Source organism: Lissotriton helveticus, chromosome 12 (genome assembly GCF_964261635.1).
Source record: "Lissotriton helveticus chromosome 12, aLisHel1.1, whole genome shotgun sequence".
Lineage (NCBI taxonomy): Eukaryota > Metazoa > Chordata > Amphibia > Caudata > Salamandridae > Lissotriton > Lissotriton helveticus.
In genome coordinates, this window is record NC_136073.1 from 817,824,401 (window position 1) to 817,968,579 (window position 144,179).

Here is a 144,179-nt window from a genome sequence, read left to right on the forward strand (position 1 = left end):
CAGTGCTCCCGGCATTCAAAAACTATATACAAGATTTCCTATGGGAAATAAGAATAGTCCAGGTGTGTTTGCGGCGCGCATTGTGTCTATTTTACATGAAATTGATCCCGAAGTCTTTTCGTACGTCAATGACATGTACTTGACTGGTGATTAAATAAATCTGCATCTTATGCGTGTGGATCGCATTGGCACATATTTTGCAATGTTGGGTTACAAATTAAATTTTGCAAAGTCACATATTGCCTTTTTGGCTGTCCTTTTCTTTGGTTGTGAACTCAATAATGAAGGTAGGGGGTTGGTCCCCCACTTTTTGGAGAAATGTGCTCAAATGCAACCTCCATCCACCCTTAAAAAATTGCAATCTTTGCTGGGTTTCTTAAATTTTGGCAGGACTTACATTCCTGATTATACCCAGCATATCAAACCGCTATACACTTTGAAACAACCTTTCTTTTCATCTTCCAGTTGGCTTCCGGAAAATACCGTAGTACTTAGGTCCTTGCAGTCTGATCTGCTTGCAACTAAATTTATGTTAACCAGACAAATCTAGTCATCTGGATTGTGCCAGAAGCGTTAGGGTTTACTTACGTGACTTTCAATGAAGGGGACTCAGTTCCCATTGCTTATAAATCACATTTGTATACTCCAGCTGAAATGAGTTTTTATGCAACTGAAATCTTTTTGACAGCAGTACAGATGGCAACTCAAAAGGAACGCTTCGTGGCTCAGGGAAAACGCATTTACATGGTTTTGCCAGTGCCCACTTTAGAAGCTGTTACGAAGGCGAGTATTCTTAATGCTAAAGCTCTGCATCCACGTAGGATGTAATGGGCTAGTTCATTGACGACGGCTGATGTCAACTTTATCTTTGATTCTTCTTTGCAAACACAGGAGTTTTTACAATATGAACATGTTCATCCTCCTCCTATATCACTACTCCCTCTGGATTAGTACAAATGCATAATTTACCCTGATGGGTCTGCACAGCCAGCCACTGGTTCAGAGCCTGCTTATTCTGCGGCCTGCGCGATTGTGGCAGGCACGATAGTGGATGGTGATTTTAAATCCTCCTTGGTTCACACACAATCCCTTGGGGACTTTATGGCACATCTGGCAGAGTTACGGCTCTTGTATTTGCTGATCCCAAAGTTCGTACACTGGTAGTATGAGATTCTTCTTACTGTGTGCAATCCTTAAATGACAATTTATTCTATTGGAAACAAAATGATTTTTGTGCTTCTAAAGGTAGCGCAATAAAGCTTAAAACGCTTTGGGGCAGAGTGGCCGCTCTTAAGGAACGTTTGCTGCTCACACGTTATCCATACATTAGGCCATCAGCGTGTTGAAGCACACCCTGTTGGTAATTTGCTGGCTGATGAAGCAGCTAAATCTGCAGTAGCCACATGCTCAGTAGCAGCACTTACTCTGTCTAAGACCAAAATTGATGATGACATTTTGGCAGCTATTGCTGCAACAAAGGGTACGCAGTATCCCCAAGGAATCCCTTTTGGGTACTCCTATCACTTAACGCCAGATCAAATTCTATTTGTAACTATTTAATCAGTTTGTGATCAGGTGATTCCCAATGAGGACCACAGACTTTCATTGATTGCGGCTGCAAATGAAGGCGTGGCTTCTGCCCATGCAGGCATGACATCAACTATTTCGCTTTTACAGCAAGGTTTTTGGTGGCATGGCTTATAGCAGCCAATGCGCAAATATGTTCTTTCCTGTGACATTTATCAACAGATTAAACCTTCTACTGTTTCACAACCACCTGATACCCAACTTTGCATTTCAAGTCAACCATTTGGTTGTATTTATCTTGATTACTGCCGTCCTTTAACATTGGACAATGCTTTCAAATATTTTGGCTGCAGTAGATTCATGCACTAGATTCCTTTGGGTTTGACCGCAAACACAGTACTGACGCTTGAATAATTATAAAAGATTTGGAATATATATTAATAGCAATACTTACGTAATACAGCTCCAGGATACCCGTGAGTTTATAGTGCGCTTTATAAATAGCTGTAACATAACATTGGCGTGTCTTTGTAAGTTCATTTGCCTGTGGCACCTTTCATTCAGACCAAGCTACGGCTTCTGCCACTAAGGCTTACTGGGATGAGACGAAGTCTTGGTGGGGCAGGTGCAATTCTTGTCTCCACATCGGCCTGAGGGCAATTCTGTTCTAGAGCGGATGAACCGTGTCTTAAAGCAATCTTTAACAGCAAGGGTATTCAGTACCGGCTGGTTGACTCATCTATATGAGGTCCAATACGCATTAAATAATCTCCTTTGAAGATCTCTGGGTGGGCGGACACTGTACGAAATGCTTTTTGGAATTAAAATGTTCCTTCCAGACCTGGATGGGCTAGACATTGTGGCGGCTGCCGCAACGTTTGACTTAGATAACCATTGTGCTATATTACAGGATCTACAAAAGAATCGGAACGCTCTTGCAGCAGTGCTAATCCCAGTTTCTGGCTGGCTTCCTAAAGTTGGTGATCTGGTCTGAGAAAAGGTGGAGAACAAGAAGGAATTTGGTCCATTGTACCGTGCACCGGTCCCAGTCCTTGGTTTAAAAGGCACCCAAATTGATCTTACTTCCGTTACCTTGTCGCAAGGAGAATTTATTCCTTTTGAACATATGAAGTTACCCCATAAGGCAGATGGAGTCTTTAATTGATTTATTGCCAGTTTTCCACATCTACAATTCTGGAAAACGAGTGGGCTTCTCCCCCCGTTGAAGTTACACTTGATATTCCTGAAAGTATAATACATTCAAATGAAGAACAACCCTCATTATTTCAGCTCAGTTCCTGTGGTTACTATATGGACAGTGATAACTTTTTTTCGGATACATCTTCATTGTCCTCATCTGTAACAGTGCCTCCTACACAGATTTGTGTTTTCATCTCCTTGTTAAACCCACCATGGAACTACATTTGGATTTTGTTGTCGATAGTGTTCCTCTTCATGTGGATTAGATTTGTGACTGTTTTTTTCCTATTGATTTAATGGCCATTACTTACCGGAATGCACTGCTGTACACTTGGTTGACGGAGTTCTGGCCCCTCATACTTCATCTCATAAAATGATAAGAGATCAAGCACTAGTTAATATTTCAGTATTCCCAATTGTTGATGGTATCGTTTGGGATAAGGTACCATTTGAATTCTATGGTCCTTGCAAGAGACCTTGCAAATTTCATACGTATTCCGAGTTTTTTTATGTGATGATGTTTAACCTGAAATACACTCCAAAAACTGGGATGTCAATGCGGTTTACTCACCGTTTTGTGATTTGAAATATATATATATATATATATATATATATATATATATTTTTTTTTTTAAACATATTGTATTGGCACTTATAGTTTATGGTGATACATAGCAAAGAAGGAATACATTCAGTCGGATTTCATGTTTTCTGATTTGAAATATTATACTGCTTTTGATACTGAAGATCTGTATTTAAATTCTGCAAATTATGCAGATTTATTTTGCTACCAACATTATGGCCATCATTTTTTACACAAGACCAATAGTCCGAGACCATATTTTATTTATTCACAATGAGAGCATTGTCTGACACCATTACCGGGGAGTTTAGTAATACAGGAAAGAAAGGTTGCATATTATTCTGATTACAATCTATCAGACCCAGTATCCTAATTTTACAAATTAAATATGCCTACTGCAACAAACACATGCTTATCCACACTAAAGTAGTTTATTCCTCTTCCTTCATAACTGATGTATCCATAAAAGGTTATGATTATTGGAAGGACACAGTTGATTTAAAGTCTAAATGGGGTACGAAAGGTTGGAAGGTACAGAGTCCTTGCATCGTGCATATTTAATATTGTCTAAGCTAATATTATTTTATCAAACGATTCAGAAAACTACCGGTTTTGGTTTGGCCACTGCTAAAAATTTAAATACTCCCTCCATTCCGTCTTTGGCTGACTATGATACATGGCATCACAAACCAACTACACAATTAAGGACTTAACGGTTATATTTCGAAACTGTACTTTTAATTCTTCTAGTATTGACTCTTAGGGCTGGTGGTGGTGGCCAACGAACACCAATGCCCGTCAATTACACATTACAAGTGCACAAAAGGGTTTACTCAAAGTAGACCTAAGCTTCGTTTCCCCCAATCTCATACTGTTACCACGTATACTGTTGGTAAATTAAGTCAACATTGGCTGGAACATTCCACACTGTTGTCTGTAAAACAACATATTTCCCTTTTGTCAAGTGACATTGATCGTGTAGATTTTCTTTTAGGTCCAAAATCACCTTGCACTAAACGTTTTGTTTATGCAGCTTATAATGAGTTTTGGAAGCTATTGCAAATGGAAGAAGCAGAATGCCTACATCAAGTAGATCAGATCATTTAGAAAAAGTTCTTGCCGTGTTTGCTAACAGTATAAATGCTGCCTTCTTGTATATATACTTTGGATAATATTGTATCATCTGTAATTGACGTTGTTCAAATTAAAGTGTCTGTTTTTTATCCTGGTCAAAATTAGCTGCGTTCTGGTATGCAATTTGGTTGGACATTGCAAACTCTTAAACATGGTAAGGTACCATGGAATTTGCTGAATGCTTCTGCCCTGTTTTTACTATTTAATTTGACAGATAAACAAAAACTAATGTAAAAGAAGGATGCAAATACACTATGTTACACACTGAGAAACTAGAACAGTTGCCGTTTTCTGTGGCAGAAACAGATTCTACCGTAGGACACTCCATGGTCTGTAAACAAGTAAAACATAACTGTGCCTGCAACGTGTCGGCCCCTAATTAGGCTTGTATTTTAAAAGGGACCCCGGTCCCATCTATTATTCCCTCACTGACTATACTTTCTAGCAGCATTTATCTTATCCTAAATAACCTAAACTGCTGCAGCTTATGGTCAGGTATCCCATATATAGTAACGGTTTCACAACGTGTTACATGTTGCAGCAGTGTCCTCTTTCCACCCCCACACATGATTGTAAATAGTTTGCTGTGGCCTTCCATTCAAACTTAGAAAATAGATTTCAATAAGCTAAGCAGATTCAAAACGCTATTGTTTCAACAAGTGGCGGCTCTCGCATCAGCTCATGAGTCCTTCAAATTGCAGGTGGCAAGATCATCAAGTGCGATTCAGCCACTGCTAAACACAAATCTCCCCCTACATTTTAGAGAATTAATTCACCAAATATTGAATGCGTCCGATACAGCGGGCCTGGCCCACTTTTTTAAAGTTGTGGGATCAAGCCTTGTAACCTTCTTTCAGACTATTTTTGGAGTCATCCTGGCTTTTATCCATTCCATTTTTTCCAGCGCAATCGGAGGCACTTCTACTGCTGCTCCGTAATGACGGCTCCACATGTGGTACTGCCAAGCCATGACCAGTTGCATCTGTACCGTGATCGAATGCAGCAGCTTTTTAGTTTGATGCCATTAGAAGCTCTTAACATTGACTATTGGCTGACCTTCCATTATGTCTACTTCACCTGTGTGCAACCTGTGCTACTGCCTCCGGTACCCCTTTCACTGGGCCCTGGATGTCTGCCTCTCCAATAAGTCACACGCTGCCCTGGATTATGAACTGTTATTGGGCCCGTTGATAGCCCATGACCAGGACTGTTCCGTGGGTAGGCGTTTTGTGTACGATCCTACACTTGGACCAACTGCAGACTCGAGTAACTGTGATCGTGCACAGTGCCCCTTGGATTAAAGCTACATTGAAGTCGAAAGCAGATTGCCCTGACTTGCTCCTAACGTCCTCTGGATAGAATGTGTGCTCATTCAAGTTGCTTAATTGGATGGCAAATCTTTTTAATATTGAAGGTTCGGACAGCTGGTTAGAGCTTATGACATTCCACTTGTCCCGCGAAATGTTTGGCCCAGAGAACGATGTGGATGGATATCATATTGAATACAAACAAAAAAAGAAAGGAAAATTAGAGTTTTTATCATATCTTCCTTCATTTCCATTTTGACAATTGATTATGATTCTATTTTAGATTTTAAATTTCTATTTGGCCTTTCAGCAAGACTATTTGCCTCTGCTTACCTCAGAGTCCTGTTTTAGTCCGGGGCTACCGACCTGACCAAGGGGAGGGTGTCAAATGGCCCATGGGGACACGGTCGTCTTCTGTAAGTTAGCATGAGCAAGCTGCAGACTGTCAGCTGCTTTGCGCACGTTACTGCATAATTTTATTTTTGCAAATGTCCCTTTTGAAGTTTTCACATGAGAACCTACAGCTGTGTTCACACTCTGCAGGTTCCGGGCATTTAGTTCGAACATTGTGAGCAAGGTTGATCTACAAAGCCCCATGTTATTCTGTTCTGGTCAGGCCCTAGCACCTAGACAAAACATACTGATGCAGCTGGTGTTTGGGGAAAACGTACTTTGGTTTTATTGGGATACATGAATAGGTAGCGGATACTTTGATAGGGACCTTTCCAGAAGGAAGAGCAAGACAGCATCTATGATGTAGATCTACCATCTATAGACTGAGGTATGGGTCTGCAGATAACACCCACATATCTTCTAATATATAATCATTCTGTTTCTATACAAGGGGAAGGAGGTTAGGCTACACTATCTTTTAATAATGACAGCTCCTTTCATGATTTATGGACTACTTTGCTATGCTGACCGTATTTGTGTTAGGCATTTTCCTGCTTGTTGTGGCACGTATACTACATATTAGAGCACATTAGTTAAAATAAAGATTTTAAACTTCTTTGTGCTTCTGTCAGATCTTATTGTGGACAAGTACAAGAGTGCAAGTGAAAGGGTGTGTTCTGAAACCGTGATTCCTGAGAGATTCGGGACTGTTGTGTACTGGGTGTCTAATCACTTGTGAGATAGTTAGTCGCTCATGGGTACTAAGGTGGTAGGATGACTCAGTCCCTATACACCAAGGTCCCATAATCCTACGCATAGTTCTGTGTTTCCACAGAATTCCTGCAACAAAGGTTTAATTAAATCCAAAGCACTACATTCTCAAGTCAAATTAACCTGACAAGAGCTCAACACAGCTCCACTACTGTCCAGTAGGTGTGGCCTCTAACATTGCCATCGCATTAGTGGCAGAACACACAAGGGTAATGGCAGTCTTTTCCCAAGAGAAAGTCTTCAGCACAGAGGTTTCAGCAGAGAGTAATGGTGCTCTGTTCTTGGATTGCCAGACTGTTTTGCAGGATGATCAAATCTTTGTTGCCCGGTTAGAAATAGGTTATGAGCAACAAGGGCTTTACTTTAAACCAGTGATGATAGACTATTTGGCAAAATAATAATTCTGTGAGCCCTCTAACAGTCTTATGGAATAAAAGGTGCCTAACACATGGGCATCTTCTAGGTTATAATGGCTCTGAATGTTTTGGATATGCAGTCCCCACACACAAGTTATTTGATGAGCTGTATTTTCATGTAGATTTATAATAGTGGAGTGACAGAGTTGGCGAGTGCAATTAAAACTTTTATTGATAATTTATTCATTTACATAGGTACATTAAAAATTGGAAAAATACAAGTTTGTCAGTACCTTGGTTTTTCAAACTCCTTGGACATATTGTTGAGATGCAGGACGGCATCAATGAGTTACGAGCGGACGATGACATAAAGGATGGGGGCTGTTGAGGTTGAAGCTCTTGTGTTTGAGGGCAACGCCGCGGAGTCAGAAGCGAACAAACCCAGAACTGGCTTTCATTTTTCACCACCTTAAGGCATTCTGGTGCATGTAGAGGCACTCCCCTGTTCTCAAAGAGGTTTGAAGTTCTTACATTACCGTAAGAAGTGCCACATTAGGATCTGAATATTTCTACTAGCAGCATTTTGGTTCTACGACCTGATAAAGGCAAACAAATGGATGAACTTGTAAGCTAGAGGAAACATGTGGAACCCACATAGGGCCCAATCTGGAGTTGGGCAGTAATGGCCTAAACTCTGATTTCTGGAGGAACTGCTAAATCCAGAGAAGAATCCACTACTCAAAATTCTTACATCGAAAACGAATCACTCTTCTCAGCGACAGAAATCTCTGAATGGTTTGGATAGGCATCCACCACTGTGCCGCAGTGCTATACCAATGGCACGTTGGAAACTACGCAAATGACAATGAACAGTGAAAACAATAACAATAGTCTCCCTCTGGTGGAGAACATTCTACCAGTGGATTCAGTATTAGATCTGGATGGAAAATGCCATATTGCTGCAAGATGCAAGAAGTGTTGTATAGAGAAGATAAAATAACAATGGGATTTCCTCTTCCATACATCCCGTAGGTGGAGAAAGCGCCACCATTGGGCTATCACTCTTAAGTATCATATGTCATGAAATCAGTTGTTTGATACCTTAGCGCCCAACTCCAAATCTGGCAATAAATGTTTCCCAATTAGATTTTGGAAAAACCAACATTTAATGCAAAGTCACAGGTTGTGGGTTTTGCGGTGTGACTGAACTCCAGTCTACTACATCTGTTTCCAGTTTGAGATTTAGCAGAGGAAGTGCTGGGCAGGAGGGCAGAACCAGGAAACAGGGGGTGCAAAGTAAACATAGGGAATGACAAGAGCTGACCCGAGCACTCAAACACCACATGCCCCTAGGTGCAAACCGTAGAAGTATTTCCTGAACACTGGACCAAGGGGAGGAGGTAATGATTGGCAGGTCCATGTGCCAGTGGCAACTGGGCCACTAGCAAACAGGTACACTCCAAAAAACACAACACAGGGTGACCACAAAGGTTAGGGATCCCGAGGAGGGGGGTGGTTAGTGTCACGTGTGGCTCCACAAACAGCACACCACAGACAGGGATAGTTACTTCCTAGATGTCCGCTCTTCGTCCTCCTTCTCCAGCATGTAGGCTGGCCGGTAACACTCTACACCTAGGTGATTCTTGTAACGCAGCGAGGGGTTCTTCTCAGTGTTGTCCATGCTTCCCAGAGAGGTGTACCTGGATAACAAGCAGGGGACCAGAAAGAACAAAACATAATTAGGAGGGGGACTGGCTCCAAATATACATCCACTTTTGCGATGGTTCTAAGGAAACAGTTTCCATGCCTGAGATGAGAGGGGCAGATAGGACTACATATATTTTGAAGGGGCAGAAAAAAGTTTATTCTCAATATCAACAATGTACTTTATAGACAAATGAATATATATTTTAATTTTAAATCTTTTCCTTTGGGAGCTATAGGTTTATTAAAGCTATTTATGTAAATCAAAAGAATAAAGTACAGGAGTCAGATTCACAGGACAATTTAGGTTGAAATTACAATCAAAACTGAAATGTGTAGGAGTGTAAAGTCAAGGTTGCGATATATGAAATATGGTTTAAACATGGTTTTACACTTGTACATTTATTCATGTGCATTTTTTCGTGTTATTAACTTTTCTCCTAATGGTGGGCAGTGGGTGTTCCCGGGTGGAAATGCCAAAGTTTTGGATGCCTACAACCGTTCTTGTTTTGGGTATTCCAAACTTTTTCTTGGCTTTCCCATCCACAAAAGGTTTAACCCTTTCAAGCGTAAATCTGTTTCGTCAGAGGGAATGAGAAGGCAAAAACAAATTGTGGAGTTGTAAGGGAAGGGGTTTATCCAGAGGCATTTCCAGTTATACAAGTATTTTCCCTCAACTGAAGTTCAAGCAGGAAAAATTTGATCATATCATCCAGATTGATGGCGATGAATCAAGGGAGGGGACGTTCTGGATTAAGAGTGCACAACTCTGGAACTCCCTGTATCCAAACCTGGGCAACCAACCAAGCCGTAGAGCCTTCAGACAACACTGTAAACCAAGCCTCTATCAAGAAGTCTTCTAATTCAGTCCAGTTGATGCAAGTGGATGAGGTACAAGGTGTCAAAATCCAATTATACCAATCTACAAATCAACGGTAGAGATCTACATATCTAGGACCACCTACTTTCCAGGTCTATTCTTCAGCGCCCATCTCATCAGGAAGGGATGGGCTAAAAAGTCTCAAGCCAGCACTTTTTAACAATTGAAAAAATAAATACATTTACATATGTGGAACTATATTCATGTGCGAATAGTACTAAAGTTAAAGCATCCCAAATGTACTCTTTGAAACCTATGTGAAGAACCAAATAATGAAACTGACATCAAACAGAGGAGTAAACATACAGGATTACACATCACACTTTTTGGGGTTAATTGGGTCATCATTGGACGGGGAGAAACTAGAGCCCACCCCTGTGGCCAAATGAACTTGATAACAGTGATCTGAAGATATAACAGAAACAATATGATGGAACAGCAGGGCAGAACCTATAGATCCTTAACTATATTAAATTACTGGAAGAAAAGGACTCTAACATCTATTCCTCATTTTCTGGAGCCTAGTAAGAGGGTTAGTAGACACGTTGTGTTTGAAAGTACTTTCGGGCAATACAGGAGAAGAAAAAGAGTTGATTAGTTAGGCAAAGGATTTATTTCCAACTCCATTTTCCAGATTTTTACACCCCTTTTGTTTCATAGGAAAGGATGGCATTCACTACTGGTGCCTTTGCTGCAGCCCTACTGGCTTTTCAGAGGTACTGATCTGTTGGGAAATGCGTTTATTTGCTGGTTGCAAGCAGACCAGTAAACCTTTCTCCCAATACCTCCTCTTGCAGAGGGTACAACCACTCACCCTTTGTCATACAGGATGCAGTAGGGAATAAACAGTGTGCGCAGGAACTCCCAGATGTCTCGGTATGTCCAATCCTGTGGGGAAGAGAGAATGGGAAAGTAAGCAACAAGATAATCTGTGCTTGCCTTACAGAGTACTCAAAGCCCATTCTCTAGCAATGCATAATGCACTAAATGCAAACATGGATCTTCAATTCCTCTTCTCAAACACCAGACTGATAATTCAGAAAAGAAGGTAGCATAAATACCTCTTTTTTCATACATCTTGCATGAGCACAGTTGCTACAATACTGTGACATCAAGCACTAATGCAATGGACTTTAATGGTCCTACCTAAGGCATTTTGCGCTCTATCACACTGCCACGCTGATGTAGGTAAGCAAACCAAGGACCTATCCGCAGAACACCTTTTTAATAGGGGCTTCCTGGATGGGAATTTATTTGCTCATTCCTATTTACCTACATCTACGTCCTCCTCTGTTGGTGGAAAGAAACTGCGTTCAAGATCAGGGTAAATCAAATTTGTCTTACCGCACAGGTGCCATTCTAAAACCTGAGTAAAGCTGATCAAAACGTCTGCATCACATCTGGGTTTCTATCAGTTACTTTGAGGCTCTAACCATTAGACCAGAGGTTCTTAACCTTTGGTCCGGGGACACCTGGGGGTCTGCGAAGCCGACTCAGGAGGTCTGCAACTGCTTAGAAAATTAAAGAATATTAACAGATTAATAAAGTGTATATAAAAAGAGAAGCAAGATGTACAATTGAAAAAATTGTAAATCTGAAGGAATTTGAAAGTGGAGGCTACATTTTAAGGTGGTATCCTTAGACTGAATTGTGGGAGCACTGCAAATCCATCAAACATAAGAGTGGTCTCAATTGAAGCTGGAAAAGCTCCAACCTATTAAAATTTGGTTACATTTGTTTGCAAAAAATACAATTTCATGATGTGTATTTTTTGATGAAGGCGTACGTTTGTATTTTTGTGCATTGCTTTGCACTTCAAATGAAAGAAAAGGCTTATGCAGGGATCCATAGCGTCCAGTAATGACTCAGAGGGGGTCTCAGGTTCCAATAATTATTAAGTTGGGGTCCACAGAAGTCAAAAGGTTAAGAACCCCTGCATTAGACGATACACCTGTGTCCACTGCACTCTCAAACACTATTCTCCCCTTTATTGCGGTTTTTGACATTAACTTTACATGTTTCTAAAAATTTGTGTTTACCTCAAATATTTCACATGTATTATTTCAGTTCTGGGGATGTGTATATCTCTATATTCCATACAAACCATATCTAGTTTGACATTACAAATATATTACAAAGGCCCAGCTAGATCTGGCAACTCATCAAAACTTCAAGGTCCTTTTACATTGTAGATGAGATGTAATCGCAAATAATTTCTTAGGAAGTAATCAAATCTTATCTGGGTGGACCTCACAATTACATTATCTGAACTAATTAAATCTCGAAGTGTCTTTGAAAAACATCTGGGTGGCGTCAAGTATTTTTTATCACAATCGATCGGTTGTGGAACTAGGAAACTGAGCACATCACTAGGTTTCCCCACATCTGTTCTGGGCCTTGTTAATGAGGGACAGCTTGAGTCCAACGGCACAGCACGTACGGGAGTCAAACAAAGACAGAGCTGTCACATTTAGTGCATCATACTTAAAAAAAAAATGAGGGGTGGAATTCTTGAGCTAATCTCAGCCACTTTTTTTTTTTATTGTGGTCTCTGTTCCAGCGCATGTTTTTGCCTATCACTCTCCGTATCTCCCCGTGTCCCTAACACTAACCAGTCCACCTTATTCCTAAACCTGTCCTGACAAACCCCACTCACCCGTTCAGTCACTTAGTCTCCTCGTGGCTCCTCATAATATTACAGTCTCTGCTAGAAACATTTCTCTAGAATTTCAGCATTCTTGCTCATGCCTGAAGCCCCAAACCACCAAGATAGAATTCACTATCTCCAACATCCCCACTGCCTGCCAGTGGTTCTGTCCATACTGGGCCAATTCTACTTTTTGGAAAAGATCTTTTTGGATCCTGGTGGTTTGATTTCACTGCTGTGACTTAAATTAAGTCAAATGCATCAAATGCCTGGAATGTACAGCGATATTATAAGTAAATGTGCGATTACTATTAAGTGGACACAGGTTGAATGCAGGCGAGAGCAAACCTCAGAGCACTTCACTCTCTGCAACCTAAACAAACCAATTTCTTGGCCTTCTACCTCTACACCAATATCCAACATGAACAACCGTCTAAACTACTTCAACTATTTAGGGGAACCATAAAAGCAACCAAACTAAAACAAACAAGAGGAAGCCAAACCTCTCAGCACCTGCATACTTTAAAGACCTTGACAATAAGAAAACGAAAGGAAAGAAAAGCAGAACCCGCAATGATCTTGCGCAACTCCATTACGTAGACAGTGTATTGCTCAGGAACGTTAGTTTCCTAAGGGAGATGATCTCTAACAATGTGTAGAAAGGTGAGTAATGAGAAGAGAGAAAATGAGTCCCATTGGCTCGTCCACTGTGCAAGTATTAGGCTCTAGTCAGTGGAAGTAGCGAGGTTTGGTCACTATATGGTTGTCAGTTGAGGAATTTCTTACCGAACAGTGGTCGTCTCAAGTTCTTTTTAAATACGTTTAAGTTGGTTCATGCTCTCGATTGAGTATTCAGTATTTCCGACAGGACACACCCATGAGTCTGGATCTTTGACTCAGTTTCCTACATTGGAGGTTGATTCTCACCTTATTAAGAGCTGTAAGATCTCTGCGTCAGGCAAGGGATATGAGGGGGATACTTTCTAGAGGTATGCTGAACTTTCGTTCTGAAAAGCTCTGGCCATGGTACAATTGAGTATGCAAAGTGCTCTGTCACTTGTGGCTTTGTACCTGCTACACAAAATTTAATAAATGAAATAAAAGACAAAGGATCTCAAAACTGGTTCTCAATTCTACTGAGCGAACAAGGAAAGATTTAATTCCACGTGGAATGTGGTTGTGTTTTTTCCAGTCCAAGCCAAGGAGTCAGCTAGCAGTTCTCTAATTTTCAAATTTCCTTTTGGTGGCACCTGCACATATACTGTTGCAACAGTCTAGGGCGATCGCTGGAGAGTCTTGCCCAATGTTTTTTTTTTTGGAGTTCAACAAAATCTTTATTGGCATAAAAGTTCAACACAATTTTGACCGCCAATGGCCTACAACCCGGAGGCTGGCCGCATATAGCAGTATCACAATACTCTGTAGCACACAGCCATTCAGCTGGTAACCCAAGGGTCCAGCGGCGTCATGTGAATAATTACATTATGACAAATCGTTCTACCCTGTCACCCCTTGTTCTTGCTATTACATGAACTTTAGTTTTACATTTTTTTTCTCAGTTCCATATTGCTTGAACATAACATTTAAAAACAGTGAACCTAAAAAGCCTCGGGTAATTCCACACTCCGTCGCCACTTGTATGCATCATTACTTTTTGGTATATCATAATAATGGCAACTATTCTTAAATGTGCTGAATATTCCCATGTCACAGTTGAGCACAAGCCACTTCAGTACCTCTTGTATTCTTACAATGACGCCCCGTACCCTTCCATCGTTAATAGATAATCTGACAAATAACACCAAAAGTCCTTCGGGCGTGATCTATTTGGTAGATCCTCTTCATAAGTAACTAACTTATCTCTGCAGTACGTCATGTCTGTGAGAAGTTGGCCTGATGTGCAGTGCTCACTATTCTAGTGATCACTATATATCAGTCCAAACAACCCTTATTGATGATTGGTTGTAAGTCAACCTTATAGACCAGCTATCCTAGTAGCATGGATACGAGCAGTCTAAGGCTAAGACTCTAGAGGGCGTGTTAAGCCAGCTGTTTTACCATCACATTACCCCTTGAACACCCAGTGAAAGGACACCACACAAGTGTTATGAAAATAAACAGTGTATTTATTAGAATCACAACAGCCCTGTACTCTTTATGAGGACAGGGTGCTAGGCACACAACAAAACTCTTACGAAAATACTTAAGTTAGCACAGTATATACAAATGCCCGAGGGGCACGAAAAACCATATACTCTAAAAGTGGAATGCGAATTACTAGCAGGTAAGTAACGATTCTCAGAGGCTTTAGAAACGCTAGGCCTACAATACTGAACACTCAGGTTAGGAGCAGGAGGCCTAGGGGAGCCACGTGCAGAGTGGGAACTCTCACGCGTAAGGCGGGAAAAAGCCTATGGAAGCTAGAAATCACAAAGTTACTGTTCTCGGGCGAACCCGACTAGGTAGGTCGAAAACGACAGTGGATCTGGACCCTTGGATAGTGAGGCTATGCTGGGGCACCGAAATGCCGAAGTTACCTAGCCCAGGGGCTGCGGCTGCATAGGTCTGAAAAGACGTCGGGATTCCTCGTTGACGAACCAGGAGCCTGAAGAAGAAGTTGCTGGCAGGCGGCCAGTGAAGGAAAGTTCGAAGAGATCCAAGCCTGGATCAGGGAAGAAGAAAACCTGAAAGCAGAGGGGACCAAGTTCTTGAATCACTAGCCAGTGATTAAGTGGGCACCAGGATGGCACCGGGTGAAGTCACCGCAGTCAGGTGAGTGGGCGCTGCTGGGCTCTGTAGTCTCACGGACCAGGAGGCGTTGTCGGCGACCAGGATGGAGGTACGAGCTGTCCCACGATGGATGATGCTCTCGACGTCGCTGGACCCAGGATTGGGGCAACAAGTCTTGGCAAATTCAAGCCCACGCGGTGGACCTAAAATGGCGTCTTGAGTGGATCAGGAGGGTCCAGGGTACTTCTCCGATGGAGGGAAGCAAGGGCCAGTCTGGAGCAACCAGACCAGCAGCAGTGATGTCGTCGGGCGTCGTTAGGAAGGCCACAAGCCAGCGGGCTAGTAGCCAAACAACGCGGTGAGTAGCAAAAAGCAGAAGGGCCCCACGCAGATCGTGGAGATGCTGGGAGGCTGAACTTCGGTGCTGGAGCTGCTCAAGGTCGGGGCTTCTCGGTCCCCAAAGCACTCACCAGAGGATCCCTCGGCGGTCGTGCTGGAAAGAAGTCATGCAGTCTTGAAGATGGCCGGTCCCTCGAGGTCTCGTCGCACCCACGGTTCTCAGCTGGGCTGTAGAGGTGGGTAGAGGTGCCAGGGAAGCCGGTTCTCGTCGAGCTGGGCAGTCGGATTCCGGAGGAAGGACTTGCAGCAGACCGCAGTGTTCTTAAGATGGTGCCTGCGGATGCAGGGTGACTACTCCTTAGCCACAAGGGAGAATCTTGAAGAAGGAAATCTTGAAGTCCTTTCGTAGAAAGTCGTGTCTTGATTCCAAAGATGATCTAATTTGGAAGGGGGCCTGCTCCTACCTTTATCTGGGAAAAGGGGGCTGGCACGCGACTAAGTCCTGCCCTATGGGTGGGACCAGGAGGGGGGTGGTTACACCCACTTCCTTGGCGGGCTTTTCCCCAGCTCAGGGTCTGGAGTGTCCCTGGAACTGGTTCAAGCCGGCCTATGCATAGTGAGCACCGGGGTGCCACTTGCAGTCACCTTCCTCTGAAGCCCTGCCTACCTAGGATACACAAAATCCTGTCTGGGACGGTGCTGGCACCGCCCCTGGCAGGAAACCCTTTGTCCTTATCTCCTGCTCTGGGAGGACTCCCAGCAGCAGGAGGGCAGACTTGTGTCTCGGTGGCAGCATCCATTTTGTGGAGCTGAGGCTCTGTTTGACTTTAACCGGGGTTAGGGGTTACATACATGTCGTGTCCCTCTAGAAGGGTGGAATGCTAACCCCGTCGCCAGAATTGGCAAGGGGTTAGTATTCCAATTCGTATGACACCTTACTCGACATGTTTTGATAAAGCGATACCAGAGTTGGCATATAACCGCGAGGATTATAATGCACTTAAGAGTATATGGTATGCGATATCATGGAAACGGCTAAGGGATAGATCCCGAAAGCCGCAGACAGGCTCAGCTCATGCCAGAGCACCATCTCACACGATTCCAAGCACTCTGCCTTCAGGATTGTCAAGGCCTGCCATAGGAGTGACTGATAGGAGATCTGTGTGTCCATTTTAGGGTTAGATATAGGTATACTATATCTAAAGCAAAGGGTGAGTACACCACCTTGCCCCAGCTGTCGTGCAGCCAGTTGTGTCAGTTTAGTTAGTCAGTCCAGGGGTGGCACAATACATGCTTCAGCCCCTGGGAGACTTCTGGGTGCACCTCAGCCCTGGGTACAGGGACTTGGAGAGGGCCCAGTGCCAATTCAGTACCTGAGTACAATTTGGATAGAGAGAACAGCTAGGCTGTGGGTCTGATTAGCAGGCCCACAGCCAGGGAAAGTCGTAAACCAGTGCAGCAAAAAGCAAAAATCTGGGTGATCATAGGATTGCAGACCCTACTCTCCTACATGACCCCCCCCCAAACTTTGGGACAATAAACTAACCTTGACCAGGTGAGTCTTCTTGCTCTAAGTGGAAATACCTGGAGAGCCCATCAGCATTGCTGTGATCAGTCCCAGGTCTATGCTCCACTGTAAAATCCATCCCCTGTAGGGAAATGGACCACCTAAGCAGTTTGGGGTTTTCACCCTTCATCTGATTTAGCCACAAGAGGGGCTTATGGTCGGTCTGAATGGTGAAGTGAGTGCCAAACAAGTAGGCCCTCAGCTTCTTCAGGGCCCAAACCACAGCAAAGGCCTCCCTCTCAATAGCTGACCAATTTTTCTCTCTGGGGGTCAGCCTCCTACTAATGAAAGCAATAGGCTGATCATTACCATCAAAATTCAGTTGAGACAGAACAGCTCCCACACCCAACTCAGAAGCATCTGTTTGGACAATGAATGGCTTGGAGTAATCTGGACTCTTAAGGATAGGTGCTGTGCACATGGCCTGCTTTAGGTCATTGAATGCTTTCTGACAGCTTGCTGTCCACTGAACTTTCTTTGGCATCTTTTTGCTTGTCAGGTCATTAAGGGGGGTCACTATGGACCCATAATTTCTGACAAACTTTCTGTAGTAACCAGTCAGGCCCAAGAAAGCTCGAACCTGAGTCTGGGTGATTGGAGGAGCCCAGTCCTTGATGGCCTGTATTTTACTCTCCAATGGCTGAACCTGGCCCCCACCTACAAGGTGGCCCAGGTATACAACCTGTGTCTGCCCTATCTGGCACTTAGTGGCCTTGATAGTGAGGCCTGCCTTTTGCAGAGCCTCTAACACTTTCCTCAGGTGGACCAGGTGATCCTCCCAGGTGGAGCTAAAGACAGCAATATCGTCAAGATATGCTGCACAGAAGTCATCCAGCCCAGTGAGGACTTGATTCACCAACCTTTGGAAGGTGGCAGGTGCATTTTTCAATCCAAAGGGCATTACCACAAATTGATAATGCCCACCAGGTGTAGAAAATGCTGTCTTGGGTTTGGCCTCCTCAGCTAACCTGATTTGCCACTACCCAGCTGTCAAATCAAATGTACTTAAGAAGTTGGCAGAAGCCAATTTATCTATAAGTTCATCTGCTCTTGGTATTGGGTGGGCATCAGTCTTAGTGACTGCATTGAGGCCTCTGTAGTCTACGCAAAACCTCATCTCTTTCTTACCACCCTGGGTGTGAGGCTTTGGCACTAGAACTACTGGGCTAGCCCAAGGGCTATCTGAGGGCTCAATGACTCCCAGCTCCAACATTTTCTGCACTTCAGTTTTGATGCAGTCTCTAACACGATCAGGCTGTCTGTAGATTTTACTCTTGACAGGCAGACTGTCTCCAGTGTCAACATCATGGGTACACCAATCAGTTTGGCTGGGTGTCAGAGAGAACATATGCCTGAAGGATTGCAGAACTTGCCTGCAATCCTGTTGCTGATGTTCAGTGAGGCTGCCACAAAAGACAACACCATCTACTGATCCATCATCAGGATTCTGAGTGAGCAGGTCTGGGAGAGGGTCACTCTCTTCCTCCTGTCCCTCATCTGTGGCCATGAGCAAGCTCATGTCCTTCCTGTCGACATATGCGTTGAGCCTGTTGACATGGAGCACTCTGAGAGGGCTCCTGGGAGTTCCAAGGTCCACCAAGTAGGTAACCTCTCCCTTTTGCTCAATGATGGTGTGGGGCCCAGACCATTTGTCTTTCAGAGCTGCTGGGGCCACTGGCTCCAGCACCCACACCTTCTGTCCTGGCTGGTACACAGTCAGAACAGCCTTTTGGTCATGCCAAGCTTTTTGGAGTTCTTGGCTGGCCTCAAGGTTTTTAGATGCCTTTTCCATATACTCAGCCATCCTGGAGCGGAGACCAAGTACATAGTCCACTATGTTGGTTGCAGGCTTTTTGAGAGGTCTCTCCCATCCTTCCTTCACCAAACACAGGGGTCCCCTTACAGGATGCCCATACAGAAGCTCAAAAGGGCTGTAGCCAACCCCCTTCTGTGGGACCTCTCTGTAAGCAAACAAGAGGCAGGGGATCAGGACATCCCATCTTCTCCTAAGAGTTTCAGGTAGTCCATGAATCATCCCTTTGAGGGTCCTGTTGAATCTCTCAACAAGCCAATTGCATTGTGGGTGGTAGGGTGTGGTGAACTTGTAGTTCACACCACACTCCTTCCACATTGCAGTCAGATATCCTGACATGAAGTTTGCACCTCTGTCAGAAACGACCTCCTTTGGAAAACCCACTCTGGAGAACACTCCAACTAGGGCTCTTGCCACCACAGGAGCTGTGGTGGTCCTCAGGGGTATAGCTTCAGGATACCTGGTGGCATGGTCCACCACCACCAGTATAAACTTGTGCCCTGATGCTGTCTGGGGTTCCATTGGACCAACAATGTCAATCCCCACTCTTTCAAAGGGAACCCCCACCACAGGTAGTGGTATGAGGGGGGCCTTTGTTGTGCCACCTGACTTACCACTGGCTTGGCAAGTGACACAGGAGCGACAAAACTCCTTGGTATTCTCATTCATATGGGGCCAGTGAAAGTGTGAGACAAGCCTGTCCCAAGTCTTTGTCTGACCTAAATGACCTGCAAGGGGAATCTCATGGGCCAAGGTGAGAAGGAAACCTCTCAGAGACAAGGGGATGACCAGCCTCCTGGTTGCACCAGGCTTGGGGTCTCTTGACTCAGAGTACAGGAGTCCATCTTCCCAGTATACCCTGTGGGCACCTGTGGCATTCCCTGCAGCCTCAGCAGCAGCCTGCTGTCTGAGGGGTTCAAGGGAAGGGCAGTCTAACTGTTCCTTCCCCAGGTCTGCTCTGGAGGGTCCCCCTGAGCCCAGAAACTCAACTTGATCAAGTTCAAGCTCTTTAGGCTCAGTTTCCCTCAGCTCTCTCAGATCAGCCTCCTCAGAGACTTGATCCTCAACCTGGGGCAAGGGGGAAGGCAAAGCCTTACCCTTACTGCTCTTCTTCTTGGAAGGTGTCTGGTCCATTCTTTCAGGATCCAGCACCTGTTCAGTGGGGCATCTCCTGGCCTGTGACCTAGTCACAGCAAGCACATGTGCTGGCAAGCCTAACATCTCCATGTGAGTCCTCTGCTCCACTTCTGACCATAGTGATGACTCCAAATCATTGCCCAACAAACAATCAACTGGGAGGTCTGAACTGACTACAACTTTCTTTTGTCCCTTCACTCCACCCCAGGAGAAAGCCACAATCGCCATACTATGACTAGTAGTGACGTTGCTGGCATTGGTCACCAGGAAATCAGTACCTGGCATGATCTGTCCAGGGTCCACAAAGTTAGGTGTCACCATGGTGACACTGGCACAAGTGTCCCTATAGGCCTGAGCCATCTTGCCATTAATCAAAGGTGTCTGCCTGTATTTGCCCAAAGTATTGGGACTTGTGTCAGGGGACATATCCATATCCCCTGTACAGACAAGGACAGCCTGAGTGAGTGTGCCAACTAAGTTGTCAGACCCCTCAGTTCCCAAGGTTAACCCAACTAATGCCTTGGGAGGTACACTACCACTACTGACTGTACTAGGGGGTGCAGTTGCCTTAGGGGCTGTAGTGGCAGGAGTTTGTCCTCCTCTTTCGGTGCACTCACTAAACCAGTGAGACTTACTTTTGCAGTACTGGCACCACCTCTTTGACTGGCCTTCTTGAGTCTTCTTCTTCTGGGAAGCCTGACCCCCACCCTCTTTGGTTTGTTGGGGACCTGGTGAAGACTTCTGGTCATTTTGTTCACTTTTGGCATTACCCTTCTGGTCTGCTTTCTTCTGACCACCCTGGTTCTGGTTCTGGTTCTGCTTGATCCTTGTCCTGACCCATTTGTCTGCCTTCTTTCCCAATTCTTGGGGAGAGGTCAGATCTGAATCAACAAGGTGCTGGTGCAACAACTGGTTCTGACAATTATTTAAAATGTGTTCTCTCATCATCAGATTATACAATCCTGTGTAATCAGTAACCTTGCTACCCAGCAACCAGCCCTCCAAAGCCTTAGTGGCACTATCCACAAAGTCAGACCAGTCCTGAGACTGAGTTTTCTGGGTGTCTCTGAACAGCAACCTGTACTGCTCAGTGGTTAAACCAAACCCATCAATCAGTGCATTTTTCAGGACCTGGTAATCATTAGCATCCTCCACTCTTGTAGTGAGGAGCTTATCTCTACCTTTACCATCAAAGGAGAGCCACAGTATAGCTGCCCGCTGACTCCGGGGAATGCCCTGCACAGTGCAGGCCCTCTCCAGAGCAGCCATCCATTTCTGGATGTCATCCCCTTGCTTAAAGGGGGGCACTATCTTAGTCAGGTGTTTAGTATCTAAACCCTTCTCTCTATCTCTTGAGAGATTGCTGCCACCAGTGGGAGCTAACCCACTCATCTGCTGCTCTCTAGCCAGGGCAAGCTTCTCTTTGGCCAGGGCAATTTCTTCCCTTTCAATCCTCAGAGTAGCCTGTCTCATCCTAGCTTCATGCTCCATTCTCTGAGGGGAAGTCAATCTCCTTTGGGGAGAGTTCCTTCTCCTCTGAGAAGAGGCATTAGAGTGCATAGATCTATTGGAGTCCCTAGAAAGAGATCTATCTCTCCTAACTCCAAGGTTAGGCCTACTTAGGGTCAGTACTGGGGGTCCCCCAGATCCTAGCCCAAGCAAGTCTAAGTTGGCCCTAGTTAGCCTTCTGACTACCTCAAGACCTTTGTCTGCCTCATCCCCAGAGAGTTCTCCTTGATCCTCCTCCTCAACTGCATTGGCAATGTTGGGGAGGTCTGGATCTCCAGAGGTACCCTCTAAGGCTGGCATATTCCCATCTAGCTGAGAAAGCTTTCTCGCATCATAAGTCTCTAAGAGACCTATTAAAAAGGGAATGGTGGGGTTAGACCCCTGTTTCAGTTTCCTGGAGGTACACACTTGTCTCATCTCCTGAAAACTGAGAGCTGCATATCTTGATTTGACCTGTGGAGGGTCAACATCCACAAGGGGAGTCTCAGTAGATTCTCCTTGGGTAGACATGCTCTTTCTAGTGAGGTGTAAGTGGTGCACTTACCTACACTATATGTTTGCCTACTGATCCCTTGCTAGAGTTGTAGTTTAGGGTGTGCTAGGCCCTAGGAGCTACAACAGCTGGTTCAGTAGAACTCAGAGTATTCTAAGCTAAGTTATATGTACCTTTAGTACTTATGTGATCTTTCACAAGATATTCTTAGGATATGTGTGGTAAAACAACAGCAAGCTCAAATCCCAACCGCTGCTCACCAATGTGAGAAGTTGGCCTGATGTGCAGTGCTCACTATTCTAGTGATCACTATATATCAGTCCAAACAACCCTTATTGATGATTGGTTGTAAGTCAACCTTATAGACCAGCTATCCTAGTAGCATGGATACGAGCAGTCTAAGGCTAAGACTCTAGAGGGCGTGTTAAGCCAGCTGTTTTACCATCACATTACCCCTTGAACACCCAGTGAAAGGACACCACACAAGTGTTATGAAAATAAACAGTGTATTTATTAGAATCACAACAGCCCTGTACTCTTTATGAGGACAGGGTGCTAGGCACACAACAAAACTCTTACGAAAATACTTAAGTTAGCACAGTATATACAAATGCCCGAGGGGCACGAAAAACCATATACTCTAAAAGTGGAATGCGAATTACTAGCAGGTAAGTAACGATTCTCAGAGGCTTTAGAAACGCTAGGCCTACAATACTGAACACTCAGGTTAGGAGCAGGAGGCCTAGGGGAGCCACGTGCAGAGTGGGAACTCTCACGCGTAAGGCGGGAAGAAGCCTATGGAAGCTAGAAATCACAAAGTTACTGTTCTCGGGCGAACCCGACTAGGTAGGTCGAAAACGACAGTGGATCTGGACCCTTGGATAGTGAGGCTATGCTGGGGCACCGAAATGCCGAAGTTACCTAGCCCAGGGGCTGCGGCTGCATAGGTCTGAAAAGACGTCGGGATTCCTCGTTGACGAACCAGGAGCCTGAAGAAGAAGTTGCTGGCAGGCGGCCAGTGAAGGAAAGTTCGAAGAGATCCAAGCCTGGATCAGGGAAGAAGAAAACCTGAAAGCAGAGGGGACCAAGTTCTTGAATCACTAGCCAGTGATTAAGTGGGCACCAGGATGGCACCGGGTGAAGTCACCGCAGTCAGGTGAGTGGGCGCTGCTGGGCTCTGTAGTCTCACGGACCAGGAGGCGTTGTCGGCGACCAGGATGGAGGTACAAGCTGTCCCACGATGGATGATGCTCTCGACGTCGCTGGACCCAGGATTGGGGCAACAAGTCTTGGCAAATTCAAGCCCACGCGGTGGACCTAAAATGGCGTCTTGAGTGGACCAGGAGGGTCCAGGGTACTTCTCCGATGGAGGGAAGCAAGGGCCAGTCTGGAGCAACCAGACCAGCAGCAGTGATGTCGTCGGGCGTCGTTAGGAAGGCCACAAGCCAGCGGGCTAGTAGCCAAACAACGCGGTGAGTAGCAAAAAGCAGAAGGGCCCCACGCAGATCGTGGAGATGCTGGGAGGCTGAACTTCGGTGCTGGAGCTGCTCAGGGTCGGGGCTTCTCGGTCCCCAAAGCACTCACCAGAGGATCCATCGGCGGTCGTGCTGGAAAGAAGTCGTGCAGTCTTGAAGATGGCCGGTCCCTCGAGGTCTCGTCGCACCCACGGTTCTCAGCTGGGCTGTAGAGGTGGGTAGAGGTCAGAGGTGCCAGGGAAGCCGGTTCTCGTCGAGCTGGGCAGTCGGATTCCGGAGGAAGGACTTGCAGCAGACCGCAGTGTTCTTAAGATGGTGCCTGCGGATGCAGGGTGACTACTCCTTAGCCACAAGGGAGAATCTTGAAGAAGGAAATCTTGAAGTCCTTTCGTAGAAAGTCGTGTCTTGATTCCAAAGATGATCTAATTTGGAAGGGGGCCTGCTCCTACCTTTATCTGGGAAAAGGGGGCTGGCACGCGACTAAGTCCTGCCCTATGGGTGGGACCAGGAGGGGGGTGGTTACACCCACTTCCTTGGCGGGCTTTTCCCCTGCTCAGGGTCTGGAGTGTCCCTGGAACTGGTTCAAGCCGGCCTATGCATAGTGAGCACCGGGGTGCCACTTGCAGTCACCTTCCTCTGAAGCCCTGCCTACCTAGGATACACAAAATCCTGTCTGGGACGGTGCTGGCACCGCCCCTGGCAGGAAACCCTTTGTCCTTATCTCCTGCTCTGGGAGGACTCCCAGCAGCAGGAGGGCAGACTTGTGTCTCGGTGGCAGCATCCATTTTGTGGAGCTGAGGCTCTGTTGGACTTTAACCGGGGTTAGGGGTTACATACATGTCGTGTCCCTCTAGAAGGGTGGAATGCTAACCCCGTCGCCAGAATTGGCGAGGGGTTAGTATTCCAATTCGTATGACACCTTACTCGACATGTTTTGATAAAGCGATACCAGAGTTGGCATATAACCGCGAGGATTATAATGCACTTAAGAGTATATGGTATGCGATATCATGGAAACGGCTAAGGGATAGATCCCGAAAGCCGCAGACAGGCTCAGCTCATGCCAGAGCACCATCTCACACGATTCCAAGCACTCTGCCTTCAGGATTGTCAAGGCCTGCCATAGGAGTGACTGATAGGAGATCTGTGTGTCCATTTTAGGGTTAGATATAGGTATACTATATCTAAAGCAAAGGGTGAGTACACCACCTTCCCCCAGCTGTCGTGCAGCCAGTTGTGTCAGTTTAGTTAGTCAGTCCAGGGGTGGCACAATACATGCTTCAGCCCCTGGGAGACTTCTGGGTGCACCTCAGCCCTGGGTACAGGGACTTGGAGAGGGCCCAGTGCCAATTCAGTACCTGAGTACAATTTGGATAGAGAGAACAGCTAGGCTGTGGGTCTGATTAGCAGGCCCACAGCCAGGGAAAGTCGTAAACCAGTGCAGCAAAAAGCAAAAATCTGGGTGATCATAGGATTGCAGACCCTACTCTCCTACAATGTCTTTAAGCCATGTCTTGATATTAGGTACATTTCTTCCTTCCCAGCATTTTGATATCTGCCTCTTAGCAATCAGTAAAGCCACGGCACAGAACTTTCTCTTTCCCGCCCTAACACTTGATAGAAGGCCCAGCAAACATACCCTCATGGTGCATTCTACATCAATCCCCACCATTTTGCCCAGCATGATTGTTACCTTCTCCCAATACTCCTGGATCTTCTGGCAGTGCCAGGCTAAGTGAACAAAATCCGCCTCATCATATCCACATCTTTTACATCTGGCATTGTCTCGCAACCCATATTTATACAACCTTTTTGGCGTGTGATACGTTTGATGTAGATATTACAGATGCGTGATACGCAGATTACCATTTGGAGTGAGTAGTTTAAGCAATGAGCAGGCAGTTGACCATTCTTTCTCTTCTAATGCCTCCGGCAGAGCATCATTCCATCTCTGCATCGCTTTCCAGAAGTATGTGGGAGTTCACTTTGAGCTATCTTGTACAATCTAGACACCAGGTGTGATGTGTTGGATGAAGTTATAATGAATTGTAGCGAGTGTAAAGTTGGCGGTTCCTGTGGGTAGTCTGGATATAGATCCTGGATGGCCCTTTGCAGTCTATAGTGCGTGAATCGGAAGAGTAATGTTGGGTTGCTAATATATGTCAAATCTTCTGTTTTGCAGAAAGTTCCCTCGTGATACAGATCCCCGAATGTGTCAATCCCTATATTCCTCAATATGTCCATACCTACTTTTTCATTCGTTACCGACACCTCCTGGTGGAAATGGAGTGGGAGCGCTGGTGCATATAGAGGTAATTTATGGGCCATTCTCCCTAGTGTCCTCCATGCACGTGCCGTGGTATCTATTGTGTTTATATCCCTTGAGTGTAGCGGAGGCCTCCTGTGTGTCACTATCGCGGTCAGTGGAATTGGCGAAGCGTCACCTTCCTCAACCGCTGTGTGCGTTAGATATGTCGTGGGGTGGTACCAATGTGATGCATATTGGGCCTGTGCGCATAAATAGTAGAGTTTAAAGTCTGGCACACAAAACCCTCCTTTCTCATAGGGTAACGTTAGGGTATGCAGGTCAATACGAGCTTGTTTACCTGCCCAGATTAGTTTCAATACTAGTGACGTTATGTTAGTGAAAATGGCTGTAGATGGTGTGATTGGTATATTATTGAACAAGTACAGGAACTTGGGTAGGATATTCATTTTTAGGTCTCGCCTGTCGATGCGCATGCGCATCGAGCAAGCGAGACTATAGGGGCTCATCGACTCTTTATCTAACTTGCAAGGAATCGTGGCGATTCCTTGCAGTGCCCGTGACTTTTAAGCTCAATGCGCATGTGCATTGAGCTTAAAAGCGCGTGCACAGCCGCCCGCATTCCTCCGACACCTTCAAAGGCCCCGGCTGCTTCACACCCACATGCCGCTCTGCCCCGCTCCGCCCCCTCCCCTGAGTCATCCTGCCTGCCCTCGACGTTCCCCCCGCCCCCTCCCGCCACACAATGCCGAGAGCTTGGTTTATGGCATTATGGTGTGTCTTGTAGGTACCCCTTAAGCGGTGTATTCTCGTATTATGGCACATTCGATTTCTAATATAGAGTGTACATTGTGCCCGTCATAACATTAGTCATCATTGATAACAACGAATCCAGCCTTAGAATTCCGAGCTTTGTTTAAAAAGGTAAATCAACGGTCACAAAACGTTCCCCGAGTCCAAACGGCTTGTAACTTTAGCTCACACAAAAAAACACTCTTCCTTTTAACGTCCTACTTTTTCAAAATCTTCTTTAATCATTGACCTTTCATTTATTTAGATATTAAACACATTAATAATAGACTGTCGTCGCCGTTCCCCACATGTGGCGTTGCTACTTGCTCTGCGGTCTCCTTTGAAATGTGCGCTTTTCGCGTCCCTCCCGCCGTCTCCTCCCCTGTGAAGTCGGGTGTGTACTTCTGTTTCGCTATCCCTGCTCCGTTATGCGCTGCTGTATTTCTCGGCCTCTTTTCGCGGATTTCCTCCTCGCTTTCTGAAGCCGCTCTCATGTCTGGTCACAGCTGCCCCCTGATGGTCCCTTCGATAATGACATCAACACTGTTTCCAAACACAAGCCCACGCAGGCCCTGGAAGTTTGTTTGGAGACTGGAGGGGGCTCGAGCCGACCTATTCGCTCCATGCCCACTGTACAAACAGATGGGACCCCTGTTAAGGGCGCGGGGGCACCCCAAAGCACACAGAGTCTTTGATTGACACCTACCCAACTACGGAGGAGTGAAATTAGGGAGCTGCTGTGTGTAAACTAATGACGACTGTGGGCGACTGGGCGTGTGCCCGCCACCACGGACGGAGCCTCTTATGGGGTCAAAGGTCAGCTCGCCCACCTTGAAGCACTGGTCGCTCTCATCTCCACCCTCAAACTCGGATTAGCAGTTATGTCCATTCCATCCAACCCACCACCTCTTGCGCTTCCTAGGCTATTATTTCAGCGCGCTACAGTGCTGCAATGATTTCTGGGAATTAATAGTTTCTCGAGCCTCTTTATATTACTTCTTTGAAATGACGAGATTGCAGTACAGCGTTTGTCAAGAGAGAAGCAAAACTACAATTTGGGCTCTTATCGGGGAAGCTGTTGTTTGATTTACGTTGGCACTTTTTTTATTTTAATTCGCATGAAGACTTTTAAGATTGCTGTGAAGTTTGGAGATCGGGAGATATTGAGAAATTGTGCAAACAGAACCAACTGGCCAGAATAGATCAGTCCTTTTAATTAAGGATAGAAACCATGTTGACACCGTCTGTGGCGCTTAACAGAAACCCAGGGGGAAACTCCTGCTGACTATTTCTTAAATGTTTTGCAGTGGAATAATCCATGGTGTATTTTTAACAGCTTTAAAGTAGGCTACATTTTCGAAAGAAAGAGCTTAACTTCCGTATTGTAATAAGCCTGATTACAGATGATTTTACACACGCCACTCCATAATCTAAGCTTTTGCTTGACAATTGTTAGGGTGGAATTCTGTACGAATGTAATGTGGAATAATCGTTTCCATTGTTACAGCACTGCAAAAAAACACAAGCGCTTTTTACTTATATACTGGCTTGTTAGCCAACGCCGTGGTTCTTGTTTGTCTACTTCAAAAGGATGGAATGCTAGGCAGGCCCTGTATGGATTTATACCTTTCACCTACAAATATTTGGAGACAGCGTTTAAACAAACTATCTCGCATGCTATTACCATATGTTTTGGTAAACACACCACTGCAGCAAATTCTTTCAGTTCACTGCTGTGCTTAAAACAAAAACCTTATCATCACCGGAATGCACATAATAAAAGAGGGGCACCTTTTATTATAAGTGTGCACATAGACTTTTTTGTGCTAAGTGCAAATTGCAACTTTTCAATAAATATTTTACTCTGAGTGATAGAAGGGGCTCTGTTAGTAAAAAGCTGTTACGTACTTTAGGATGCAATTTAATCACTTGTTGAGTAACATTTTAAACCCCTCACCCTCCCTCACCCACCCTCACCCTCACTCACCTTCAACACCTCACCCTCACTCACCCTCACTCACCCTCAACGCCTCACCCTCACTCACCCTCAACACCTCACACTCACTCACCCTCACCCTCTCTCACCCTCTACCCTCACTCACCCTCAATACCTCACCCTCACTCTCACTCACCCTCAATACCTCACCCTCACTCTCACTCACCCTCACACTCACCCTCACTCACCCTCACTCACCCTCACTCACCCTCACTCACCCTCAACCCCTCACCCACCCTCAACCCCTCACTCACCCACCCTCAACCCCTCACTCACCCTCACTCACCCTCAACCCCTCACCCTCACACAGTGCAATAGGTCTCGGAGCATTTGAGTTAGAGCTTTTAGAAATGTTTATGGCTTTTTTTTAAAAATTCTTTAGCATTGGCTACAGGAAACAAAAATGCTAAAGATTTACAAAAAAACCCATAAACAATTCTAAAAGCACTAACTCTAATGCTGCGAGACCTATTGCATTTCCAATGCTTGTTACTATTGCAATTCGGTCTGCTAGTGACAGCGGTAGCTTGTATCCATCGGGCCACCTGTCCCTCCAGTTCTGCAAATACCCTACCATAGTTTGTCCTAATAACCTCCTCTGGGTCTCGACTGTACCAAACCCCTAGATATCGCGTGGGTTCCGTCTGCCAGTCTAGCGGGAAATCTGGGACATACTGTTCTGTCGAGTCAGTAAGTGGGATTATTGACGATTTCTCCCAGTTAATTTGTAACCCGGAGTGACGTCCAAATCGCACATATTCCCGGAGTAATGGACTCAGGTTCTGCTCTGGATCTCGTACATATAGCAGCATGTCATCCGCGTATAGCGAAATATGCAGGGGTCTCCCAGGGAAATGTAGGGCGGAATGGTTGTGGGTCTGTCTGACTATACATGCTAGCGGCTCCAATGCCAGAGCGAAAATCAGAGGCGATAACGGGCATCCTAGCCTCGTCCCCCTCGCTATTTCAAAAGGTCCAGATATGTACCCATTTACTCTTACTCTCGCCACAGGTTTCGTGTAGAGTAGTGCAACCCATGTTATAAATCGTGATGGGAAGCCCATTCTCTGTAAAATCGTGCGGACGTAAGACCATTCAATGGAGTCGAAAGCCTTGGCGGCGTCTAACATGACCGCTACTGCTTTAGTTTGAGGTGTAAGATAGTGGGAAAGTGCAAACAGCGTTCTTGTATTGTGTGATGTGGCTCTTGTGGGGATGAAGCCTGCTTGGTCAGGTAGTATCAGGTTTGTCATCAGGGGTTGTAACCGTTCCGCCAAGAGTTTAGCTAAAATTTTTGAATCTACATTCAGGAGCGACAATGGTCGATAAGAATCACATAGATCTGGATTCTTTCCCGGTTTTAATAGGGTGATAATCACCGCCTCCCTTAGCGACGGTGGCAGTATCATCTGGTCAAATGCGGTGCCATACATCTCAACCAGATGCGGGGCAAGTAGGTCAGCAAATGTTTTATAGAATTCACATGAGAATCCATCGGGCCCCGGTGCCTTTCCTTTGGGGAGTGCGTGTATAATTGCGGTAACCTCCTCTACTGTTATTGGTTGTACTAGATACTCACGCTGATTATCAGACAACCACGCTATAGCTATGTCCTGTAAATATTTAAGCGTTTCTTGGGGTGGTGCTGGCTCTTGAGAGGTATATAGATCTGCATAGTTACCAACAAAACTGTTAAGTATCTCTTCGTAGTGTGAGTGTAGTGCCCCATCCTTGTCCCTAATTTGAGTTATCACCTGTGGGTCTCTCCCTTTGCATATTTTCCTCGCCAACACCCTACCAGGCCGACCTCCTTCGCCAAATTGCCTGGCCAATGGTCGCTTGGTGACCTATTTCAGTTCGTCCTCTGCGAATTTTTGATGGTCGGTGACTTTGAGCTTGAGTTCCCCCAGTAGCTCCACATTCCCAGTGTGGGCATATTCCTGCTCTAGGGACGACATATCTCGTTCCAGCCTGGTAATCTGCGCCCTAATGTCTTTAAGTATCCCTGCAGTCGTGCTGATACACACACCCCTGAGTGTTGCTTTGAATGCCTCCCATACAATACAGGGATCGTCTACCGAATCCGTGTTTAATTGGAAGTAATCTTGAATGGCTTTGGTGATGGTTGTGAGATATAGTGGGTCCAGCAGCGCTTGTGCGTTGAAACGCCAACTAAATGGTGGTGGTGTGTAATGAGGTACTTGCAGCGTTAGCGCCACGGGATTGTGGTCAGACAGGGTGCATGGAAGTGGAACAATTTTTGAAGTCCATAGTACCGTGTTGTCAGTCCCCAACCAATAGTCTATTCTCGACCAACTCCCATGTGCCAAATTTACGTGGGTCGCGCCCGGCGCTGTCGGGTATTGGACCCTCCAAATGTCTTTCAGCGCTATTTCCTCCATTATGTCCCTTAGCTTCTCCCTGGCCTTCTTGTGGGGTTCTATCGATAAAGTGGATCAATCTAATTCGTTACATAACCCTATATTAAAATCACACCCCCCCCCCCATATCAGAGTAGTGTCAATGAATTCCAACAAATGATCCCACAATTCCTGAAAAAATTCCGGCGCATCCACATTTGGACCATAGATATTTACTATTGTTACATTTTGTCCTCGCAGAATCCCCGACACAATTACATATCTGCCATTGGTATCAGTAATTGTACGTGTGATCTTGTAGTTGGTCCCCTTCTTTACCAGCGTCATGACCTCCCTAGAGTAGGAAGAGTAGTTCGCTGCATACGTGGATTCCGCCCAGCGTGCGCCAATAGATCTGCGTGTCTTAGGGTCTATATGAGTTTCTTGGATCAGTGCAATATCTATGTGTTGCCTGTCAAGAGTGGCGAAAATTTGTCTAATTTTCTTAGGATTGGTGAATCCTCTCACATTCCACGTTATCAGATTCAGGTCATGTGTATTCACCATTGTTCCACATCCCTCTCAGTGTGTGTTGTGATTTCTACCTCTACCCGCCGCCCCTGTGTTCTACTTCCGGACAGCCCACCCCCAGTTCTTGATCTGACAGCATATCTGACTTTAAGGCCATTACCAGTGCATCTTACAGTAGCTTGTAATCCCCTTGAACACAGCACATTATCGTAAATTCTCACCATGTGAAATTCTTTCAGTTTACTGTACATTACAATATGGTATTCAGCAGTGTATCTTAATTGCTCCTTTGGCTCGAAAAACAACAAACCCCAACTTCCCCATTTCCCACCCACTCCAGCATCCCAATTCTGCCGAAGCCATTCTACCCGCATAACTTCTCTGAGTAACAGAACTGTTTGGGGTCCACCCTAGTAGAGGTCCGCCGAGGGTGCATCCTACCATCCCGATTAGAGGATGGGGGCGGATCTATAGGCTGTAAACAAACATCATTGTCAAAACACAAAAGCGTCATTTTGAAATCAAGAGCCAGCCCCGACCAGTGTTCAGTAAGTGATTGGTGAGCCCTGCGGGGGGGGGCTCGTACTGCGCTGTAGGTGCATATTCAGTGTCTACCTTAGGTTAATGGCAGTGTTCATCATAGTGATCATACTATCGCCACCTGCCTATGTGGTTATCGTATCCGCACCTATAGTGCCCATCAATGTTTTACGACAAGGAGTCCCAGAGTTCGGTTATGGTCTGAAGTCCCATATCAGAGCACCGCCAGCTGGCTGTAAGAACGCCCACACAGAGACTGGAGTACCTTACATTCTAGGTTATGTACTCTTGTGTCTAGGACATCCGGCATAGTCGCTTGCTCATTAATAATAACGTTCGGCATTCAATAGTCTTACCTTCAGTCTGAGTCCAGATGTCTATCTTTGCGGTTGCCTTTTTTACCTCTCGTGATTGTTGTTTTTATGAACTCCATTGCAGCCTTGGGCGTCGCCAAGAAAACAGGTTTGTCGTCCCAGGTAATCCTTAAGCGCGCTGGATACAACATGGCATATGGTATTTGCAGATCCCGTAGCTTGGTTTTGACCTCGTTGAATTCCTTTCGCGCTTGTTGCACACCAACCGTGAAATCCGGGTAGAATTCCAGTTTGTTGCCTTGATGTTGGATCTCACCTTTCTCTCGCGCCAGTCGCAGGACAGTGTCTCTGTCGCGGTAGTTGAGGACTCTGGCTATTATTGGTCTCTGTGGAGCGCCAGGCTTTGGTTTCGGGGCCAGGGAGCGGTGAGCTCGTTCCACTATAAATATTGGCGAGAGGTTTTCGGCGCCAAAAAGTTCCTTACACAATTGTTCAACATATGGCTCCATTCGACCTGTGTTGGTGGATTCCGGTAGGCCCGCTATACGAATGTTGTTCCTCCTTGATCTCGCTTCCAACTCCTCCGACTTGGCCTTGATCACTTCCAGGACCTTCTCCATGCCCGTGCACTTAGCTGTCGTTGCATGCGACTCATCTTCAACCGCGGAAATTCTATTTTCAGCCGTGTCCAATCTCTCGCCCTGCTTGTCTAGCTTCGCTGCCAGGTTGTCCACTCTGCCTGTTAGGAGGTCCAGCTTCCCGTTTATTTCTTGCCTCGACGCCTGTACGGCCTTTAGAATACTCTCCATGACATTTTCCTCCGGGGACTCTGCGTCTTGTTCCCCTTCCACTTGTTTAGTTTGGTTCTTTGTCGTCTTTCTCGTCTCAAAAGAGAGGGTGGGTTATTGTTTATCTGGTTTCCCCATCGTGCAATTCCCAGTAGCGATATAGCGATATCAGTGGGCTGTGTGGTCGGAGCAGCTGTCACGTTGTAGGGCTATTATGCTTGCAGGTGGATGTCTGGATCGGGAGATGTGTTATGCCGCAGTAACCCTCGTTAGCTTTCCCACTGCTGCGGTTGTGAAGTGCGTGATGCGAAATAGTCCAACTTATCGCCGGTTACATGCCCTCAATTAGCGTCGGTCCCTGAACACCTCGCAGTTAGGTGGCGCGGCGTCACTCCACGTTTGCGGCGGCGAGAATACCTCTATCGCTCCGCGTTGTAGTAATTGCGAATAGTGGTTGTGGGTATCACTGACTGTATGTCGGTGCGGGGGTGTATGTAGTATTTTTTATCCCCCCCCCCTTTCTAGGTATTCTGTTGTTCCCACCTCCGGATCTCACCACCAACTGCACCTGCAGCTTTCCTTGCGCGTCAGCATGATGTGATGTTTCTGGTGGTCTGAGGGGTGTTACACCTTGTTTCAGCCCTGCTCCCGGTCTGCTGGTCTGACCTTTCCCATAGTATGATTTTTAGAAGTCGATGCCCACTGTTCGATCACATGCCCTGGTCTCCGCGCGTGGAATCCTTATTTCTATAAAGCCTCGGTTTCAGCGCCATCGGTTAGTCTCGTCCCTCAGTAGTGTTACCTTGCGCGCCGTTTAGTTCATTCTCCTTCTTTGGTCTATGGGCACCGCCATCTTGCCTACAGTGCACGTTGTGTAGAATTGTTGCTTTAAGATGTCAAGGTCCGCTTTGCAGTAGCCACCCTCAATTACTCCAGTGATGTTGGAGAGTGCGTGCTATTCCCGGCGAGGCTGTCTGTTTATGAATGCCCAGTTAGTCTCAGTGTTGTGTGGGCTCGTTATGCTCTGGGTCACAGTGCCGCCATTTTTCCTGCAATCTTTCCCTATGTTTTATTATTAGCGTCTATGCACAGTGATCGAGTATGCACCCTGGGTCCATTGTGTGAAGCCGTGTTTCTGGCACGCCCCGTTTTCAACGCCAGCAGTCAACCTCTGCACTCCCCAATACCGCAGTGCGCGCCGTGTATTTTATTCACCTTCATCGGTCTATGGGCGCCGCCATCTTGCCTGCAGTATCCGATAATTAAAGTTTTTGGCCCCAGAGGTTCAGAGTCCTCTTTATGATTGCCTCCCTCAGTTATTTCAGCGATCTAGCAGAATGTTCGTTATTTCTGGCGAGGTTGCGTCTATTAATGCCCCACTGAGGCTCAGCGTAGTGTGTGCTCGCTATTAACCGGACCTCGGCGCCGCCATAATGCCTGCTATCGCCCGCCTTTCTCTACAGTCCTGGCGCTCGCGGCGATGGCTTACTTTTTTATTTTGTGGCCGGTCGCTGATCTGTGCCCTCTCATTCCTGTCCGTACGCTCCGTCCTCGCACCTCGCAGCTGGTCGCGCTGTCAGTTCACTCTTCCTCCGACTCTGTCCGGGCTCCGGCCGCCATTTTCCGCCCGCCTGTGTTCTGGCGAATTCTTATCTTCATCAATGTTTTGGCACAGCTGGGCTCCTCTCGATCACATTTTCTGGGGGACTGTACTACCCCATTCAAGCAGTTATGCTTATTTTTCCAATTCTGCCCGTTTAGTTGTAGTTTTTCGGCGTGAATGTGATCCGCCCGGCGGAGCTGCACGGTTAGGCAGCCATTCCGCTGTGCGCCCCCTAGCGCCTCCAAGAGTCTTGCCCAATGGTTGGTTTGGAGAAGTAGTTCTCTCCTCAATAATATTACACAGATCTTTATTCTTCTTACTCAGTCTTTTGCACAATCTTTGACCTGCGAAGAGCTTGGATTCAAATATCACTCGGCAATGTTAACTTTCTGAGAGAACAGAAACTACGAGTGGCTTGGGGCAAATTAAATAGCATGACAATCCTTGGGAGTCTCTGACCACAGAACTCTCCTATTTAGAAACATTCAGGTAGGTGTAGTTGTCCTTCATCCAAAGAACAATGTGCTTCTCTTAGTGATGTTCCAATATTTTGCTTGAGATTTCACCGCTTAAAATTTGATCTAGATGCATCACCTCAGCCAAGGGGCACATAAGCAATGAACAAAGTTAGTGCCAACTCATAGCCTTGTGGGAAGTTCTATATCATATTTTTAAGGTACGTACTTCTTTTCATGTAAAAAGGTCCACTAGAGTGCTGGTACCTCTAGGTGCTATGAAGCCTGGCTGTCTACCATGCACACATTTGCTGAGCTTTAACAAACGTGTTTTAGTTTGTGGTCTACCAAATTATGCTCTATTTCGGAAGGGGGCTTATTTTTGGGAGTGTAACTGGAGAAGTCCTTTTTGGTTGCTTTTTGCTTCTTCAGGAGTGGAGTTCCGGGTGATATTCAACTCCCCTCTGTCAGAGGAGCACATCCTTTATCTCTGTGAAAGTAATATTGCTCTCTAGTCCTGCAGCACCATAGCCCTTAAAGCACTGGGAGGATGGAGAATTGTATTTTGCATTCAATTCGGACACAGGCTATTAGCTCAGGAGTTCAAAGGTGGTTTAAAAAGTGGGGACCAGTGGCTCAGGATGGTTAGTTGATTAGACCCGAAGTTGACCAGAATCGATTCCATAATCACTGTGACACTGTTGCCCAAGAATGATGAGGGAATGCTCACAGTGTCGGGGTGGGTGGAGATTAGCGAACAGGGTACCGTCTTAGAAGCTACTGTTACAGTGATCTGTCTGTAAATGTAACAACTCTGCATTTTCAGTTCTTGATTCTCCAAGGTTCATCACTTAGGGCCAGATTTACAAGGGTTTTAGTGTTTCAACCCCTATGATTCAGAAAAATCAGAGGCTTTGAGAATGCTAAACCCCTTTTACTTATGTACTATACATATTTAGCAATTCAGAAACATTTTTCCGAATCACTAAATGTGTTTAGAAATGGATACTGATTAAGTATCTGGAAGGAGCGTGTTGTAAGCATCCCTTCCAAATTGTGAACTGGTATCATATGTATCAATGTTTTGCAACTAAACACTGGTTGCAAAACATGGATAGTTTACCAACCCCCAAGTGTGGGTGGTAACCTGTTAACAAAATGGAAGAGGTTACTTTGGGATCCCTTCTCCTTTGTGAATGAACAAAGAAAAAGTTTCTTCAAAAACGCAGTCTTGTTTACTTTAAGGAAAACAGGCTGCGTTAAAAAAATATATTTAAAAAATAAGTTTGCTTTATTAAAAATCAAAAAGTCCATTAAGGGTGCTGCATGTTATTTAGCACCTGGGACGGCGACCTTAAAGAGGTTGGGCTAGTTGTCAAGAAGAGGATAGCTCCTGTGTTTCCTGATAATTGAGTACATCCGGAAGGAGAAACAACAGCAGGGCACCATCCATGTGATGGCTGTGAAACGTAGAGGCTCTCCAACAAAGTGATAGAACGCACTCCATTTTTTTCAGTTTTTGACACGGTCTTGCTCAAAGTCACATTTGTGGGCATGCAAAACTTGACTTGTGCTCTACCCCAAAGAATAAAAACGAAATTCCAAAACTATGTGGTGCACCTTCACACATCCCTCGAGTTGCACTGCCATGAAAGCGAAAGTCACAACTGTTTCTGACAAGTATCCAAGTTTATTCAAAATGAATCCATGCTCAACCCGTTTATTCCAATATACTTAATTTCAAGAATCCCGGTACAAGCAACATGATTCAACACTTATAATGCCAGAGATATGCCCATCCAAGCCTTTATCTGCAGGACGTTAGAAGTCACATTGCACTTTAAACGGCCATACATATATTCATTCACCCAATGCATTTCAAGCAATCAGCTCTTCGTCAGGGGTACTGCAATATGAAAAAAAATCATCACAAAACCTTTCAATAATTTTGTTACATAAAACCTAAACTTTAATAAATCACGTCCTCAACTCATTCCCACCATAACGTGGTGTGACCAAATATCCCATATGCGATTTAAACCAGACCTTACTAAAATCACATATGGGATTCAAGGGATAATTGGTCACAGCATGTTATTGTAGGATTGAGACGGTTTAACTTTGTGAAACGTAGTGGGTCACAATATGTGAGCTACCTCAATAATATTTATGAGACAGGTCAAATTGCGAGCCACTACATTTCAGTATTTTGTGAATCAACCTGTTAATGCATAGGTCAGGTCAAAAAATACTGCACAGTTGCAAAAATACTGCTTGTAAATTGCATCTAGTGTTTTACAATCAGTGCTTTTTACATCTGGCCCAATGTGCTTTGTCTTTACTCCACAAGGCTTTCTCGAATTGTAGGCTTTGGTCACTGGACTTATGTGCCACGGACTGCCATATTCGTTTCAGTTTTCCTTTTCCCAACACAAACTACTTGCTACCCTGTTTGTGAGTCTGGCTTTGCTTTCTATAATTTGAAAGATGCGATTATATGTTGTGTACTGGTAATTTTTTTGCCTGGGTACTTTACGGTCTGTTTTGAGTTGGTTACTGCTGTTTGAGTGTTCAAGTTGTTCAAAAATTGGCATTGGAACATAGTGTCAATGGTTATTGCTATACTCAGTCAGGTAAGACTGTTAAAGAAATGAGGGGCTAATTAAATGCAGCAGTGTGATAGAGGTGAGAAGGTGAGCATGGAATTGCCAATGACTGACTGCACTTCTAGGTTGGCCATGTCTCTATTACAGCAGAGTTTTCAACTCAGGGATTTGATAAGGCGCAAACAAAATCTGGCCTTAAACTCGGAGGGTGACGTACCAGTAGGGGATTGACTCTCATGTACTGAGGCCAGCCAGGGTCTGTCATGTGCATGGGAGTCAGTGAACATGAGTAGGGGTCTGTCCGTCGGGTGCCCATCAGCACGGCTTCCAGCTGCGGCCGCTGGGCCTTCAACTCAGACAGGGATTGCTTGATGCTCCCCTGGAGGGTGATGACTTCCAAGTTGTACCTGCAGAGTAAGAAATACAGCGTTACAAGATTTATAACCAAGAGACCTGTGAAGAGTCCGATCAATAGCATATTGTTGGCTCCCTTCGATTACCATTCTACTTTATATATCAGTATAGTAGAGAGACATTTTAAGGCATGGGCAAAGTGGGCCCTGGCCCAGAGCCCCAGCCTTACAGGACTCCCCGATAGAGCCAACTCTGTTTTACTGAATCTTGCCCCAATAACCTTGAATAATTCTTAAACATATTGCTTCAAATACAGTTTCCCTTTAATTTATTTTTAATGTGAGTGACGTGCGTGAGCCTATAGCAGACATTTTCGGAGAAAGGCTGTGTTTATTATTCCTGAAACATCCATAAAAAAGTTTCCTTAAGTTGAAAATAATACTCACATATGAGAAATAGGAGGGTATCACAGATTATACAGATCTGCAGTAGTATTATTGAGGTGCTGCTCTGTTACAATTTTGAAAAGATAGGTCACTGTCCCTAAATATTAGATGTAACTACTTTAGTATTTGGACGAGTGTGCCTGTGCATCGTCAGTGACCTGTCGAACTAGGGCATGAAAGAGCTGAAACCGTATTATAAATTCAAAGCTGTTCCAAACAGGAGCCCAAAATACGTTCGCCCCTGGGCCAACAAAATCCTTAAGATGTCCCTGGTATACTACACTGCTTTCCGGATTGATCGTTCTGCGGTCAACACAGTTCTACAGTATCACTGAGACGAGTCAAAAATAACACTTATTACATAGCACAGAAGATGCAAATTAAATGTAGTAAGCAGAATATAAATACTTCGTTAGAGTGCTGCAACAATGATCGTGCTCAACTCACACGCTCATCGCCTTTAGCTGCACCTCCACTCTATAGCAGTGCCCATTGTTACAGCTACAACCCATGACTGTCAGCACCTGATACAGCACTCCCACAAACACGCATTTGAGTTATCACAATCACCAGCAGCAACATGCAGTCAATCACACATACCTTTTACTCACTACCTCCTCACCCAGGCTCACCACTGGGACACTTTTCCTGCTTCCCAACCACTTTCGTCTATCACATTCCACCCACTAGAAGTCCTCATGCCACTCACCATTGGGTACTCAATAGCAACCCAAATAAGGCCAAATAACATAAAAGGCACCTAAATCCATTAAGCACTAAAAATCCTGGAAAACATAAAAATCCTGAGCCTAACATCCTCCTTCACACAGGCACAAACCCATGCATGCTCCCTGCTCAACAGCACTCCGACACAAAACATGAGATCAATAACAATCTCCCACTGTTACCTGGATTATCCCTTCACCCTCAATACATAGCTCATACCAGACAGCAACAACCTCTTAACTGATCTAGTGCCAGAGAACAACTTTAAGCGGAGAGAGGGCGGATTTGATCAGAGAGGTGGTAGTCTAGAATTTGTCATCACATCACACTTCAAACTCACTGAAGTCTCACAGCCAATTAAACTAACAAAATCTTTGAATTATATCAACCAGCCAATGAGCCCATTCGTACGCTCAGGCACACCATCTAGTGTTTCTCCTTCTGGATGTACTTAATTATCAGGAAACACAGGAGCGCTCCTCTTTGTGACAACTAGCCAAACCTCTTTATGGTCGCCGTCACAGGTGCTAAACAACAAGCGGCACCCGTAATGGCCACAAAATGGACCGAAAAAAGAACCAAACTCACCACCTTTGTAAAGTCGCCAACAACAAAAAAATCTCAGCATTTCAACCTACTTCTTCAAAAATGCAGTCTTCAAACTGCAGACTCACTAACTCTACCCCTTTACAAAGAAACCAGCAAACCAAAGATTTACCAAACAGAAACACTGATCGGCTGATTCAGCCAAGAGAGGGTTACAAAAATATTGAACCTCTAGTACAATATAACACAACCCAGCAAAAATCCTTATCAACAGAGCTGAATTTTTGGTTTGGACTATAAGCCAACACATAAACCATTTCCTTAAACAAGCATTTGCAATGCAATAGGTCTCGCATTTACGCAAGTTTGAGCTATTGACATTGCAAATGACAATGCCTTTTATTTTTGGTTTCGTTTTTAAAACATAAATAAAAGGTTTTGCCATTTACAATGCCAATAACTTAACCTTTGGTAAATGCGAGACCTATTGCATTGCAAATGTTCACATCCTCATTGCTGCCACCCTCCCCAGAAGCGCAGCTGCATATGTTATGTATTAGACTTGGAGGGAAGTGTGCGCTGTTTTGGAGGACTGTACCGAACACTGCTATCAATCCGCTAACTTTAACCAGCACCAAGGTCACCCGCTAGAATTTAATACGCTCCTAGAAATGATCACATTGTGGGCTTTATAGCAATGCACACTTTCGGGTGTGGGTATTCAAAATGTGGAACCGTGGATAAAGTAGTGAGGCAGCATTGGACTGATCTCTATGGAAATTTGTTGTAGGAAATGCCCATTCGTCAGTACATTGGAAATGCTCATGGGGCTGGTGTACAGTCAGTCACATGCCAGGGAAATCTGACACCGACTGACTATGCCCTTTGCCTACTTCCGCCGCTCAGAAACACTGGCCTGTCTGATTAACAGCGATTAATAAGACTTGCAATAATTAAAAGTAAGGTTTGTTTATGTCTTTAGTGCATTCATTTCCAATTTCAGCGAGATATTGTTTCAGAAATTAATGAAGACAAAATATTTCGTCTTTATTAATTTCTGAAACAATATTTCACCTACATGGAAAATAAATGCACTAAAGGCAAAATGTCGCCCGTTTTGTCCCTTAGCTGCCCACTGTGCCAAGAGCTCAGCTACTGAGGTTAATGACCGGACTTGTAATTTGGTGGCTAGTTTCTCAAGCAATATATGGCTGCTAGTCCTTTGAGGAGAATGCATTTTAAGGGGAATAAAGAGGAAACGTGCAGCTGTTGCAAGTAACTCAAAAGTGAACTGTTTCGCCTAAACAGTGGAAACAGGAGTGAACAGTCACTGTTTAGGAGAAATTAATTTCTAAAACAATATCTCTCTAAAATTGAAAATGAGAGCAGTAGTCCGGTGGGGAGGGGCGGGGCAGGGGTTGAAGTCGAGAGACGACGACGATGGAAAATACATTAAAACCAGGCAAAACCTAAAAACGGAAGTCAGGCACTTTTGCCTGAGACGGGGGCGGGGCCTGCAATCCAGCAGGAAGTCCCGCCCGCCGCCACAGCCGCCGCCGCCGAGGAAGAAGTGGAGCGATGAGACACTGAACACGCCGAAAGAGCCCGGTAAGTGTTGGGGATGGGGGTCACGCGCGTGTGTATGTGTCTGGAGTGCGTGTGTGTGACTGTGGGGGAGGGGGGTGTGTGTGAGCGAGTGTCTGCCGTGTGCCTGCGTGTGCATGCGCTCGCCTGTGTGTGCGCATGCAGAGGGGTGGGGGCTGCCTATATGTGAAGCGCTCTGATACCTGATTCGGTTCGGGGCTGGGAAATAAAAAAAAATAAATAAATAAATAAAAAAAAAAAAAATGTTGAGTTACTCTGCGCATGCGCGGGTGAGACGCGCGCTCCCGCGGTGAAATCCGCGAAGGAAACGCTCGTGTCAGATTGGTGTCCACTCTCCCAATAACGGGCAACATTAGGTCTGAAGCAGACTCTCTCAATGCTCACGCATTGAGAGTACGTCTGCTCGACCTAAAAAGGAGTAGTTCCTGAAGCCATCAAACATGTAGTAGTTTCATGCATGCTCCTGACAGCCACTCTGGGTCTGACCATCTGCAACAACAGACCCACTGTCCTTGCATCCAGACTACTGGGGAAAACTGTGATTACCAAACTGCTTGTTGGTGTGGCAAACACAGCTTTCTTGACCCAAAACAGGCCTTCTCCCATCCAGAGAATGTCACTGAAACCGCCCTCATATTCTGGACCGTCACCGTTGGAGCTGCCGAATCATGCCTGCTAATAAGTCTCATGTCAGAATGGCCTTCTAAACTATATACCGCAATATTTTGCTTTATTGAACCTTGGCGGTAGCTTAAGTTCCCGACACTTCCCGTTCCCCTGCGATACACGTGTATTCTTGTCTGATCAAGTAACTCAACCTGACCTTTCACATCACTTCTCAGGTGGAAGTATGTTATCCTTTCCTGAATTTTACGCAAAAGTAACACCACTTGCAGCCTAACAAGATTCAAATCCACATTTTCTTTATCAACAAATAAAATCAATACGAGGCACTAGAAACTGGTCTATCTGCCACAGAATTTCAAACTCAACAACGTTCTGAAACCTGTCGTATCAAAAACCAAAGTACTGTTCCTCGGCGTCAAGTGTACCACCACCCTCAATCCAAACTCTCCCACTTATCCAGTATTATTTCATCCACATTTGAAATTCAACATACATACCATCAGCACCTCTCACTATTACCATATTGTGGTAATGTGATGAGAAGAAACACCTAATACCACAACCACAGACACGCAATAAAGAACTCTTTGTAAAAGCCATACTAATACGAGACAAAATTCATTGGGGAAATCGGGATATTTATAGGATTTAAGCTGTGTAGAAAGTTTAGAGCATTATTAATGTCGTCATTTTTGTTTTACAATTTGAATGTAGAAGTGACTCGTTTTTCTTCTGCTAACACATGTGTAAAATAATAATTTACAAAAGGCCAGCGGGCCACGGTTGATTGGCCCAGAATACAACAATAATCATAATGTATTATAATGCATTGTATTAAGCATGTATGCAAACTCTCCTTTTGTGGCGTAGGGGGTACAGTTAAGTGGCTTTGGCCACACCTGACAACATACCCCTAGCTACATTGGTCAATAAAAAACAAGTTACTTACCTGTACACTGTGGTTCTCGTGTATTTATATCTTTAACAGATTTAAATGCTTGAATATTTCCTGTCGTCATGGTGGGAGTCCCACTTTAAAGGTGATAAAGCAGTGTTAAAGCATTAGCATTAGACTCCATTGAAAAACACTAGTAGTTAGTAGCCTACTCACATTGAATGAATACACCCACCCTTCAGCCAATGAGAGCAGAGACCCTGAGGTGCTCCTCCCCTGCAGAGTCAGCATACCTCAGATTTCTAGCACGTTTGTAAATATAATAATAGCGATATGCAATTGGTGAGCCTGAACAGGGAGGAGGGACGGTTGCATGTGAAGCTATAAAAGATATCAATACTGGACAACCACACTGTACAGGTAAGCAACTTGTTTTTTCTCCAGTATTGTATCTTTTATAGATTCACATGCTTGAATTAAATAGTACAATTAAGGGTTGGGTGGATGCACAGCTTTTTTTAAATGTGATAAAAGTTCCTTTTGAATTGCACGGTTACTGGTTAGTTTTTGTAGGTGCTCCACAAGGTGGCGCCAGGAGTCCAATGGCGTCGAATGAGTAAACGCTATAATGTGAACCTAGAGGATCTCTAGGGTCATCCCTTTGTTGGGCACACTGTGAGATTATCTTTCTGGAAAGAAAAGATTTCCATTCTGTTGGTTTGTTATTTGTCAACAAAAGCTTTTTTAATTGGTTATTTTCATGTTTAGTTATTTTTTCTTCATCTTTTCACCACTTGACATATTCGAAATACAGGCAATGTCATTCAACAATATGATATCCAATGCATTTCGGGCATTATGAGGTCATGCCCTTCATCAGGGAAATGGACACTGTGAAAACGAAAATGAGATAACATTTACTACATTCAAAAAACATAAGCGAGTTACATCTCCATTATAAAGGTGCAACGCAAAATAGTGCAGACAAGTCAAACATGCAGTGTAATCACGTGAAGTTGGTGTACGGGCAAGGGGTTTTATATGCGTGCAGGGGTAAAAAAACACGGTTACTTACATGCCTTTCTTCATGTAAGTGTCGAATCTAAAAGAATAGGGAGGGTGCTTGTTAGGTTATGGACTGAAAATGAAACAATTGCGGAGCGTGTTCTCGCGAGTCAGAGAGACCGCGTCTTTCTCATCAAAACTAACCTGGTGCGAGGGTACATCCAGTTTACTGTTCGTTGTTCGTCTCGCCGTAGCGGTTCAACATAGCGACGGCTGCCAATGGGTCAGTCCGCGCTTTCCTTATTTTGAAAAACAAGGCGGTCATGTGGGGTATCACGTGTTACTGGCCAGTGAAAAAAAGACTATCGCGTATAGCTCTCAGGTCGGGCACTTGTGTGTCCAATTTTGTGCCAATCGAGTTTGGCATTCACCGGGGAAAAACCGTAGCCGTGATGTTTATAATGCATAGTCAAAAAGAATAATAAAACTGTTGAAAAATATAGAGAATAAAAAACTATCGAATAAACGTTCATAGGAGCCCCGAACTTATGGAGTCCTGGTACCAAGGTCAACATATTAAGTGTTTGTGCTAAAGGGGATGGCTGGGATTGGTGATATCGAAAAGGATATGTGTGTACATGTGTCAGATGTAATGGAACTTACAACAGTATACACAAGCAGCAATCTGCAGAGCAAAAGTTTTAAAGATAACACGCAAATTCGATTCGTTCATTAAGGCCCATTGGTTTCTGGGTAAACAATTTATAAATCCAGTAATTCTCTCTTCTGAGTAGAAATTTTGTATTGTCTCTGCCTTCTATTTTTTGGACAATCTCAAGAATGGTGTATTTGATTTGGGAAGCATTGTGTTGCGCTTCTACAAAATGTGCTGATAGCGCTGATTTGGTGTTCTTCAAACGGATGTTAGATTTGTGCTCAATTAAGCGTGTCTTGATCCGTCGCTCCGTTTTGCCACGTACATGTTTACCCAGAAACCAATGGGCCTTAATGAACGAATCGAATTTGCGTGTTATCTTTAAAACTTTTGCTCTGCAGATTGCTGCTTGTGTATACTGTTGTAAGTTCCATTACATCTGACACATGTACACACATATCCTTTTCGATATCACCAATCCCAGCCATCCCCTTTAGCACAAACACTTAATATGTTGACCTTGGTACCAGGACTCCATAAGTTCGGGGCTCCTATGAACGTTTATTCGATAGTTTTTTATTCTCTATATTTTTCAACAGTTTTATTATTCTTTTTGACTATGCATTATAAACATCACGGCTACGGTTTTTCCCCGGTGAATGCCAAACTCGATTGGCACAAAATTGGACACACAAGTGCCCGACCTGAGAGCTATACGCGATAGTCTTTTTTCACTGGCCAGTAACACGTGATACCCCACATGACCGCCTTGTTTTTCAAAATAAGGAAAGCGCGGACTGACCCATTGGCAGCCGTCGCTATGTTGAACCGCTACGGCGAGACGAACAACGAACAGTAAACTGGATGTACCCTCGCACCAGGTTAGTTTTGATGAGAAAGACGCGGTCTCTCTGACTCGCGAGAACACGCTCCGCAATTGTTTCATTTTCAGTCCATAACCTAACAAGCACCCTCCCTATTCTTTTAGATTCGACACTTACATGAAGAAAGGCATGTAAGTAACCGTGTTTTTTTACCCCTGCACGCATATAAAACCCCTTGCCCGTACACCAACTTCACGTGATTACACTGCATGTTTGACTTGTCTGCACTATTTTGCGTTGCACCTTTATAATGGAGATGTAACTCGCTTATGTTTTTTGAATGTAGTAAATGTTATCTCATTTTCGTTTTCACAGTGTCCATTTCCCTGATGAAGGGCATGACCTCATAATGCCCGAAATGCATTGGATATCATATTGTTGAATGACATTGCCTGTATTTCGAATATGTCAAGTGGTGAAAAGATGAAGAAAAAATAACTAAACATGAAAATAACCAATTAAAAAAGCTTTTGTTGACAAATAACAAACCAACAGAATGGAAATCTTTTCTTTCCAGAAAGATAATCTCACAGTGTGCCCAACAAAGGGATGACCCTAGAGATCCTCTAGGTTCACATTATAGCGTGAATTAAATAGTAAGCAGCATCCAAAAGGCAAAGGCGGCGAGTAAGGAGAACCATCCCACCATGCGAACCAAACTTAAATATGATGGTCGAAAGAAGATACTGGAATTGCAGAAAATCAAAAGGCACATAGCATAGCATCCATTCTTTAAAATGAAAGTACAAAATTGATGAACAACTATCAAATATTAGAACATAGAAAGAAAAGAAATTAGTAGGTGCAAACCTTATGCGAACAGTCTTCGCAGGGCAGCCTGGCCGACTGCTACATCCGCCTTTCTCCAGGCAATAGTGTTTTGTGAAGGTATAGACGTTCGCCCATGTCACAGCCCTGCAAATGTTGGGTAGAGACACTCCGGAAAACAAGGTTGAGGATGCTGCCACCTTTCGTGTTTAGTGAGCCTTCACTTCTTCAGCTATAGGACGTCTAGCCTTCTCATGACAGAATATTACAGTTGAGGAGATCTAGCTAGCAATACTAGCCCGCGTTAAGGCCCACCCTTCTCTGGGAGCAGAGAAGGAGATTAGCAACGGAGTAGATTTACGGAAAGTGTTAGTCCTTTGTAAATTGAATTTCAAACGTTTAATGTCTAATAAGTAGCAAGCTCTCTCTGCAGGCAAAGAAGGACTGGGACAAAAAAGAAGGCAGGATCACTGGTTCACTGAGATGAAATGCTGAAGACCCCTTGGGAACAAAAGAAGGATTGGCGCACAGGACTTCCCTCTCCTCAAGGAACTGTAGGTAAGGTTCTGTTGTGGTAAAAGCTTGAATCTCGCCAATACATCTAGCCGATGTATTGGACAATAGAAATGCTGCCTTCTGTGAAAGGAATTTTAAGTTATATTTGTGGATCGGCTTGAATGGAGACCCCATAAGCTGTGATAAGACAGTCATCAGCTGCCAGACCACTGGAGGTGGTTTAATAGGTGGGTAAGCTCTGAATAGACCTTTCATAAACTCCTTTACGAGTCTGTTAGACCACAGGGATAATTGACCAGAACGTCGTCTGTATCTGGAGATTGAAGGCAGGAGTACCCTAATGGATGAATAGGTAAGGCCTGATTTGGCGAGATGCAGAAGATAGGGTAGAATCTCTTCAGGCGTGGAGGAGACAGGGAGACAAGACTGAGACACACCATGAACAGAATCTCTTCCATTTCAACGAATAGCACTTGAGTGTACAAGGAGCTCGTGCTTTCTGTAGTCCCGACCTACATTCATCAGAATTTGTTAAAGCTCCGAATTCAGCGTGGCGAGGAGCCAGGCCGACAAATGAAAGAAATCCTTAGTCAGCCAGAACTGAATTGGAGAGCACTCCGATAGGCAATGCAGCGTAGTGTACCAGTATCAGAATGAGCCGGCACGGCTCTCATTTCAGCATCTGCAGCACTTTGGGATAAGAGGAAATGGAGGAACACGTAAACAAACATTCTTTCCCATGAGAAGTGGAAGGCATTCCCCAAGAGCCTGGTTGAGGAAATCTGGATGCAAAGAGTTTGCATTTTTTGTTGAGAGATGTAGCGAATAGATCTAGGGTTAGAAAAGGCCAAGAGTGAAAAACCTTTCGTAACTGTGTCTGGTAGAGCTCCGACTCTTGCATTGCTTGGTGTCCCTGCTGAGGGAGTTTGCCCACTCGTTTTGAACTCCTGGTAGATGCTACACTTTTAATGAGATTCTGTGGTCAATCAGCCACTCCAATATTTGTTGTGCTTGGGCTGAGAGGGTTGCCCCCCGTTTCTGTAGATAAAACATGGTGGTGGTGTTGTCTGTTCTGACGAGAATTGACGATCCTTAGATCCTTCGGAGAAAAGATTGGAGATTGTGGAAAAACTGCCCTTAATTACAGTAGATTTATGTGACACATTCTAGTGTGGACCACTTTCCGTGAATTTGTAAATCTTGAAGGTGGACACCCCATCCCTCCATGGAAGTGTCCAATGTCATCACCAGCTTTTGTTTTGTCGTGAGGAAGGACAGACCCTGACAGATGTTGTCTTTGACCATCCACCAGGACATCGCCGAGGTCATTTCTGAGGTTATTGAGAGGTCGTTGAAAGAGCCCAGACACTGAGCCCATTGCACATCGAGCTGCTCTTGGAGAGGCCTCATTTGTAAGCAGAAGTTTGGGACTTACAGGAGGACATCCTCCCTAGCATGGATTTGTATGTCCTTACCAAAACTCACCTTTTTGAAGACCGCGATTGTGCTATCTTTTGTAGGTGTTAAATCTTTTCTTCTGTGGGAAAGGCCTTTGAACGGGTTGTATTTAGGGTTGCTCCTCGAAACACTAGCGACCTGCAAGGGATGAGAGACTATTTCTCCCGGTTGAGTCTGAGACCCAGGGGTTGAAAAAGCTGTAGATAGACTTCTGTAGATTTTCTGGCTGCCTGGAATGATGGAGCTTTGACTAACCAGTCATCAAGGTAGGGACATACGAGGTGACTCGACCATCGGAGAGAGGGCGCCACTGATGCCATGCACTTGGTGAAGACCCTGGTTGCAGACTTCAGTTCGAAGAGAAGCACCTTGAATTGGTAATGCCACCCTGTCACCTTGAACCTGATTAACCTTTGATACTTTGGATGTACGGGTATGTGAAAAAATGCATCCAGATTGAGGAAAGACATATAATCTCCTGGATCTACGAGTAGCAAAATCTCCTGGAGAGACAGCATCCTGAAGGGTTAATTTTATGATGAATTTGTTCAGTAATCCGGAGGTCCATTCTTTGCCTCCACTTTCCTGCCCGTTACTTGATAAGAAAGAAGTGGGATTAGAATCCCAGATTGCGCTGATTATGTTGTACCTCTTCGACTGTTTGTTTGGAGACGAGTCATTGGATTTCTTTTTTGAGAACTGGAAAATGACGATGTGAAGTTTTCCGTGGAGGGAAATTTGGAGGCTGTTGGACAAATTCCAGGGTGTGACCATGCTGAAATACGTCTAACATCCACTTGTCAAGCATATGAATCTATAACATTTACAATACTGGGGAACTATTTGAATACATCCGTTCATTCCACCCCTGCCTGTTTGCTCTTTTTATCTATTCCATATTTTCCCTCCCATCCCAAAACTAGCATACCGAATGTGGACCATTGTAAGCAAGCAATGCAAACATTATTAAACAAAAAATTATTTGTCATTTATAAAAACGTACAAACCATAAAAAAAACAGCCCACATCGTGGATTAAAGGAGTATGTTCGACAGTGAATAACAAAAAATGGAGAAAGGACTATTCAGAGATAAAATATACTGTACACATACCACATCATGATACATGGAAAGCAAGCACTTCAATTTGAACTGTTAAAGAATATGTTATTAATCACTGCAACGCTGCTTACTATATCAACTTCAGGTTTCACATCAGAGTCACAGATTTTACATAGATCTCTGCATAAGTGCTCAAAGTACTGACATATTGTGACTACATGGATTGATCCTTACCCACTGAGCAGTGCCCCCTAACCTACGTTGAACCGTACCCACTCCAATGAGTGGTTTCAGCCATACTGGCACCATCCTCCTATCTTCTCACCGTTTTGTAGTGTCCTGCATGAACTGCTCCATCTCGAGGAAGGGGGAGACAGTGCGGATGTACAGCACCTGCAGCTTCTTTGTGCTGTCCGGAAACCTCCTGAAAAGGGAAGAGGGAATAGATAACTAGATATTGGACAAAACACCCACAGAATAATCAAGGGCTGGGTAAGCTGGACGTACAGGTTTTTAAGACCATTATAGCAGGAATGGGATTTGCAAAATAATGCTACTGCCATCCTTTAGAGAATGAAAGGATGCACCTACAAACAAGCAGGTACACGTTCCACATAGTGCGTAGTAGTGAGTTCAATGGTAAATGCTTTGCATTTAGTGGCAGTGAAAAATAATGCAGAGTGCACTAAAGGCTGCAGGAAGAGCTCACCTGACTATGCGCACAAGTTCCTTGCATCGTTAATCGGCCTAGAATTACTGTACATACTGTCTAAGCATAAAAAATTCCTCACAATGTATCCATGTTCTCTATGTTCCTCACACGGTCTGTCCGTGCTCCCTATGTTCCTCACACTGTCTGTCCGTGCTCCCTATGTTCTTCACACTGTCTGTCCATGCTCCCTATGATCCCCACCCTGTCTGTCCATGCTTTCTATGCTCCTCACCATCTGCCCATTCTCTCTATATGTTCCTTACCATCTATCCATGCTCCCTATGCTCCTCACAGTCTATTAATACTCTCTATGCTCCTCACCGTTAAACCATGCTCTCTATGCTCCTCATCGTCTATCCATGCTCTCTGTGCTCCTCAAGTCTATCCACGCTCTCTCTGTTCCTGATCGTCTATCTATGCTCCCCACGTCTATCCATGCTCTCTATGCTCCTCACGTCTAGCCATGCTCTCTCTGTTCCTCACCATCTATCCATGATCTCCATGTTCCTCAGTGTCTATCCAAGCTCTCTATGCTCCTCACGGTCTATCCATGCTCTCTATGCTCCGCACCATCTATCCATGCCCTCTATGCTCCTCATAGTCTATCCATGCTCTCTATGCTCATCACCGTCTATTTATGCTTTCTATGCTCATCCCGCCTGTCCATGCTCCTCAGTCTATCCATGCTCTTTATGCTCCTAATCATCTATCCATGCTGTGTTTCTCACCATCTGTATATGCTTTTGATGCTCTTCACCGTCTGTCCATCCTCTTAATGCTCCTCACCGCCTTTCCGTCCTCTGTGCGCCTTACCACCTGTCCGTGCTCTCTATGCTCCTCACCGCCTGTCTGTGCGCCTCGCCGCCTGTCTGTGTTCTTGGTGCAACTCACCACCTATCCATGCTCTCTATGCTCCTCACCATCTATCCGTGCTCTCTATGCTCCTCACTGGCTGTCCATGTCCCCCAAGTTAACTCACAATTCATCTATGTATGGATAGCTCCACAAGCATCTTGTTCATGTGCCTAACACTCCTCAGTGTTTTCTGCCTCCAATCTATTAGTTATCTTGTACCAAAACTCCTCACGCTGCCTCTGTCCCCCTTGCTTTAACATTCTTGTGCAATAACTGCACACACTGTTTAATCAGATCAAGCCTATATGTGTCACATTAATTGCCGGTTTATCTGGTCAAAGTGCCTTACACCAACTTATATAGACTGTGACCCAAAATCCTCACATTGTTCAGATCACAAAAGCTCTACATTTTGTCCAAGTGTTCCATTCTCCTCACACAGTCTGTCCACGCGCTCAAAGCTGCTCACAATACCTGACAATATTTACAAGTTGCTCAGTCTCTCCATTGGGTCCAATGTCCTCAAGTTCTCAAGATCTTGTTACCGTTAATCTATGTGGTCCAAGTTATTCACACTGTTCACCATCTGGCTCTGTGATCCAAAACCCCACATTGTTCATGTGACACACGTTCTCCACATTGCCCAGATAGTCCAAGCTCCTTAAGCATCTGTCCATGTCGTCCAAGCTCCTCACACTCTCTTCCCAAGCACCTCAAGATCTGGATACCATTGGCCTAGGGGGTCCAAGTTATTACACGGTTCACCATCGGTCTTTATGACCCTCACAATGTTCATGAGACACAAGTTCTCCACATTGCCGGGATTCCCCATGCTCCTTAAGCGTCAGTCCATGGAGTTCAATCTTCTCACCCTCTCTTCCAAAGCACCTCAAGATCTTGCTACCATTGGTCTAGGTGGTCCAAGTTATTCACACTGTTCACCATCTGACCCAAAACCCTCACAATGTTCATGAGTTACAAGTTCTCCACATTGCCCAGATACTCCATGCTCCTTAAGTGCCTGTCCATGGAGTCCAAATTCCTCACACTCTCTTCCCAAGCACCTCAAGATCTTGCTACCATTGGACTAGGAGGCCCAAGCTTCTTTCGCTGTCTCTGCAGTTGCCTAAAGTGTGTATCCTATCTAATAATGTACTGTTGTCCCCCCTCCTAAGATCAGTCTATAGGATTCAAAATCATGCTGCCAATGAGCTCAACAGTCTGAAATGGTCTATGTACCCACACTTCCTCAAGTGTCTGTCAGTGGCTGCGGTCCGAGCTCCTAACTCTGTCCATCAATGTGCCTTCTGCTCCTCACGCCAGCTAGCTATGTATTCAAAGTTCCTCAAATTATCTACCGAGGTGCCCCGTTCTCTTTACCGTATCCATTTTCCCTGAGCTAATTCACACTTTATTCACGTGCCCAAACTACCTGAAACTATTTGTCCTACACGCTTGTCACTGTCTGTCTATGTACTCCTACACATCTCAGTTTCTGTAAGCTGTCCTTGCTTCAAATGTCATCTCTCTGCCAAGTCCGGACTTTCTATCATGGCCAGTCCAGGTATACTGGGGACATGCTTCTAATGAAGACCAAACTATGACCGACAACAGGAAAATATCCAAAAAACGAACAGGCTGCTGATGACAAGTTGACGGTAAATAATACATTCAAGACTGATTAAAATGGGAGGAGCTTCGCCTGCAACCATGATGGCCGCCTAGACTCTCGGCTCCGCCGACCTTCACGCTTTCCTCCACGATCCTGTAATTTATCCTGCAACGGAGCCCAGCTTGAGCCCAGCTTTGAAACGGGGAACCGATCCTGAGTACAATGGTGTGTTTCCCGGCTCGTTCCAGACGGTAGTGGCGGTGCTGCACTCTCGCTTCTTCCCTGGCCCTGCGCAGCGGAAGGTCCGGTCTTTGTTCGTGTGGCACGGCCGGACCCGACCACGTCAACAGCAGACATCGCATATGAGGCGGAGTCGATCGGCTGGTGAGAGACTGTTGCGCTGTGCCTCCCGCTGCATCGTTTCATCCCGCCCCGCGATCTTGCCCGCCTGGATGCATTGTAACTACGGGACATACATTGTATCGTTTCCCGGCTTGGAAGCGACCTGTGCAGCTCCCTCGTCTGCCCCTGTTCCGTGGTAGCAGCCATTTTATACACCGCGCACTCAGCGCTTGACAGTGGGGACCCTAGACCACGGCCGAGAGTCCGGCTAATTACCGATTTCCTATCAGCCCTGTGTGTGGTATCGAAATGCAGCCCGTTGCCCCTATGCCTCTGGCTCGGCTGTGCTCTGCGGATTATCGGCGGGGTGGTCTGCTGCTAACGAGTGAAGATGGCGACCGGACTCCGGAGCTGATGCGCGTCCGTGGGCCCTGGATATGGGGAACTGCGGCGTCCTCTCTTCCTGGAGCACCCCTGGGACTCCGCGATGTTCTGAGTGCACTAGAATCTGTTCGAGCTGCCTTGCAGGAGGATGCCCGGGATCTGGGGAGCCGGCTTGCTGCCATTACTCCTGCTGGCCGTGGTTGTCCTTCGGTGCTGGACACTGCGCCACACCCTGCACCAGACCACAGTGATCTGCTTGCCCAGATGCCTGCGGAGGCGGGGGGGGATCATGGTTCAGAGTCAGCCGATGTACTGACCGCAGTGGCCCGGAAGAGGGCTGGTGTTCGTGGATTTGTGCATTGGTTGGGCTGTCGTCCTCTGGCGCCATGTTTAGCAACTCCTTTGTGCTCTGATGGCGTGGCTCTTTATTTCTTTTTGGAGCTGGTGCTATCGCTCAGGCCTGCTGTTTCCGGAGGGCTTCTGCACCACCTTGGTCCTTTTTGTTTTGTTCTCGGACGCGCAGAGGTGGTCTGGGTAGACTCTGGTGGACGACTCCCCTGTCTGTATTGGCAATACCGGGCGCCTCTGCCGTCCATGATAGCGGCTGGACTGCTGGACTCCATCGACCATCTTGATCGCAGGGGGCAAGGTTGAGGATGCTTTCTGGATTGCTAAAGCTCATAATGCTGGGGCCAGGGGGGTAAGCGAGACATTGTTTGACGTCGACTGTTGGTACCTTCTCATCTTCGATTGATCGTGCGGGCCAGGGCTGAGGATGCTTTGGTGCTATCTGATGTTTGTTTGGCCTGTGACGATGTGGGACACGCTTATAATAGTATCACGACTAGCGTCATGTGGCATTGTATGACCTGCATTATTATATGTTAATTGTTTCTTATTCCCAAGATTGATCCGTGTGGAAAATCGCGCTAACTTATTAGTATTTGAAGGGGTTTTCTTGATGGGATGTGAGGGTTTGAGCTGAACTTGATTGGACATTGCAGCAATGTTTCTTTTGTTTTTGTTGGGTTCTATCTATGAGAGCGAGAGCCTGACGTGGTCCTGAGTGTTTGCTTTCTTTGTCTGCTGTGTGCGGAACGGGTTTGGTGCTTCTGTGATGCCGGGATTAGGGTGTGGATGTTCCTTTTTCTACTTGCTACTCCCCTACGAAATGTCTCTTGATTGCTATAACTTGCTTAACGTTCCGGTACGGAGTGTTTGCTCTTGTCGGGGGTTGGGAGTCAGGGAGCTTGTATTGATCTGTTACAGTCTCCTCCTCCATCTTTTTTCCCTTCCTTGGGGTGTAGTATAAGGGGCGACAGGCACGCTGCTAGTGGGGTTAGGTCGTAGCCATCGGCAGGGGTGTAGGGTGGAGGGTGGGGGTTTATTTTTCTTTGTTATTTTCTATGACCATTCTATTTCCCCTTTCCTTTCTTCACGAGAGCTGTGGCGTATTCTCCTGATTCTTATCCAAGCATATTCGGGTGTCCTACGTTTGATCCATATATCCTGTACTTCTGGTGGGCGGGTGTTGTTGAGGGGTGATTACTGTCATTGCTATACAATTGCTTGCTTCTGGTTCACCCTGCATTTGAATTTCTGTTGCTTATGGATGTACATTATTTTGTCTCTCGGTTTGCCCGTCCACGACTGTGCTGTAGTTCGTTTATTGCCACCCGATATGTCTATGTATATTTTTCCTCTTGTGTTATAATAATAAAAAGATTACAAAAAAAAAAAAGACTGATTAAAATATGGCTGGGTCACACAGCGAAAAACTAATCTCTGAAACCAGTCATTTTTCCTTACAGTGAAGGCCCCATTTTTGACAAAAACAATTGATAATGTTGTCACCTGTCAATTAACACACCAACGGTAATTGTGTGGATTAATTAAATTTTACATTTTGCTTCTTTATTTAGCGACACGTCATTAATCTGTGAACATTATTTAATTTTCTCAACAGTCGCTGACCCCTGGTTAATAACCACTGGTTTAATTCATTCCTTGGGCAGACACTGGGAGGTCCAAAGTGAAGGACCTATTCCATCGTTGGTGAGCACAGTCTATGGAAGCCATCCAGGCTCCGCTTTGTCAGTTGTGTTGGTTAATATTTATTTAAACACCCTCCATGACCAGCTTGTGCATGGAGTATATGTTTCCATATTTTAGCATTTGTTTCCACTCAATGGGGATGCAGACGACTCTAGAGAATTGAATAGTCTCTTGGATGAGATACAATACTGAATTCAGGGGAGCTGGTCAGCCTTAAAACAGAACTCAAGCTCTTTGGGTCACAATCAAATATTTTAAGCCATGGGGTGGCCAGGGGAGTTTCTTACAACACTACCTACAGTAGTCACAACTTGAGATTTGTCTTTGATAAGAATCTATTTGGCAAAAACCTGTGGGTTCTATACTCTTATTATGATTGAAGAACTAAAGTATCACTCTAGTTGTGGCTACCGAAGGCTGCACCTCGATTTTTGTTGTGTTTTAAAACATCTTGTAAGGCGTATATATTAGCTGCAAAGAGTAAAATACCAAACAATCGATGGCACTTCTAAAGTATTGAGACCACATTTCAACTGTCTCTCAGGAGATTTCATAGGCTTCTCACTGTAGATACATTTCAGAGATTTCACAACTGTATAGAGAGGTCAAACAGGCAACCCTAGACCACTGCAGATGCAAACTTGATACCCATTAAGCTGAAAAGTACTTTAAAGTGACTTAAAGAAGGGCCCTGTTTTAACCAGCGCAGTACGGTTGGCAATTAGCTTTAGATAGTGGATGTTCAGCTGCAGTATCCAGGCAAAGGGCACTCGGAATGGAAACTAGGCCCCTATCTGTTTCCACGGCGATGCAGCCTGCACGGTTGTTGTTGGTTAGACAATTAAGGGCTAGATGTAGGTAATTCTATTTTACCACTTCTTAAATACCGAATTTTACCGATTCGGTATTTAAGAAGTGGTAAAATAGAGGGGGGGGGGATGTAGGTATTTCTGAATCGGTAAATACCGAATCGTTAAGATTCGGTATTTACCGATTCTGTAATGCCCATTGATTCTTATGGGCATTGAAGCCCATAGGAATCAATGGGCATTACCGAATCGGAATTTACCGATTCGGTAAATACCGATTCCAGCAAGGGTGCAGGGGGTGTCACTTTGACACCCTCTTGCACCCCAAAGACAGGCATGTGTGCCATGTGGCACACAGACATGCCCTAAGGGCATGTCTGTCTGTCACATGGCTAGGTGTGCATGCACACATGTGCATGCACACCTGGATTCGGTATTTTACCACCCAATTGGATTGGGTGGTAAAATACCGAATCTGTAAGGCCTGTGGGACTCAGAAGAGTCCCACCTACATCTGGGATTTACCGAATCGGTAAAAATACCGATTCGGTATTTTACAGAATCGGTAAATTTACCGATTCGGTAAATTTACCGAATCTGTAAAATGATGCCCCTACATCCCAAATACCCATTTACCGGTCGGTAACGGCCGAAATCGGCAGTTACCGGTCGGTAAATGGCCTCCTACATCTGGCCCTTAGTCCATCGCGTTTTTGAGCAGTCACCATTTTATTGTCAGGCTGAGTTGAAAACTGGAGCGAGCCTCTGAAACATACAGGGCTCAGAGAAATCAAAATAGCAGATTGCCTTGTTTGGTGCATGCCCCGTTGAGTCCCGTATTAACTCTGGTCAAGATTCGCGCTCCTGGAGAGAAACCGGAGCCTCGGTCCGCAGCAAGCTCCGCCATCTTGTGCTCAGTGAGAGCTCCTCTGACTCGAGCAATTCAAGGAAGTTCCACTCGACCACAGATTAGCACAACCAATGCCAAACGCTCCAGGGAATGCCCCAAAGCATGCGGTCACCGAGACCAACTCCATGTCTTGTCCGATCAAACTGTGTGCAGCGAAGGCTGCACTGCTGTCTCCGTGTCGGGCGAGAGGCGCAACGAGGCTGCAGTTAGCTCCGCCATCGAGAAAACACGCTCCATCTGTCATCGGCACGGCCAGAAGGTGAAACGGAAGGACCGCGGGGCAAGGAAAGCCTATGTAAGCAAGAGAGGTCCGGGGAGGGCGCAGATTTCCAGGGATGCAAGCCAAAAGGTAATCCCTAGCCGGGAATTCCCGGCCAGAGCTCCTCACCCGGTGGCCATCTTGGTTGACGCCCTACCTACAGGAACCGAGCAGCAAAGTACTACGGGCTGATTTGCTTATGCTCTTCTGGGCTCTGCGCAGACAGCTGATCAAGTGAGAGGCTGGTGATTACCCGGGCCCGCTAACAACATGGCGGCCCGGGACGCGCTCGGAGCGTGAAGATGTGGTAGGCTTCGGGTGGTGCCGGCCGCGGCCGCCGAGCGCTGTGGTGAGATTGCGCTGCCCAGCTGGTGACCGGCAAGTTGTGCGGCCTAGACTGGGGGTGGCGAGCACCCCTATGCGAGACACGTTAGCACCTGGGGGGTGGGCCGGCCTCTGATCGTTGCTTGCGCAGCGCGCCGGATGCGGTGTTCATTTGCTGCCGCTCTGGGCTGTCTACCTCGCCCGCAGCGGTGCTGCCCTGAACCCCCGCTGAGACCGGACCAGGACCCAGGTGAGTGCCTCGGAGCACACGCTTTTCAGCTGTGGCCTACCTCGTTGCTGTACCCCACTGGGCTTCTTCAAACTGTGCTTGAGGGGCCCCGCCGCCATTTGCTTTGTGACCGGGTGAGGGATCGCCCAGTGGAGAGATTGCCGCGTGCCATGTGCGCTAACGACCTTCGACATCATTGGTCCAGAGCGAGGGATCTACGTGGTGCACCCGGCCTGGTGGTGGATCATCGACGGGCCTGCTTCTGCTGCGGCCGGGGGGCCATTAGACCATCCTTGCTGTGTGGCTGGAGAGGCATCGCTTTCAACGAGGCATTGTTGGGACCTGGGGTGTGTGTGCTACCACGGACTGGTGCCCCCCCCCCCCCATTGGGCACCCCTCGCTGCTTACCTGCTCCTCTGCTGACCACGGCTGGTATCACCGCGGTCCCTGCTCAGACTAGAGGTGCGGGGGAGTGCGGCCCTGTCTGTTCCAGTCCATTCTCTCTCCTCCTCGCTGTGGCGGTGCGGTTGTGCAGGGGCGTGGAACGCACATACTCCCGCCGTGACCGGTGGGGCCCGTTGTCACCCCTCTTGTCTTTGGGCCTGGTCCTTATTGTGCTTTGGAGTGGGGGTGCTGATCTTCTGCGGCCCTGCGCTCTCTCAATGGAACTGGTGACAGACCCTGGACGCTGTGAGCTCAGACTGCAGGTTACGAGACACTGCGTGCACCCTCCCAAGAACTGGCCCTGAATGCACCTCTGCCATATTTCCACTGCCTCGCCTTCCTCTTGTTGCTCATCATCTCCAAGTGCCAAGCCACGATGATATCTCAAGGGGCGCTCCACTATCATTCGTGCTGTGATTCGCTACTGAATTTCTGTCACTGTCCAAGACTGTTGTTCACTGTGTGGCAAACAGCCCCTGGCTCGTAGCGTCCTCACCCTTCTCTCACCCTTTGGTTCAACGCTATCGCCATGGAGAAATCTGAGCGCAGCCAATCACATTTGAGACACGCAAATCGGGCAAGGCATCTCAGCGCGCTGCCTCTGATTCCGAGGCTGATGTTCCCAGCGACCATTTAACCAATATAGATAAAACTCTTCTTGCAGTTCAGGCCAGCCTGCAGTCCATCGACGGGAAAATTGATAACCTGAAATTGCGCATGGACCACATGTCCACGAAGCTGGATAAACATGTGCTGCGCCTGGGGGAAGCGGAAACTCGTATTTCCAGCACTGATGATGGCTTGCAACAGGTGACCACCAGAACGACCTCTATGGAGAAGGTGCCGACTGTTATACAGGCCCACAATGAGGATTTGAAAGCCAGATCAAGACGTAACAACGTGCGAATTACTGGTCTGCTGGAGTCAACGAACACGGGCTGACTCGAGACCTATGTGGAGAACCTCCTTAGTGGGATTTTTGGCGCGGAACAGCGGTCTCAGGTCCTGATTGTTGAACAAGCCCATCGTTCTCTGGCTGCTCGCCCTCCACCAGGCGCCCACCATGTCCCATTATCACCCGCTTCTTGAATTAAAGAGATCGGGATGCTGTCCTCTGCATGGCTCGAGAGAAAGGTATTGTCATTCACGAAGGGAACATGGTCGCCTTTTACCCCGACTTTACCGCAGAAGTCCAAGAGGCCCGGAGAGAATACCAACCTGTTAAGAAACTTCTTATCTCGGTGCAGGTGCCCTATGCTATGCTCTATCCCACACGGCTGTGCATAGAAGTCAATGGAAAGCTCAAGATTTTCACCAGCCCGAAATCAGCGATGGACTTTGCCAAGACTCTTACTCACCGTAGCCGGACCCCCGACACTGTGGCTGGGGACAACAGTGGGTGCTTCGGTGGGATGGCAGATGAACAATGACAACGCCAGGTCACGTAAGTTATGGATGGTGTGCACCTCTCCTTTGCTTCACTTCTGGGGTGATCTACATCAGTGTCTGTTATGGTGGGGTTTGCCATACGAGCTGTAGACACTAAGCACGAACTTGATCTGTACCGATGTTATTTCCCTCGCTGTTTTCATTCGCAATCATTACTACTGGGAGCACTCTTCATATTGTTTTATGAAATTGTGATACAGTGGTCAGGAACTGTTCGCACATTTGCTCAGCCACCTCCCACTTCCCCGGGAGGGGTACTGTGCTCCAGCGCTCCCTCATGGGTATTCCCCACAGCTGGTTATTCCCTTGGTATTATACTCTGGGATTGTTTTGGGGGGTTTGAGATGGCTTTGGCACGTTGGGGACGCTGAAGTGGGTGGGGGGGTTTTGGTGGATGGGTGTGAATTGCAAGGGTGGTTCATGAGGCTGCTCTTTTTATTGATGCTGTGAGGATTACACATGTACTCTCGCTCATTACAATTGATTTGTGCTCAAGGTATAACATGCTAAAGTTCTGCATCTAGCTCACACTTGAATCACCTGTTTAACATGGAATGTACGGGGACTCAACTCACCAAAAAGCTTTGCCAGGTCTTAGCATATCTGGATCGACATGAGGTCACAATCGCCATTTTGCAAGAGACACTTTTTTTTTTTTAAATTCTTTTTATTGATAACTAAGATAAGAGGTGGTGGTCATCACATTCAGGTATTAGGTATCTACATTTGGGCACAGGCGATAACAATACAGAAACATTGATCACAGTTTGGAGGGATAGTTGGTATTACATCACATTGCATTCACATTATAAGCTGTTCGTCAAACGGGGTAGTTCGGGGGGGTTCACAGATGTTACCCTTGTAGTCATTCCAGTTGGTCCATACTTCTATCCATTTCCTCGGGCACCCACGTGCCATGTACACTGTTTTTTCTTGGAGCATGCACCAATCCATGTCAGTTTTCCACAAGCCAACTTTAGGAGGCTGAACTGCCCCCCACTGCCTAGCGATGTTTCTTTTAGCAATTACAAACCCCAGTGTCGCCCATAGCCTCCCACGAGGTGACAGGTCTGTTGGTTCCCATATGTTTAAAAGGCATTTCTTTGCCTCAAGTCTAAGCTCCACCCCCCAAACCTCCTGCATACAGCGGGTCACCCGGACCCAATAGTTAACAAGGAGCGGGCACTCCCACAGTATGTGGAAATAGGTCACCACCTCCCCCAAGAGACACACTTAACCCGCCTATCTGAAATTCATGCTGGGGCACAGTGGGTGGATACAGTTTGGCCTCTTCCTACTCCTCCTACTCCCATGGAGTGCTCACCCTTATTAAGAAAAACCTCCCCTTCACGACGATTAAAACCTGCGTCGACAACGCAGGACGATATGCTATAGTACACGGAAAGTTGGTGGGCAGTTTCATCAAGATTGTAAACCCTTATGGCCCAAATATAGATGATCCCGCCTTCTCCATGTTACGGGATTGGCCAGATGCTGTGATTTTGTGAGGAGGTGACCTTAATACACACCCCCGTAGAGACAAGTCGAGCTGCAAGGGTGGTCAGTCTCCTGGGGCAGCCCAGGTAATTAATGAGGGAACGGCCGAGCTGGGACTGATTGACATATGGAGAGGCGGGAGGGCACACATGTTTCCACCGCACATGATAGCTGGTCCCAGCTAGATAACTGACTTCTAAGTGAGACAGCGGGGGTTGGGTGTCTCAGTTAGAGGGATTGCCCCGCACACTCTCCAATCACAGACAAGTCTGCCTTCGCCTACAAATTCCGTGCATTGTTCATAGATCATTCACCTGCCGATTTCGGCCTGAGGCTCTGCTAGACTCCCTTTATGCTGACACTGTTCGCGAGGCTATAGTGCAGTACTTTGATCACAACAAGGGGCCGGTTGACAGTGTGACAACCCTTTGGGAAGCTTTTAAGGCCACTATTCGGGGCACTTGTTTTGGCACGTCAGCTGGCATCTTGCAAGACTTGCGCGGGCAGCTTGCTAAGCTGGAAACCACCTTGCAACTTCTCGAGCGTGACTATGAGAGCTCGTTCTGCACTCAGATGCTGGCGTCAATTAAAGAGTCCATACTGGAATATAATGAGATGGCGGAGAAAGAGATCAAGTAAATATCTAAACACCATGAAGCCCACGCTTATTGAAATGAAATTAAATGAAAATAAAACTTATATAGCGCGTAACTACCCTGAGGCCTCGCAGCGCTTTTGGGAGGGTGGCCGACCGGGACACCATCTACCAACAAAATTAAAGCTCTTATTGATCGGCACACTATTACTCAGATCACCGACGCAGCTGTCCAGGATCACTACACTCCTCAGGAGATTCTAGCACAGTTAAAAACCATTTACGCGAATTTATATACCACACAGGGTGCGACTGATACAGAGGACCTGGACGCATACTTCTCATACATAGCCCTTGCGTGACTTTCGGATGAGCAGAGGGAGTTTCTTAGCCAACCAATTACAGAAGAAGATATTCGAGTGACAATCAAAACCCTTCCAAACAAGAAAACCCCTGGCCCTAATGGGTTTCCGAGTGAATTTTATAAGGAATACGCAGAAGAATTGACCCCCTATCTCTTGGCAATGTACTCCAAGGCACATGACACTGGCCAACTACCGCCAACCCTTCGGGAGGCTCAGATTAACACATTGCTTAAAAAAAGACAAACCGCCTACTCGTTGCGACTCTTATCAGCCACTGTCACTTATCAATACTGACGGCAAAATATTGGCCAAAATTCTTGCTACCAGACTGCAGCCACTCATGCAAGGCCTGGTCCTTCAGGACCAGTCTGGGTTCATTCCCTACAGGTCTACCTCTCATAATTTACGCGTGCTCTTTGCTATGTTCCATATTCTCGATCCTGGGCTCCAAGCAGCGGCTGTCACATTATACGCCACCAAGGCATTTGATTCGATAGAATGGGCCTACCTTTTTTACATTCTCCGGCAAATGGGCTTTCCTCCTATTTTTATTAATTGGATACGTCTACTGTACACTGACTCTGTAGCGCGGCTCCGGGTAGAGAGCAGTACATCATACCCATATATGCATAACCAGGGGGACAAGGCAGGGGTGCCCCCTTTCGCCCCTTCTTTTTGAGATCACGTTAGAACCCCTTGCCTGTATTATTAGACAGCGGCATCTCACTTCAGCCCTCCAATTCGTTCACCGTCCCATCAGTATCTCACGGTATGCGGACGACATGTTGCTTTTAATACGGGAGCCGCGCATTTTCATGGCACAGGTTTTAAGGGACTATATGTGCTTTGGGCTGTTCTCAGGCATACACATTAATTGGGCTAAGTCAATGGTGTTGCCGCTCACAGTAAGCACCCTGCCTCATGAGCTTGAGTTCCCGCTTGTGTGGTCCACGCACCCTGTAAAATATTTGGGGGGGGGGGGGTTCATAAGAGTCCCCGACAAGATTATCCGCAAGAATTAGGGCACTGTATATACGAAGTTAGAACAACAGGTGGATAGATGGGTGAAGCTCCCATTATATTTGGCCGATCACATAGCACTTATCAAGATGGTCATGCTACCTACATTTTTATACCTGATCAGTAACATACCGGTTCCGCTCACGAAACACTTTTTTAAAACTGTGCACACTCTGCTCCTTCGGTTGATGTGGGGTGGTAAACAGGCTTGTGTCAACTGGGAGACACTCACTCTAGATTTTAAAGACAAGGCTTCAGTGTTCCTGACCTTTATTTGTACTATCTGTGTGCTCACGAATAGTATGCCCACTACTGGTTCGGCTCACACGATTTCATCCCACACGTGGCAGTGGAGGACGGAGACGCTCACCCTGTTCCCTTATGCTCCATGCTAACTCACTCGATAGACACCCCTTGGGCCGCATGGCGGGGAAATTACCGTTATATTCCCCTCTGTTGCCGCATGCGTTCCACTCGAATTTGTCTACGACACATGAGGCGGGAGCTTGGCACACTCTGAAGCTGGCAGGAATAGATAAACTGCTGGATCTATACCCTAATGGTGTTTTTTTGACAGACTATGATCTTAGTTACGTGCAGAACAAGACGCCATGATTTATATTCCTTTTCTGCACATTATCCTACTTTCCCTGCAGAACCTCCCACTTTACAGACCCTACACACCATGCTTGTCAGTCCAACAAGACGTAAACTCCTTACCAAGCTTTACCGCTCTGCTAGAGCGGAAAAGCCCCTGCCATACAACAAAGGTCTGGAGAAATGGAATACATATTTGACCCCACCGCTAACATTGCAAGACTGGGAGCACTGCTACCAGCTTACTGGTACTCTAACTTCCAGAGGCAATCTTCAAATAATAAATTTAAAATACATCCATCAGGCTTACTACACTCCACATAAGCTGTTCAAATATGGGCTTAGAGACACTGATGCCTGTAAGCGCTGTGGAGCCATGGCTGCCGACTTCTGGCACTTGGCCTGGGTATGCCGCAGTTCTGGAACAATGTGATTTGTATACTCTCTACTATGGTCAGTGTCGAGCTGAAATGCTCTCCGCACGTCTGTCTGCTGGGATTGGTTCAGTCCTTGAAGGGAACTACAGGTAAACTTGTAAGAATAGCCCTACTTGTGGCCAAGAGACGCGTGGCAATGACATGGAAGTGCATGGCTGGGCCTTCAGCTGCACAATGGCTCAAGGATTTGGTGTATTGCAGGGACAATCTAGTGCTCTATGCCAAGGAACTCCTCCTCTCGGCCAAATGATATTTGGCAAACCCTTCTACAGTACCTACGATCTGTTGAACACGATGAGTCCCCCAGCTAATGAGGAATGCTGAGCTTATTATCTATCTGATTGCATGTACGGTACCTCACTATGATGCACAGATTGTAACTTTGTTACTGCTGTTTGCTATATGAATAACTGCCACGGGTTGTTAACTGTGTTTTTAATTATATGTGTTGCTAGCTGCTACCTTTGTCACAGCATATGTTTCAATAAGAAACTCAAAAAAAATAAAAAGGTTTGGTGTGCAGAGGAGCAGGCCGCTGATCAGAAAGAGTTTTTGAGTAAGGGATCCACCAGGGACACCAGTTGCTACAGGTTACTCCACTCACTCTTGTTTTGGGGGACGTTTGGACGGGTATACCACAACTATTACTTTTCTGTTGTACATTTGTGTCTCAGTCGTTCATGAAAGGCTGGTTCGTGTTGTGCCCCCTTTCATGCCTGGCTGGACAGTGTTGTTTCTTCTGCTATATTTTATTAAATTTATAGAATGGGAGGATGGGTGATATACTATATTGTATACTAGCTTACCCGTCGCGCGTTGCTGCGATCTCAGAAGAAAGGAATGTTGCTGCTGCTCAGAAAGAGAAGTATCTCTCCGACATCCTTGTTATTGATTTACTCTGCTTTGCTTATCTGATACTTGTATATATGTAAATAGGATGTTATTTAGTATTATCAGTTTCTATGTATGTAAATAGGATGTTATTTACTATTAAGAGTTTCCTGTGTTTTCTGGGATTGGCCTATATCTTCTGAATACCTCAGAATGGCCTTTTAAGGTGAAATTTTAACTTTTTTCTCTGGTTTGTGTACGCTTTCTAACGATACTTGTGCCTCGCACTCGATCTTGGCCCCTGTGTCTTTCACCCTAGACTACTTCTCCTCCGGTTCTATTTCGAACCGGATTAGGCCTCATCGCATTTGGTATACTTTTGAACGGGAGCGCGAGAGCACAGCGCTTACACGCTCATACCTTGCGCCCCCATCACAACTCGGGTTCATTCCCGATCCCGCACCGTTTCGCCAACACTCCGTCTCGGCGCAACGAAGACTGATTCAACATGTTTGGGCAGCTTCTCCGGCCCCCTCAACGCGCGTAGCTGCGCTGGAGGAGGGCCGGGTTACATTAGAGCAGGGGTCTTCAAACTGTGGGGCGCGACCCCCAGGGGGGCCGTGGAGAGATGCAAAGGGGGTCGCGCCTTCACAGTGTCACTTCTGCCCTGGCCTCCAGGGCTCTTCAGCCCCCCTCCTCCCCCATCCTGTGTCTCAGCCTGGGCTGCTGCAGTGCAGCTCGCGCTTCTGGGGCCTCGGCTGGGCAGTGTCTGGAGTCTTATCTCCATCCCAAGTTTTTCACAGGTCTTTAAAGACCATTAGCATATTTACATGCCTTTGTTAACTGATTACCAAAGCTTAGTTTTTTTATGGTTCCAGGGCCCAGGGGGTACTGGAACCATAAAAAAACTAAGCTTTGGTAATCGGTTAACAAAGGCATGTAAATATGCTAATGGTCTTTAAAGACCTGCTGAAGCGTTTGAAGAGCAGCGCCTTTCTTTTTTTTAAACACAGAACAGCCACCTTACAAGCAGTGATGGGTGGGGAAGGCATAGCGAGGCGCCGAAGCTAAACACGCTCACATTAAACTATGCTTTAGGGGAGATGGAGTTAAATTGACCAACAGGAAGTGGTGGTGAGGGGATGGCTAGGAGCTGACAAAGAAATGCGATTTCGGGGGATAGTTTTTTAAAGAAGAAATGACTGCATGTATTTCTGCATTCTAAATGAAGATCGAGTTTGGGGTGAAACAAAAGTGCACATGATCTATGAGTGGAAACTCAGGAAGTGATATCACAGTCTGTTTATGTACCACTAATGCTTGTTGATTGAATCCTGCATTGGAGCCATCCACAGCCTGCGTGCGTGGGGGCGAAGTGTTCGTAAATGAGTGGCACACATTGACTCCAGCTGTGCGGCGACCGCTGTTATCTGAGAGCTGAAAAGTGCCTCACCTGCATTGGGAATTAAGTTATATCATGATCGCTTTTAAGACGACAGACACTCATTAAATGTGATCCCCCTGGGCCCCCACTCTGCCTATTCCTTACATTTGTATTTTTACACTTACTGCTGTAGTGTGAGAATGCATTTAATGAAAAGAAATATAAAGTTGGGTTGCCAAGAGAAACATGCCTGCTATGTGTTGTTTAAAGATCCTGCAGAGACCTGCTCTTGACACTAAATTGAGTTATAAATTAAAAAGTATATATTAATTAGTTATGTGACTTTTCTGTCTTTATTCTCTTTAATTATTAGTCATGGATCATTGAGGCATCCCTAGAACACAATTAAAAGTGCTTTCTATTTATATTTGCTGTTCTAAGTATTCACAGATAAGTGCAAAAAATACAGCTGTAGGTGACTGCTTATTTCTTGGCCATCAAAATAATGAGCTGGTAACCCTAATCATTAGACTGGAAGTTTGTTGCAGGATCAGCACATTCTTTATTTCCTCCACCCTCGAACCCTGATTAATGCCATTATAGCAATAGTTTCACTTATATCTGAAACCCTACGCTTCAAGTTTCTGGGAATGCACCCTGCTTTCAGACTACTCACTTCCATTCTCGCCTTCACTTTCACGTTCACCCTGCACTCCCAGCGATCACAGTACACTCACACTGATCACAATGCACTCACACTGATCACCATTCACTCACATCATTCACTCGCTCACCCTGCACTCACACCAATCACCATGCACTCACACCATTCACCCGCTCACCCTGCACTCACAGTGATCATAATGCTCTCACACTGATCACAATGCACTCACACTGATGCCATGCACTCTCATCATTATCCTACTTTCCCTGCAGAACCTCCCACTTTACAGACCCTACACACCATGCTTGTCAGTCCAACAAGACGTAAACTCCTTACCAAGCTTTACCGCTCTGCTAGAGCGGAAAAGCCCCTGCCATACAACAAAGGTCTGGAGAAATGGAATACATATTTGACCCCACCGCTAACATTGCAAGACTGGGAGCACTGCTACCAGCTTACTGGTACTCTAACTTCCAGAGGCAATCTTCAAATAATAAATTTAAAATACATCGCTCACCCTGCACTCACACCAATCACCATGCACTCACACCATTCACCCGCTCACCCTGCTCTCACAGTGATCACTGCACTAAAAATGTGCTTGCATTGTTCACTCTGTACCTCACCCTGCAGTCACACGAGCACACTTCTTACCCTGCACTCATGTGACACTTCACTCTCCTGTCCCCCCCTTACTGCTCAATCTAAAGCTAACTCAAACAAGGCCATCACTAACCATGCACTAATTCGTCCCACTCTGCACTTACCGCCGAACCCAAATTCATATAGTCACCTCACTCACCCTGCAGTCACTCCTTTTACCCTACTCTCACACTGTTGCATTGCTCACCGTGCAGTCACATGGGCACTCTTGTCACCCACACAGTGCAGAAGGTTAAAGTGCCTGGTACAAAGAAGATGTACCATGCACATCACAGAACTGAGTGTGAGTAAACTATGAGTAGCGCTATAAAAAAATGAAATGTTTGTCAGACAGGTGCTATAGAGAGATGAGGTGTATTGTTGGTGAGTGGTAGTGAGGGAATTCATGGAGAAGGTGGAAAGACTGTTGCACCGTATGCTAACAGTGCTTGGACAAGCCCTGGCTGGGAGTGTTAACTCCCCCCCCCGAATTTCGGGTCTAGTGGATACCCTGCTTCTGCTTATTATTTACATTGTAGTGCGCTACTGTTACCAAAAGGTGTCCTGGGGCTAATATCCATCTGCCTGCAATGTGAGAGAGGGATCCGGGGTCGGGAGAGAAGAGAGGGATGGAAGGAAGTGGAAGGAAGGGGGTGAGAGGAAAGGGGCATGGGTAAACTGCTTAATTCTGCACAAGACCGCCACGGTTTGAATGCACCCTTGCTGCTCCCGGCCATGGCCAGGTGAGCTTCTAATGTGGCAGCGAGTATTCCTGCGGATTGGGAGGCCCTTCACAGAGGTTGACTAGACATCTTTCTGATGTTAATTGCTGTATTTTGGTTATAAACTGGTACTGATGGGGTGAAATCTTTCCTCAGTATTACTGTGTTTAAAAAAATTCTAAATTATAAAGCAATGCTACCCCAAAATATGCAGCATCACAGAACATTATTTACATTTTCTACTCACACAATTTAGTCAAGCCTGTCGCATAATTTGGTCCTCAACATCCTCATAACCTAGAGGTTTAGAAATTTTTGTCAGGAGGGGGTCCTTACGCTTGAAAATGTTGGCAGGGGGGTCTCGGCATCCAAAAGTTTGAAGACCTCTGCATTAGAGGAATTCACCTTCAGAGCGATTCTCGATGGTCGTTCGTTTGAGCACAACGGGCTTGATCCGTTTGTATTCGAACAGCTTCTAATCTTGCTTTATTTTTAAAAATGTTATTCCAGAAACCTTCACGGGAGTGTATTCAACAACTTCCCAAAGTTTCATGGCAATCGGATGAATGGTGTAGTAATGCATAAAGGACAAACAGACAGACAGACATTCGTTTTTATATATATGGATTTATCAAACCATCTTCTTCATTTTTTTATGCATCTTCTTTATTTTCTCTTTTATATTTACCGATGCATCTTCTTCATTTTTTATTCATCTACGAATCTTCATCTTCTCTTGTATATTTACCTATGCATCTTCTTTATATATGCATCTTTATTTTTTATTCATCTATGCATCTTCATTTTCTCTTGTATATTTACCTATGCGTCTTCTTTATATATGCATCTTCATTTGTTATTCATCTATGCATCCTCTTTAATTTCTCTTGTATATTTACCTGTGCATCTTGTTTATATATTTTCAATGCTATATTGTTGCTCTTGATTGAATTTTCATCTATCTTTTGTATTTTTCTCAGTGTTTTATTATTATCCTCAATGTTTTATTATGGGTTTTTCAGGTTAATGCTTTATTCCTTCTTGCATTAGTGTACTTAGGCATATTTCTCTTTTTATGGTTCTTCTGGTCAATACTTTATTCCGTTTTGCAGTTTAATTTTTTTCTAAAGGGGGAGAATATGTAGTATCACGTATATGTATGTATCCTGTTGCTTTCTCCCTAGCTGCTCAGCCAGTGTGAATGTGCTGTGTGGAATGTTGGTGGGGTGATGATGGATGGAATGTTTGGGGGCCTGTCAGGTGAGGTGTGACAGTTGGAGTATGGGCGGAGCAGCAGGCAGGCTGCTCTGCATGTACTTACCAAGCTACAACTAAGACTAAATAAACCTACTTAAACTATATCTCATCTACTGAACTCCATCAATGCAGTACATTAATTAGAATCCATGATATTGTATGAGAAGGATTTTGGCTATCTAACTATGCCTAAAAACTTGGGTGAAACTTCTCGCAGTTAGAGTTACCAATTTTGGTTTTGGAGTTATTAATGTTTTATTTGTTTTACTAAAAACCCACTCACACCAATTGAATGAAGGACAGAGTTCTCCAGTCCTACACACAGGGCTGACAAAAAAACTAGGGCGGACAGTTCACAATAAGCATGATAAATGTGCTTCACTCCATCTGGTACTTCTGTCTTTTTGGCTGGCAGGAGGGAAAAAACCTTACATTTTCCCATTTACTGACATTGTTCATACAGCCTTGTATTATTGCAGTAAAGATGATCAAAAAGGATCGAAAAAGTTAGTCAAAAATTGACTAGGGTACAACTTTTTCCAGATCGGCGCTTGCTGGCGCGGAAAAAAGAAGAAGAACTGACGTCAGCACGCGAAGGCGGCGTCTAAGTACTCTGGCGACGTCATCCCGGCGGCAACGACGCCGGCGACGGACGCGGAGCCGCAGACGACGCCTACAGACGCGCAAGGGTACTGCTACGCAAAAGTTTCCGGATCCAGCCTGACGCCTGGGGATATTCTAAGGTAAGGAATCTAATACTAACCTGTTTCTTTCAGATAGTCTTAAAAGCAGTGCCTTCGGAATACAAAACGTTTCTCAAGAGTCCAAAACCTCCGTAACACCCATGGCAGTAAGCCCTGAATCCTCTTCCTTAATTCTATAAGAGAGGAACACGTACAAAGGCAACTTGGTTTTCCAACTGAAGTGCAATTGTACCCAAGGACTTTGGACAAGAGCAGTAGACAACACCACCCAACTCGGATGCCGCCCAATAAGTACTGGCTGGGACTGCTCGGTTATGTTATTTTTTTCTGTCCTGAGGCAACCAGTATTTATTAAAGGTTATCTGTGGTGAATATTGTTGGTTACCACGGATGTCAAAGTACACCAATTGCTGCTACACTCCACATGGATAAAAAAAGGTCATCCTAACCATGAGCATTTGACTCTCTAGGTACACAAAGTCAAGCAAGCCACAACAAATGGCATACAATAAAATTTAAGTCCATGCACAGCTACTACTGCTTACAGGGACAGGTCTTTACTTTATTCACAAACAGGTAAGCTGTGAAGTTAAAATTTCTCTCTATCTATCTCTCTACCTTTGATAATAATGGGTCTTCGCCAATGTTACAAGACAGGGAAAAGCCCCTTCAAACGGAGTCAGTTTTATATGGTTTGCTTCCCAGACATTGAGAGCAACAGAGGCGCCAAGGACTGGATCTTGACTAGCTATGATCTGGCTGGCCTCCGCCTTCATTTATTTTTAGCCCCGAGTGAACAATGGGGCAACTTGGTGTGTTTGCGCCCATTTACAAAGTTTTACAAAACCAACAGACAACAAACCATTGCCAAAACTGGAACTGGGGCCCCACTCCTGTCCGAAGAACAAAAACAGGGTGCGAGTTAACAAACAATCATGGTGTATAGTTGATAGTCAGCCGAAAGTCTTGCCATCAGGGGTTCTGGTGGTCTGTGGAGAGTTACTAGAGGAGAGATCACATAGTGGGTCAGTCTTTGAAGAGGGACTCTGTGCTACAAAAGGATGGCATCCCTAACAATGTCCCATGTGGGGGTAACCAAACTCCAAGTGCAAATATCCTGGAACTAGCAGGAACAGTCCTAATGTTTGATAGTTGGTTGATAGGGACATGATGGGGGCAAAGGGACCCCATGCATCTACAGTGCTGACCACCAGGCAAGACTCTGAACTTGAGAATTGGGGTTTAGTGGGTAACCACAACTTTAAATGCTGCTATGTCGAGAATGGTTAAGAGACCACGCAAACTGAATGCATCTTAATATTCTTGTGGGTTTTGCGTGGCTCATTCTATTGAGATTCCACCACGGATGTTCCAGTGGGACCTTTCTTCTTCCCCCTCTTGAGCAGGGGTGTGCACCATTCCTCTCACCTGTTGCCTTCCAAGCAGTGCACACCAGCAAAGCTTCTTCTTTCAGGGTCTAAGGCACATTCCCAGCTATTGAGGACAACTTTAAACGGTGAGGTGTCCCAGGTAAAGTGTCTCCCTTAGGAATGTGAAGGGTTGATAATATTGGTTGCAAGCCCAACATACATACAGCATGCGCTTGATAGTCAAGAGATCCAAACAAACCCATTAAGCACTTCCATTGGTCTGGCGGATGGGCGAGTCCACAGGTGGAAAAACTTATGAAGGGCCAAACAAGTCGAACAGTCAATCAATCAATCCATCAGGATTTGTAAAGCACGGCTAATCACCCGAGAGGGTATCCAGGCATTAGGTGCATGATGGAAAAGCTTTTCAAAACCCAGCTACCAGTTCTGCTCTTGCATCTAGGACCAAAAGCAAGGCCCAACACCGGAGACACAGAGTCAACTTAAGTGAGATGAGGGCCTCAGAACCTCGGTGTACTGGTGCAGAAGAGGAAAGAATAGCCCTTCCCTCAAAGTTGAGGAAAACTGAGAGCCTCTCATGGAACAGATGCACGAGTTATGCATCTCCAGGAAGGAAGGCACAGTACTCTAGAGACTTAAGGGGATCCATACCTTTGCACAGCCGCATGGAACAGGTGCAGAAGGGCGGTGCAGTCTTTGCCCCCATTGAAGCCTACGCAGATCTGGTCTAGGGTGTACTTGTCCAGCGCTTCCTCTATTGTCTGCAGGGATGCTGCCACCTTCTGGCTCAGTGGAGAACCTGCAGGAGGAGAGGACACATTAATTCCAGCTTGTGAACATGGATGGACCCAAAGTCAAAGCCAGGGAGGATGGGATATGACTAGTTGGATCGTTTGGTCAAAAGTTCAACTGTAAAGAAATCATTAAGTGCAGGAGCATCCTCATACAAGCACATAACTAAAACATATTTTACTGCCACAGCTGTACCTGTGCATGGCGCTGTCTTTCAGTATTTTTCGCTTCTACATACTCCGAACTGTCTGATGTATTTTTGGCGACTGAGTACCATGTGTATGGATGCTTGTTGCGTAGTATGCAGTAATTTAATCTTTACAACGAAGCAAAACGGTTGTCAATGCCCAACACGAATTGCTACTTTTATTGTAAGTTTTTCTTTTAATATATGTGCCCAAAGAACCAGTTTCCTTTGTTAGACGTTATGGTTTAGCTCGAATCTTCTGATAGTGTTGTAAGATAATAGTAAGTTAGAAAGATGTGCTAGCAGGAGGCAACACCTAGCCAAGTATTGCACCAATGCCATGTTGTGCACATAAAGGTATACAAGTAGCATGTGTTACATCGCAAGATGGTACATCAAGAGTCATTGCTGTAAGTTACGTGTGGAGTACCTGAACATCATGGTTCTTTAAATTCCAGGTGCCTTTACTTAACAGGTAAGATGGTAGTAAATCTAAGCCTACACACACATATACGTACACACACACACAGATTACATTGATTTATTTGTACTCACACACATTTGGGTACATATGTAAATATTTATCAATGCATGTGTGCATTTTTAAACCATAACACTAATCTATTTTTAAGTATCATTTAATGTTATTTAAAATATATACTAATACTATTTTACATGTAAATTATTACTTGCGATTTAATTTAACTTTTTTTACCTTATCATTTAATTTTAAACAAACTATCCACAAACCCTGAAATCTACCCAATACCTCTAAACACTATAAATCCATGAATCCTAAAGAACAAGTTACTTACCTTCGGTAACGATATATCTGTAAGAAACAGTAGTTAGTATTAGATTCCTTACCTTAGAATATCCCCAGGCGTCAGTCTGGATCCGGAAACTTTTGCGTAACAGTACCCCTGCGCGTCGGTAGGCGTCGTCTGCAGGCGTCCCCTGCGGCTCCGCATCCGTCATCGGCGTCGTGCGCCGTGATGACATCGCTGGAGTATATAGACGCCGCCTCCGCGCGCTGACGTCAGTTCTTTGCACACAGCTTTTCCGCGCCAGAACACGCAGAGCCATGTAAGAACCAACACTGGTGCCATGCGAATCTAGGGCCCTGAAGGGGATGACCTTAACCCTATGTATCAGTTCGCAGAACGGGGAGGATGGGTGGGGCGGTAAGGAATCTAATACTAACTACTGTTTCTTACAGATATATCGTTACCGAAGGTAAGTAACTTGTTCATCTGAAAGAAACAGGTTAGTATTAGATTCCTTACCTTAGAATAGATACCCCAGCAATACCAACCCCGGTGGTGGGTCTGCGAACCAATATAGCTTACACCAGAAAGTCCTGGAGGACAGAACGGCCAAAGAAGCCATCCCTCCGGACTTGACTGTCCAGGCAGTAGTGCCTTGCAAACGTGTGCAGCGAGGCCCACGTAGCCGCCTGACAAATGTCCTGCAAGGGGACTCCCCGGCCCAGGGCAGTAGTAGCCGCCGTGGCCTGAGTGGAATGGGCCCTCAGCCCAACAGGAGGCTCCTTCCGAGCCAAAGAGTAGCACGCTTTGATGCACAGGACGACCCACCGAGAGATGGTCCGTTTATGCACCGCCCGTCCCTTCTTCGCACCCACGTAGCCAACAAACAGTTGGTCATCCACCCGGAACTGGCGAGTGCGATCCATATAAAATGAAAGCGCACGTTTTGGGTCCAGACGATGGAGCCGCTCTTCATCCTTTGAAGGATGCGGAGGCGGGAAGAAGGAGGGTAAGGTGATGGACTGCCCGATGTGAAAAGCAGAGACGACTTTGGGCAGGAAAGAAGGTCTAGTTCTCAGAACCTAACAACAAAAGAACCGGGGGTCTATAACGGAGCTTCAAGTACTCCGAGCTGCTGCAAAACTCCTACATAAGTGAGTTAGGCGCTAATAGAGCTACATAAGTCTCTATATCAGAATGTGTGCCAGGACAAACCTGTCGAAGGACCTACTGAGATTGTTGGTAAGACCCTTACAGAGATGTGTTGGATTCCCATCAAATAGGTATGTAGATCAAGTGTTCTCATTTGGTCATCCAAAAATGGGGTGGTATGTCTCTTGATCAATGAGACCCATCCATCGCCCTTACTCAATTGGGTCGCACCATCAATCGCTAAGGTACCCATGAACAAATGATAAAGATGGGATCGAGTGCAGGGCAAAAATCAAAAGATGTGCGAGTTCTCAGAACCACCTTGTCTGGATGAATGGACATGAAAGGAGGTTTGACAGAAAGAGCCTGGAGCTCACTCACTCTCCTGGCAGAGGTGATGGCAACCAGGAAGGCCGTCTTTAAAGTCAGGAGACGGAGAGGACAGGAATGAAGTGGCTCAAAGGGAGCACACATCAAGAAGGTCAGAACCAGGTTCAAGTCCCACTGAGGCATCACAAACGGAACAGGTGGATACATGTGCGTGATGCCTTTCAAGAATCTCGTTACAATAGGGGACTTGAACAAAGAAGGTTGATCAGGCAGCCTTAGAAAGGCCGAAAGGGCAGAAAGGTAGCCCTTGATAGTGCCCAGAGCAGATCCCTGCTGGGCAAGAGAGAAGAAAGAGGAGAACCTCGGAGAGAGGGGCAGAAAGAGGGTCCACAGCCTTTGCTGTGCACCATGCCACAAATCCGTTCCACCGGCAGGCGTATACCGACTTAGTGGAGGGACGCCTGGCTGCCAGAATCACATCACAAACTTCAGGAGGCAAGTCAAATGGCCTCAACTGTCGCCACTCAATCTCCATGCATGGAAGTGGAGACTGGACAGGTTCGGGTGGAGGACCGTCCCCTGCTGCTGCGACAGAAGGTCCTCCAGAAGGGGCAGGCGGATCGAGGGACCGACTGACATGCTGAGTAGCTCGGGATACCAGTACCTTCCAGCCCAGTCCGGAGCCACAAGGATAACTTGGGCCCGGTCGCACCTGATCTTCTTCAGCACTCTGGGCAGAAGTGGTATAGACGGAAAGGCGTACAATAGACCGCAACTCCACGCACGCCGAAAGGCGTCGCCGTGCGAGTGCCGTCTTGGAAACTCCAACGCGCAGAACTGATGACATTGCACGTTCTCTTCTGTGGCGAATAGATCTAACCAAGGCTCTCCCCATTGCAGAAAGAGGCCTTTCGCCACGTCCGAGTTCAGACGCCATTCGTGATCCACCGAGCACCGACGGCTGAGTTCGTCCGCCCTGGCATTCAGAGAACCTGCCAGGTGTTGAACCGTCAGAGTCACGCTCTGACGTTCCAGCCATTGCCAGAGACGCAGAGCCTCCTGGCAAAGGGTCCACGACCCCACTCCGCCCTGCTTGTTGCAGTACCACATGGCGGTGGTGTTGTCCGTGAACACCTGCACTACACTCCCGTTGACAAAGGGGAGGAATGCCTTCAGTGCTAGACGGATCGCCCGCAGCTCCAACAGGTTTATATGGAGCCGGGACTCCGCCGGAGACCAGATGCCTCTGATCTCCGCCTCTACCAAGTGGCCTCCCCAGCCCTGGAGGGACGCGTCCGTCACAACCACGTGCTCCGGTTGGGGAAGAGAGAGGGATCTGCCTCTGACCCAATCGCGGTCCGTAAGCCACCACTGCAGTTGTCTCGCAGTGCCCTCCGAGATCAAGACATGGTCGGACAAGTTGCCCTGATGCTGGGCCCACTGAAACTTCAGGTCCCACTGCAGAGCCCGCATCCGCCACCGGGCGTGATGCACCAGAAGAATGCAGGAAGCCATCGGCCCCAGCAGCCGCTGCGTAAACCTGACCGAAACCCGGGATAACGGCTGAAAGATGGGAATCAAAGCCTGTATATCCCGGACTCGCCGTTCCGGAGGATAAACCTGAAACTGCGCCGAGTCGAGAACCGCTCCGATGAAAAGGAGCTTTTGAGAGGGACACAGGTGTGATTTCGGCACATTGATGGAAAATCCCAGCTCGTGCAGGAGGTCTGCCGTCATCTGAAGGTGGTGGACGACTGTCTGGGGCGAGCCCGCCTTCAATAACCAGTCGTCCAGGTAGGGGAAGACTGAAACCCCCAACCGGCGCAGATGGGCTGCGACCACCGCCATCACCTTTGTGAACACCCGTGGGGCGCTGGTAAGGCCGAATGGGAGCACGATAAACTGAAAGTGCTCGTGGCCTACCGTGAACCGCAGGTAACGCCGGTGGGCCGGCAGGACGGGGATGTGAAAATACGCATCCTGCAAGTCCAACGCTACCATCCAGTCTAGCGGGTCTAGAGCAGCCAAGACCTGAGCCAAAGTAAACATCTTGAACTTCTCCTTCCGGAGGAAGCCGTTGACGTTCCGTAGATCCAAGATAGGACGTAGGCCCCCTTTGTCCTTCTTGGGTACCAGAAAGTAGCGGGAATAGCAACCACGCCCTACTTCTGGCCCAGGAACGCGCTCGACGGCCCCCTTGGCCAAGAGGGCCGTAACTTCCTCCTGCAGAAGTGTCAAGTGGTCCCCCGACACACGGTGGTTCTGCGGTGGCATGGCTGGAGGAGTGGTCTCGAAGGGGAGGGAGTAGCCCCTTCGGACGAGCTGCAGCACCCACCTGTCCGATGTGATTGCGCGCCAGCGGGAGTGGTGATGGCGAACCCTGCCACCCACTGGCGTCACATGGGCCTGAAAGCACGGACTAGGAGGATTTGGAGGCCGATGCTGCGGGGGGAGGTGTGGTCGGACCTCGCCGTTGTCCCCGACCGCCTCCACGGCGGATTCCACGGCCGCCACCGCGTTGAGAAATGTGTTGCGGCGCGTGGCTGGCCCCTTCCTTGGCCACGAAAGGAGCGAAACGAACCCGTTTGCTGGCACTGGGTCGAGAGACCCAAGGACTTGGCCGTGACCCTGGAGTCCTTGAAGCGCTCCAGCGCGTGGTCCGCTTTGTCGCCAAACAGGCGACTGCCATCGAACGGCATGTCCATCAAGGCATTCTGGACATCTGCCGAAAAGTTGGTGGACCTCAGCCAGGCGTGGCGACGAATCGCCACCGTCGTGGACATCGCTCTGCCCAGCGAGTCGGTCGTATCAAGACCACACCTGATGGAGTATTTTGCTGCGTCTCGGCCTTCAATCATAGCCTTGCCGAGCTTTGCCCGTACCTCCTGCGGGCATTCTGGCAGCAGGTCCGCGACCGTATCCCACAGAGAGTGGGAGTAGCGGCCCAAGAGGCACGCGGTGTTGCAAGACCGCAGTCCCAAACTCAGGGACGAGAAGACCTTTTTTCCATACTGGTCGTACCTCTTGGATTCCCGGTCGGGCGGGGCCGACGGGAATGCGGTCTGGGAAGTCGAGGCCTGGATCACCAGACTCTCAGGGGTGGGATGGGTGGACAGGAACTTGGGGTCATCCTTACACGGACGGTGGCGTCTGGCCACGTTCCTATCAACAGGCGAACCTGAAGCGGGCCTGGACCACGTGCCCAAAAGAACGTCAGACAAGGCTTCGTTGAACGGCAGCAGTGGCTCCTGTGGGCATGACTGCGGTTTGAAGACCTCAGTGAAGATGTTAGGCCTCACGGCCGCGACGGGGAGCTCAAGGTGTAAGGCCTTGGCAGCCCTCATCAGCACCACTGAATAAGCAGCCCCCTCCTCTGAAGCCACGGTAGGAGGCGAGACAAAGCCAGGGTTAGGAGAGTCGTCCAGACCACTGGCGTCACCCAAATCACCTGTCCAGTCCAGTCCACATTGTACTGACACTCGCGTGACAGAGGGTCCTCAGACCCCTCCCAACCCTCTCCGTAATCTACATATTCACCATATTCGGAATCAACAATGTAGACCGGCTCCCCGGGGTACACAGGCCCCATCGGCGTCGGACTCGCCGTCGGGCGACGCCGGTCCGACTCCGCGTCCGGAGTCGGAGAGGGTATGGGGGCGGCGCCGCCCGGTGCCGGCGCCGGAGCACCGGCGCCGCGCGGGGGCGGCGTCGGGGGCAACCCCGATGGAATCGGCGCCGGAGAGGCCGGTAGACCAGCCGGCGTCGACCCTGAGGGTCCCTGCGGCGCCGGGGTCGGAGCCGTCGGCGGCGCCGGGGCCGGAGCACCCGACGGCGTCGAGGCAGGAGCACCCGAACCGCTAGGGCCCCTGGACGGAAGCACAGGGCCCGAAGGCGCCGTAGGCCCCGTCGGAGGAGACAGTGCCCTCATGGCCATGAGGAACTCCTCTATCTCCCCGGGCGTCGCGCCTTGCCCAGGGACCGTAGGGTATGGAGCAGGCCGCGCCGGCGACTCACGCGGAGCCGCGGGGGTGGGGCCACCCGAACCCCCGGCCGCATCGCGCGAGCGTCGGGGGGGAGTCGGGGGTACGATGACGACGCCCCGACTTCTTGTGTTTCCTACCTGAGGAACCAGAGGAATGGTGACGACTTCCGGAGCGCTTGTGGCGGCTCCGCGACCGCTCCCTCGACCGCTCCCTCGACCTCCGGCCGGACCGGGACCGCTCTCGACGCGGGGCCGACACCCGCAGCTCGAGAAGCTTGCGGGACCGCTCCCGCCTAGCTTTACTCATCAGGACCCGGCAGTCGACACAGTTGTCCACGGCGTGGTCGGGGCCCAGGCACCGGAGGCAGAGTCGGTGATGATCCGTGACCGACATCGTGCGGTCACAGTCGTCACAGTTCTTAAAACCGGGCATCCTACCGGCACCGTAAGAAGAATCAAGGATTCACAAAAAAACTTTGGTCAAAAGACCGGAGTACTGCACTTCTCGGATCTGCGCTAACTGGCGCGGAAAAAAGAAGAACTGACGTCAGCGCGCGGAGGCGGCGTCTATATACTCCAGCGACGTCATCACGGCGCACGACGCCGACGACGGACGCGGAGCCGCAGGGGACGCCTGCAGACGACGCCTACCGACGCGCAGGGGTACTGCTACGCAAAAGTTTCCGGATCCAGACTGACGCCTGGGGATATTCTAAGGTAAGGAATCTAATACTAACCTGTTTCTTTCAGATAACGTGTTACTACCCCTAAACACTGGTCATGCTTTGAATCATTGAGAGCTGTTGCAGAACCAAGAGGAGTGGATGTGATGGATTGTTTTGTGCTTCCAAGATGTTTCTTGTAGCACATCTGGATCAGCCTGGGTGGTGAATGGGTTTGCGCATAAAGGATGATCGAGTTCTTCACCCCATGCCATCCCAAAATGTGTTTTCAGATTATATTACACAACCAGTACTCTACTTTTTGTCTGTCAGCCTGCCCAGTCTGTTTGTGCCTGTCTGTATTGATCACTCCACGTGTGAGTGTCTGGTTTTTCATTACAGCCTGTCTGCTTATTTGTCATGGCTGTCTGACTGTGGGCACTTGTATCTGTTTAGGACTCACCTGAGACAGTACATATGCTGTCGTTTGCAAGATAATCTGTTTCCTGAGAACCTTAAAAGGCATTGGGGCCCACCCATTACTGAGTTGGCTTTCTCATCACTCATTTCTCATCAGTCAGCATGTGCTGGTTTCACTTTCTATTTCATGTGTTTGGCTCTCGCATGGAGCATGGACCAAGTACGGATTAATGTCTTTATTAGTGTCCTTCTACTGTTCACGCTCGGATTCAGGAACTTTGTTTTCCTTGTTATCTTTTACTTGCAACACTCCATTAGAGTGCAAGTGTTTGCAGGATGTCCCTTCGCCTCACCTGTCCTGCTCGTTGTTGCTTGCCCTCATCCCTCCGCCGCCACCTCCCACATTATAGCTTGTGCACGTCCCTCAAACCGTCCCTCCTTCAACATTGTAGCATGCACTTATTGTAGGAGTGTAAGGTCTACTTCCTATTGTTACCCCCACTTTTTGCTGTGATTCACTGGTTTTTCGACTTTAGTATGGCTGTGGCCCTGCTAATCAGGCCCACAGCCTAGCTGTTCTCTCTCTACATTGATACCATGTACAAACCAGATTGGTTACTGGATCACCCTTGTGAGCCCCTGTATATGGTACCTGAGGTACCCAGGGCGTAGGTGCACCCTAGGCCTACCAGGGGCAGCAGCATGTATTGTGCCACCCCCGGTTAGCCTTCCAAACTGACACCACAGGCCTGAACTTGCAGCCTGGGTAAGGTGGTGTAATTACCCCTTACTTAGAATAAATATATATATATATATATATATATATATATATATATATATATATATATATATATATACACACACACACTTCTTCCACCACTGCCCCCAAATTGCAGTTTGCACCCAGCCCTCCTTGCTTGCAGCTGACCCTCCTGTCTCACTCCTTCCACATAGTAGCTTGCACCCGTCCCTCCCGCCCTGTGAATAAGGCAAAGCACTCGTCTTAAGCCTATAGGACTTGGTTACTGCTGGGCTTTCCCCTAGCTGTCTTACATGCATAGTAAGAGACAGCATGCAGTGAAGGTCAGACGTTAGATCAGATAATTCGGCTCCTGTCCACTTCATACTTTGTGCCAACTCCTGGTGGAGCTTGTCAGCCCAACTCCCACCTCTTCCATCCCCGTGGCTCTCTCTGAATACAGTAGGAGGAATTCGGAAACATTTCACCGTGTTTCGAGTAACTATCAAACTGTCTAGTTGCTCGCAATGGCACTTTGCCTACCACTACCCCTAAGGAAACCACTTCCCTTTTGTGGGAAGATTTGTTCAACCCCGAAGTTAGAGCGCAACTTGGATTTTTTCCAGGCCACATCGTCACCATTTAAGCATATGAAACGGTTATATTCACCTGATCCAAAGCATGGGGAGGGTTCAACGTTAAAACCCATCGGTAGGGCTGCATTTGCAAATTTTTACCATAAATGTCATTGAGTTGGGGCGGGGAGCCATTTGTGTGTGCACCTGGTTGCCTGTGAAAAGAGCCGCCGTTACCAGACACTCTCCAACATGTCTTTTTTGCTTCAAGCTGACACTTCAGTAAGAAAAAGCGTTAATTTAGACATGTTTCAGTCACGAAGGAGGTACTGAGGTGTGGTTTAGGTCCCTTTTCAATACTCAACACTGTTGTGGATATTGCACACATATCACCGTTGCAACTGCCTGCGATACCTGAAGTGATACAGAATTAACATTCTGAAGGTTTACTTTGCAGGCTATACCTAGAGAAATACAGCTTTTTTTAAAGGTCCTGCTGAGGCTCTGATTAAGTGAACATATTTTTCAGTGCCCAGCTAAAACTGTATGGCAAACAGTAGTCAAGTCACAGGGAGGGGTGATCCCACTCATGCATTCCTCATCTTCCCATGTGCTTATGCACCATGCTAACCATTGAAAGCCTTGGGGACAGTTTTTGTGGCGTTGTTGTACAAAAATGAAGTTATTTATAAGCCGTGTTCTCGTTTGGAAGCCTGTGCCCTTCATCGGGGTATAGGGCTTCATTTTAAGGCGTTTCATTTTCCTTACTGAAAAGAAACATTTTCCACTTACTCTTCCTTTTGTTTGATCCAAACAGAGCCCCCTAAAGCTACAGCACTTCACTTCAGGAAATATATGTACTACCCCTGTCCGCTTCATAAAATGTGGTTGTAAAACCAGGGAAGGAACTTTCTGTGCCATTTGTCCCAGAAACCTTCACAGCAGACTTGCATCCACGTAACATGGCTGACATAACAATAATCGAGGCACTTTGTGGTGGCTGTCTGGGGGTATGAGCTGTTTCAATAAAGCTAAACACAACTTTTTCCACAAGGTACACTTTTCAGGATCACATGCCATCATGTGTGCTGCACAGTCGAGTAGCGTGGGTTGCCAGTGCCCTGGGAAAGGCAAGTATCCTTCCAATTTTCTTTTAAATCCTTAGCTGCGGCTGTTATTCCAGCGCAGTGCTGGGCGTTCCAAAGAGTGGGCGGTGCCGCGTCGGCCGTTAAACGTTCGCAGCACCAACCAGGTAGTGCTCCGAACGTTCAGCGGCCGACGGCAGCAGCTATGAGGTTAAAACTTTGCACCCCTAAGAATGGTCCTAATAAAATTTGTGCCCAAGGTAACTTCCCATGTGGCCCCGCTCATGCTACGGATGCTGTATAAATATAAACAAATATTGCTCAGCTAATGTGTGTTACATGGCTGCAACGACCCAAAGCGTGGGGGGTGCTTCACTGAATGAACGTGGGCAGGTGGCAGGAGTGGGATGGCAGGTGAATATGAGACGCATTCCTAGGCCTGCCTAGAGATGTGCCTTAGATCCCCCCCCCCTAACTGTTGACCGTACTGCGAGAGGGTTTGGTGTTGGAACATGTAATATCTCGCTGCCGACTGATGGGCTCCAGATATTGTACTATATGTACAGTTTGAAGTAATCTACTTGCTCTTCTTACTGTGCTCTGTACGTGCAATGAGTGAACAAGATACCATTGGATTTTGCTTGGTTGTATCAAAACTGAAAATAAAGTATAAAAAAAAATACATTGCACATCTAACACAACAGATGCAGAACACATGGCCTAAACAGCAGTTCATCGTGAGTTTTCTACCGCCTTTAAAAAGACTAATTGTACAGTAATGGGAGAGCATGTGGCATTGCGGCCAGAGTAGTTGACTTTGAAATGGGGAAAGCAGGTTCAAGTCTTGGCAACGGGTCAACAAACTGTGTTTCTGGGCAAATCACTTCATGTCCAGTACCTGTAAAAATGAATGTGTCCTTGTGTAATGTAACTGTCGCTCAAGTAAAGTTTTGCCAGTCCTTCTAGTTGACTTCTCACTATATAAAACAAGCTATGATGGAGGTAGGAGGGAGGCAACATGCAACAGGGTAGGGAAGGAGGATGCAGTGAAGGTGTGAAGTGGTGGGAGGGACATGCCAGCAAGGAAAGGGGAAGGGGCATGCAACAACGGAAATGAGTTGGTGGTAGCAACTGGCAAGCAACAAACTGAATGCGGATGCTGGACTGTAAAAAAAAATATATATATATTTGGTTACAAGTGCACGGTCAGTGGAAGGATACAGGCAGCTGGAAGCTGCACTTGGTCCAGGCTCCACAGCAAAGATGAAGACGTGAAACCAAGCAGCAAGCTTGCGGCAGGAGGAGGCAACGACCAATAGGAGGAAAGGAAACAAGAGTGAGCCACCCAAATGTAAGTGAAGGTAAGTAATGGGAGGCCTCTAAGCTAAGCCCTTTTAAAGATAATTATTTTTTGTTACAAGAGTTTTCGCAAGCTCAGTGTAGGCGAAACATAAAAATTAACATGACCTTTTGTAATGTAACTGGTGCCCATGTAAAGAGCTCCAATACCTCCTTGTCGAGTTTGTGCTATATAAAACTGCAAAATAAAAACATATGATCACTGTAGTTGCTTGCCACGTCCCGACAGAAAATAGTGCTATAACAGGGCCTGCTGTGGCCGTATCTTAGCGCTTTTTCTGCCTAACTTTGCTATGATGCACAGCAGCTGCGATGCTGTATAACATGGATAAAAGACATTGACAAAGCTAATGGCTCTAGAGTAGGTGAAACCTATTGGCATTGACAGTGCTTGTTTTCTTTCTATATCTATGTAAGCATCATTAAGACTCTGTGTCTGTTAGGCAGACTACATTATTGTACTCATGGAAATGTGTCCACCTGTGCCCACGTCCCTATCTGCCACTTTGTATCCGTCTGTATACTGGTCAGACTTTGTTTATCAATCTCGATGTGGCTGTGCGTCAGACGGCCTGGATTCGTTTGTAAATTGGGACACCGGGCACACTATGATTCTATATAGATTTACCAGAACGCTTCAGTCTTCCTTTTCCCATCCATTATCTGGTCTGTTTGTTAACCTAGGTTTACACGCGTGCCTGTCTGTATCTCTCAGTCTACTGACTGTAACTAAGTCTGCCTGTCAAACTACACTGCAACCTCAACAAATTGCCGTCTTCTGAAAGGCTTGCCCTGGAGGCAACACCATACACTCATGACACACACAACACAGAAGGAAACCTGGATATCGTTAATGATCGGAGGGCATCCACCAGTTGCTAGCTATATTGCGATCATAATTTTTGGGTCTCGTTTGAGACAGGGTATGCGTTGTCCCATGCTGCAATGTTTTTAAATAAAATAAAATAAACCAAGATGGCCGCCCGGTAGGAGCCCCTGTCCGGAGCTCCCAGTGCTCGGGATCCCTATTTTGGATTTATCCCCATAAAGCACCCATCTCCGTGCACATACACAACAAGTAACTGGATCATTATACCGAGTAACTGGATTGGCTTGAGAAGTAACTGGATTTGGTACTGGACTGCACTTACTTATCTTCGGAGGTCCTGCTGAGTCCTGTGAGAACCAACTCCTCCACCTGGCTGCCTCTGGACGCTTGCGGAGACCGGGACGGCTGGTGGGAGTCCGCCGGAGACTGCTGTGGATCGCGCACACGTGGATATACAGGGCGTGCTGGGTCTCGTGGGCACCCCCACCTCCACCGGGCTGGCCCCAGCTCTGGACACAGGCGGTGACCGAGTTGGATGGACGGAGCCTGCCGGAAGCCTGCCGGAGGGTAGCACAGACGCCCGGGAGGCTCGCGCGTCGCCTGGTGCCCCCCCCTCCCCCTCCCCCTCCATCGACTGGCTGCTGCAGGTTAGTGAGGAACCGAGTCGGATTGTCGGAGACTGCCGGAGGGTAGCACAGACGCCCGGGAGGCTCGCGCATCGCCTGGTGCCCCCCTCCCCCTCCTCGACTGGCTGCTGCAGGCTGGTGAGGGACGGACCCCCTCGCCCTCGGCTGGTTGCAGGTCACTGGGTTCGAGATTCCGAGGTGGAGCACGGGGACAGACAGACGGTGTCTCGCCGCACGGAGCAGCCGAGGAGCCACGAGACAGTCCTGTGAGCTGGCTGATAGTACCGGTGAGTGAAGTGCAGGGTCTCGCCTTGTGGAGCTTTCAGCGAGCCGGGCCCCTTAGCTCTCCTGACCCCACCTGACTGGGAGATCGCGGGCACTGGTGACCAAGACCCTGAGGATCGCCGGACCTGTCTGCACAGTGGCTCGCCTCGGGGAGCTTTTTCTCAGGGGCTCACTGTATGTTACATTATCCTGGAAGCCTGAAGTGTTTAAGGTACTGGCATGCAAATGACTATTTTAGCAGCCATGACGGCTTTCCATTCTCTGCCCGGAACTTTTTAAAACTTTTAAAACTTTCAAAACCTCACGGGCATAACGGTCTTTTCTCTCTCCACTCCCCATTGACTAAAATGGCGGGGGGCCATTAACTGCTGCAATAAATTGCCGACACTGCCCACTGATGACCAGGAGGCAGCATACCAACGCGGTCAGGGGTCATTACATCGGAGATAAGGCTCCCTCCACCCGACCGAGCAACATAGTAGCTGGTCCTCTCCTCCCCCATCTAACAACATAGAAGCTGGACCAACGCGACTGCCCCAGAGTAGAAATGGAAACTTAACCCTATGATACCAACAATAACAACAGACAAAGGACTACCACTCTTGTCTCCCTATAGTCCATGTTGGCGGCCATCTTAGACTAGTCTTCAATTCTGGTGGCCATCTTAAACTAGTCATCCTCATTAAACTACCCTCACCTCCACGGCGGAGACGTGGGCTGTTGCGCTGGTTGAGCAGGGATCACTAGTGAAGTTGCGCCTCATATATTTGCATCATATGTTTACACGCAAGATTATTTGGATAGGGTGTCTGCCTTTTACAGTGTTATTATATGTCTATATCCCTAATGATATACTGCACATCCCACTTTTTCCTCACCTCTATGCACCAATTGCTACCTCATATACTCTGGTTGCTCACTAGTGTCACTTTAGGTCCTATTTTTAACCTCTGGCTGCAATTGTTTTTTTGCTACTGATCCATATACCTCATTGATTGATTTTTGATTTACTATCTGTCTCCATCTTTTGCGGTAAGGTGAACCCGTTCCACTCCTCTCCTTGGACTGCACCAATTACCACTTCCTACATACGTTTTCGTTGTATTTTGAGTCTGACTGTGATTATTGTATTTAGACTTTGATTCTGACCATGTTTACAACGACCGCTGAGTCTGATTGTGATTACTGTTTTTAGACACATTGATTTAGACTTAGATACATACTACCTCATATCTCTTTTGGACGCTACCTCATATCTCTTTTGGATGCTCACTAGTGTCACTTATGACTCCCTAGCTCCTACACCCAACATTACAGCCTCTAAAATGGAGCGCAACGGCAAGCACACTTTTAGAATTAACTACCCTTCCACCCTCACCAAAAAAGCCACTAAACGTTTTAAACATAACTTCATGAGGTCGCACCCTGAAACACCCTTTGCCGACACCTACTTCTCACCGGGCAATGGAGCCCTGAATACGGACATCATCTTCCACACCTCACGCAGAGCCCAATGGAGAAAAACGTTCCTATCCCTGCTCACCGTCTCCACCACTAGGAAAACATCTCATGGCCTAACTCTCTCTATCACACCTTCCCACCTCTTCCCTGGCAGGAATTCCATTACTATCTATAACAACGGGATTGTCCTAATTCAATCCACGGACAAGAACCTGGAACTACTAGACAACCTGTTCCCCAAGTTCAAAGAGCACCTCTCCAAACTGCGGACCCCCACCCAGATCTCCACCAGCACTATCACCCCTTACGTCGCAGCCCCCACCTACAACACCTCTACCCCCAGCACTCCAGTAAATGGCCCACCTGCTGTTAACACCCCACACTCCCCAAGGACAGATACCCCCTGCGCCCCAGTAAATGGCCCACTTGCTGTCAACGCCCTACATTCCCCAAGGACAGACACAATCGACGCCACCTCTTATACTAACCGCCCCTCTAACATGATCCCTTTTACCCCCACTCACATCCCCCCTATCCCTCTCCTCCCTGACATAACAACCCCCACCCGCAACACGCCACCTGAACACACCACCGCTCGGACTTTATCCACCCCCCCTCCCCTCCCCCCCACGACAGAGGCCTCTCCCTCCCCAGCTCCCTCCCCACTCTCACCCACGACACTCTCACACCTGGCAGATCAACTCTCACCCACAACACACCACCATCTGATAACATCACCACTCGGGAGTCTATCCACCCCGCTCTCCCATACCCCCCACGGCGGACACCTTTCCCCCCCCAGCTCCCTCCCCACTCCCACCCACGACACTCACACCCTACCAACAACACACACAGAACATACCACCTCCCCTACCTTAGCATCCCCCTCTCTCCCACCACCTATTCTCAGCCCTCACTACCCTCCGGTCTCCCCCACTGTCTTCAGCCTTCACTCACTCTTCCACTCACCGGCACCGTCTCCCACTGACGGCACCACCTATGCCTCCCACCCACCGCCTTCACCCACACCCCCCGCCCACAAACACGCCCACTCTTTGAATGCCATCCCACCCATTGTCTCCGCAGAACATTCCAACAACGCTAGTATATCCCCCCCTTCGATTCCCTGCCCGCTTTCCAGCTCACTACACAACCATTCACCAAGGGCTCTCACCACCTACGCCAGCCCCTATGCACCCCCTGACCTGACTTTACCCACCCTCCAACAAGTTAAAGAGGATATTCTACAAATCAAAAAAGATGTCCACGCAATCAAAGACCTTCTCTCATCACAGCCCAGTCTACCTCCCATCATCCCTCTACCCTACAATGGACGCACCCGCCCTACATACCCTCGCCTCCAACGACATCCGCGCTGGCCGACTATCCCCGTTCGCAACAACTCCCACCGCCCCCGCCGTGTCCTCAACCCATTGTCGGACCGCGACCTATGCTCTCTCCTACGCTCTTATGGCCCAGGTCCGGAAAAACACATATCCAGCACACACATCCCCATACCCACAATTCTTACAAACCCTCTGAGGCTCCCAACACTCAACAACAGAGGGTCCGGTCGTCCCTAACAACCTCAGAAAAGTTCCCCTCACTCTAGAAAGCTCGACCACCCTTCTCTCTCCCAAACTCAAATGCATCCTACTCAACTGCAGATCGGCCCAGAGACACGCCTCCGACATCGCTGATCTCGTCTCAGCTAGGGATCTGGACCTGGCCATTCTAACAGAAACTTGGCTCACTGAAGCCTCTACCCCGATTATGGACATACTAGTCCCCCCAACTATCACATCATTAGGCTAGACAGGTCTTCAGACAATACGGGCGGGGGAATTGCATGCATTTTTAGAAGTAACCTCTCCGTTACTAAAGTCACCTCCCCCTCCCTCTCCTCCTGTGAACTCCTCTGCCTCGACATCACCAGCGAGGGCAAACAAGTTTGTGCTTTACATCTCATCTATCACCCGCCTGGTGACAATCTCATATTCACCCAACAACTCATGGACATGATCACTTCCAATGCCGGTCGGCAGACCACCCAAGTCTACCTGGGTGACTTCAATCTCCACTGGAATGATCAGAAAGACACAGTGGTGAATAGTCTCAAAACTTTCCTTAATGCGCTTGACCTCACCTGTGAGAAGTTGGCCTGATGTGCAGTGCTCACTATTCTAGTGATCACTATATATCAGTCCAAACAACCCTTATTGATGATTGGTTGTAAGTCAACCTTATAGACCAGCTATCCTAGTAGCATGGATACGAGCAGTCTAAGGCTAAGACTCTAGAGGTCGTGGAGAAGTGTGTGGCTCACTGGTTAGAGGAGGCAGACCTGGAAGCAGAGGTCAGCCCGGGACCAGGGTTCAATTCCCGTCTCGGCGGGGTCTTGAGTCCTAAAAATTGTCCATGGACTCGACAATTCTCGCTCCGGTGCCTACTCGATTCACGGGTTCACACTCTGCGACTCTGGGCAATAGCTTGCTTAATCTCCACAACGGCCCCTCGCGGCGGGATGCCTGGCTTTCACCTTGCGGATACCCTGCTGGGGTTATCTCACAGGGGAATACCAGGACGGGTTCCCTAAGCAAGCGCTTAGAGACCGCTTGGTGATTTGCGCTATATAAATTCCTGTACATGTGTTAAGCCAGCTGTTCTACCATCACATTACCCCTTGAACACCCAGTGAAAGGACACCACACAAGTGTTATGAAAATAAACAGTGTATTTATTAGAATCACAACAACCCTGTACTCTTTATGAGGACAGGGTGCTAGGCACACAACACAACTCTTACGAAAATACTTAAGTTAGCACAGTATATACAAATGCCCGAGGGGCACGAAAAACCATATACTCTAAAAGTGGAATGCGAATTACTAGCAGGTAAGTAACAGTACTAATAGGCTTTGGAATCGCTAGGACTGGACTAGGGAATCGTTAGATTACTTCTAGGAGACCTAGGGGACTCGGGTGCAGAGTGTGCACTCTCACGCGGGATGCGGGACAAAGTCTATGGGAGCTAGTAAAGGCAAAGTTAGTGTTCACGGGCGAACCCGACCTGGTAGGGAGAAAACGACAGTGGATCCTGACCCTTGGATAGTGAGGCTATGCTGGGACACCGAAGTGCCGAAGTTACCTAGCCCAGGGGCTGCAGCTGCATAGGTCTCAAAAGACGTCGGGAATCCTCGTTGCCGGACCAGGAGCCTGGAAGAAAGATGCTGGCAGGCGACCAGTGAAGATGGTTCGAGTTGATCCAAGCCTGGATCTGGAAGAAGGATGACACCTGAAAGCAGAGGGGACCAAGTTCGTGACTACTAGCCAGTAGTCAGTGGGCACCAGGAGGGCACCGGATGGTAGTCACCTCGACTAGGTGAGTGGGCGACGCTGGCTCTGCAGATCTCACGGACCAGGAGGCGTTGTCGGCGACCAGGATGGAGAGGCGAGCTGTCCCACGATGAATGAAGCTGTCGGCGTCGAAGTTACCCAGGATTGGGCAACAAGCCTTGGCTAATTCAAGCCCACGCGGTGGACTCAAAATGGCGTCTTGAGTGGACCAGGAGGGTCCGGGGTGCTCCTCTTCTGGAAGGGAGCAAGGGCCAGTCTGGAGCAACCAGACCAGCAGCAGAAATGTCGTCGGGCGTCGTTCAGGAGGCCACAAGCCAGCGGGCTAGTAGCCAAACAACGCGGTGAGCAGCAAAAAGCAGAAGGGCCCCACGCAGATCGTGGAGATGCTGGGAGGCTGCACTTCGGTGCTGGAGCTGCTCGGGGTCGGGGCTTCTCGGACCCCAAAGCACTCACCAGGAAATTACTCGGCGGGCTTGCTGTGCAGAAGTCGTGCAGTCTTGAAGATGGCCGGTCCCTCGAGGTCTCGTCGCACCCACGGTTCTCAGCTTGGCTGTAGAGGTCAGAGGTGCCAGGGAAGCCGGTTCTCGTTGAGCTGGGCAGTCGGATTCCGGAGGAAGGACGTGCAGCAGACCGCAGTGTTCTTTAAGATGGTGCCTGCGGATGCAGGGTGACTACTCCTTAGTCACAAGGGAGAAATCTTAGGAAGAAGTCTTGAGTTCCTTTCGTAGAAAGTAGTTTCAGGATTCAAAGATGATCTGATTTGGAAGGGGGCCAGTCCGTACCTTTATCTGGGAAAAGGGGGCTGGCACGCGACTAAGTCCTGCCCTATGGGTGGGACCAGGAGGGGGGTGGTTACACCCACTTCCTTGGCGGGCTTTTCCCCAGCACAGGGTCTGGAGTGACCCTGGAGCTGGTTTGAGCCAGCCTATGCACAGTGAGCACCGGGGTGCCACGTGCAGTCACCTTCCTCTGAAGCCCTGCCTACCTACAATACACAAAACCCTGTCTGGGACGGTGCTGGCACCGCCCCTGGCAGGAAACCCTTTGTCCTTATCTCCTGCTCTGGGAGGACTCCCAGCAGCAGGAGGGCAGACTTGTGTCTCGGTGGCAGCATCCATTTTGTGGATGCTAAGGCTCTGTCTGACTTTTAACCGGGTTATAGGTTACATGCATGTCGTGTCCCTCTAGAAGGGTGGAATGCTAACCCCGTCGCCAGAATTGGCGAGGGGTTAGTATTCCAATTCGTATGACCCCTTACTCGACATGTTTTGATAAAGCGATACCAGAGTTGGCATTTAACCGCGAGGATTATAATGCACTTAAGAGTATATGGTATGCGATATCATGGAAACGGCTAAGGGATAGATCCCGAAAGTCGCAGACAGGCTCAGCTCATGCCAGAGCACCATCTCACACGATTCCAAGCACTCTGCCTTCAGGATTGTTAAGGCCTGCCATAGGAGTGACTGATAGGAGATCTGTGTGTCCATTTTAGGGTTAGATATAGGTATACTATATCTAAAGCAAAGGGTGAGTACACCACCTTGCCCCAGCTGTCGTGCAGCCAGTTGTGTCAGTTTAGTTAGTCAACCCAGGGGTGGCACAATACATGCTTCAGCCCCTGGGAGACTTCTGGGTGCACCTCAGCCCTGGGTACAGGGACTTGGAGAGGGCCCAGTGCCAATTCAGTACCTGAGTACAATTTGGATAGAGAGAACAGCTAGGCTGTGGGTCTGATTAGCAGGCCCACAGCCAGGGAAAGTCGTAAACCAGTGCAGCAAAAAGCAAAAATCTGGGTGATCATAGGATTGCAGACCCTACTCTCCTACATCACCCAAATATGCGATAGACCAACACACGACAAAGGCGCGATACTTGATCTCATCATTGCCAAAGAGTATTCTACACAACTGGAGACGATTCTACCCTGCGACTGGTCAGATCACCACATTATCACCTTCTTTATCAATGAAAAAGTTAAACCTAACCCGGCTCAACCAATCAAATCCAAAACATGGAAAAGGGACATGAAGAATCTCAACCCCTCTACTCTGCCTCCCCACATCGGCAATCTCCTCCTTCCCCCTTCAGGTGCCTCGGATGTTCAATCACTGACTGACCACTACCTTGAATCTATGAATACATTAGTCAATGAAGTCGCCCCACTGCAACTGAAGAGAGTCTCCACCAAAACTTCTAACCCCTGGTATGACGACAGACTCAATGACGACAGGCGTTCGATGCGAATGGCAGAGCGCACCTGGAGAGCGGACCCTTCAGCACTGCACCTCAAAAGGCTTAAAAACAAGAGAAATGCCTACTTCAGGAAAATAAAGCGCACAAAGTTGGACTACTTCAGCCGCCAGTTGGACCAAGCAAAAAACAGGCCAAGAAAACTGTTCGAACTAATCAAGACCCAAACAAAGGCACAACCCTTACAATCAAATAGCACAACAAGCGACTCCCCACACTGTGAAGACTTCTCTGCTTTCTTTAAGCTAAAGACTGACAACATAAGAAATGACCTCATCATGGATGTAAGCCGATTCCCCAACCACACCAGAATGGCTAACACTCAACCCAAAAACATGGCATCTTGGCTGTACTTCGATACCTACTCGGAAGAAACAATACACAATCTGCTCTACACCTTGAAGCCCTCTAATCACCTCACAGACCCTCTACCTGCTAATGCTGTAAAAGACTTCATCCCCTTGCTCATCCCTCTCTGGACCAAAATCATCAACTGCTCCCTGCAACAAGGCCTCATTCCAGACTCCCTCAAGGTGGGGCAAGTCACGCCTATACTCAAGAAACCTACAGCTGATCCGTCTGACCTAAACAATTACCGGCCCATCACCAATATCCCCACCCTGGCCAAACTGCTGGAGAAATGTGTCCAACTCCAACTAACAAGACACATTGACCAATTTGACCTCCTCAACTCTCACCAATCAGGCTTCCGAGCGAAACATAGCACGGAAACAGCTATGACACACATAATTGATGACGCCCTCCAAATTCTTGATCGCAATGAGTCCTGCCTCCTCATCCTTCTTGACCTCTCGTCAGCATTTGACACGGTCAAACATGAGAACTTGCTGGAGCTGCTAAGCACTAGAATGGGACTATCGGGAACGGTTCTCAAATGGTTTTCGTCCTTCCTTCACGACCGGTCTCAGAAGTTCAAGATCGACAATGTGCTATCTTCACCTGTGCCTGCAGATCTAGGTGTTCCACAAGGATCCTCCCTCTCCCCCACATTGTTCAGCCTCGTCATGGAACCGCTCGCCACCTTGCTCCAAGCTTCTAATGTCCAATTTCACATGTACGCCGACGACACACAACTATACCTAAAGCTTCAATCCCCGGAAGATATAAAACTTCTGAATTCCACGCTTATTAACACTCAATCTTGGCTAGCCGATAATCACCTCAAACTAAATGCTCTGAAAACTGAGTTCCTTCTCATCTCACCCCCGGCGAAAATTTCAACCACCCAAACATGGCTCAACAACCTAACAGCACTCAATGTCCAACCCACCATCGTGGACTCAGCGAAATCCCTAGGCATCACACTGGATGCCAAGCTCAACATGCAGCAGCACGTCAGCAAAGCCACAAAATCAGCTAATTTCCAAATCAACACACTGAGGAAAATTAAACCCTCCCTCCCTGCTGAAGACTTCCAAACTGCTGTACAAGCGTTAGTCATCCCTCGAATAGACTACGGAATTGTGGCCCTCAGCGGACTCCCGCTATCCACAACAGCACCCTTAAGAGCCTCCCTGAACGCTGCCGCAAGACTCATCACTGGCTCAAGAAAACATTCGCATATTTCCCCAGACTTAAAGTCCCTAAAATTGCTGCCTTTTGAAGCCAGAATACAACTAAAAATTGCAGTTATGACACACGCGGCAGTGCACCACAATGCACCCAACTACCTCGCTCAAAAGTTGTCTATATCAGGAGGTTCGAGATCCAATAGAAGCTCAAAAAATCTACTCCTGAAACCCCGTAGATTCCGGAAAGAGAAAACTTACAAGCGCTCCTTCTCAGGAATGGCACCCAGGATCTGGAATGCGCTCCCTCCTGAAACCAGGCGTATCTCCTCCACTGCACTCTTCAAGAAAGAGGTGAAAACCATCCTTCTGGCCAAGATCTCCTGAACGTTATAGGTGTTGGATCAGAGACTCTGCATTGCTTTGTGACAATGCTCACCTTGTCCTTTGGCACTATACCTCTACTTGAGGGAGACACTACTACGCTACTTTCTTACTACCAAACAATATATGATACACGTTGGGTCACTGTTTCACCCTCCCGGTGCCCCCACTCAGTGCTCTCTCTATACTAAAACACTGTTATAAGCCTTCCACACACCCAAAGTGTACCTAAACACCTCTGTAGTGGGATCAATGACTTGTGCCGTCTTATTTTACTTGTTCACCTGACTGTATTTTGATATGTTTTATGTATGTTATTATTATCCTTTCATGTTAGTGACTACTACATTGCTCCCATTACCTCTGTTCATTCCTACTGCCCCTACCCCTTTCATTGTGAAGCGCTCTGATATCTGTAAGGATCTTGTTCGCGCTATATAAAACTTTGAATAAATAAATAAATAAATAAATAAATTATTTTGAACTAAAAGGGCTTTGGGCCTTCCCATTACTTACCACTAGTTGGCTTTATCATCACTCACATTTCCTTGCTTCCCATTGGTAAGCACGTTTCGGTTTCACTGTCTTCTTCGTATGTTTGTCCCTTCGATGGAGTATTGACCAAGTACTGAATAATTGTTTCATTAGTGTCCTTCCGCTGCTCGCCTTGGATTCAGGTAATTTTTTTTCTTCCAGCTTCTCCATCTTTGTTACTTCCTAGTCGTCGTTGCTTGTGCCCGCCAGCCTCCCTATCGTTTATGTTTGCACCCCTTACCCTCTCCCAGGTGTTGTGCTTGCCTCCCTTCCCCACCCTTCTGTCCTTGTTGCTTGCCCCATCATGCTTGTTTGTCTTCCCTCCCACCCCAACCAGTCATTGTTGCTTCCCCGCACCTCTCTCAATCAAAAAGATTTTTAGGCATTTATGAATGTACTGTGTTTTATAGTTATCCTTCACCAAGCGCTCTGAAGTGGCCTAAGAGATGTGTAGTGCTTTATAAAACGACCAACAGATACACTGTGTTTCATACAACATCAAGCAATGGCACATGCACAGCCCAAAGATTCCTTTTTCAAGGTATGGGGACTGAGTCTCTGCTGTTCCTTCTATCTAAATAATGTTCTCAGATGAGTGCAGCGTAATTGCCCGTGTGCCAGTGGGTAAACAGCACTCTGTAAACAGGACTAGGCCTGCATATCCTGTACAACATTAAAGCGCAGCTGGGACCCCCCTCCTGCAGAACGCGGCACCTCCTGCCAGCTGTTTTAGGTCCCTCCTGCCAAGAGTTGGCACAGGCTGGCGATGGCAGAGCCAAGGTATATACTTTTAGAGCCACACTGGTTTTCAGTGATCTTACGTTTATGGCTGATGTAGTTGCAATAGGTGATGGTAGGAGGGCAGCAGGCCACAACATGGAGTGATAACAAATGAGTTGTCAAAAAGTCTCATCTGACACTACATTGTATCCTTCCACTACAATAATATGAACACATAATGAAACCAAGCCAAAAACGTCACCTTGGCTGATAGGTTGGCGAAGGGTTAACCCACTGTGCACTATCCACCCTTTAATTGCAACACTCAATATGTGTGCATGTATTTGCAGGCCGTCTAGCTCACCCCCATGTCCTGTTCCATGTTATTGCATGCCCCGTGGTTGTTGGCCCACTCTTGATGCGCAGTCGATGACGCAGAGGTCGTTGCTCTAGTATTTATGCTTACCCTCTTTTTCTTGTTGGCTCCAACGTTGTTGCTTGCACCCAGCCTTCCAGCTCCTTTCTTTGTTGCTTGCCCTCCTCCCTTCCTCCTCCTCCCACCATCATCATCTCCCTGCTGTTGTCCCCTCTCCGGCCGTTGTTGTTTGCCTCACCTCCCTCTCGCCAGAAAAAAAGCGATATGGCTGACGCCACCATCGCTGCCTCCATTGTACACAAGTCAGCGTCTTGGACATGATCATGAAAAGTATAATCAGAAGCTATTCCCCCAAATGAATTTGAGGAGGTGGTGGGGAAGGACGAGTAGGGGAAGGGGCATTTGAGGGAGCTTCTAAGTAGGAGCAGCAAAGACCTCTAACAGGCGTGCAAATGAATGTATATTACACTTTGAAAGGAGTTACGCAGATACACCTTTTCTTCTTGTTGCACAAGCAAGTGATACTCACTCACAAGACAAGAATGGTCTCCGTCAATGTATGTCTCTTCTGATCAACTTTGCCTGCTCGTTTATTCACCACTTAGTTGATATTGCTGCCAGGTTGTGTTCCTGCCTGTGTGACATACATGTCAGAAATCCGACTTCCTAAACACGACCTATCACAGCTTCAATCCATGGCCCTAAACGGTCAATTTTTATTCTTGTAATGACCACAAAAGGTCTCCTCGCTTTCACCGACCCTAACTAACACCTATAATTGATAGAAAATGTTGATATAACCAAAGACCACTTAACATCAAACCTGCAACACAATAGGTTTACTTAATTTTTATGCCACACACAGGAATAAACAAATACGTTACGTCTTGTAAACTCTCCCAGAAAAACTTTTAAACATTTTATCAGTATGTCACTCCAGAAGACTTGAGTAGTGCTTAATCCGCACCCGCATTCTTTTTAATAACTCCCTTATTTGCAATTCAAATTGTTGGCAAGAAAAGAGGTAGCAATGAAAAGGCAGCTCATCTTTGCTCTCAGGAGCTTTGTCTCCATCACTACAATAGAACCTCGTTAATTGTATTTTCTGGCATGAGTACCCAGAGATATGCTTGCCTTGCAGACCTGTCAGGTACAGATGCTCTAGGCAGCCCGCCTGCTCCCAACGGTGCACACGCCTGTCCCCGACACATGAATGTAAATCCTGAAATGTTTCACGGAAACACAAGTGAGGTCAAGTATGTGTGCCTGGATAAGCAATACTGAGTTTTGTAAAACATTTGCTCAACAATAATATTTGATTTTGTGTATCCACGAGAGAAGGGGGGGGGGGATTTAAACAAAAAAAAATGGACTGGATTGGTCAAAAATGTTCACAAAAATTGCATCCATTCTATAGCCACAGCCATACGTTAGTAATTTTAAAAGTCACCAACACCAAAAGCTGCATTATTAATCAAGCAGCCTTCAGTTTTACAACCAGCCTAGGTCACAAGTTTTGAATGCGGGGCAAAGAAAAGGACTATATCACAAGACCGCAGCCCCAAAGGCAGGCAGTATCACTTGCAAGGAAAGATGAACAAGGAAATTTATATACCATTCAGTCTCAAAAGCTGGAAGTGCCAGATGCATGCACTGTTGGACAAACGAGAAACATGTATCAGAAGCAGTCTCACAAGCAGACAGTATTTACAAGCATGGAATACTGGAATAGGAAAATGCAAATGTAAGAAGCATTCAGCCTCACATGCAGGCAGTGTCACAAGCTTGGAATACTGGACAAAGTAAATGCACATATATGAAGCATTCAGCCTCACAAGTAGGCAGTATCACAGGCATTTAGTGTTAGATAAAGAAAAGACATAGAAGGCTCCATGTCTAGAAGACCCCCCCCCCCGCCCCTAGGAATACTGAACTTTACCTGATTTAGCAAGTTGATACACTTCAGCAGCCGCCTGGCTCACAGGATCTTTCACATATGGCACAACAATGCCAGTTGGGAGCTGGTCCATGAGGAAGGAATACGCTTGATCCAGGTTCTGCTCACAGTCTGAGTCCAGCAGCAGCTGCACTCGATAGTAATTGTTCACCCAGTCAGGGTAGGACCCAAGATTAACTCGCTTCTTAAACTCGTTATTTGCCCGGCTTAGCACAGGGGCGATGGAGATCTCATCTGCATTGACATACACCTCGCGGCAGTAGAAGTGCCTTGTGTCATTCACAAACAAGTGCTCCAGGCTCTCCATGGCTCGCTGCATAAGCGAGGGGATACCTGGAAACACATAGACGTTGCGCACGCTTACCAATGGGTACTTGAAGCCGGCACCAGTGCGTCGGTCTATGCCATAGTTAAGCTGTGATGAGCGGGGCACCAGGGCCAACTTCATCTCAGGACAGGCCTCGTTAGTAGCACCAAAGAACTTGTTCACCAGGGCAACCAACTCAGGGTGTGGAAAAAGCTCCTCGCCGAAAGCCTGCGCAACCGCCTCAAAGGTGACATCGTCATGGGTTGGGCCAATGCCGCCAGAGCTCAGGACGTAGGTGAAGCAGGAGGAGAAGGCGGATATCTCTGACGCAATGGCAGCCACATCATCGGGGACCACCGAGATCTTCTCCACTTTCACCCCCAAGGAGCGCAGTTTCCGACACATATAGAAGGAGTTGGTGTCTTGAGTATGGCCCTAAAGAGAACATTAACATAGGGGGGAAATTATTTAATGGGATTGAACTATAAACATGCCGCCCAAGTGTGAACTCTGAGAAGTTTAGAGATAACCAATGCTGCACAGAAGTTTGCTCAAAATGTATTTTAACCTTAACATATTTTGCTATTAACAAGTTCCTGAGCCTCACCGTTTCAACCCCATGACCCACACACCAGAAAAATAAGCTGAAGCAGGTAGTGCTTGGCGGCAGTAAGCTAAATTCATATTATGTAAATGGGAAACTAAAACTACAATAGGAGACTGTCAGAAGGGTTAATCTCTTCACATAGTATATTAGTAAAGTGAGATCTCCATAACTAAAAACCCATGCTTTTGAAAATGATCAATAAAATCATAACCTCAGATTTGGGGAGTGAATATACAAGCAGCAATGCTTTCTGCCATGAGGACTGCAGAGAATCCAGACGTTGGACCAAAACAACTCTCACACTCAACATCTAACCCACCCTTAAGGCTCTTCACTGGTTTCCCGGAGCCAGAAGCTCAGCTTTCAAGGCTCTCTGCATCACTCTCATAGGGCCATCTGTGGCAGATGCCTGGCCTTCACCTAGTTATCGTAGAAAGATTTTCAAGGAAGACACTGCTCTACTCCAGATTGGAACCCCAGCTGACAAAGCCTTCTACAAGAAGAAATGCGTTGGTGGAACCTTGTTCTCTGTACAATCAGCACAACTCTGAAACGGTCTTGCAGCAAACACACAAAACAGCAAAGATCACCTGGATTTCAGGAAGGCAGTGAAGAACTGATTCATTACAAGATGATCCCACAAGAAGCAGACTGAATCACCTGCTATCGCTAGGTGTGTGAACAATAAAGAACTCAAGATGCTACATCCAGAAAGCAGAACCAATCATCCAAAGGTTCACATGAACAACCACACATTTACCTATATTTCACTCTCAAACAAATTCAACCTTCTTTGACCTCTTACTGCCTGCATCCTGTGCCACCAACAGGCCTAAGACGTAATCTTCGCTGCTGAGAAGAATGCTCCTTTCCGACTTAACGGGCACTTAGTGTCTGCAGAGTAGTAGGCAAAACCATAAAGTATCTTGAAAAGGTAACAAGTTTTTCACATTCCGACCCCGCCTGAAATACTATGACAGGTTGGACTTCTTGAACCAGCAACCATGATTACAACAGAAATCTATATAATACTATGAACTAGGTGACGGGGAAGGCTTCTTGGATTCTATGTTTGTGGATGTGACACCAGGCCCTACGACGCAGATAATGAATAACACATGAAATCTTCTCCATGGATCCTTTTTTTCCCTCATGAGTCCACCAACCTATACCAGTAGAAGTGGGTCAGCCGGAGAAAGTTTGAGCCTGGCCTGAGCCACATCTCTGGCTCAATGAAAGGTCTACTTTGACAATTGTGCTGAAAGCGAACAAGAGCTCAGAATGGCTGACCAGTAATTTCTGTTCTACACCCAAGCGGCTCCATGAGGGAAAGCAGAAATGAAGGTTATGAGGTCGCTATTAAAAGAAAATACAAAATAACTTTGTTCTTCCTTTTCTCTCCTGGTTTCCGTTGCACAGCCCACCTGGTTGCAACAGAGGGAGAATCTGGGTGGCCATCATTCATTTGCAGAGAGTGGGCATGAGTTAATTACCAGGCATCCCAGGATGGGACCTGAGGTGACTAAGTGCACTGGAATGACCTTAGGGTTCGGTCTTTTATTTATGGGATGGGAAGCATGGGCCCCTACCAGAACTAAAAGAGACTAGCATTTCCCAAAGGGATTAATCAAGTCCAAACTGTGTACACTGGTAGCCCCGACAGCTTCAGACAACTGAGAGGGCATGTTACAAAAGCCACAAGAAAGAGAGAAAATTAAAGAAAAAGATATGAAAGAAAAACAACTGCTTAACTATATGGTACTTAATACAAGAAGTTGAGTGAAGCGGGCGGAGAGGCGCCACGTCAGCAAATCGCTACAAACAACCAATGGTTGGACCATTGTGTTTGGGCACCTTGACGGGACGCTTCATTTTGCCCGTCAGCTATCATTCATCTACTGCCCTCCGCTCTGACCGCGATCACTCCCCGCGGCTTCGCTTTTTCCCTCCCGTAGACCACTAGTGTTCATAGCAGTTTGCTGACGGGGGGGCCTCTCCGCCCGCTTCACTCTACATCGGCTTGCAAGAATTGGTTTCCCTCACGAGGATAGTTTCTCCTTCGACAACCTTGTTTGTTATAAATCAGCCGATGTTCATCTACTTGCCTGGACTTCGGGTTTAAACTTCTCATCCTGTTTTTCCGCTCCTGCCTACAAATTCGTTTTGCACTCCACGGGGACTGTAATCAGTCCTACGTTGCCCCACCAGCTTGATACTCCTGCAGATTTCACCTGGAGAGCCTTCTCTCCTTCGCCCTACAACTTGGACCATTCTCCTACTATTCAGCACCATTACAAATTCAAGTAACCTGGTCCTGATGACGACCTGAACTCAGACAGGTCAAACTCCTTCGACCACCCAGCGTTACCTCTCGCTTTAATGTGGTCAATTTAAATAATTTTATGCGGAATACTTACCTTGTATATAGCATCTTTTCGTTATTGACCACAAATTTTGTTGTATTGTTGTGCCGTTCTCGCATTTTTTTCACCTCATTGTGTCACTGCGCCGTTCACTGTCACAAGCACGTGCCGTGCACAACCTACTTATGGTTACTTATACATACAATGTACTGTAGTGCTGTTATAACTACTTGCAAATAAGAACCTTTTGTTGTCCTACGATTTCAGTGGGTCTCCCTTTTTTCCATCTCTCCTTTTGATTAATTATTTTAGTTTAAATTGCCTTGTGAATGATTACCGGTTGAGACATTGTCTTTTGTATGCATTGGCATACTGGAGGCAAAGGATGTGTGCCCACAAACTTGGGGGCAAGGCACGGACTGAGGCTAGGGTGTCATTTAGATCTGCCACAAGCGGATTAAACAGAAGCGGCGCTAGGATGCATTTTTTTAACACCTCTGTTAGTTCAGATTTTATGGTTTGTCACTATTTGCTGAAGTTTTCGTTCGCACACAGGTCCCAGTGTAAAGACTTGTAATGGCTCTGAATAAATTTTCCAAAATTCCCCAGTTGAACAGCTTCTGCCAGAGTCTCAGTCTAAAGTTGATTGATGCTACATACAGCAGTGGTGCGTCTTTGATGCTAGCGGCCTTGATTAGAGATGAAAGAATGATTAAGCTGACCTCAGTAGCGTGTCCGTGTCTAAAACCTGATTGGGTCATGGAAATTAAAGACTTTGAGTTGGCCAATTCTTCTAGCTCATTGTTTAGGGTTTTCATGACGCATTTGCCCTCGATGTCAAAGAAGGCAATTAGCCTAAAATTGTCTGGTTGATTATTTGCGCCCTTTTATGAATTGGCATCAATTACTACTAATATTGTGACGTTGGTTCCCAATGGCTTCAGCACTTACACATGCAGTTTACAAGGAGTTTGGAACCAATAGTCAATGTAATCCACACCCCTTTGCTACTAGAATCGGAATGACTTTGTAAGGTGGTCCCATCTCAACCCTTCCATATGGAGCAAAATTCAGACCGTCAAGGTGAACTCTGCACCTGATTACAACTATGCACTTGGCATTCTCCCATTATTGACCCCAGACATCTACTGACACAGATAAATGTGAATATCTTATCTTGTATATGGGGAGGAAGGAGAGAGACTGAAAATATGCATATTATGTGCCCATAATGAGTCATGTGGTCTGGCATAACTGCCTATGGAATCTTCTGATTTGACCTTCAACTAAACCAGACTGACAAACCTTCGTCAAAAACCATGGCACCAACCACATGCAACATAAATGTTGCATATGGTTGGGAGTGTTGTCTTCTCCAAACAAACGTGGTCACTACCACACAAAAAAGGCAACCTAGTGATCAGGGACAGTTTGTCTGTTTGCAACAAAGCACATCATAAACTACTGTTGATCCTTTAGTACACAATTACGACGCCAATATGGCATAATGATAGTCTTGTTACTGGTGGCTCGGGTATCCACTGGAATGACTGCATAGAGAATGCAATCACACAAACAGACAAAAAACTACACAATAGGAATTAAAAATCCTTTAGTTCTCCATGTACTGAATCTGCAATTGGGAACACGCAATCTTGGCGCCATTATCAAATATCACAGTGGTTGAGACAATGGTTGGTGTCCTCGTCATTGGACTTCTCGGAATCACCTATACTGAAGTCTATCAGGACCAGGAGCTTATTTCACAGTGTGGTTTTATATAGCTCTAAGACAAAACATCAGTTCTCATTATCCACCGAACAACAAACAAAGCTATATTTTCTGGACAAATCGAAGCTATATTTTCTAGACAAATCAGAAGGTACATACTCCACTGAAAGACAGTCATATTTCTTGCAATCCCATGCATCTGAAGGGTGAACCCCAAATGTCTTTTTTTTATACTAACAAAGACTTTCCGTCCTTAGCCTCACATCATTGTGTACCTAGTGTTTTAGATCATACCCACGCAACATAGTGATGATGCTTTTTAAACCTCAATAACAAGTATCCAGCTGACAACAGTCAAATACTTTGAAGCATGTTAATTTCCCCCACACAGGAGGAAAGAGAGGTCTCAAAATGGCCACCAATCAGTAGAGGGAATTAAGAAGTCCGAGGTGATGGTGCTCTGGTTACATCATTTGAGCTATTGCTGTGGTGAAGAGGGTTTAGGGCAGAATCACAACAGAGTCTGACTTCAACTGAGGTTTCAGGCTGACAGTAGGTATTGCCTTCTTTCCAATTATCAGTGACATAGAAGGTCAAAACTTTCTTTAGACATTTAAAAACTTGGAATACCCTGGATTAAACTGCTAATTCGCATATAGACCCTTCTTATTTTTAGACTGGTCAAAAGAGATTCCTTTGTTCTGGTATGAAATATAATGCTTATTTGTTTCACATTGTTTTTTAACATACTACTCCAATGTGATTTTCACCTCTGTAAATAACCTCTTGCCCAAGTTACTTGCCCAAGAAGCTCAAAACCCACCTTCTTAACTAGAACCCCTTTTACGACTCGATTTCCCCTCTGCCAGAGCCAGGACACTCTGAGTAGCCGCGCACTTTATAAATGGCTAGAACATAACATACGTGGTATTTGATATTAGCCTACATTAAGAAGAGCGGTGAATATATATATATATATATATATATATATATATATATATATATATATATATAACCAAGAACAAGAAGGGGTGGAAAAAGGAGCCAAACAACCAAAAAGAGGCAAAGGAAAGCAAAAGTAGCAAGGAGAAAGATGAAGACATCTGGTAATATAGTAATAAACCTTTCAAGCAAGAAATTATCGGATGCACAATTGAAATTGCTAAATAAAGGACTTTCCTTTTGCCCTACAAGAAATATGAACTTACCCAATGCACGCATTGATCTATATAAATGTTGCCGTAAAGTAAAATTAAAGAAATATTTTGCAGAGAAAGAATATGGGAAATCCAACATCCCCAAAACAAAAACACCGACGTCGACTATAACACAAAAGGACCTACCAGCTATGATAACCTTGGCATCCATTAAGGAAACACCCTCAACTAGCCAAGAAGACAACACTATCTCATCACAAATGGAAGTGGAATTCTGTGATACACTAGGTATACCAACAAATTATGGAGGAGAAAGTGGTCTGAAAAGAAGTTCACGATTCTGTCCGCAACTCCCACCTGGAAATAAGGTAGACCTGTTTCACGAGATAATGGTAGAAGAGATAACTAAAATCACAGATAAATCTGTTAAGAAAAAGAAACAGAATCTCTCACCACAAGAATATGCAGCTATATCTGAACTAAAAAACGACACGACCATTATTATAAAATCATCTGATAAAGGTGGCAACCTAGTGGTACAAGATGTCTCATCCTATATCGAGGAGGCAAACAGGCAACTCCATAACCAGGAACACTATGAGCAATTGACAACGAGTCCGATGGATGAATGGACAAATGAATACCATACTCTATTATTGGAATGGAAAGAAAAGGGCTTACTCGACTTTGATGAGTACTGTTATCTGAAAACAGAGAATCCAATTGTGGCTACAATATACTTCCTGCCCAAGGTGCATAAATCCCTTATACGACCTCCAGGAAGACCAATTGTGAGTTCCATAGGGTCACTGTTAGAATCAACATCAAGATTCATTGACATTTTTTTAATGAACTATGTGATTGGCCTACCCTCTTTTCTGAGGGATACAATGGATTTCCTTAAAAGACTCTCTGAAAGTGAATGGAAACCAACTTATCTGATGGCAACCATTGATGTTGCTTCACTTTATACTTCTATACGCCATGAGGATGGCCTAAAAGCCATAAAAAATGCACTAGGGAATCGATCAGTGAATTTCCTGGAACATACGCTACTGTCTGACTCATAATATCTTTTTGTTTTTGGGGAAATTGTATCTCCAGAAACAGGGCACCGCGATGGGGATATCTTTTGCGCCCACCTATGCCAACCTTCTGATGGGGGCTTGGGAAAGCGAGGTGGTGAAAGAAGAGGGGAAAAATCCGAATGGTTCCAGGATTAAACTTTGGTGTCGTTTTATAGACGACTTGTTCGTCATTTGGGATGGTGACAACAGTTCACTAGAACAATTTATTGAATCCCTGGAAGTCAATGATTACAATCTACACTTTACTTCAAATATTAGTTCCACTCAACTAATCTTTTTGGATGTGGAAATATTTGTGAAGGATGGAAAATTATGTTCCAAGATCCACAGGAAACCCACGGCGTGCAATAGCATTCTCCACGCAAACAGCGGATATCCTGTCAAATTGAAGTGGAGCATCCCCTACGGTCAAATGCTTCGAGCCAAGAGAAACTGCTCTGAACAAGCGGACCTAGATGAGGAAATAAGGAAAATGAGTTCTCGTTTCCTTGAAAGGGGTTACCCGGAGGAGGTTATATCTGCCGCAAATTCCAGAATGATGACAAAGAAAAGAATGGAATTGCTCATACCTAACAATCGAAGGTTTGAAAGTGATTTCAGTAACAAATTTGATCAGGATAAGGAAGTGACGAGATTAATCATGGACTTTGACAACCAAAGTAAAGACATAAAAAAAGCATTACAAAAACATTGGAAAGTATTGCTTCTGGATAACACCCTAAAAGAGAAGTTAACATCTTTTCCAAGCATCACGTATCGAAAAACCCCCTCTTTGAGAGATATCCTAACCCAAAGTCATCTGGAGGTGAGAGAACCAGTGAAACAAAATTGGCTAACATCGCCTGGGTTTTGGAAGTGTTATAAGTGCAAAGCCTGTGAACACGGCGTAAACATCAAAGAGTACAAACTCAAAAATGGCCAAACAGAGAAAATAAAGGAACACATCACATGTGAATCCAAATGTGTGGTTTACAAACTACAATGTCCATGTGACAAACTGTACATCGGGAGTACGATCAATAAACTGAAACTTAGAATACTACAACACCTGAGGGCAATTAAGAACAAAGACCCAAACTACCCGATGGCCACACACTTTGCGAAATATCATCAGAGCAACCAGGCCCTATTGAAATATTCTGGGATCAGATTAAGCAAAATTTCAGAAAGAGGGAGTGATCGAATTCTCCAACTCCGGAAACTGGAATCACGAATGATTTTGGACATGGGCACAGAGGTTCCGTTTGGGCATAATCTGGATGCAGAACTTCACGTACATCTTGGATAAATATATTCAGGATGGGAACTGAGTATTCTGATTCACGAAACAGAGAAGGACCATTGTAAATAGTGTAAATGAATGTGGGGGAATTTGGGAATCTCAAGATGAGGTCAGCCAGATAATTGTCGCACCAAGAGAAAATTGGTTTAACTTTCCGTTTAGAACATTTTCTTTGAGGCCATTTATATGAACTAATTGAACTGTTGCTATGTGGGAGAAAGGATCATGGACAATGAGTGATTAAGATATGATCGTAAGAATTCTAAATTTTGTACTTTACATGAACACTCAAGGGTCATTAAGAACACCCATTCTAAAAATACCACCATCCCAACAATTAATAATGATTAATATGTACACAATTTCATAAAAACCGTCCTATATAAAGTGTAAAATGGTGTAATTAGTGTACATATGTATATATATAAATTAAATTGTTGGGGGAGGATGAGGGGTGTACAAAAGCACTTGAGCATGACCATGTTCAGGAACCTTATCCCAAAAATGTACTTTACAGAATATATATATATATATATATAACACCTATCCTATATATAAAGAGCAATCACACCGGTGATTAGAAATGAAAATTCTATAATGCTCAAAACGGAATGACTGTAAAGCTATAAACTTGTAAATAGCGATTGGAAAATTGTTTTTGACAAAATCTGACTATGAACAGAGTACTTTACAAGGATATGAACTACCAAAATGGCTGTAAAAATATGCTGTCAATCAACTGTGCAGGGTTGACGGTCTAGATGACAAAGAAAAGGGAAAAGGGTACTTAGCACTGAGCACTTTAAAAATGGGGTCTAGACCACAGGACTCTATGGTCCAGTAGAAGGCTAGGAGTAGCCGAAACGCGTAGACCGTTATTTGATGCACTTTAATTTGCACATGGTGTGTAAATAAAAAATATATCTTTAAACTAACCTGTTGCAGTGCTGTGACTTCATCCATAAGGAGTTGTGGTAAGAAGAAACGAAGTGATATATATATATATATATATATATATATATAATCCCTCCCGCTGCATATTCCGTCGCCTGCTTGCGACGGCTGCCCTGACAGAGTGGCAAACCCTAAATCAAACACCAGTCTTTATTTTCGATTACGAAAGAGACAGCCAGGGCATAAATTTCATCAAGCATGTAACCTTTAATTTAAGGCACAATAAAGAAAATCTGACACGTTTCAAAGCACAGCTTCTTCGTACCTTAAATTAAAGGGTACAGACTTGATGAAATGTGTGCCCTGGCTGTCTCTTTCGTAAAGGAAAACAAAGACTGGTGTTTGAGATATATATATACAGAGACTATGAGCAATACTCAAGCAGCAGCCATTTCGGAGCTCTCCATCACTGCTACAACCAAGACACCATTCAAACCTAAATCAGCTTTCACCCCACTGATGCCGAAGGATAACAGACATATTCCCGGATAAAGTCATTCAAGATCTCAAAGTTCTAGCGCAAACCAGCAGCAACGGATTCAACAAAGGATCACAAAACCAGAGATCTAAATACTCCAAAGTAATGGGAAAAATCAAAATGAGACCAGACATCGTAGTACGCTGCGCTGACAAAGGTGGAAACGTGGTACTCTGGCCGCTGGATATGTATAATAAGGAAGCCATGACCCAACTACAAGACAAAAACTGCTACATACGGACCAACACCACGAACATAACCAGTATCAAAGAAAGATACCACACTTGTCTCTACGAATGTAGATGCAAAGGCCTGATCACAAAACATGAATTAGATTTTCTCAAGAATGACTACCCAGTGACCCCCCAACTTTATCTAATCCTGAAGGTACACAAAGACATCAGATGCCCACCAGGCAGACCTATAATATCGGCCATCGGCAGCCTGTTCGAAAATACCAGCAGATTTGTAGATCATTTCCTTCAACCGTTTGTCAAGGCCCTACCTGCATTCACAAGAGACACTGGACATTTTCTGTCGCTCATTTCAGACTGCATGTGGCATAATGATTTTGTATTTGTAACACTGGGTGTTCAAAGTTTAAATACAAGCATAAGACATAGGCACAAGAGACATCAAACTCCACCAACACACTAGGATGCTTTTACACATGACAGAATGGTGTTTAGAAAACAACACTTTTCTATAGGGAAGAGGTGTGGCGCCGCGGCCAGGGCGACTGACGCTGGAATCTGGGGACCACGGTTCGATCCCCGGCTCCGGCGGCAGGTTAGCCCAGCACCATGTGACTCTGGGCAATAGCTCGCTTAATCTTCCCGACGGCCCCCAGCGCCTAGAGACCCTTACGGGTGATTGTGCGCTTTACAAATGTGGACTTTATTCGACAAACTCCTTTACAAGCAGACACAGGGCACAGCCATAGGTACTTGCTTCGCCCCCAGCTATGCTAATCTGCATATGGGCTGGTGGGAGGAGCAAGTACTCAAGACAATACCGGGCGGAAATGTCTGACAATGTTGTGATCTATCGACGCGACATAGACGATATTTTTATCCTCTGGCGCGGCTGAGGCAGAGTGCGTGGGACTTTGCAAACAGCATCAACATCAACACACTCAACCTGAAATTTACGTGCACCACCAGCAGTGAGAGAATTGTGTTCCTAGATTTAGAACTTTAGCATGACGGAAACAAAGTCCAAACACGCACCTATAGGAAGGAAACAGCAGGAAATGCCATCCTGCATGCACAAAGCTTCCACCCAACTAGCCTAATAGAGAGCATCCCCTATGCAGAGTGTTTAAGGATGAAGAGGAATTGCAGTACAAACAAAGACCTGCAAGCATGTACATCCAGCCTCTTTGAGAGACTCAGCCAGAGAGGCTACAAAAACACCACACTAGAAAAAGACAGGAGGAAGAGCGAGTTGCGCACCAGGGAAGATCTGCTTAAAAATAACACATCCAGCAAGACAGAATCCAAGCAGGATAGGACAAACACCCCCAGACTCATCACAGGGTACAACAAGTACCACGCCAACCTCGTCAAAATCCTGTACCGGCACTGGCCGCTCATCCGCAGTGACCGCACTCTAGGCCCGACATGTGCCAAACTACCACAACTAACTTTCAGGCGGGCCAAATCAATGAGGGATGAACTAGTCAACAATGCCCCAACACAAGACAGAGGGAATAATTGGCTCAAAGCACAGACAGGGTTTTTTTTAAATGTGCCAAATGTTAGGCATGCAAACTTGCAACCAGCACAAAATCAGTCAGCTTGCCACTCAGAAAACCCCCATTTCAGAGATCACTACAACTGCAAAACAGATTTTGCAGTTTACGTATTATGTTGCACATGCAATAAATTGTATGTGGGAAGCACACTACACCCTGTCCATGTAAGAATTTTGCAACACCTAAGAGCCATTACAAATGATGACCCCTCATACCCGGTGGCACGTCACATAAATACGCACCACAATGGCAAGGCAGAGGATCTCACATACTTCGTCATAGATAATGTCAAGAAACACTCCAGAGGAGGAAACCGATTGCTAAACCTGAGGAGACTGGAATAAAAGTACATAATAATGTTAAATTGTAAGATCCCGAATGGGCTCAACGCGGATGAAGCTTTGAGCGTCCATCTCTAAGCACTGAGTACCAATACAATTTACAACTACATATCCAGCCTTTGAAACCTCCTCGTGCTCACAGTAAACAGACCCCACCCCTCTTATAACATCTTTACTCACCATCCCTTGGATATACACACATAGCTACACCTTGTACACATAATGACAAACCACACATAGTAATCTTTAGTTTCACTGCACAGTGCACAGCGATTACACAAACCAACCGACAATTTGTCTTTAATTTTTCCTTTATTTACTTTTGCATCTCTCATTTTATCTGGCGCACTTCACACACAATTGATTTTAATAGGCCGGACTAACTTAACAGCACTGTTAGCCCCACTGTAGCGCCAGGAGACTCAGTTAGGAGTGGCAGTTAGCGCTTTATAAATTCTCTTTTCATTTCATTTCACTCCCCGGCCGCATCAAGTTGAATGGTTTCCAAACACAGAAACGTAACTCTTGCCCACTGGGGCCACATGCGCGCATTAGGAATTTAGAACATTCACCAGTACACCACAAGCCAGCACGACACTTGCAGGCTCGCCTATTCGCACTAGCGATAAACCCCTCGGACCTGAATTACACTAGCATGCTAGCAGCAGTAAAGGAAAAATTTTTGAACTAGGCAGCGGTAGCGGGAACAGTTCGTATGCCGAACAGACACACAGGTCATGGCTTACCTCAAAAGATTTCCGCGGTTACAGAATGCGCACGCAACACACACTTTTCTAGTCACGGGAGCCGGGTATTTTCTTTATGCCAACTTGTGAAATGTGCTACATGTGATTGTGAATAATAAGTGAGCAAAAGTATAAATCAACTAAATGTATTTACCATTGCTGTAGACAGATGCCTGTTAGAAAACGCACTATAATTTTACTTCATAAGTGATTTAACTTATTTTATATCATTACGATGACTTGCAATTTTTCTGTCACACACTTTACTATGTCCATCACTTCCCCGCCCGTTACGATGACAACTCACGTATTTTTTCTGTGTGTCACGAGTGTGTAACCCATGACTATAAAATGGTTCTTCACTTCGGTGAATGGAGATGTAGTGATCAAGGCGGCCTTGTCCGCCGAAACGCGTCTAATCATATGGAATAAATATCATCCTTGAAACTTCATCACAATAATTCCCAATAAACACCCACTTTGCTTGGATGGATGGGCACGGACTCTGTCTGAATATGTGCATAAATCTTTTTTATTGCTCGCATCAACTCGTCATTACGCTATATATATATATATATATATATATATATATATATATATATATATATACACACAAACATACATATATATACACATACATATATATATATATATATATATATATATATATATATATATACACACACACATATATATATATATACACATATACATACATACACATACATATACATATATAGATATACATATACATATATACACACACATACACACACACAAAGAAAAAAGGTAGCAGCATTGCTGACGGTGCTCTGAAAGCAGTGTCAGCGCTGGAAATATCCAAAAGTCCTCCCCAAACTTCATTACAAGAAAGGGAACTGGCACTCGAAGTCAGGGGCATTAGACCTGTTTATCGAGTCAGGTCACCTCAGGCACTGGAACACCGGAGAGATGCGTTTCGGCAGTAAGACTGTCTTTATCAACCTAAAGTGTGCCATATTGGTGCTCTATTTAAACATCAACAATCATAGACCTAAAAAAAAAATCACTTTTCTAAGGAGTAAAATACTAACCACGTCGGGACACACATAGAACAATTTAGTAGTGAAGTATTAGACCAGTGTTATAGCTTCACATTGTCAATAGCAACAAAATTAAAACTCTATATGAGTTCACCTGAAACTAACTTCCAGCCAGTGTCTCGGAGCGCTATTCCTGTGATTAAACAAGGTCATTATGTTCCACAGTTCCTCCATGCATCTTAGTGGCACATGTAAAAACTGGACTGCAATACAGTTTATGTCCTCAACTGCAGTAAAGAGATTCAAAAGTTTTGAAAACACTACAAACCAAACAACACGCATTAAAGCCATCCTTTAAAACGATGTTAATCAAAGCAATGCCACCTTTCACATTAATTCAGGAACTCCTATCATTGGGAATCGTGTCTCTAATCTCCGAGGGACATCCTACACTTGGATTCTGAATAAAATGTCAGTTTCTGCATTCAGTATTTCAGGATTTGCATTCAAATAAAATGCTTACAAAGGCGAAAGCATAATATTCAACTTAAATTCCTGTGTGCCGCGATTCGACAATCAGTGTTGAGGTCCCCTGACATATACATATAATCTGCGCTGAACATTACTTTAGCTTTGCATGTTAAGTTCAAAGTGAAAAATGTTACCACACCACTAGTTCACACTCCTGCTGAGATGTACACCCTAGTTTTGTCATGTTACCAGATATATAGGGTTTCTTTAGAGACTCTTTCACGCCAAACCATTCTGAGATACAGTAATTGATCTGTGCGTGTAGAGACAAAGCATATTAAGACTTTGATGAATCACGTCTGTGGCACTTGTCAGTCAAGTTGCAGACAGCACATTCGTAATTCAAAGCTTGAAAAAAGTTATTGCAAGTTACAAGTCCCAGGTTTATGGCTAGTCCACGCAAAGCATGTTAAGCCATTGGCGAGTCCTTTCTGAGGCACTTGTGAGTCAAGTTGTAGAAAGCACATTTGTTATCTAGTGCTAGAAAGGAGCTACTGTAGTTGTTTTGTAATACTTTGGGATAACTGCCCCATCTCATGATGTATAATTGGACAGTACACCTCTCTGCCATAGACAACATATAGTAAATGAATAAAAAGCTCTAGAAAGATGAAGTTTATTTGTATCAACACAAAAAAAATGTTGAAGCTATAAACATATCACCCAGTACTTAAAACTACAGAGGAACAGCTTTTCTATCTTCCTATCCCCTACTAAATACTGCACATTGGCTTATTTTCCTCCTAAAAATCTACAGCAGACAGAAATTCTAGGGATGTTTTGTTCCTCAAAGGAGGAGCAAACTCCATCTAGCAAACACAAGAGGGCACCAAACATCAGAAGAATGTTTGCTATGTAGGATTAGAACCTGTCCCAAAATATCCCCATACTATTGAAAGGTAACCGCAAGTATATTACCGATAATAAAACAAATAGGGTAGCAATGGCACATGGTCAGCGGAAAGCCCAATGGTGTACAGGATATGGCAATGGTACCATCACCTCAAAAGAACGTTGAAAAACCAGAGCAAGGCAAATGGCGGCTGTGTACAAAGTTCAAGTGTACGCAGATGATTCTGCACCTGTTGGTTCTAGTACACCCTTCAATACATTTGACACCAATCCAACCTTGTTTTTATTAGTTTAGGGTAGAAAACATCTAGTTAATGCATGTTTTGGGACTTTTGGGAAGGAGGGAGGGACTGCTGAAGGACCCTGCACAGTATATTGAGGCAGACCTCCCCCAGGCAGCTCTATATTTAATAAGCAATGTCAAAACGTGCATTCTTCTACCTCACCTTCAGAATTTCGTCCCCAATGATCAGGATAGCAGCAGTGATGTCCTCCTGGGGTGGATTAACCACATCAGCACTGGTCACCATGGGCATTGTTAAATGCGCACAAAGCCTAGTAAGGCGCAGGATGCTTCGTCCAACTCCAAATCCAGGCAGCATGGAAGACTGGGAATAATGTTTGTTATTCACAAAAGCCAATAGGGTCCATGGTTCTGGGACACCTGAAACAAAGGACATGTCAAAGAGGCAGGCTGGGTTACTGATTTTAAAGCACGGAAACACTGTTTTGAGGTGACAGACAATGGCAATAAAAAAAAAAATGTAAACAAAAACTCAAAACCTTTCTTCTGGCCTTAAAAGAATATGCACCTTTGGTAATATTCCGAGAACTGTCAGTCCCTTAAATGAACATATACTGCACTTACAGTGATTTTTATTCCATTTGGTCAATTCACAATCAGAGCTAAATGTAATATGTACCAAGATTATAATCATGAAATCATTGGGAATAAAGTTAGTCTCATTATGACAGCATAGTTCCACATTTCTGGTTGTTTTTTGTAATGTATAATATATATATATATATATATATATATATATATATATATATATATATATATATATATAGATAGTCGCTCACCACACACCAGTGCGAGGCACTCTCAGGCGGGTGCTGACAATGCGAGGGTGCACTCGCATATCAATTACCGCTCAAAAATCCAAAGGTAGATTTCCATCCACAGGAAGAAAGCACTCGCGGGGGCCGTTTGAATCACAAATTTGCAAGCATTCGCGACAAGAATTTGCAATTCTATTAAGGACACGGAGGCGAGGATTATGCTTCTCAATCTTTACTAGAAGCTCACAGCAGCCAATGAAAATGCTTGCTTATCATATTAATAACGTTAAACACTACATATCCCATCATGACTAGCATATAGGCACGCCCCCCTAGTCCATAAGAGGCCTCTGCCTGCCGCCATCTTCCTCTTTCTTTAGGCGAACAGCTCCAACAACAACTTGGATAACTTGCAACTCCTCCAACGTGGAAGAACATAACATCTTCAGGCGCAATATCCTGGCATTCTTTGACCTTCAGTCGTTCTTCTTATCAGAACCTGGAATAAAGGATATGAGACCGTAACCACCATAACCACTGGGTGGGCAAGCATTTATACATAACATGCCGGGTGGGATAATCCTCGCCTCCGTGTCCTTAATAGAATTGCAAATTCTTGTCGCGAATGCTTGCAAATTTGTGATTCTATTGCTGGACCGGAGGCTTCAGATTATGCTTGTTTAACGCTTATTAAATACAACAGAGGTAATATCCCCCACCGGCTTATAATAATACGTTTTAAAGGTCGATTCTGATGACCAATCTGCACTACGCATTATATCTTGAATGCTGGAACCCAACATAAATGACTTTGAGGCCATGGCTCCTCTGACTGAATGAGCACCAAAAATGGTGACGTCTACACCAGCTTCCTTCATGACATAACGAAGCCATCTGGCAATGGTGGCAGCTGCCACCGCTTTAAAAGGCTTTTGTATGGCAATCAATAACTGAGAACAGCCCTGCGGTCTATTAGCCGCTGTACATTCCTCATAAATTTTCAAACATTTTACAACACATAACTTGTCATTCTCTTGAAAAGCATTATATGAAATATGTCGAGATAATGTCTTGGTGCGTCCTGAAATGGAAAAATAAACTCCTTCCGGAGTAAATACTCTACCTGTAATCTCCAGCGCTCGCACGTCCGATGACCTCCTGCATGCCGAGAGGCAGAGTAACATGGCCAGTTTAGCTGCCAACTGCTTTCTGGATAAAAGAGAATTTACCGGCCATTTGTTAAATAACTCTAAAACCAGCGACACATCCCACAACCCGGTGTATTTGGGCTTCGGTGGATTTGCCACCCTGATTCCTTTAAGCAATTTGCACACCACTGGGTGCATGCCTATTGGTTTTCCATCTAGTTGAGCATGGCCTGCTGAGATGGCCGACCTAAAATTATTGACTGACCTATAAGCCAAACCCTCGGAAGCTTTATCCGATAAAAAATTCAGCACGTGGGGTAGTTCTGCCCCCACGGGATCCAGATGTCGTTCCAGGCACCAATCCACCCAGCTCTTCCAGGCCGAGGAGTATCTTTTCCGCGTGGATGGTGCCCATGCCTGCTTGATGAAAGAGCAAGTTTTGTCCGAAACACTTGGCAACTGCCACTGTTCCCTGAAAGCCTCCAAGCCATCAGCTGTAGTCTGCCTTCCATTACCAGTGGGTGCTGTTCCTATCGGGAGGAGTCTGGGTCGATCGCAACTCCACTGCATCAGTTTGGGGAACCATGACTGTGACGTCCACCACGGGGTCACAATGACTACTTCCGCCTGTTGCTTGATCACTTGAGACATTGCTCTGGGGATCAGCGTGAAGGGAGGAAAGGCATACTGTATCCCCTCCGTCCAATCCTGGAGGAATGCATCCGTCGCTTGCGCCATCGGATCTGGTCGCCAGCTGAAGAACCTGCTTATCTGATAAGTTAGTCTGGAGGCAAATAAGTCAGTCCTGAACGGACCCCAAATCCTCTCCAGCCATCGGAACACCCTCGGGAGCAACTTCCAGTCGCTGTAGTACCTGAGGTACCTCGAGTTCCAGTCCGCCACTTGGTTGGACTGACCCGGTAGATATTCCGCAATTATCGATATCTGATTTTCTAGACAATAGTGCCAAAAGTCCTTGGCTATTTGCACAAGCATTGACGACCTCGTGCCGCCCAACTTGTTGATGTACCTCACCGCCGACACATTGTCCAATCGCAGGAGGATACAACAAGATGTCTGCCTCGGGGACAACGTCCGCACCGCGAACGACCCCGCAAGCAGCTCTAGGCAATTTATGTGAAGAGACAGCTCCTCTGGAGACCATCTGCCACCTGTGGAGATGTCTCCGCAACGTGCTCCCCAGCCCCACCGGCTGGCGTCTGACTCTATTGTTACTTCTGGGAGAGAGTCGAAGATAGCTCGGCCGTTCCAGGCATCTACGTGTCCCAGCCACCATTGCAGCTCGGTTCTCACCTCTTGTGTGAGAGGGATACTGTACGAATACGATAGTCCCTTCTGTAGGTGTCTGATCTTCAACTGTTGCAGGGCCCTGTAATGGAGAGGGCCCGGGAATATCGCCTGTACTGACGACGACAATATTCCTACCACTCTGGCAATCGCCCTGAGTGAAACTGTTTGACCGTTCAGGAGTCTCCTGATTTCCTTCTTCAGGTCCTTGAGCTTGTCCTTCAGAAGGCAAAGCTGCGCTGTCATGGAGTCGATCGTGAAACCCAGGAAGTCTATCACCGGAGTCGGTACCATGACAGATTTCCTGGTGTTGATTACGAAACCCAGGTTTTGAAGCAATGTCGTCGTCAGATTGAGGTGTCGCAAGAGTGTCTGCTGGCACTGATCCACTATCAGGATGTCGTCCAGGTAGATTATGAGGCGAATACCCCGTTCCCGGAGGTATGCCACCACTGGCTTCATCACCTTGGTGAAGCACCAAGGAGCCGAGGAGAGCCCGAAAGGCAGAACCAAATATTCGTACCATTGGTTTCTCCACCGGAATTGAAGATATCTGCGATGCGGGGGAAAAATTGGAACTGAAAGGTAAGCGTCTTTCAGATCCAGACGGACCATCCAGTCTCCTACCTGTAGTAGGTCTGTTAAAAGATGGATGCCCTCCATCTTGAAATGATTGTAAGTTAGAAACTGGTTGAAGTTTCTGAGGTTCAGAACCAATCTGTTTCCGCCTCCCTTCTTCTGTATAACAAAGATATTGCTGCAGAAACCGCGAGGTCCTTGATGGACCGGTGCTATCGCGTGTTTCTGCAGCAACTCGATGATCTCTTCGTCTATAAAACTGAGATCTTGTTGGGAAAAATGGAGATCTGCAGGAAGCCCCAATTGAACAGGATGAGAATAAAACTCCAAGTGAAAACCTTGAACTGTTTGTAACACCCATGCATCCTGTGTAAGTTCCCGCCGCTGCGTTAGGCAATGCTGCGTCCGTCCCCCTAAAGGAAGAAGATAAACCTCTGTTACTCTCACCTGAGCTCTGCTGGTGTTTGAAGGTCCCCCTGTTGTTATTGGACTGATAACGGCTCCTGTTGAACCTCCTGCGGGAGGGGTAGAAGGTTCCACCACGGGTGGAATCGTACTCGTTCCTGCCCCTGCCGAAGTCTCCTCTTTGGGAACCTTGTGGACCTCCTCGGCCCGACGAGCGGCCCCCGCCTCGTCCGGCCCTGGTAAAAACTCCCTGGCTTAGAGCCCTCTTAATGCCTGATTGCGCTTTGTCCAGCGCCGTAAATGTCCCTACATATTTTGAGACGTCCTTGACAAATTTGTCTCCAAATAATTGACCCGCTGCAAGGGGTCCCGGCTCCGCATCCGCTAATTCCGTCAAATTAGTGTCCATCTTCATAAGCAGCGATTTTCTCCTTTCAGAGGAGATGGCACAATTTGCGTTGCCCAGCAAGCATATGGTCGCTGGGTCCACCCCGCTAGCACGTCCGGATCCACAGGGGAGGAACCCTCCTTGGCTGCTAGAGCCATTTCTAGAATCTTGGCCAGAGGCCCGACAGCATCCAACATGTTGTCCTGGCATCCTGACCATGCCCTATCCAGGCCTCGTTTGGGGTCTTTTGAAAACTTTTTCAAGAAAGTCAAGAGACTCGCGTCGATTTCTGGCGTCTCCGCTACCTTGTCCGGGATGTCCGGACGCGGGCATTCCGATTTGAGGCGGTTCCTGACTTCCCTAGGGAAGCTCCGTCTGAGGTTGTCGTGGATATACGCAGCCACCGCCGGAGGTGGCACCCAGTCCTGTGACCTGGGATGCATGATGTCAGACTGATCAAATGTAAAAGGTGTGATCACCTGAGGAGCATTCACTGGCGCCGTCTTCGCCATCTTTGGAGGTGGATGCTCTTCAGAGGTATCCGTGTCTGTGTTCGTGGAAGTGTCCGTGTCAGTGTCTGTGTCCACATCTACATGGACCTTACGCTTTGATTTGGCCTTACTCCCCGAGTAGGAGTGCTCTGCCGTGTCTGGAAGGGTAGCTAGAGCCTGCGCATGAGGCCATGTGGCAGTGTCAACTGACGGTTGACCAGAAGTGGAAGCGACCGCTTTCTTCTTTTGTGGCTTGTCGTAGCCATGCCTCTTGGCAAAGCCCTCCAATAGCTTCCTGATTGGACGGAGGGCTGTGGCTAGGGCTTGTAGTACTGTCTGCGGGACCGTAGTCTCCATAGCCCTATTGACTGATGATTGAACTGATGCGTCCAATGCATTGACTATGTTGTCTTCAAGGACGGCTTCCTGCTGTCCATCATACACCTCCTCCTCAGCGTAGTCTTCATTGTACTGTTCCCACTCTGCCATTACAGTGGTGTTTCTTGTCTGAACCGTACCTCAATGAAGATATGCAAACACACTGTCCAGCCACAAGGAGGGTCAGCCCTGAAGCACACTCAATGTCACAAAGTTCAAAACCCCCTCAGCAAAGCTGTAGTCAAAGGGGCCAAAGACCCAGGCCAATGCACGATCCACAGAGCGTGTGCACACTCTAAATACTGGCCACAATATTTTACTACCTTTTCAGGCGTTTCGATAGAGCAGAGGGATCACCGTTGTCTCAATTACATCAAAATCGCTATGAATGACAGTTTAAGGTTCGCGCCGTGACGTGTAGCCCAAACGCGACTGAAAACCTATTAGAAACTAGCCCAATTTCAGCGCGTTTAGGCGCACGCCACGGCCGAGAGCCACCCGGACCCTACTCGCGTCATCGGCCTATTAGGGATGCCGATGCGCATGCGCGAGCCGCGCTACTTTGGAAAAACAGCCGGGACAATAGAGGCTCACTGTGCTATTCGGTGCCCGTCTGCCCCCGGTCAGCGACCGCCGCTACCTCGCGCCACTCGGGCGTTTCAAACCACCGAGGAAATATTAGAGGCTCGCTATGCGCCGCGACGCTAGCGCTCGATTTCAACACCCCCTCACACTTCAGAGTACTCCGCAACAGGTAAAAATGATGACAATTCCTTGTCCATAACCCCACAGTTTTAAACATTAAAATCTTATGAACTGATCTTTAGCCACTATGCTACATCACTGTCAATATCAGTACTCTTAATAATATTGCCCATAGCAGAGGGAGTAAACAAAGTGCACTTAGCTCTTGCTGTGAGCAGCAAAGAAAGAGGAAGATGGCGGCAGGCAGAGGCCTCTTATGGACTAGGGGGGCGTGCCTATATGCTAGTCATGATGGGATATGTAGTGTTTAACGTTATTAATATGAAAAGCAAGCATTTTCATTGGCTGCTGTGAGCTTCTAGTAAAGATTGAGAAGCATAATCTGAAACCTCCGGTCCTGCAATAGAATCAATTTATTGCAAAACAAACACAGCAAACAGACGCGTTTCGGTCGTAACCTTTTTCTATGTTTACCGAAGCGTCACTCAGACCATCATTTTAACCAGGGTGCATAAAAATAGACAAAGGACGATCAACCTCTCGAATAAGGTGAAAAACATGGGCGCCATCTTGACATGCCCAATGAATCATACTATTATACATAAAATAGTAAAGTAACACGCCTTGTCAGGGGTAGTAAGTGCTATATAAATACAATACAATATTCAAAGTGCTTTCTGTCACAAACTAGGACCTTGTAGCACTACAAAAACATAAGCCACTCTATCCCAATCAACCAGCCAGGTTTCAATTCTGTCTCTCTCAGGTTACACACACACAGACATCTGTATTGATCACAGGAATCAATTGTGATTTCATGATGTAAAATAGTGCATTTGCCACTTATTAATTTAACTTGCATTTCATTTAGAATGAGATATTTTATATGCAGTTTCCGTTACCTTGAGGTGAAAGATCAGGAAAATAGTTACAGAAAATTTTCTTTTAAGCCACGTCTTTGAACTAGCTCTCATGTTCATTGTCCCCGCACCTATTGTACTCATGATCACAATTCCCATACTTTTTAATACACGTCGACTGTCTTAGTTATAATCTACCCGCTGTACACACATTATCAATAGTTGATTAAACACATAGAGGCTTGGTCATAAAACAGAAAAATAAGTTCCAATGCAAAGTGTCAAGACATTGGAGTACAGAAATATACAAGTCTATACTTCCTGAAAACTACTCACCTGCAATACAGTACGCATCGCTCTCCACATGCTCGTCATTTATCTATCACGTAATAGGCCGAGGCAGAGCCTGACCCACTAAAACAATCAATCAGGGAAATTATAGCCCGTACTCACCCGTGAGGGTCTCAGGGTGCTGGGGGAGGGAGGGGAGCAGCTCCGATATTTTAATTGCTATTAAAAGATGAAGACAGACACACATACTTGTAACTCGAATCTTTTCTTCTGGCACAATAAAGGTGACACCTGTCCGCCCCTTCTTTTCTCCTTGCACAGTGAAGTTGACCACTTGTCTGCTACTTCAGAACAGCCTGTACAAAGGTCAATGTTCGTTTATTTATTTTTTTTAAATCTTTTTACGGCCGGCATTTGTCCCCTCGTTTCAACACTTCCGGTTCGCATGACAGCCAATGGCAACGCTGAACATAAACCGGAAGTCGCACGGGGACCGGGGCGGACACGTAGTCTGTAGAGTGACCTAGGATTGGTTTATTGTCAGTACTTCGGCAAATTCTGGTTGGCTGAACAGAATTCAGAAGTGCTCATTGGCTCGTTGAACAAATTTCAGGAGTGCTCATTGGCTGGGGAGTCCGCACGTGCCTGTGCTTTCCTTAAAACTCTGTCCAAGCAAACCTACTCTGCTGCTGGTTAATGGAGCTTCCTGGGGAGATCCTGACCGCGTGTAGCTTAGTCACCAGTGTGTATCATAGAAAACACAAAGCGTAGCATACAGGACATATGTTTGTATTTTATGCTGACAGCTCAGTGGGCTACTGATTTTGCTGTAGATAGCCTTGTGTTACCTGCAAAAGGACAGCAAAGCAGAAGTGTAGAACCTTACTATTTATTCTTGGTCTTTTGGTTATGCTAGGATTGCTAAAACTTTCTTTGTGTAGCATTAAAGACTAGGTGCTGTAAAAAAAAAAAACAAGCATGTGCAATGCAATCGGTCTCACCGTTTGACCCTTACTTATATGTATTTAGCTATGCTGAAACATCTATTGTTCCATACATGCCAACATTTCAGAAGAGCAAAGGGGGAGATTATAAAAAAAAAATGGGGAGAACAGGGCCTTGAATCGGGTTACTGTCATGTATGGACTTTGGAAGTGTGCTGCTGCAGGATTGGACATTTGAAAAACAAATGTACATTTTTTTTAACCTTTCAGAAGTACGGAGCGCAATGGCAGGCAGCGAGAGGGTGATGCAATTGTTGTGCACTGGCCTGGGAGGTTGCTGGCAGTGCATGCTCCCCCCGCTCCACCCCCTGTGTGACAGCCCGGGCTGAAACAGCTTCCTGTGCACACACACAGCCTCCCCCCCCCTGAACTTCACAGGTCTTTAAAAGACCATTCCCTTGTTAATGACGCTTTGTTGGTTTTTCACCCCTTCTAGAGCCCCTGCATGGCCACTCTGACTATTGCTGGAAGAATTGGCACTTTACATACCAAGCCCTGTCAGCTGAAACCCCGAGGAATCGGGTTTTTGCTTGCAGGAATCGGGAGGCGGGAGACTAGCCTTGAAATCGGTAGTCTCACGCCTGAATCGGGAGGGTTGGCATGTCTGACTGTTCTTTAACATGGAGCAAAAGTAAGCACCAAACTGTGGAACACGCCAGGTATGGGAACACATGGAGAGAAATACTGCCTATTAGCGGAAAATTGTATTGTCCGAAGCTCTGTTTTTAATACAAAATTAGCCCCTTCGGTGGTCATTTAACTGAAAATACAAGATTTGAAAAAAATATATTTTTGTCTACGAGTGCTTGTTGAATACAAGTTTCTATGGCCTGGAATCTAGGGAATGCTAAAGTGATTCTGGAATTTTACTGACCTCTGCTGGTCATTTTCTATCAAGAACGTTAAATAGAGGGAGTTGCCAGGAAAATAAAGTCCCTAAGTAGAAAGCAATTCTGGTATTTTACTGACCTCTACTGATCGTTTTCTATCAAGATAGTTAATTAGAGGTAGTTGAACAAGCAGAAAGTAATTCTGGTATTTTACTGACCTTTACTGGTCGTTTTCTATCAAGGCAGTTAAATAGAGGCAGTTGAACAAAAAAAAAGTCTCTAAGCAAAGGCGGAGGAAAGACAAGTCCTAGGGCTGATCTCCAGATCCCACAAAGTACATACAACTGATCTTCCAGACAGCTCAAGCGCTGTCTAGGCTCAACCTAAAAAATTAGTAGTTTACTTACATAGACGGGTATATCTGACTACCTAACTGAGCATGTCCAGCTCGTACCCATAGGGTTTCAATACTTACATACAAATCGTAGCTTATTTCATAAGCACTTGGCAAGTGACATGCGGGTGTCTTTGTTTCTTGGCAACAAGTTGTTAGGATCCACCCTGTGCCCAAGCCACAATGGAACTCGAACAAAAGGTGGCATTTTTGATGAGCCCAGCTGGAAATGAAAAATAGACACCTCCGTCCCACCTTGCAAGTTGCTCTGGACAGGAAATGCAGGTGCTGCTGAATATGTTCTGGGGTCTGCAATTGCACCAAGGCATAGCACATTTACTGGGGGCTATCCCAGTTCCATATCTGGCTCCATAGTAGCTGTCTGATTCCTCTGTATCACCGTTATTATAAGCACTGCTAATATAGCTGTCTGAATAGTGGCTGTCGGTTTCAGCTGGACTCCCCTCATTTTAAGCACTGGTAATAGGGAATTTATACACCTGCAGTTAAATAATTAAGAATGTGTGAATGAAGGCCAGTGCTAGAGAGCCCACAGCAAAATGGCCGAAGTCTAGTGTAGCTCTGCCGGCTGGGACTCCCCATACGCCCATAATCTTCTTAATTGGCAGCCATCTGCCCTTGAAATTGGAAACACAGTGTGTAGGATGACACTGTGACTCAGATGCCCCCAAAAAGTGAACTATAGAGCTGCATGTAGCCCTGCAGCAGACAAGTGCGGATCCGCTGTGCACCGACATTGTATGCCCAAGATGGCGGCTGTGTGAGCTGAGGAGCTGTTCGAGGACAGGCCGGATGGGGCCCGGTGTGGAGGGAAACAGCAACCAGGCGAGGCAAGACTGACTCAACTGTTCCCCACAACACTAACATGGACGATGCTTGTGGGAAGGTACCCACCAGAAGTGGATCGACAGAAGTGTGATGTAGCCCGTTCTGTGAAACTCGATGAGGGTGTGATCTGAACGAGAGTGCAGTGCAGAAACTAGGGACCTGACTCATCCATCTTTGCCAAAGTTGAGAGGAGCTGGCCCTGTCCCAAGGCCCCCGTTTGATTTCTGGAGCCAGTGCGGAAGACTATGTAACAGTAAGCAGCTGCTCTGTTGGGAGCGTCATAAAACTGAGGCCTGGCGGGGAGTGTGCTGGCACAGAGGATTGACTGTGGCCACTGTGGAAAATTAGTACGGTTTGGTAAACATTATCTGCGCCATCTTGCCTTTTTCCCCGGATGCCACACTTTTTGTCGTATGCACCCGCCATTTTAGGTGCCTCGATCAGAACCACCCTCTGCACGCCACTGGCCCCCAGCATAGCCCTTCGCCCTCGCAAAGCCCGCACGCTGACAACCTCCCGCTCTCACATGCCCTGAGTCATAAACCCCTCTTCAGCGCGACTCTGCCTCAGAACCCCATCCTGTTCCCAGCGCGACACCTCCCTTCATTCCTTTCATGGTCCCAGGCCCTTTGATACAAACCCCCTTTCCTGTGTGCCCGTTTGTCTACCTCTTTCCCAGGCCGACACCTAGCTCTGCCGATACTGTTTATTGCCCCCTCCCCGTACAGTAGAAAGCTGCCCTCATCAAAGGACCCCCGAGTTGATCAAAGCCCCCACCCTAAGAGATCCGATCAAACCCCCACATTCCGTGAATCGGCAGATTGTCCAGCTGCGCGATAATCATCACCTGTTATGACCGAGGTGGGGACTTCAACTGTAAATGTGTGTGGGAACGGGCCTGTAGGGGAGATTCAGAGGATGTCCTTTCATACTTCAAAGCATTACAAGACTGTGTTACCTGCAATAAAATTCATTTAACTGTGTATAAGAGGCCAGGCCTCTGAGATGCGGTTAGAGCACCTCGTGACGATACTGGCTGTCTGAACTGATGTGTTCTCCTCCGGAGAGAATAAACCTTGTTTCCTGCCTTCCAGTCTCCAGCGCCTGCCTCTTCATTGGTTAATATTTTGTGGGTTAAAGCAGCGATACCGCCGGGCAAATATTGATTGTCCATTGACCTTAGTTTTAACAATTGGCGTCCCAAGCGTGGGGCCCATCAGTGACTCGTGGATCCAGTGGGAGAGGTCCTGACGACAGAGTGAACGACTGCAACGATCGGGAGAGCTCTTGCCCAATAGACCCTCGTCTGGCAGCCGATCATCCGAACTTCACTGGCTCCGAACAGACCTCTCTCAAGTGATCTACGGTCCTGACTGGGAACCATCAGGAGTGCCGCGAGGAATACGAGGAAAGGAGGACGATCGGGCGCTGGATTCGGAAGATAAGAAACTGTCCATACGGTCCGGGTAAGGTCGTGTAGACACGACGAATTGCGAAATAGTTGTTTAATTGTTCCGAAAATACTAGTATTACTCTTTGTTGACCTATTTGGAGATTCACTGTCTGCAAACGAAGAAACAGTAGGCTCTTTCTCTTTGCAAACAGTGAAGGATAAGTAACGCAGCCAGCGTGCCTATCTTTCTCCCCCACTGATTGATTATTTATTTACGAATTGTTTTCGGGAGATTCCCTCTCCCACACTGATTAACTGTTTTTTGACCCCGAGCTACTGTTCGCGGATTGTTTTCTGGAGATTCTCTGTCTACAAACAGGAAAGAACAGGTTCCCCTTTGCAGATAGTGAAAGGGTAGAGGACGCAGACCTTTGCGGATCTACTTATTCTTCCCACTGGTCGTTTATTTATTGTTTTGATATTGGTTCATGAGGTATTCACTGCCTGCAAACAACGTAGAATAGAAATATTCTGTCTAGTCTTTGCACGCAGTGATAAGATAGGCAGTGCTGACTTTTTGTCCTCTTCGCGAGCCGTCATGTCTGTCTTCTCCCCACTGGTCGATAATTGGTTCAGCCCGGACCGTTTATTAGAGGTGGATCATCTAGCTCCGCTGGAAGGCACCCCTAATAAAGACATGTTCATAAACTATGGATTAGTTACCATAGCCTATAGTAAACTGTGGCACAGGTATACCAAAGAAAATCAAGAGAAACAGTGGCCACTGATAGGATCCTTCGATCTTGATAAAATAGAAACGTTAGAAATAGCCCTTCGTAATAATAAGACAACGCCTATTATGCTCGACAGTCTCGGTATGTGGCGCAAAGAAGCAATGCAACGAAAGAAAAGAGACGAGGACAGAGTAGGTAAAGGAATATATCGACAGGACAACCCCAGGACACAACGACCCGAAAGTAATCCCCCGACACTGCGCACAGGGCGACCAGACTTAGGGCAAAACCAATGTGCTTTTTGTAAATATGCCGGGCACTGGAAAGCCCAATGTCCGACTCTACTGAACGAGAGTAGGAGCAGAGGGCCGACAGGAATAACAGGCCGGCAGAAAGGAAAAAGGCGCGAGACAAAGATGAATCAGACCGACATGGACAGGCCAGACAGGCCACCACGTTCGATTATGCCCGATGGCACAGATTTCGCCAGGCCGATTTCAGCGACATGTTCGAGTCCTCATAGATCAAACAACGCTAAGACGGGAAACCCAGTCTAGCTCTAAATTAACCACGACAAACCCCGAATAAAGCAAAAAGAATAATGTACACACGTGATCAAGCATTCTTACGTTTAGCCAAGTAGGGAAAAGTTTAGGGTATTTCGAGGTAAGGGTTAACTCAGAACAATAAGTATGCGCAGCATACAGAAAAAGATAATTATGGCCAATAACTGTTTTATGTTTGTCTTGGGTCTTTGTATATAATACTTGTACTGTCTCCCCGTCTGAGTTTGTGTGTACGTGATGCATGAATCTACGTCATCCCTCTGCCTGTGTTTCCGTGTTACTTAACTTCTGTTATCAGAAGCTTTAGCATGAAACAACCTGGAAAAAAAGGAATGGGAAAACGAAATCAGTAGGCCACTGATGAACATGAACTTTTATTTAACATAACGAGCAAGAAACAATAACAACACGTAATAATAACACCCATTAATGCCCTAACAACAGGAAACGTTAGAAACAAGAACGGTAAACTGTAGAAAATGAAAGTCAGCAGAACACCCCCCCCACTCTGGAAACTTCCAAGGTGGGGCAGGGTTGCGGCTACGCCCAGCCGGCAGCAACCCATATAAGGCGGGTCCTGCTGCCAACAGTCGGCCAGGAAATCGTAACATAGGGTGGAGCCGGAGGAGAGACAGGGGCCAGCGGGACCCAGCCAGGGGATCGCCTTGACCACACTGGAGAGTTGTAAGGGGGGGAATGTCTATGTCCTCGACCCTCCTCCCGTCCGGCCGCGGTGGCACGTGAGAGTTGCAGATAGTCCCGCCACATGCTCCCCCGGTCCGGCCACCAATGGCCGGGGACTGGGGCCAACTGGATCCGGCTGCAGCCGATGAGCCAAGGAACCCGTTCATGGGGCCAGAGCAAGGGGCGTCCGGCCGACATCCACCGGAAGCCCGGCCCAGAGACGGACGGGACACTTCTTTCTTTTCTCCTCCGTAATGGCAGCAGCAACACGCCAGGCGCCACTTCTTTCTTGAATAATGGCTGCGACAACTCTGGAGGGGGGGGATGTCTTGTACATACCTCCTCGGAAATTAGTCCAGGTCGGGCTGGGAGGGAGAGGCGACGCGGACGAGCCTCTCCCACCTCCACGGATAGGAGGCTTCCCAGCCCCAGTCCGGCCATCACAAATACCTCTACAGAAATTTGTCCAGGTTGGGCTGGGAGGGAGAGGTGACGCGGACGAGCCTCTCCCACCTCCACGGGTAGGAGGCTTCCCAGCCCCCGGCCCGGCACCGAAATCCTCCAGCCGGGTGGCGCCGATACTTGCGCAGCACCGAACATGCAACGGTGCCGATACTTGCGCAGCACCGAACATGCAACGGTGCCGATACTTGCGCAGCACCGAACATGCAACGGCTGCGCCAATACTCGCACAACACCGAACATGCGCCGCAGGTGGCCATACTTCCGCAGCACTGGACATGGGACTTGAGGCCGAATGTCCTGCTCTTACGACACAGAGTTCCTTTTCTTTCACTCCAAAAGGTCTCCTCCACTCTTGCAGACTCGACGAAGGGCGGCTGCTGCAGGCCTCAAAAAGGCGTCTGGGCCCCCTGGAAGGCGGGTCTAGGCTGCTAGAGTAACTTTGACCAGCAATATAACTCGGACGCTTGTCCACCGGGGCACGAGCCCCCACCTCCGACAGCATCCCCACAGCCTTGAAGATTCTACAAAAGTCCCAGGAGCCCTCGGCCCCTGCCGGCTCCCGGTGAGGAACGACTGCCTTGGTCGCTAACGAAAATAACCACGACATAGCCACCCCTTCTGTTAGCACGAGTGTTAGAACTGCCGAAGAGGACTCTGGTCCAACCGCCGGTTATGGGAAACATTTTGTCTCTGATGCCACTTCCGGACTAACCCGGCCCCGCCCAAAATGGCGCCGGAATCAATGAGAACTTGCGAACGCCTCGTGGTGTTTTTTTAGCTAAAAAGACTCGATGTTCTGAAATATGTATATGATCCTTTGTACACTTGACGAAAAAGAGGGAGGGTTCACTCGACGAACATGTAAAAGGGTCCCATGAAAAGTGTTTTTTTCAAATGTACAATTTATTATGATGTTTATTGTAGCCGATACATAACCTCGCTTACGACACACACCCACGGTATACATATAGGAAATTTGATTGCAACTAGTCCAACTGTACTGCCAACTATGAAATGAATGCCCCTTGATCCCCCCAACTATCGATAGACATTTTAGTCCCCTGCAAATGAATGAATGAGCCTTTTTTTATATATATTCCCAATACTGCAAAATAACCCCCCTACTGTACGCACTTTAGCCATTGCCGTGCCCGGCCAAATACGATTGCACTGTCATATCTACATGCTGAACGATTGTGCAAATAAAGGTTTTCCGAACTATGAAATGGGTATTGCATGCTTTTTTTTGGTGAAAAATGTGGGGTCAGCGGGAGAGTTTTTTTGTGCACCCTGCTCTGTTCTCTTTTTAAGGTTATTAGAAGATGGTTGCTCAGCCCCAGAGGGAGGATCGAATCTAAGACACGATACTCTGCCTCCAAGTATGCGACTGGCTCTGGAACTAACGCATGGAGAAGGACCTCGACTTCTGAGGACGGGTAACGTGAAGCGGTGTAAATGATAGAACGTTATGAAGGTACGACACTCAAAGGTACTAGGGAACAGAGTTGGCCGAAGAGCTGGTATGCCTTAGACCATCATAGCATTGGAAAAGATTTAAGGGCCCCGATAGCTAGATACATCTACCAACTAGATACCCCGCACTAAGAGCCCCTGATTTTTAACGTTTCCCTACACGCGACCTATAAGGACACACTGCCCCTTTTCCCCCCCTGGCTTCAGAAACCAAGACCCCAGGGATTCTATCCCGAGGAGACAAGACGAGTATGAGGTAAGTAAAGAACTTTCGTGCCCATGCATTTGAAATGAGCGAATGTTGTCCCCCTCCCTTCCCCTCTTTTCCTCCCCCTACAGGTTACACTGGAGATCACGACCAAGGTATGGTGAAGACCTGAAGCCCCGCCATGTCTGATACACGAAGCGGACTAACGTTGCCAGATGGCACCTAAGCACACCCACAAACTGCTCTTGTAACGAAAGAGCTAATAAGTTGTATAATATGATAAAACACGGTCACCCCTAATCCGTGTTGCGTGAATGGGCACGTGTCACGTATGTCTGAAAACACGGTCACCCCTAATCCGTGCTGTGCGAATGGACACGTGTCACGTATGTCTGAAACTATGAGAACATGTTTTTTGTGCGACTGAGGCGCTGACTTGACTGGTCGGCGGACCAAGAGTGCGAGAAGTGCGATACAATGGTGTCTTTTACTCAATGCATGCCCCCTCTACCCTGCCTAATGCTCGTCCGTCCCAAACTGCATGTTTTCAAAATTCTAACACGGACCCGTAATGTCTTATGTTGTGTAATGCGCTGAATAGCCTATCTTAATACACGGCCACCCCCATGTCACACGTGTACTATTTAGCCTATTGTTGCACCTCTCTCTCTCTCTCTCTCTCTCTCTCTCTCTCTCTCTCTCTCTCCCCTCCACACTCTCACTCTTCCGAACGACTAGCACCAAAATTGGCAAACCGCCACCCCTAGTGCACCCCCCAATTGGCTCAAAAATACCGCAAGTATTTGCGCAAAATTTGTCTTAAATATAATCACCCTGATGCCGTGTCACTACCTCTCCTTTCTGCTAAATATTGATGAAACCTAGAATTGGCCAAACGGGAAAGGACAGGTAAGACGACTAAGGTTCCCTAATCTGGCCCGTAATAAGGGAACCACATGTCAGTGGCTTCTATAAAAAATTGCCTCAGGGTAATGCGACCTTCCCCATCCCGAATTGACGCAATCCCCGAACAGTAAAGAGGGATCGAAACATCCCCGTCTTCCCAGAACCCCCCTCAGTTTTGTATCAGCTGCCCCGGACGAGAGTTTTAAAAAAATGTCCCTCACCCCCTGTTGTAGGAAACAAGTCGACTTACAACTAACACGGGCCAGCCGTTGTTCCTAGAAATGATCTGTTGGTGAGCAAGCTACGGAGTTTTAGAATTCGAGAAATGTCACTGAACGCTTACCAACTGAACTGTGGCCTTCTGCTAAATAACGCCCTTATGACACAAAGCAAGATGATAGTCCCTAACCACAGTTTGCTATGTCCCTAGTTGTTTCCATAAGACCCCGTTTTTTTTAAATAAAGTAATAAGGTTGTAAGAGGCTATGTAGGAACTAGACTGATGTTTGCGAAGTTAAAGATTAGGCCGAAATGAAGAAATCGTTGCAATTAACCCTGTTGAAAGTAAAATGTTTAGCTGAAAGGTAGGATGCATTTATAGGATGGAAAAATGTTTAGCCTATGTTCGTCCCTCAGAAAGATACCCATCAGACCATGGTGATAGCACGTTGCACTTTAAAAAAAAAAAATAAGGTCCTGGAGAACGGTATAGCTTTGTAAGGCACGTACTAGGAAGGTGGGTCTCTGTCAGAAGATCTGACGTAACTGTAATACACAAAATACGATGAATAGGCACCAGATTTCGTACCACGACAATGAATGTAACGCCAACCAGCACCAAAGAAATAGTTACGAAGGAAAGTTATAGGAAATCCAACGAGCCCATCATCAATTATTTATATGATGGTTGTAAACCCCAATGTAACGGATGTTTCTCATTTGCGTGGAGCTGGGAGAGAAATAGACTTATGTGATTACCTTCCTCTGCCAATTCTCTAAAGACTGTCTTTTCAAACTCATTTAAGGGTACCGCTGTCGGAGGAAAGAGAGACCGGATGTGGGAGCACGTGGCCTGACTACAGATCGTGGAACATCTGCGACATTGGCCAAGGCGAGACCGCGACAGAAAGGAGTTGTAGGACGAGGCACTGTTCCCGACAAAATGAGAGGAAAGGGCTGACCTGATGCCCCTGCTCAATGTTCAACGTGTGCCGAAAAGTCCCTGCTCTCTGAATTCGGTCATGAGCCCGCCTACCTGAAATTTTCCGCCCCCTGGTCTGTTCCCGATTTGGCCCTGCTCCATCCCCCCCCTTTTTCTCCGACCTACCCTATGGACTACTTACACACACTCTTCTTCCACCTGAACTTTTTGACAATCGACTCCAAAGGACACAGGGCGAAAAGGACCTTCTTGACCAGGAAAGCGAGGAAAAGATCATGCCCTGCAACGCGGAGCTCAGAAGAGAGCTGGACTCATCGCTCCACCGTGCCAACAGAAGACGACAAAGAACGCTGAGAACTCACTAATAACGGTCCATGACAATAGGACCTCCCCTTCGAACAATGGCGCCTCCGATTATTGTTTTTACTACGTCTCATTTCTCTCCCAGCCACCATTGTATTGATCATGCTCCAACTAAAAATGAACAGAACTTACATATGTAATAACCTATCAGTCCACATTCCGAATGACTACAAGTACCTATGAAATGTACTCAATGATCACACTACAGAATCGTTTTGTCCGATATTGCATTACTATGACCTTCCTGCAAACGAGTTTATCGATAGACCCGCCTCCTAAGACGAAATATTTTAAATGTAATGTTTATAGCTTCTTCATCTGGGTTCCCATTTCTTTACTCATGACCGCCACAGTAGATATGGATAGGAAATAGGCCAGCAAGATGTCTTGGATATGTTAAAGGGAGGACTGTGGAAAATTAGTACGGTTTGGTAAACATTATCTGCGCCATCTTGCCTTTTTCCCCGGATGCCACACTTTTTGTCGTATGCACCCGCCATTTTAGGTGCCTCGATCAGAACCACCCTCTGCACGCCACTGGCCCCCAGCATAGCCCTTCGCCCTCGCAAAGCCCGCACGCTGACAACCCCCCGCTCTCACATGCCCTGAGTCATAAACCCCTCTTCAGCGCGACTCTGCCTCAGAACCCCATCCTGTTCCCAGCGCGACACCTCCCTTCATTCCTTTCATGGTCCCAGGCCCTTTGATACAAACCCCCTTTCCTGTGTGCCCGTTTGTCTTCCTCTTTCCCAGGCCGACACCTAGCTCTGCCGATACTGTTTATTGCCCCCTCCCCGTACAGTAGAAAGCTGTCCTCATCAAAGGACCCCCGAGTTGATCAAAGCCCCCACCCTAAGAGATCCGATCAAACCCCCACATTCCGTGAATCGGCGGAATGTCCAGCTGCGCGATAATCATCACCTGTTATGACCGGGGTGGGGACTTCAACTGTAAATGTGTGTGGGAACGGGCCTGTAGGGGAGATTCAGAGGATGTCCTTTCATACTTCAAAGCATTACAAGACTGTGTTACCTGCAATAAAATTCATTTAACTGTGTATAAGAGGCCAGGCCTCTGAGATGCGGTTAGAGCACCTCGTGACGATACTGGCTGTCTGAACTGATGTGTTCTCCTCCGGAGAGAATAAACCTTGTTTCCTGCCTTCCAGTCTCCAGCGCCTGCCTCTTCATTGGTTAATATTTTGTGGGTTAAAGCGGCGATACCGCCGGGCAAATATTGATTGTCCATTGACCTTAGTTTTAACACCCCCTGATAATTGTGTGCCGACACTACAGGTGGCGAGAGACCACTCAATTCTGCACGATTACTTGCTGTAGGAACCATTCCCTGGCTCCATCTCCACTCAGAGATACTCTCCTCAGCCCAGATGAGCTCCAGACACCATAGGCACCAGATGTCCAGCAGCATTCAGCTAGCTGTGCCTACCTGTGTGCCTTTCAACGATCAGTGCACAGCATGTAAATATTGCTCCCCAGCTGTGAGCAGAACAACTATAGTCTCTATGTGGCCTTTCCCATTCTCCGCACCTGCTGGCACCACATGTTAGTTATACTGACATATATTGATGCAGGGTAGGTGCGCAGGATCTCCCCGACGAGAAATAGAGGAAGTTATCAGATGGTACTAACCCCTCTTTATGCTAAGTATAGCCGTAATTATTAATGTTCACTATCAGGCTCAGGATGCCTTTTTGGCACAAGCCTGCCGCGGGCACTCATGCAGTCAATAGCAGCGCGGCCTCCCGTACCTTAGCCAGCCCATCAGCATCCAGATGATCCCCCTATCTTCAAGTTCCACAGTCAATCGCTGCCTAGACTGGGGCCTTTCCCTTTTGTTATGTAATCCCAACAATAGGGATAGTCCGGAATGTTTTTCCCTGTAATGTCCCTTATTTCCCTTAACGCTTCTCTCCAAAAGCTTATTACTTTGGGACATTGCCAGAATATGTCTAAGAAGTTTGGCCTTTCCCACACACCATCTCCAGTGTACCTCAGAACTTAAACTGTCAAGCCCTATCAATTTGATTGGTGTATAAGACCACTCGTAGATGATTTTTAATTATACATCTATATGCTGAACAAATGAGTAGGAGAGACATATCCTGTTAGGCTTCATTTTCAATTCCCTCATCATGATTTCCCTTCCCTTTCTTCGTAGGCATTTCTATAAGAACATTGATTCACTTACAATAATCTATACATTTATAAGACCAAACTCGTAGTACCCATGAGGCGCCTTACTCCTCAGACTGTCAGTGGCCCATCGCTCATAATTTAGTTTGTAAAATCTATTGCTGTCGAAGAAAATATTACAGTCTGTAGCAAGGAGCAGTTTCAGAGTAGTAGTATTTCTCTGGTTGAAGGGATTTATCTAGAGCACTCTGGTTTATCTTTGTTATGGCTGTGAGTATCTGCTTTTAAGAACTAGCCAATGATGTAGTGTTTTTACCCTTTTCACAGCAAGGGATTTTCTAGAGGCCAGTGGTTACAATCCTCCCGAGGAGGCTATGAGTTTTGAGTAGCAGCTGATTTCTCTTATTACATGTGTCCTAGTGGTGCAGTAAGTTCATTTGACGTTTTCAAGAGGTATGCATCATTTGCGGGATATTGTTATTTCGTACATACTGGCAGTTTTGATTCCTCACTTTAAGCTTGCTTTTTTCTAACATCAGCAGAGGCAAAAAGTAAATACATGGGGAGTGGCCAGGCAAGATGGACAGGTGGACGTGATCCTTATTGGTTCCGCCGCCACGTTGCTATTTTCAGTAGTTACTGAATCACAGCTAAATGGCAGCCCACGACAGCGGTGACTGATTGTCCTGGGTTGTGGTCTGAAGGAGATTTCTGCCCTTGATCGCGGGGATGCGGATGGAGGATGGTGGAGGGCAAGATCAATGCCAACCAGGATGACAACGGCGGAGCTTGATTCTGCTAGGAGACTGCTTCCATGCCCATTCCGGTAGTCCAAGCAATTCCAGCCCTATAACTGAACCCAGAAAGGGACTTGAGCACACCTGGGGGAGGTGGCTTACCGGAACCTGCGGTCATCCAGCCGCGCCACCTACAAGGGGGAGCGACCTTGCCCGCGGCCAAAGGAGAGCGGCGTCCCAATGCCACATGGTCGTGAGGTGACGAGTGGGAATCCCTGACTAGAGCACAAGCACCTGGGGAACAGAGGTGGGAGCCTATGTAATGGTTTCCAAGCAGGTTCCGCAGGAGCGTCAGGAATCCGGAGAGTAATCCTCAGCCTTCCCCTACGGCCTTCCGACTCTATCAAGCACTAGAGTATCGAATGGCTCACCAGGGGAAAACAGGGAAACAAAACAAGGAAAGGTTGGGGAAGACAATAGAGCTTGGCTGTGAACTTCAGAATGGATGCTTGATAACAGGTAGGCTGAAAAGGAAGAAATGTGTTACTGTCTAGCTTTGCTAACCACAACGTTAATGTACCCCATGTCTATAATACATATAAGACCACAACATACCACAATTGCTTGTCTGGATTGTAGAACATATAGGTAGGGTAGAATAAGGTGTTCGTTTTTCTATTGCAAGGAAGACAAAAGACAGTTAATAACTCTTTCCCACTTAATGTTGGTGAGTGCCAATATTTAAAGTGTAAGTCTCACTCTGTATGTTCTTAGCGCACACTGGGAGAATATCCAGTTCTTCTGTAAGTCTGGATACGAGTGTGAGGGCCACTGTCATATACCTTACATCAATATCTGTCAGACAATAACTACATTCAGGTCTTCACACAAAGTAATTGCCAAATATATATTAATGAAAGGCAGCGCACAGCGCTGTTACCGTGATTCTGTGCAGAGGAGCTTGAATATACACCACACTCTGGTCCACGCAAGAGCCCCAAAAATAATATATATATGGCCCAGGGCTGGGTGAAATGAAGAAGTGCACAGGAGAATCCAGCAACAAGTGAGGATCAACATAGAAAAACGAAACGAGCAGTGCCCAGCCGGATGGCGGAGAGAATCCCGGCCGCCGGGCAAAGCACCAGGAAAATGGGGGTAAGGACTCTGACTCTCTAAGGGAGCTTTGAGGATGCCCAGCCGGATGGCGGAGATTAGACCCAGCCGCCGGGCGGAGCAACTTGAGGAATGAGACGGTGATAGGAGGCTGTACCCAGCCGGATAGCGGGGAACGTCCCAGCCGCTGGGCGAGGCACAAGGAGAGGGGGATATTCGGACAATAGAGCAAATACGGCAACAACCGCAAATGAGGACGCCAGATGGCAAGACGTCACATAAATAGCTATACAGCCGGTACGGCACGGTGGATGAAGCCGTACACAAACACCTTCAAAGCGAAGGCAGGAATCCCAACAGGAAGCGAAACAGACCAAAAAGCAAACCGGAAGTCAGGCAGGACAAGTCGGGACGGAACCCAAAACGGAAGGAGCTAGACGCAAGAACGTAAAGCGGCGTTCTGTTGTTCTGAGCGTCTTATATAGTGAACTACAATTAAAGCTACAGTGTCGGAGGGATGTCGGGGAATGACAGCCTATTGCCGAATTCGTCACCTCCTGAGGTAGGCGACAGCGCTGAAGGCAGAGGGCAGTGTCGCTGGACTTCAACATGGCAGTTCCGTGAGGCGTCGGCAACGGCGGGTGCTGGAATAGAGCTCCCCGAACATTTCTGTGGATAAAGCTGGGCTTCTTGGAGTCGCTCTACAGGGGACAGCAGGACATATCTATCGCAGAGGCGCTACAGATTAATACAACTTTATCCCGCTTGGCTCTAACATGGCGAGCGCCAGGAGTGGTTAACCGGGCCTAGTGAGAGAAATGCTTCCCTCCTCATATGTGTGACATATTTTGTGTGAGAGGTGCTTAACTGCAGATTTTCTCCAAGTGTCTTGGGCTCGTTACTGCAAGTCTCCGTAGAGGGGAGACAGTTCGCGTATTCAGATCCGAGGGGAAAGACTGTATTCCATGTAAAGGCGGCAAATCCGACCTATCACGTGCAGTGGGGCGACTGGCGACCTCTATGCCACTGAAAAAGAACTCAAATAGAGTGACCAGTTACTTTACTCCCGCTGAGAAAAGTGATATCCAGGCGACAGGGGATACAATAAAGAACATGGTGCTCACTAAGGAGTACCTGCTGGCCTCTCTGAGAGAGTTCAAAACTGAACTGCACATGAAACTGAAGATGGACATGACCACCTCACTGGAGCAGCTTGAAGCAGACCTCCATCCAACAGGTTGTAGATTCCATTGGCACCTAGTTATTCGAGGTGGAGAAAAAATCCCAAGACCTCGACAAACGCATGTTGGATACTCACGGCAGGGTGCAGGATCTCCACGCTCAACGCACCAGGCCCTGCTAAAGAGGACTTGGGAAATGGATCCGAAAGAAAGAACATTAGAATTTGAGACCTAGAGGAAGGGGCAGAGGAGCCTGATCTGGAGGCCTTCGTTAAGGGCCTATTGCAGAGGTGCTGGGTACGCATTAGACAAAAATTAAAATTGAGAGATCCCACCGCGTGGGTTGGCAGGCACCCGAAGAACAACAACGTCCCCGCGATATCCTTGTCAAGCTACACTCATTAGAGGTAAGGGAAGCCATACTTCAAGCAGCCAGCAAGATGGTCACTGTCGCCTTTCAGGGCTTCTCTTGCACTCTGTATCAGGACCTGGCGTAGTCAACCCTGCAACGCCAACAATTCAGGCCAGTGACTGAAAACTGCAACAAGACCACATCAGATATCACTGGACTTACCCATTTGGGCTGGCTTTTGACCTCAACAATAAATCACGCCATGTCACAGAATTGGGGGAGGCCATCGATATCTTGGTACTGCCACGCCCTGGTTCTGCGGGTGACCGGGTCCCCTTCACAAAGGAATGACACAGCGTTGAGCAAGAGTTTCCAGTGGCAGACCCAGCGCAGAGAGCGGAATTCAAAGAAATGAAGAAAAGGTCAGCTGGCATCCACTACACTGACATTGACCTGCAGGACCGGACACTTTGAAGGGCTACGCACTGGGTTGCCAGAGGTCCTGAAGATGGTAAGAGGTTCCTGATCACTGGCCAGTGAGGACATACTGGGTTGTGTGAGGCCCCTGGATGTAAGTGGCACTGTGCGACCTCACACACTGCGGATAGAAGGGGCAGAGCTGCAGCATACTAGTGCTACCATTTGGCCGTGGCAGTGGACCTTGAACAAGACTCTTGCTGACATGCCTTATTTATGTGTCCGAATAGTTACTGTGGGACCGGAGGGTCCACGGCTGTTGATTGGGTTTGTTTCTGGTTTCATAGTTTTAAGGGGGTTTCTCCTAAGAGATTCAAAGGATGGCTTTTGTTATATACTGTGGGGAAGGTGACACGACAACCCGTGATGGTTTGGTGCATGCTGCGGGGATCTGGGAGGGAGAGGAGGTTTCCCAGAGGGAGAGGTTAACTACTCAGCACTGAGGGGTCGGAGGGGACTGGGAGCGGCCCATGGGAGGGGCATGGAATAGATTAAAATGATTACTGTAGGCTCCTGGGATGTAATGGGGCTGAACGCACCACTTAAGCACCAGAAGGTCTGGAAATACATGATTGATCACCAGTTTGATATTGTGGCGCTGCAAGAGACACACCTCAAAAGGCTAGATGAACACAGGTTGAGATACAGAAGTTACCCCCTGGTCTATAAATCCTCTTCGGGTACAAAACAGAAGAGGGTTGCACTGCTGTTCAATGCTGCCACAAAATTTCACCCGGAGGGAGTCAAGACAGACAAAGAGGGGAGAGTGGTTATGGTAAAGGGCAGATTAAGGGGGGGGGAATATGCACATGTGTATCAGCATATGCACCAAACACTGGCCAGCTCGCTTTTGTCACCATTTCATTAACTATGGTGAAAGGATTTGCAGAGGGCCCGGTTGTACTCATGGGGGACTTTAATCTTACATGGCACTCCGGCCTTGATAGTAGCCATCCTCACAGTGCTCCCACTGGCAGTTTCTCCAAAGGTGCTAGACATGCCAATCAGAATATGGGGATCAGGGATTCATGGAGGACTGTTTACCCCACCACAAAGGACTTCTACTTCTTTTCCCACGTACACCAGACGTACTCCTGCCCAGATTATGTATTGCTCAGTCAAGGCCTGTTGGGTGCCTTACGAGCGGCAATGATTCACCCGATAACCATCTCGTATCTCGGCCCTGTCTCCGTCTTTCTAACCTGGGGGGTCCATGCATCCAGGCTGGGCTACATTCATGTGATTAATATATAAAAATGATGGTTTTCCTGAAAGTACTGCACCTGTTCTAGGCCCTCGCAGTAGACCTACCACAAGACTTCCTCCCCAGACTATGCACTTTAATCATCCGTTATATCTTACGGAACAGAAGGGTGCAATTGCCCTTTACTATTTTTAAGATGACCGAAACGGGAAGGAGGGGTGGCCTTGCCTTACTTTGATCTCTACTAAAAGGCAGCACAATTGCGGGTGATTTTCGAGTGGTCCCTGAGGGAATCGGCCAAACACTGGCTGCACATGGATAGGGTGATAGTGGGCAGGGCGATCTGGGATGTGCTTTGGATGCCAAAAAGGACAGACCCTGAAACATATATTTGAGTACCCCCACCCAGACTACCCTTAAGGTATGGGACACGGTAATATGGGCAGTGGAGTGGACGACATTTCCCACCCTCTACACCAGATTCATTTAAGCTTAGAACCCCCCCTCCTCCTTAAGAGGGTGGCTGTTTGACATTGTCCGATCTCTTCCATAACTACGACTTGCTGACTTTTTCAACATTGCCAGCGCAACTTTCACCATCTCTTCTCTGAGCATTTCCACTACCTCCAGCTTAAACATTGGGCATTACACCCATTGGTCAGAGAAGTGGCCACACCTGATTTTACACCCATAGAAAACATTGTGCGGAGGGTGGGCTCCTTGAAAGGGGTAATCTCCTTCCCATATGCTCCTTTACTCTCTACGTTGTACTCCCCGCGACCCCGACACATAAGCTTCTGGGAATATACTTTAGGGATGGAAGTTACGGAGGGAGAGTCACAAATCTCATGATACTCCACAATTGCATTTCTGATTTGCCATTCGGTTTATTTCCCACTTTTTCGCTCTTTTTTTCTGGTTGGTGAGTTTACTGGGGAGGATTGGAGGGGTGAGGGAGAGTTTCTAAGGGGCTCTTAATGCCATTATGCTTCTTATTAAGCAAGTATATGCTGGGAGTGCAAAGCACCACGCACAGTATTTTGCTGTCCTATGAGAAACTGTGTCACCTTTAATGCATCAACTTCTGGGAAGTGTCATGCTATGTAAATACCACTACCTGTAATTGTTATTCTTTAATAAAAAGAAGTTTGAGAAAAAAAAGTTAATACATTCCAGTCGGTACTCATGAGTAATTTTTTGAGTTTTACACAGATTGACACTAAGTATGTTGATGCAAGGTGGTTGGTGGATTTTGCATGCTGTAGGGAAGTTTGTCAGGTCTCATAGTTCAATGAGATTTTTGGGGAGCAGCACATGTATTTCTTTCATAACTCAGCAAGTATTTGGCACAAATGAAGTGGTTTCAGTGTTAAGTCTGTTTTCATGTCAGTGTTTAGTCATCTTCTTTTGTTTGAATTTATGTAACGTTCGGAATTTTGCATTCCTTTTTTTTTTACAATATATTCTAAATATCAATAAGTAATGCTGTGGAAACAGCCTATTTGCACAATTGTTTCTCTCTCTGGAGTGGCCTCTGAAGAAGGGACTTCATCCCGAAATGCATTGGGTATTATACTTCCGATTGGAATCATCAGTGGATCGACCATTGTGCATGGTTTTATTTTTTTTATTGTCTCAGGTTTATAAGCAATTACAACAAGGGGGGACCAAGAGTGCATAAAGGTCCAGCGTACGTGCTCCAATCAAATACTTGTAGGTTAGCTGGTATGCAGTTCCTATATGGGTGGGAAAGACAAAGAGCCATAAGTGTGGCGAGCGTGATCCAAGTGGTGGAGTAATTCTAAAAATTTACTATAAGACCCCGTTTAGGCTTGCCTTTTAAAGCCTAACGAGATTGACCTGTTAGAGCAAGGGGAGACAAATAGACAAATTGAATTAAAACGATACCTATGTAATCATAGCAAATTAATCCACTATAAAATCAAATTACGCATGCACAACTGGTATGCTTGATACTGTGAAATGTGCTTGATGTGGTGAACAGGCACACGATGGTGAAAGGACAAACCATCCACATTTACACATAAACTGTTAAGATATTAAAACGGTTCACAAACATTTGAGAGTAGCGTCGGAGTCATCACTTACCAAATTAGGATTATGTGTGTTGCTTCTCGAGGGCGTCTTGAGAGGCACGCTAAGTTGCAGTGTATTATGACAAAAGAGGATACTTTTCCGCGAGGGTCCTAACAGGCTGAGAGCGTGGTATAGAACGTCCTCGTCCCTTGCGGGAATTTGCCAGAAAAAAGGGGAATAGTATTTACATAGTCCTGGTGATATTCTTGCGGCTACCTACCCTGTCTCCGGCGCCTCAGGAGTGAGGGTCACGGGCAGTCAGATGCTTTTAATCAGGCAGGGTAGCTAGTAACACACCGGTGCGATCCGGCGTAACACCAGAAGTCGCTGTTGCCTGGGTACAGGTGGTACCGTTGGGTGCTTCAAAAGAGAATGGTCATAGCAGAGTGCCATCTTGGAATGGAGTGGTTAGGTACTTATCAGACTAAGTTTGGGTATAGGTCTGGTTGACTCGGCTTTTTCAAAACACAACTGTAAAAAATCGATATGGAGAGCACTTGTTAATCTTTTTCCTTAATAATAGAAACCATGACAGTTCACGATCTTGGATGGTTTTGGTGTGGAAAAATCAATGATGTAAATGTATAGCCAAAAGACAGGATGGGCCTTTGTATTAGTAATAGGACTAATTACTTAGCTGTTTGAACAAAGATTAAAAGTTGAGACTTCACAAAAAGTGTATAATTAGATTTTTGCTGTATGATAAACTCAGAAGCTGTGCACACTGTCTCCCAGGTACCAGCGGTACTTGGCTTTCTTTTTTTCTCTTGTCCTAACCATTAGGTGCCTGCTGCCTGTGCCACATGACTGTGAATAGCTTTGCTGTTGGCCTTTTGTATTCCTCTCAGACAGTGAGACAAAGAGGGACAAAGTGTTGGCAGGATAGATCATCCTGCCAGGATGGGTGAGGTGGAGCTGTTCCATGCCCATCTTACATTTCAAAGGGATGCCTCCAGCAAACATACAAAGGAACATGACACCTGTTGTTTGTCACCCCAAGCAGCTTGGGAAGGGAAGAACTGTCCACAACCAGATGTGAGGGTAGTATAAGGAGTTCAAAGCACATCAAAAGCTGCCATCAAGCATAAATATTGGACCTCCGGAACCACCTCTTCAGTACACTCCCGAACCTGTGGACTACAGAAGGACTGCCTTGTTCGTCAGATGACTGCCCTGCTGCTTGAGACATGCCTTGTTCTACAGAGGACTGCCCTGCTGCTTGAGGCGTGCCCTGTTCTCTTTAAAGGAAGACTGACCTGCTCCCCTTCAACCCAGGTTAACCTGAGTGACACAAAGGGTCAGTTGCCTTACCTCCTTTCCTGAGCTACAAGGACACAACAAGCTCCAGAGGCCTCCATAGAACTGCCCAGCTGACCTGTTGCAACTGAGCGTGCCTGAGCCCTGGTAGCTTCTGCTAGCGTGAACCCGCTGATCCCCAACCGTTGCCTCCCCAGGTCCTTGACCCTTCACTGGCATTCCTCTGTGAAGAAAGGAGAAATTCTGACGTTGTAGGCTTTTCTTGACAGCAAACGGGTCTCTTCGTGCCGAGAAGTTGCCACCAGCAATGACTGGCACCACGAAGTTCCGGTGCACCAGACTCTTCGCGCTACAGAGACAACCAGGGTCGACCACTACGCAAGATCTGCACTTCACACTACAGCCACGACAGCCCACTGTGACCGCCCAGGCGAAATTCCAGCAACTGTGACGTCCGATCAGATCTTTGCACTACATCGATGCCCATCTTCTACGCCAGGCCTGCTCTTTGTGCTACAGTGGTGACCATCTGCAACGCTGTACCTGCTTCTAACGGCCTCCTTCACAGCAAAATGGACTCTTTATGTCAGAAATTTGAGAAGGTAACTTTTTAAGCGAGGCTAATCTGTTCCCTGCATCCGGTCAAGGCTCTATGGTGGTTGGCCTGAACTTGTGACTCTCCGCCAGTTCAGCACAACCAGATGACCTTGTGCTTTTAGGCACTATATTTACTTAAAACATTGAAATTGCATATCACCGGTTCTACCGATTAGATTTTTGTTGTTCTGGTATCATTTTATTTATCAAAATGTACTAAATTGTTTGCAGTTTTTCTTGTGATGTTTTAATGTTATTACCGTTTGTGTGCTGCCTGACTGTTTTTGTATCACTCAAGCTACCAGATGATTAAGCACAGTTGATTTAGTGACTTTTGTAGTTTGCATAAGTATGATTTCCACCCTGTCAACCAATAACCTGATTTTTAATAACTACCCAACCGAACCCTAAACAAAAACCTTGCTACACCCTTACACTATTCATCCCTGAACCCAAAAAACCCTTACTACTACTCATCACCTCCCACCTCTGAACACTCAACCCCCCTTACTACCTGTTTATCTTTTTTTCTAAGAATTTATTTTTAAAACGAATCGTTTGGAAGTATTATTTTCAAAGCTTTGAAGCAATGCTATTACATGAATGCTTGTATTTCATTCTGTTCTGTACTTAAACAGTCTCTGCTAGGCCCAGGATTTGATACTCCAGTTCATCAAAATCGTTTATTCGGCTCTAGCGAGCCATGAAAGTCACATAATAAAATACAAAATACAAAAGATACACCATAAAAGCTTCAAATAAAATCCATTGAATAATCCATTAAATAATGTAATAGCAGCACAATACCAACACGTTTAAATATTTAGACCGTAGTCTAAGGGAACTTAAGATATAATTTAAAAAAGCAATAATAATACATTTATTTCCCAGGCACTGCAAGTAAGAAAAGGCTATGTGGGATCTTGAATCCAAA

General features: G+C 46.4%; 1 protein-coding gene across 2 annotated transcripts; it reads right to left on the bottom strand.

The window, feature by feature from the left end:
- Positions 1-7,480: 7,480 nt before the first annotated feature.
- Positions 7,481-121,496, bottom strand: FLAD1 (flavin adenine dinucleotide synthetase 1). Of its 2 annotated transcripts, none has more exons than XM_078671066.1 (9): positions 121,293-121,496; positions 113,875-114,092; positions 98,196-98,955; positions 72,504-72,651; positions 49,688-49,786; positions 38,034-38,223; positions 10,670-10,743; positions 8,840-8,971; positions 7,481-7,867 (listed from the first exon to the last, which is right to left on the bottom strand). In XM_078671066.1, the coding sequence occupies exons 2-9, from the start codon at positions 114,028-114,030 to the stop codon at positions 7,861-7,863; spliced, it is 1,566 nt and encodes a 521-aa protein (XP_078527192.1). In that variant the 5' UTR covers positions 114,031-114,092; positions 121,293-121,496; the 3' UTR covers positions 7,481-7,860. The 2 variants fall into 2 exon arrangements, with proteins under 2 accessions (XP_078527192.1, XP_078527191.1); XM_078671065.1 differs by having other exon boundaries at positions 121,206-121,496.
- Positions 121,497-144,179: the final 22,683 nt, after the last annotated feature.

Excerpts from the sequence above, each read along its gene's own strand:
- FLAD1 (XM_078671065.1), bottom strand. The coding sequence starts at position 121,290 with ATGTGTGTCTGTCTTCATCTTTTAATAGCAATTAAAATATCGGAGCTG. Across the intron at positions 98,956-113,874 it reads TTGGGGACGAAATTCTGAAG|GGCCATACTCAAGACACCAA; the intron begins GTGAGGTAGAAG and ends TGTTCTCTTTAG. Across the intron at positions 10,744-38,033 it reads TGAGAGTCAATCCCCTACTG|GATTGGACATACCGAGACAT; the intron begins GTACGTCACCCT and ends TCTTCCCCACAG.